The sequence below is a fragment of the Magnolia sinica genome, chromosome 13 (genome assembly GCF_029962835.1).
Source record: "Magnolia sinica isolate HGM2019 chromosome 13, MsV1, whole genome shotgun sequence".
Lineage (NCBI taxonomy): Eukaryota > Viridiplantae > Streptophyta > Magnoliopsida > Magnoliales > Magnoliaceae > Magnolia > Magnolia sinica.
This window is the reverse complement of record NC_080585.1, coordinates 7,008,371-7,152,549: the sequence shown is the minus strand read 5'-3', so window position 1 is coordinate 7,152,549 and position 144,179 is coordinate 7,008,371. Positions and strand designations below refer to the sequence as shown.

At 41.9% G+C, this 144,179-nt stretch overlaps 6 protein-coding genes, 1 non-coding gene and 2 pseudogenes across 13 annotated transcripts; 6 read left to right on the top strand and 3 right to left on the bottom strand.

Moving 5' to 3' along the window:
• Positions 1-20,547: 20,547 nt before the first annotated feature.
• On the top strand, positions 20,548-27,545 carry LOC131222611 (heat shock 70 kDa protein 8). Of its 5 annotated transcripts, none has more exons than XM_058217749.1 (2): positions 20,548-20,702; positions 25,597-27,545. In XM_058217749.1, exon 2 carries the CDS (start codon positions 25,599-25,601, stop codon positions 27,321-27,323), a length of 1,725 nt encoding a protein of 574 aa, XP_058073732.1. In that variant the 5' UTR covers positions 20,548-20,702; positions 25,597-25,598; the 3' UTR covers positions 27,324-27,545. The 5 variants fall into 5 exon arrangements, with proteins under 5 accessions (XP_058073732.1, XP_058073733.1, XP_058073735.1 ...); XM_058217750.1 differs by lacking the exon at positions 20,548-20,702 and adding an exon at positions 20,831-20,869; XM_058217752.1 differs by lacking the exon at positions 20,548-20,702 and adding an exon at positions 23,329-23,347.
• Positions 27,546-29,299: 1,754 nt separating this feature from the next.
• Positions 29,300-31,880, top strand: LOC131222614 (primary amine oxidase 1-like; annotated as a pseudogene).
• Positions 31,881-34,172: 2,292 nt separating this feature from the next.
• LOC131222613 (uncharacterized) lies at positions 34,173-50,361 on the top strand. The gene is made up of 3 exons (XM_058217754.1): positions 34,173-34,558; positions 47,652-47,793; positions 50,148-50,361. Exons 1-3 carry the CDS (start codon positions 34,272-34,274, stop codon positions 50,235-50,237), a joined length of 519 nt encoding a protein of 172 aa, XP_058073737.1. The 5' UTR covers positions 34,173-34,271; the 3' UTR covers positions 50,238-50,361.
• Positions 50,362-57,648: 7,287 nt separating this feature from the next.
• On the top strand, positions 57,649-88,121 carry LOC131223984 (uncharacterized). Its single transcript, XM_058219576.1, is given in 5 exon segments — positions 57,649-59,509; positions 59,512-60,417; positions 64,740-66,859; positions 76,802-77,392; positions 87,855-88,121. Coding segments are annotated over 5 exon segments (5,313 nt in total). The 5' UTR covers positions 57,649-58,080.
• Positions 64,544-67,148, top strand: LOC131222610 (G-type lectin S-receptor-like serine/threonine-protein kinase LECRK1). The gene has a single exon (XM_058217748.1). It carries the CDS (start codon positions 64,658-64,660, stop codon positions 66,971-66,973), a length of 2,316 nt encoding a protein of 771 aa, XP_058073731.1. The 5' UTR covers positions 64,544-64,657; the 3' UTR covers positions 66,974-67,148.
• A 2,740-nt stretch (positions 88,122-90,861) lies between the features above and the next one.
• LOC131222609 (G-type lectin S-receptor-like serine/threonine-protein kinase LECRK3) lies at positions 90,862-93,538 on the top strand (annotated as a pseudogene).
• Positions 93,525-109,739, bottom strand: LOC131222608 (COMPASS-like H3K4 histone methylase component WDR5B). The gene is made up of 3 exons (XM_058217747.1): positions 108,817-109,739; positions 107,828-108,149; positions 93,525-93,865 (listed from the first exon to the last, which is right to left on the bottom strand). The coding sequence occupies exons 1-2, from the start codon at positions 109,471-109,473 to the stop codon at positions 107,859-107,861; spliced, it is 948 nt and encodes a 315-aa protein (XP_058073730.1). The 5' UTR covers positions 109,474-109,739; the 3' UTR covers positions 93,525-93,865; positions 107,828-107,858.
• Positions 109,740-113,389: 3,650 nt separating this feature from the next.
• On the bottom strand, positions 113,390-131,815 carry LOC131222606 (F-box protein SKIP17-like). Of its 3 annotated transcripts, XM_058217745.1 has the most exons (14): positions 131,389-131,815; positions 128,924-129,099; positions 127,105-127,296; positions 126,912-127,022; positions 121,570-121,655; positions 121,374-121,495; positions 120,878-120,942; positions 120,688-120,760; positions 120,498-120,560; positions 120,320-120,384; positions 120,119-120,193; positions 119,744-120,012; positions 114,034-114,222; positions 113,390-113,548 (listed from the first exon to the last, which is right to left on the bottom strand). In XM_058217745.1, the coding sequence occupies exons 1-12, from the start codon at positions 131,698-131,700 to the stop codon at positions 119,796-119,798; spliced, it is 1,557 nt and encodes a 518-aa protein (XP_058073728.1). In that variant the 5' UTR covers positions 131,701-131,815; the 3' UTR covers positions 113,390-113,548; positions 114,034-114,222; positions 119,744-119,795. The 3 variants fall into 3 exon arrangements, with proteins under 3 accessions (XP_058073728.1, XP_058073727.1, XP_058073729.1); XM_058217744.1 differs by lacking the exon at positions 113,390-113,548 and having other exon boundaries at positions 113,578-114,222; XM_058217746.1 differs by lacking the exons at positions 113,390-113,548; positions 131,389-131,815 and adding an exon at positions 130,586-130,713 and having other exon boundaries at positions 113,578-114,222.
• Positions 131,816-142,327: 10,512 nt separating this feature from the next.
• Positions 142,328-142,434, bottom strand: LOC131224495 (small nucleolar RNA R71). Its single transcript, XR_009160975.1, has one exon. It is a non-coding gene; the product is annotated as a small nucleolar RNA R71 (small nucleolar RNA).
• Positions 142,435-144,179: the final 1,745 nt, after the last annotated feature.

The window sequence follows — 144,179 nt, the reverse complement described above, 5'->3', positions numbered from 1 at the left end:
TAAAATTAGATTAATAATCTCATAAGTCCAAATATATTTATAGGATAAAATTTTAAGTTGAAAGATACATTTATCTCATCCTATTATTTCCTTGTTTGCTTGAACATACATATATTTTCATTTATTTAGAAATAGAAAGGATATCGTCCTATATTTCCGAATAAAAGTGGTAACGTTAACCCGTGTGTTTGTGCGCATGTGCTAGGTATCACATTTATCCAACAGGTTGCATGTGCACATGCACACACGTGGAAAAGAGCACATACTTTTTCTCTGTAATTGTTTTCAGCAAAACCTTCTATAGTTGTTTTGCTTTAAAAGGCTAATTTCTGTAACTAACAAGGGACATGCTCCACAGTACCGGTTTCATGCAGAAGTGGGGTCCATGAGATGTATCCATGACATCTGTCCCATCCATTAGATGTGTCAGTACCTTAATGTTGCCCCCAGTTAGCCAAACAGAAACTCAAATCAGTCACAGAACATGAGGCAAGTTGAGAAGGATTGCCCACCCTTGATTTGCATGGGCCCCTCTCATGTTCTACAGACAAAATCCAAGCCATCAAGACCCTTGATGAAGGGATAAGATGAAAATCAGGCTGTTTTCTCCTGTGGGCCGTGGTGAAAATCAAGGTTGGGCGTGTTGATTTTCAGGCACTTAGGTAAAGTTGAGGGGACACGTCTATTGGACCGGTCGGTGCCACGTGGCTACGATACATTGAGCTTATTTTTGGAGACTTTAGCCATTAGATTTGAATCCCAACATACAAGACCACCTTATATATTTTAACCTTGAACACTGTTCACTTCAACCATTTTATATATTTTCTTTAAGAAACAATCCTTTCACTTAAAATGATAATGGTTGATATATTGTTTACAAGCCTAACATATAGGGAAAACCAGTATAAATAAATTTTTTTAAAAAAAACTCATGATAATTAGATAGTTTTGCTATTGCTGGAGCAAAGGAAAAAAAGGTTAAAGGTGCGTTTGGTTCAATCCAATGCTGGGTAAAGCACATTTTCGTTGATCATTTCTTACATTATATTTTTTGGAAATTCAACCCTACCGAATTTCAAGAACTTGACTTTGGTGAACCTCTAATGGGTAAGTCTATGTACTTGATTATCTCTTCCATTGTGATGACTTCCAATCCATGCTTTATTGACTTTTATGGCCTGTTTGGCTCCCTACCATTTAGGACTTAAATTTTTATTTTTTATTTTTATTTTCTAGAAAAAAAAATTCTGAATAAACAAATTCTATTAATCATGTTTGGGTATTGGGAATGTATTTCCATGATATTCATAATCTGTGTTTGGGTAATAATTAACAAGAATTCTATTTGGCAAAGACTTAATTAGGGCCGGATTATGGATTTGGAACCCGTTAGATTTGGAACCCTCAGAATTTGAAACTCCCTTGATTTGAAATCATTTTGTTGTGTTTGGCAGCCTGAATTTAAAATCCCATGTAACCCCACAGTAGCTATGGATAATATATTTACAAGGTTTTGAATTTAATTATTAAATCAATTTTAATATCTCTAATTAGTGTACATATGTAATGTTTGACACAATGGTTATAATAAGCCCGTTGAAATATATACTTTACCAGAAAATCATGAAATTCTAAGTCTCAGATGGGCCACAAGCACAAGATCACATCCAAGTGACTAACCAATGATTTTTAATCGTTGATTTACATGGGCATTGTTTGGATGGCGTAGATCATCGTATTAAAGTAATTATAGTGATGCAATTGATAATCTGAATATTTTGGAATATCACCAGTAGGAAATGTGCCCAATAAATTAATAGCTTAGTAATGCATGTTATACATGCAACTCTTGGAAAAATTTTAAATGTAATCCAAACTTTCACCTTGGATTTCAAACTCCCTATTATTTCAATCCCCCTTTCGTTTTGAAACGGGTGCCAAACGGCCATTTAGTGTTTATATTAAACTAAAAAAATGGTGACTATAAAGAGTTATTGCATTTCCTAAGAATTTGCAAGACTCTCAAGCCAGGAGTTTTTTTTTTCCTCTCTTTTTTATTGCTTCTTTTTTATTTTTATTTTTATTTTTTTACACACGCACACACACCCCACACACTCACGCCATAGTGGGATTTCACCACCTATGGATACTCAAACCCTTGACCGGGCATTGAAACTCCTAAGAGTCTACCACCAGAGCAAGAGTAAGGATTCATTTGTTAGGAGATAGTTGTGAAGAATTTTCCTCATTCATGTATTCCAATATTTTAGATGGATGCTTTTCCGGGGTGCCAAACAACTCCTTTGATGTTTATAACAACCACAAATGAGTTAGGCAAAAGACCAACCATCAGTCCTATTCCATTTGCAAAAATACTCTAATCAATGGCTATGATCATCTGATTAGCTGATGCTTGCAGGTATGGCCTATCCATGCATGGTAGGGCAGATTAGATTAACGATCCAAATCTCATACACGTATGCCACGTGTACTGAAATTGAAGGAGTGACTTAGATGGTAGCAGTCAGCTCTGGATGCTTTCTCATCTCTCAACTGCCAACCATTTATCAGTAGCATTCTTTTGAATAATTCAAAGGGAGTTGCATGTAACATCAATGACCATCCAAAGGAATGTGATTGATGGGTGAGGGATTGTGATGTCGATCCAAGAGGTGGCCCCCAAGTAGAATTGATGAGACTCATCTCTGTGAATGCCTGCCTAGAAGTAAACCTTATTCTGGCAAATCTCATCTTTGCCCCCCCAACATATTTGTGACTTCCTCAATCCAAACACTTCCAATTACTCAATTTTTATAATGGATTTTGTGAGATCTTCCTAAATTGCCCTCCTAAATCTGGAAACATTGAGCTGTTCTTTCACGCCATTAGTTTTACTGGGCCCCACCTGAATCTGGAAACATTTGAGTATTTCTGCTTTTCTTCCCCTCCCAAAAGATAATTGATCACCTGCAGCCACATGTATGCTAGGTTGCTGTGCAGCCCCATCATTCTCACCAATGTACCACTTACATAGGACATCTATACTGTGGGAATGGTACAACCCCATCTGTGAGGAACACCAGGCACAAAAATCAGGCCAGGTCCGCTCATCGGAAGGGCTAGCTCATTGGGATCAATGGAAAACCGACAATCTAACTAGACATACAGGTGTGGCCCGCCTAATATGTTGATTGGTATGATTTTCCAGACACTTTGATTACGATGGAGCCTACTAATTGCATGGTGTGAATGTCCAGGACCAGTGGCACGTTGTTAGGAAGAGAATCCGTATCCTACCTTTGCCTCTAGCTACGAACGGTCAGTTCTATGGGCGGGCCCACCATGATGTTATAAGATAAGTGCACACTGCCAATTAATGGAAATAATCCTTCAATTTTATTGATTGAATCAGAGTGATATATATACAGAACTTAAAGAGTCCTATATTAGGAAGAAATACAAAATCAAATATACAGTTGTTACAAAAAGATAATTACAATAAAAAACCGTATGAATTTAAATCCCCTTTGGCAGTAACAGAAGGCAGAAATCTCGGCATTGACTGGGCTGATTCGTAATGCTAAGATCTGGATTTTATCTTCTGTTGTGTAGCATTATTATTCTCCTTAATACGCCCTCGCAAGATTTGGCTACCATCGGCAAGACCAATCTTGATCCTTAGATATTTTGTGCGCTGCCGGGAAAGTGGTTTTGTCAAGAGATCTGCAAGCTGGTCCTCAGTGTGAACATGACAGACTTTAAGTGTGCCTTTTTGAACCAAATCACGCACAAAGTGTAAGTCTATCTGAATGTGTTTCATCCTTGAATGTTGTACTGGATTGTAACTCAAGTGTGTGGCACCAAGATTATCACAAAGAAGCATAGGCGTTTCCTTAAGTGGAAAACCAATGTCATGGAAGAGAGTTAACAGCCACATGGTTTCGGAAGTGGCATTTGCAAGGGCACGATATTCTGCTTCTGTTGAGGAACGTGCAACAGCTTTTTGTTTTTTAGAACTCCATGAAATTGGATTGATCCAAGAAAAGTGATATATGCTGAAGTTGAAGTTCGATCATCTTTGTTGCCTGCCCAGTCAGCATCACTATAAGTGGTTAAGCATGGAGCAGTTGCTGGTTTTAGTTGAATCCCATGAAATATTGTCTGCTTCAAATATCTGAGGAGCCTCTTGGTAGCTGTCCAATGAGTGATAGTCGGTTTATGCATAAACTGGGAGAGTTTATTAACTGCATAAGAGATATCCGGACGAGTTAAAGACAAGTATTGAAGACTGCCTATTACTCTTCGAAATTCAGTGCTGTCCACAGCTGCAGTACCATCTAGAAGATGGAGGGGAGTGCTGGTTGAGAGAGGGGTGGATACATCCTTTGCTCCAAACATCTTTGTGGTTTGTAGTAAATCCTGAATGTACTTGTGTTGTGATAGAAACAAGCCTGCACAAGTTGTAATGCATTCGACCCCTAGGAAAAAATGAAGGTTACCCATATCCTTCAATGAAAACTTAGCACCCAATTTGTCAATAATGGACCCCACAAATTTTTTGTCACTGCCCGTAATTACAAGATCATCAACATAGACAAGAAAGTAACAAGTAACAGAGTCATGTCTATAGATGAATAAAGAAGAATCGGCTCTAGAATTTTGAAATCCAAGCTCAACAAGAGCCCTTTTTAAGGCTGAGTACCATGCACGGGGAGCTTGTTTAAGCTCATAGATTGCTTTTTTTAATCTACAAACATAATCAGCTTTTGAAGGATCTTTGAACCCCGAGGGTTGCACCATGTAAACTGTTTCTGTCAATGACCCATGTAAAAAGGCATTGTTGACGTCCATTTGTCGCAGCATCTAGCCATTCATAATAGCAATGGATAGAGCAACTTGAATAGTTGCCGGCTTAACAATCGGACTGAATGTTTCTTTATAGTCAACGCCAGGACATTGATTGTACCCCTTAGCAACAAGTCTGGCTTTGAATCGCTCCACGGAGCCATCAGCTTTTCTTTTGACCCGAAAAACCCATTTACATCCGACTGGGTTGCAATGCGCAGGAGCAGGAACTAAATCCCAGGTTCCATGTCGCATGAGAGCTGTTAACTCACTGGACATAGCCTCACGCCATTGTGGGTGAGCAACAGCTTGACTAACACATGTTGGTTCAATGGATGATGGAAGGGGATGTTTAGTGACAGCATGAATCTGCTTGGGTTTAAAGATATTGTTCATTGACTGTGTGATCATGGAATGAGGCCGAGATAGGGGTTTTTCAGATATTATAGTCGGCATTGAAACGGAGGTCGAGGGTATGGAATTTAAATTGGAATCAATAGATTGAGTCATTGAATTTAAATCTCCAAAACCTAGAGCATCATATGTGCGTGTGGGATCTAGAACAGGAATGGAAGAGATATTACCTGGAGGAGATGCTCCAACAGCGTCAACCGGTTCCGACGTCACTGGCGGCTGGATTTCAAGAGATGAGGAGCATGGATTCGGTTGAACAGAAGTGGCATTTCTGGAACCTGGGGAAACTGAGTTCGACGGGGGAAGATAGACTATTGGAGATCCAATGGATAGATTAGCATCAGTCAATGGGCCGGGAGTTTTGAATGGGCCTTGATGTTCATCAAACAGGACATGCCGTGACGTGTAGAGCCTGTTTGTAAGAGGATCCATGCACTTGTAAGCATTTTGTGTTTGAGAATATCCAAGAAAAATGCAAGGTACGGACTTGGGCTGCATTTTGTGAGTATTATATGGCTTTGTGAGAGGATAACAAAGACACCCAAACTTTCTTAATTTAAGATAGTTGGGCCTTTGACCAAACAACACTTTAAATGGTGATTTATTTTCCAAAAGAGGAGTGGGATGACGATTTATGAGATATGTGGCGGTTTGAAACGCATGAGGCCAATATGTGAGAGGAAGAGAGGCATCTTGTAGTAAGGTGAGTCCGGTTTCCACAATATGTCTATGACGACGTTCAGAGACTCCATTTTGTTGAGGAGTATATGGAGCGGTGGTATAATGACTTATTCCATGAATGGACAAGTATTTTTTTAGACTTAAAAACTCACCACCATTATCTGAGTAGAAACTTCGTATTTTTGATTGAAACTGAGTTTCAACTAAAATTTTGAATTGTGGAAAAATAGACAAGACACCCGACTTTGATGACATGGGATAAAACCACATATATTTGGTAAAGTGGTCAACAAAAATGAGATAGTACCGGGAACCATCAAGACCGGTAGCATGAGCCGGACCCCAAACATCCGTATAAACGATTTCAAGAGGAGTAAAACTTTTGAGACTAGTTAAGCCAAATGGTTGTTGATGTGCTTTATTGATATTGCAAGAAGTACATGAAGATGAAAAATTTTTGGTGGAAAGCGGAAGAGAAAACAAATTAACAATTCTTTGAACAATTTTCATGGATGGATGACCAAGACGCTTGTGCCACCCATCTATTGAAGTTCGTTCATGCACATTAGCAACCATGGTGGAATTTGATGTCGCCAGTGAAGTTGGAAACATGTAGACGCCATTTTCACATGCTCCTCTTAGTAGTATCGCCCCCGTTTTCTGTTCCTTCACAAGAAAATAAAATGGGTGAAATTCAACAAGGACGTTATTTTGTTTTGTGAAGTGATGCACAGAAATTAAATTCTTGTGAATATTAGGAACACAAAGTGTATCACGAAGGTAAAACGTTTTTTGAGGCGAATTTAGGGTTAATGAACCAACATGTGAGACAGACAAACCTGTACCATCACCAAGTATTACTTCATCTGTGCCATCGTATTCAGAATGAATGGACAGATTTCCAAGATCACCAGTGATATTGTGTGAAGCGGTAGAATCAAGAAGCCACTTGGAGTTCTGAGGATTTGAAGTTGCAGCACAGTTTGCACTAAAGTCGGTGGGCTGCAGCTGGGGACATCCTTTTGCTGTGTGACCCAATTGATCACAGTATTGACATTTGGGCTGAAATCGTTTTTGGGCTAAGTTGTTTCGGCCCGAGGTCCGGTTGGTCGATTTATGCTCCTTGGACTGATTGTTGCCCGATCGGTTTGAATTAGGGTTTCGAAAACCATTGTTCTTGGAAAAATACCTCTGCTGCTGGCCTCCATTTCCTGGTTTATTCGCCGTGAAATGAGCAGTTGCAATAAGCTGCTGTTGAGTGGCCTCCATGCGACGAAGATAATTGTCATGACTGACAAGGAGATCATGAAGTTCTTCAAACATCAGGGATTTCTCCCTAGCCCGAATAGGAGCGGCAATCTCTCTGAAATCGGGTCCAAGTTCATTGAGGACATAGAGAGTGAGATCATCATCAGAGATGGGATGATCAATGAGTGCTATTTCATCAGCTAATGCTTTGACAGCATGGAGATAGTCTGGGACAGAGCGAGTGCCTCGTTGAATTAAGGTGAGCTCTTCCTTCAATTGCATGGCCCTAGTCCGTGAGCGACTAGCATACATGGTGCTTAATTTTTTCCAGGCTGCCTAAGATGTTTTGGCGGTTGCGATGAGTGGAGTGATAGTGGGGGAGGTGGATGCAAGAATAGCACTCAAGATAAGCTTGTCTTGCCTAACCCAATGGTGTTTTTGGGAGGCAGCAGTGGGTGTATCGTCAGGGGGAGGGCATTGTAAATCCTCAGTAACGTAGGCCATTAGGTCATACCCAATTAACAGTGCTTCAAATTGAGCATGCCATTGAGGAAAAGTGGAGGGAGTAAGCTTCTCATTAATCTGGGCAGTAATGTTGAAGACAACCAAGGAATTTTCAGTGGTGGAGGAAGAAGGAGCGTCTGTTGCGGAAGACATGGTTTGAATTTCAGATCTTGATCTCGTTAGAGGTAGGTGCTCTGATACCATATAAGATAAATGCACACTGCCAATTAATGGAAATAATCCTTCAATTTTATTGATTGAATCAGAGTGATATATATACAGAACTTAAGAGTCCTATATTAGGAAGAAATACAAAATCAAATATACAGCTGTTACAAAAAGATAATTACAATAAAAAACTGTATGAATTTAAATTCCCTTTGGTAGTAACAGAAGGCAGAAATCTCGACATTAACTGGGCTGATTCGTAATGCTAAGATCTGGATTTTATCTTCTGTTGTGTAGCATTATTATTCTCCTTAATAGATGTATCTATTTATCCATGCCGTGTATCCCTTTCTCATATCATTTTAAGTTGCAAATCGAATGCTCAAGTGTACCACACCACATATAACTCTTGCATTTAATGTTTTGTACATTTAATGCAACTCAAGCTTATTATTTGGTGTGGTCTACTTGAGCATTAGATTTGCTTTATTTTTGTGCACATTACCTTAGAATGATTTAAGAGAAGGGATGGACGGCGTGGATAAATGGATACATCACGGTGGGTCTACCCACATAACTGCCCAAACAGGCTAACTCATGTTTTCCTACACGGTGTGATGGGTCACACATCACTTGCTGCACATGCAGTTTGTAATGATGTGGCTCAATTAAATAGCAATAAATAAGAGTTTTTTTAAATTTATGATAAGAAGAGAATCCGAACCGTACTAATGTGATGTAAAATAGGGGTACATGACGTGCATCCCTTCCTACATTGCATGCAATTTTACCTCAATGTGATGTACTATATGTAACTCACCTGATTACCCACCGATGTTGAGCTGATCATAAATGTATGTAATTTATACCTGCCTTCCATCCATTTTTTCAGATCATTTTACGAGTTGAACCCAAAATTGAAGTACGTCCGAAGCTGAAGTGGATCACAACACATTAAACAGTAGGAATAATGATTTCGATGATTGAAAGCTTTCTAGGGCCCACATTGATGTTTATTTGTCATCCAATAGGTTCGTAAGATGACACGATCTTACAGACATGGACGACAGGAAAACATAAATATCAGTTTAATCCAAAACTTCTGTGGCTCTTAATAGTTTTTCAACAGTAGAGATCTAATTCACATTGTTTCCTGTGGTGTGGTCTACTTAACCTCTGGATATGCTTCATTATTTGGCTCAAGCCATAAAATTATCTAGTAAAATGGGTGAGTAGAGTGGATAAAATATATAAACCATGGCCGGTGCCACAGAGTTTACTAAGCTTACCATGGCTTCGTCCATTGCCATGGACTCGGATTCGGTAGTGCCCCCTCTAATACCGACCTCCAAGGCCCATGAGGTATATATCTTATCTATGTTATCTAATTTATGCTGTGAACTTATTTTAGGGTATAAGCCCAAACATGAGGTATATCCAAAGGACAAGTTGACCAAATCCTGTGAGGAAGCAAATAGGATAGTGATGCCCACAGTTGAAGTCTTTTTAGGGCCCACTGAGATGTTTATTTGCCATCTAATGTGTTGATAATGTCACATAAACCTAATTGAAGGGAAAGGATAAAGATTAAATTGATCCAAAACTTTTGAAGGATGGAAGAAGTTTTCAATGGTAGGTATTCGATCTCACAAGTTCCTGTGGCGTGGTCCACTTGAGCTTAGGATGTCCCTAGTTTTTGGGATGATGCCCTAAAATCATTTGGAAAAATAGATGAATGGTGCAGATAAAACACATACATTATGGTGGGCCCACAAAGTTTCAAAAAGTACTGACAGTAACACGGGTGGTTTACCAGTCGCGGAGTCCCATTGCCAAGAATTCCAAGGTCAGCTGGTGTTGGGTTATCCGCGGCGACACATCTTGTTACTTTGCGCCCAGTTGGATAGGTCAAATAAGTAGCTTTTTTTTTTTTTTTTTTTTTTTTTTTTTTTTATAACTTAGTTAATAAATTACTTTTCTTAAATAAGTTAATTTGATTATTAAATTTAAATAAGTAATTTTTTTTTCTATTTTTATAATTATTTTTTATTGCTTTTCAATTTCCAAAAATAACTTATTTTTTCATTTTCTCATAAGTACACGGTATTGAAAATTTATACAATTGAATGGATAAATTATCTAATGGGCCCCACATGATGATGATGAATATCGAGGCAACTCCACAAGATGGATGATCCACATGAAATATTTGCTCCTAATGATGAATGGCCCACATCTAAGGCAAGCCCCACATGATGGACAACCCATATTGAAGGTGGGGTCCACATGATGGGCAACTCACGTCAAAGTTGGGCTCTACATGATGGCCAATTAATAATGGTGGGCCCCACATCATGGATGATCCACATCAAGGTGAGCCCTACATGATGGACAATCTACATCAAAGGTCAGCCTAATAATAAGTGGCCCATATTCAAGGCAAGTTTGCATGATGGACGGCCCACATATGGATGGTCTACATCAAAGATGGGCTCCACGTGATGGGCAATAACACTGATGGTAGACGCTACATGGTGGATGACTAACATCAAAGGTGTGGGCCCTACCTATAATGATCTATTCATGTTAAATATCGGCTCCTAATGATGAATGGCCTACAACCAAGGTAGGCCTTGCATGATGAATGTTCCACATCAAATGTAAGATGTACATAATGAACGATCCACATCAAAGGTTAGCCCCACATAATAAATGATAGATGTGAGGGGGATCAAACATACTTATAAGTACATATGATGTTGGAAACCAAATATGCTTTTCTACTTTTTAGGTAATAAATATGTTGTTTAACAAATGTACTCATCTTTTAATTAAGTAGAAACGAAGATAAGCGTATGATGCCATAAGCTACTTATATAAAGTAACTCACGAACCAAACACTTCTTTAGTGATCATGGATGGGATGGAGTTCACACTACATGATCCATCCAATTTGGCCCGGTCATGTCATGTGGCAATGGGGCTGTTTGGATTCAAGTAACATTACAATAGGCTATCCGTGGCCATATGTTGTGAGTGTTTTTCAAACCTAACACAAGTGAAAACTTAGGGGTCGTTTGGCACTGTAGATTGGAGGGGATTGGAGGGGGTTTTCAATACCTTTGTTGTTTGGCAGTATAAAGTAACCGGGGGTTTCAAATCCTTAGGTTTCTAATCCCCTCTTTGAGGGGGTTTGTAATCCACGATGAGAGCTTAGATTACACCTAAAATCATTTCAATAGTTGCAGGTATAACATGTATGTCACTATACACTATTATTTTATTAGGCACATGGCTCACTAATGATGATCAGCACCGTCCAAACATTGTCCAGCACCATCCAAACATTGTCTATATATATCAATGATTAAAAATCATTGATTGTCACCCAGACATGATCTTGTGCCTGTGGCCCATCCGAGACTTGGAATTTCATCATTTTCGGGCAAAACATATATTTCAGCAGGCTTATCAGAACCATTGTATCAGAAATTACATATCTCACTAATTAGAGATATTAAAGTTGATTTAGTAATTAAATTCAAATCACTGTAAATATACTACGGACATGTACTGATGGATTAAAGTTGATTCACACTCCAGGGTGCCAAATACACTGGGAGGATTGCAAATCCAGGGGGTTTTTAATCCTGGGGGTTCTGAATCCAGAGAGTTACAAATCCACATTCCCAAACAGGCCCTTAATATAGATGGTGGTACGTTGACATGTGTGCTATATTTGAGTGCTTGAAGATTGGTGGTGATAGACGGCCATATATAAGGTGCTTAAACTTGGATACTCATACATGCATCACATTTAGAACATGTGAACCATGTGCATGATGATAATGTCTATCATTTGTATGGCACTGCAAGACAACTTCGCATGCATGGTTCCAAAAATGCTTTCTCATTTCTTGTCGAAACTAGACGAGAAAGACCAGCCCATCCTACATATGGGTGGACCTCGTTACCATTATTCCATGGTTAGATGGAGATTAGTTATCAGGGCTCCACATTCCATATCAATTCCTGGCCATGGATGGGATAGCATTTACATCTAATGAAATTTGTAACACTGCTTGTAGCAGTGGTCTTTATATGTGGCAATATGTACAGGACCAAGATCTATTTTTGAAAAAGACCCGTATAGAGATAGAAATGAATTTGGGGGAAGGAGGGTTGATAATCACATTCATTCAAACTATGGTAGCTGTGTGGGGCCCGCCGTGATGTGTGAGTTCTTTTCAACCCATCTAATAATGCATCTTCCTAAGTTAGGCCTATATCCCAAAACCTAGATTGATCCATAATTCAGTTGGGCCCCATCCAAAGGAAAAAATTGGAGGCATTAGGGAGGGTGAAGCTCACCATAGAAACTTTCAAATGAACGTAGGGTCCACCATCTTGTGTATATGCCATCCAGCATAGTCATTAAGAAAGCCCCACTAGGATGAAGGGACAAACCAAAACTAAGGCCATTACAAAACACATGCGGGCCAAACCACGTCAATATATAGGATTTAGGCATGCTTGCACATTTCTCCCCGTGTTGTGTCCCACCTAGGTTTCAGATCCGGATTATTCTTTAGACATGCGGTGAACATGAAGTGTAGCAATTGATTCACGGTCTGGATTTCACTTCCACATCATGGGTGCACCCCACAAAGCTCAAATCGGAGAGGCTCAAGACTGGTTCAATCGATCGGGGTTAGACCAGGGGTTAGACTGCTGACAAAGATAGGTCCATCCGCCATCCGTGTTTTGGTACGAGTAAGTCAAAGATTAGCTGCTAGATATCTAAATAGAAATGAAATCGTAGCAGTGATGGTTTTGGCCCACATGATCAATACCTGTCACTCTGAGAATCATAATAGAAGATATAGGTGATAATGACACTGATATTCCAAAAGATAATATCAATCCCATTCGAAGAAAGCACCATACATGCTTTGATTGGTCCTTAGAAGTGGTGGAACCCACACATCAAAGTATGGTGCAGCACCGGTCAAAGCGCGTGCCAGCACCTCTTTCCTGTGCTATTTTACCTGAACACCAGTCACTGCAATCCAATTACAGTTTAGTTTATTTAAAAGAAAATGACATTAATTAAGGTCGTGTTCTAACATTTGGAATGTGAGATTAGGCAGTATGGAATTGCATTTGGTTCAATATAAATTCCATCATAAATTTGAAAATAATAGAGAGGACTAGATTAATTCAGATATTATATCATCTGGTCCCAACAGGAAATAAGGAGGGTTTTTTTCTTTTCTTTTCTTTTCTTTTATGCATTTCAAAATCCAGTACACCTATGAGCCTGATGTTGTTGTACATTTTTTATCCACGTAGTCAATCCATATGCACCTTTTGTACGTGATAGTCAAGCTACACTTGCATATAGGTGATCAAACGTACTAGATTATAAAATCTAGTATGTTAATCACAATTCCATCGTCCACCGATTACAGATTTCACTTAATCCAATGTTTTTCTCAAATGAAGAATTTAATTCTAATCATGAGCTTAGACGGTTAAGATACCATGATATTTCTAGACATGTAATCATTGTGTAATAATGATGTTAATTCCACCTAACGCAATTCAATACAATTTAATCCCATATTCCAAACAATCCCTAGCTTCGCCTTAATCCGAAAAGATACGACCTCTGGCCCTAGCTCAGCTGTAGTCTCCTAAGCTCTATCCCTTAACTTTAATCAACCTAAAAAGTCTTTAGCCCTGGCCTTGCAAGGTAAAGGAGAAAAGTTAAATAATCAAAAGTTTAAAATAATTTAATCTAAGGATTTTCATTGGGTAACCTTTATCCACAACGAGTCCTTTCTAATAACCAGTTTGGATCGTTGAAATGTGATCCTATCTCCCAAGGATGTCTTTAGAGTATGCCTGAATGTTTGAAGGGGAGTAGCTCACAAGTGTCTTTAAACCATCCATTCTTTTTATATAATAATGGCCCACTTGATGGTTGGACAGGAACAACAGCAGGCCAAGCCATGCAATCATCATTAGCGTGGGCCTCGCCTCAGGCCCTGGACCTACAGTGTTGTGCCATACAGTCCCTTCCATATGAGTAGTCCCGGCCGGACTACATCTAGGTTCAACCCATGGGATTGAGCATGAGTTGCAAGGAAGAAATGGGAGAGGTTCCGGAGCCTGAGCAGGGGCTCCAAGAAGAGAGCTCCACACGCGTGTACAAGGAGCACACGTACATGCCACCATGTGCCAGAGCAACACACATGCAGGATCCAAGCCGTCCAACAGATTTAGACAGATCCCACCGTACAGATGACTTTGAGCAAACATTCCGGCATGTCTTCTGGTCAGTTTTCTAAGTCATCCTTCTGTTTCTAACATCATGGCACGTCTGATAGGTGGATTGGCCTGATTCTTGGGCAGGGGAATCTATACAGTGGGACCCATCCAATGGATGGCTTGTATCTCGAACGCATTTCCATCAACATGGAGGCGATAGGGGTTTCGTAAAAAATCCTCAAGAGAGAGGGAACCAATGCAACCAACCAACCAACCTTTCAGAACTGGTCAGCAGCTTTGTTACAAGGGCTATCAGTATGCCGGGTTGGCCTGCTTGGGGCCGGGCTAGTACTGAAATAGTAGACCCGAGGGCTGGACATGGGCATAAAATTCAAGCCCATTTTATTAATTGGGCCGGCGTTAGCTGCATCTAAGAACCAGTCAACATGAGCTGAACTCGGCCTCCCCAGCCCCTTTAAGGTTTTAAGGGCAATTTTATCAATGTCATACATGATTGGGCATGCCAAACAAACAGCCTACATGTTACTCGAAAGAAGGTGGCTTGATTTAGGCCAAGGCCATACATAATCATCACAGGCTGGGCTTAGGCCTGTTTGTTTTGGGCCATCACAGGGCTGGACCAGACTCGGGCATGGGTTTCACTTTGTGGGCTGGGCTTGCACAGACCTCGGCCAGTGTAAACGTGCCCATTGACAGCCCTATATGTTAGGTTCCTTGCACACATGCACTTGTAGGGCAGCAACTTGGGTTCATTGACCCAAACACGATTGACCCAACCTGAGTTCGGGTCAGGTTTGTCAAGTTCCTTAGGTTGGACTTAGTTTGGAAAATGTTACCCTGATTTAAACTTGGGTTGGGTTCATGTTGAGCAAATAGGTTGGTTGGGGTTGGGTTTGGCACTTTTGGTTAGAATTTGGGGGTTTACGTTGTGGGTTGGGTCATCTTGAGGTTGGGTTAGGCTCAAGTTAATCCTCAACTCAACCCAATCTGCTCGAAGCCTTGAACTACATTCCTATAGAAACGTACATCCCTAAGGGGAAATTATCAAGTGCAAACGTTTTCGCTACAATTTTAGTGCAAAAGATTGTTATGGGCCTTACCATGATGCGTTCGTAACATTTACTTGGACCGTCATGAACTCCCTCCAATGTTTAGCCGTGGATCCAAAAAACAGGCGACTCACGTGGGCCACACAAACAGAACAATTGAAGGTGAAGCCTACCCTTGATTCTCATAGAGGGTCCACCGTGCTGTGGATATGACATCCAATCCATTGATATGAACCATCTGGTCGCTTAAGAAACTGTGGGTAGGTTGTTGTATGTGTGACTGTCTTAATATACTACTTTTTCTCTGTGTTAAATGATCACATTCTCTGAAGTTCCTGAAGGGACGTGGATTGTGTCCAGCAGATGCTGGATGCATCGGCCCATGTGCCTCATACATGTGTAGGACCCACAAAAAAAAAAGGTAAAGATTTTTGCATGAAATGACGATTTTTCCTTTTTAAGGTAAAACCTTCTCCCAGCATTTTATAATGAAATGACCATTATTCCCCATGTCAGACACATTAGATGTAAGATGACTTACCCAATAACTCAAATACTGTATATGGTCTCTTCTGGGATTGCAGTGTATCAAGTCATGGCCTCAAACCTAAAATGCAAAGTTGCCTATAGTATTTGTTTTCAATAGCTTTACATGCCTATGCATGTTGTGCAACCACATGGTTACAGTTGTACCTGAAAAAATAATTGAACATGATCAATATAAGTACTGCCCAAAAAAAAAAAAAAAAACAGAAAAAAAGAAAAAGAAAAAGAAGAAGGAGAGTCAAAGAAAAGTTAAAAGGGTTAAATCAAAAAATAAAAAAACAAGAGGCATAAGGATTTATATAATTCGGCAATGTGCCTATTACACATGGCAATAATATAGAGTTTTCTTCACTAGCAAGAAGAGAAATAGAAATACAAGACTTACATTTCTTTACTTCATGCAAAGAATACCTTAGAAGATGAAAACCATTGAATAACTCATTGTAAAAAAGCCCCCACTTAATATAGATTATACCAAAAGAGCTTGTGGTAACCTATACAAATTAGGCTTCACAATGCATGACCGTATGTACAAACGTACATACAAAGAGAAAGACATAAGGAAATAAGGGAGAGACGTCTCTCATTGGGAGACAACATTAAACATGGCGCATCTCCATTGCTATAACATTCTCTCATATGAATATTAGTTTCTCTAATAATGTTAAAAAAAAAAAAAAAAGGGACCCCTAATAACAATTGTCTAAATGTTATTAATTGTTAAGTAACAATAAGCCCAAAAGAAGTCCTGTACCAAGCAAACTTTTTCATTGCAACAGGCTTCGTCAGCATATCTGCTACATTGTTGTTGGTGTGAATATTTTGCAATGAGATCTAACTATTTTCTACCATATCATGAATAAAGTGATACTGAACATCAATATATTTGGTCCGAGTTTGAAATACTGGTTTTTTTAGCCAAGTGTAACCCGCTCTGACCGTCACAATGAATCACCACAATTTATGCTTGAATTTCAATTTTTCTAACAATCTCTTCAACCAAATAACTTACTTGTATGCTTGTGTAGTTGACATGTACTCAGCTTCTATAATAGACAAAGTTACCACTGACTGCAATCTCGAAATCCAACTAACTACACCACCCAACTGAAGAGAAAATATAACATGTAGTACATCTTTTTTTAATCACAATCTCCTACATGATTTGCATATACAAACTCAACCAACTCTAAATTTTGGCCGCTATATAAAAAATAGGTACTTTACAAGTACACTTTAAGTAACGAAAAATTCACTTCATAGCAAATACGTCGGTTGGGCTGTTAGCCCATTAAAGCGGTGCGTGAGCTAGGTTCAGAACGTCATGAGACAATTTGATCCATATCTAGTGTAGGCATTAGAGATTGAGAGGACCTTTCCCTAGTATGAGAGGATGGGGAAGGACACACCTCTAGTGTACCAGTTATCGTGCCCCCTTTGGCTATTAAGATTTTTCAGTTTGTCAGGTTGTTTCTTGCCTGCCTATGAATTCAACAGCAGTTCGAAAGGTTAACCTATTCAGGAATCTCCAGATCTAAGCATATTTTCAACTCCCCAAAGCATTCCGTCAATTACTATGTCCTTCCTCATCTCTGATCAGTGCCTAGGTATCCACCATAAGCCTTTCCTTGTTTGAAGCCAATCCGATTCTATTTTCTTAGATCGATGGAGATGCAGATTGCATGTGCCACAGGCAAAGAATAGGGCGGTAAATGATCAGGTTTAGCCAAAACTACACCCTCCCATTTACTAAATGGGTCTGAGTCCAAAATTTTGACCCAGACCCTTTTATTAAATGGGTGGGTCTGGGTCTGGGTCTGGGTTGGATCTTAGTCAACCCCATCAGACCCCTTTATCTGGGTTTAGTAGAGAGAGATTCACCTAAACCCATTTATCTGGGTTTAATAGAGAGAGATTCACCTAAACCCATTTATAAATGGATCGGGTCTAACGAGTTTGGACTTCTCATGTTACTTGTCAAGGTATGCAAGCATTTTTATTAGGTTTAAAGCTGGATATCGACGAGTCTGAGTTTGGATGGATTCCTTGCAACATACACCAGACTTGCCCATTTACCAAATGGATTCAGGTCGGGTAGGTCAAGCTTGATATAAAGGAAACCAAATTTAGACCCATTTGGCAATTGGGTTTGTTCTTGAACCCAGACCCGTACCATTTAACAAACGAGTCAGGTCTAGGTATCCCATCGTGTCCGCTAACCCATTTACCACCCATAAAGGAAGTTCCTGTAGTCAGAAGCTGTATGGGCCCATAGAGATTCCCGTGATGAATCCACTCCGTCCATTAGTTTTGAATGCCCACATTAAGAGATAAATCAAAGAAGTACACAAATCTAAAGCTCATGTGGTCCATGCAATATGAAAAAGTGAGGATTAAACGACCACCATTTGAAAATTTGCATGGGCTTATGTATCAGATAATATTTGTGCCTACACTTTATTTGAGTGGTAATAACCCTATAAATAGTTTGAATGACATATAAACATTAGGTCGGTTGCAGGAAGCTTTCAACCCTCTCTGTTCCCACTATTTCATTTGGTGCGGTGAACATGAGTTTTCAATTTGCTGATTCTTGTATGTTGTCCTACTGTACAAAACTGATGGAGAAAGTAAATTCACCACGGGCATCTCCTTGCGCCTTACACAACTTCCGACTACAGGAACTTCCCGTGCCCCTGCAATCCACGTCCGATGGATAAAGACTTTGGCTACGGTACATCCCGAGGTATTGCTTTTCATTTATATCCAAGCTTTAGCCATTAAATCCGAGGTGGTGTTTCAATTATATAAACCGTTTATATGATGGGAACCATTGTGTACGAGCGGTAAAAAGCCATATTTTGCAATGAAATATTTCATCATTTCTCGATGGCCTGTTAAAATCATATGATGTGGTAGTTTTTTCCCTGTATCCATTATCCATTGCCAGATCCATCATATAACCGGTTGGAATCGCTGAAATGCGACCTAGATATAACAGATATGATCTTGAAGTAATGTAAGAGCGATCAATTGAAATGTATTGTAGTAAACCTAATGGATAAATTGCGCTCAGTAGTGAATAATTTGCAAATTGGTCATAGTCTAATAGGATACTGAGGTCCGTATATCATGAATCTTCTAAGTTAATGACCATCATGGTCAATTTTCAATTTCTAAGGGCTCGTTTGGTCTATGATATAAAATTGTAACCGAGGGAATTAATACCTTTATTACACACTAATTGCATGTCTAAAAATACCATGATATTTTGGGCATCTAATCCCATGTTTCATATGAAATTCTTATTACAGAAAATACTATATTAAGCAAAACCAAGCTTGGTGGACCATGGAATTGTAATCAATGAGCTAAATTTACAACGGATGTCGGTAAAACACACACACACACACATATATATATATATTGCGTATATAGATGGACAGTGTAAATAAAACACATGCATCAATACGTGCCCCACATGTATAGTAAATTTTAAAATACATGGAAAATTTCACATGGATCATATGCAATTCCATGCCACTTAATCATAAACCCTTCCATCCTCCCCAAACAGAAGACGAAGTTTGCACGACATCAGATGCAATTCCATCTTACCTAATCCCACCGTCAAACAAACTCGGGACGAGATCAAATGCAATTGCATCTTACCCAATGCCACTACCAAACAGACTCAGGACTACTAGAGAAATGATTACAAAACGAGAGCAAACTAAATCCACCTAACGTATGTCTTATATCTAATCTTGGAACCCATCGTTACCACAATCAACGACTGACATCTGCCAACAACATACACGTGGCACGATGATTTTTCAGGATGCTAACCCCAACGCTGACACGTGAGGCGGCCAGGATTGTAGTCCTTGGCACGAACACCCTGCAATGTTCGAAAGACAGATGGGGCCACCTGAATAATCAACGGAACGTGTAGCACATGCTTCTGGCGACGTGTCAATCACTGTACACTATGCCTGCGGACGCGGATTGCGTACTACCCACTCCCGTCCCAAGCTCCGAACAGGCAGTTCTGTGGGCGGGCCCACCGTGATGTATCTGTACATCCAAGCCGTCAATCTCTTTTCTCAGATTATTTTAAGGCATGAGATCCAACGCTCAAGTGGACCACACCAAATAATAAGCTTGGTTGCATTAAAATGCACAAAGCATTAAATGTCGGTTGCATTAAATGCAAAAGTCATCTGTGGTGTGGTCCATTTGACGGTTGTATCTGCTTCGTTTTTGTTTTTATGCCTTAAAATAATCTGCGAAAAGGGATAGACGGCTTGGATGTACAGATACATCACATTGGGCCCGCCCACAGAACTGCCCGTTCGGAGCTAGGGACGGGCGGGGGTAGTACGCAGTCCGCGTCCTATCCCTGCAGACCCTTCTCGAAGTGACGCACTCGTTCTTTTGAAACGAATCATATGGTACACGACCTGAAGCTCGAACAATTTACACCCGTGCTTTCAGTTCCTGGCCCACGTTTCGATCATCCAGACCACTATCCATCCCATTTTCCTTGAGTGGAAAATCTTGACCTTTCGATTTATCCTGATGATAGATGGTTAAGATGATAGCACTAACAGATAAACGGATGACATTCAAATTATTAAAGTCCTGATATCAGTCTTCCTGATCGTAAAGAGTGGAATATTTTATGAAATGTCCATCTAACATAGAAGACAGCAGACCAACGGTCTGGATTACCGCATCATGGGCCAATTGTCTAGAGTTAAGAACCCGCGCACAACGTTGGAATGCGCCGGTCGCGTATCGTATAGAATGCCTCATTCTTCGAACAGGAGCAGTTCCTCTCTCGGCGTCTCTAGAACTTCCCTCTCAATATATTTATAAAGTTTCAAGGCCGAGCTTTTCATATGAAATAAGCTCTCTCGCTCTATAATCTTCAAGCAAAGCTACTCTGTAAGTCACCTTTTCTTTTTCAATTTCTCTTCTGCTTTCTATATTTTTTCTACTCTCTACATCAACCTTGTTCCTTTCAGAAGCCATGTTTTTTTTTTTTTTTTTCCTTTTTGCTAACAGAAAAGAACGAAAAAAGAGGCAGAATCTCACGGTTTCGTCTTAATCTTGTAATTTTCCTTAATTTCAATTCATGACTATGGATTTAATCAGCATTTTAGGAATTGGGTTGGTCTTGGTTTGCCTTAATTTCATTTCATGCCCATGAATTTAATCAGCATTTTAGGAATTGGGTTGGTCTTGGTTTGGATTGTCTCTGGATTCTAGCTATTCAGTTTGGCAATCTTTCTTCAATGGGATGTACTCCTATGATAGTTCATGTGAGCATTCATGTACGGATATCTAGACCATCTAGGGGGTGTTTGGCGCGTGGAATTAAGTGGTATTAAGGGGGATGTAATTGATATTTTGCAATGATGACATGGTGTCATGGTTTGTCCGCAAATCCCATGGTTTTGTAGATACTATATGTTAAGTTTGGATGGTAAAGAATGAAAAGTTAAATCCCAACATGCACTTACTGGCACTGTTTGGAAATGTCGCAGGCTTTCCTATTGTATTGATTTCAACAAGTTATTTGGATGTCTTTGTGATGTATGTGTTATATCCACACCGTCCATCCATTTTTTGTGATCGTTTTATGTCATGGGTCAAAAAATAAAGAAAATCAAAAGTTTACATGGACCACATTAGAAAATAGTAGAGATAATGACGTTGACAGTTGAAACCTTCTTAGGGCCCACTGTGATGTATTTTTAATTATCAAACATGTTCATAAGAACAGATAGGCTTGGACGAAGGGAAAACACAAATATCAGCTTGATCCAAAACTTCTGTGACCCTCAAGAACTTTTCAACAGTAGGTGTTCAATCCGCATTGCTTTATGTAGTCTGGTCCATTTGAGCGTTTGATTTGCCTGATTTTTGGGTCATGCCCTAAAATGATCTTGAAAATGGATGAATGGTTTGGATATATTCCATATATCATGGTGGGGCCCATAGAACTTGCTGACATCAACGTACTCCTTAGTTGGATCGTCATAGAGCATAGGCGAGATAGCATGTTTCATTTCAAATTTCAAATGTAATTTTCAAATGGATTTGAAAAGACTCTTACAATTTCATGGAAATCTTTATAATCATCCATAATACATGGCTCATTTTACGATGCATATATACTTGGTAAAACAAACACGATGTGGGATTTAATTGGTGGTATTGTCAATTCCATCCCACTTAATCCCATCTAATTCCATGCACCAAACGCCCCCCTAGATTGTCGCGGCGTTGTGGAGGTAGCAATGCCTAGAATCACATTGATTTAGCAGTTGTAACCGTTTGATCAATGGCTATTGAATGGATGGTTAAGAGTAACATAGCGAGCGGTCCAAATTCCAAGGGCAAAATCAGATGATTACCACCGTCTTCTCAGTGTAACTATTGGGTTATGCTCATTCTCCAATTGGGTCTGTGATTTTGATGGTCTGGATTGCCGGACGACTATGCCATGTGTACGGTTGAAGTATCGCTTCAAATTAAACTATCGGAGTCTCTCTTCTTATTCATATGGCTTTAATGAATGCATGAGCCTTTGATGGACCGAGTTAGTGGCTGAAGAAGCTCTCTGATGCTTGGAATGTGGAATACGGCTGTGTTCGGATAGGCTATAGCCGTGCAATAATTTTAGTGTACATCAAAGTGTAAGGAATTGCCACTGTTTTTTCTTTTGTTAAATTTCTGATATAAAAGTAGTAGAGCAAACCATTGATCTCCACGGTCCAGAAATCACACTTCACAGAAAATCTTGACTGTCAATATTTCCCATTCAATGTGGGTCGTCTTCGACCACCCATCAAATGTGACCAATTAAAGGTGAAGATCATCCTTTGCATGTGACTTTTGGAACGCAGGCCATTTGCTAGCTAGTAGATTGATGTTGCCATTCATCTATGTGGCCTGGACTATCGGCTGTGTTTGGATGCACTATTCATAAGATGGCATTCGTGAATCGGTTGGAACTATGGACATTGTGATTGATCTAACTGGAATGACCTTAGCCTTCGTTCAGGAGGTCTATCTCAAACTGCAGTTTACATTCCTTTCAAGTCAGACTTGAAAGTGGCATATTTGTAATTTGGAACTTTGCCCCTTAATCAATGCTAATGTTATTGCAATTTGGAACTGACCATTCGCTTCAAGTGAAGTGAGATTGCTTCAGTTTCGAATTTCACTTTATCGCAGTGCTTAATCAGGGAAACCAAAATTAGTTGCCCATGCAAGTAGATGCTAGAAATGTGCAAAATGTCAAACTCTTACTTTGTTCTGATTCAAGAAAGCAATTCAGTAGATCAGGTGCTTTGTAAATTTCCTGTGTGAGAGCTGAGTCCTGCTTGAAAGAAAGCGGCATGTGACCAGCTTTGACCATCAAGCTGAGCCTAGAAATTCGTATAATGTTGAAGTTTTTCTTATCGTAGACTTATGGTTGGCTGATTCTTATTTCTTGGATGCGGGAATCACGCCTGGGACGGTGAAGTTAGGAGTATTTCTTCTCAATGTTCATCTCATTTTATCCTGCATTTGATTCTCAGGTGAACATGGTTGTATACAATAAACTGAGGCTAGTCTTTTAAAGTTGTGTTTGAGACCTTGGTGATGTGTCACTGCCATACTTGCATTGCTACCATGCTATGTTTGATTGTATTTTGGTGTTGGGATTGTATGCTGAAAACTGGTCTTGTCATTGTCATTTGTGACTGTTTGAATTTTGATCACTGTTCTACTTGCAATATTGGTTACCTCCCAAGTACTAAGCACCTCCAACCAAGGTTTGAAATGGGTGTGTTATGTAACATACCATTATGTATTGCCCCTATTGGGATGTTTTGGGCCAATACAGGACCGACACCCAAAGCATTAATGTCTGATACTGGTATTGTATCGGGTGATATGTTTTGGTTTCGGACTATACTTTAAACCTTGCCCTAAAGAGTCAAGGGATTATATTCTTGTGTGATTTAGGGGACAATGTCTTAGTTTTCATGGAATTTCTTTCCATTGGATCTCCATCTTGGAATGCCTTTTGTTTTTTTTTTTTTTTTTTTAATTTATTTATTGTATTTTGTTTTGTTTTGGTGGGCACAAGGTCTTTTCATTAACAAAATATGGAAGGCCAGAGAGAAATACACCAAGTCGTTCAACAAAATATCCAAAGGAAAATGAGGCCTTAAGAGTCCACTCAGCATCTTCTGCTGTATAGAGCTTTGGTGAAAAATCAGTTGCAGTGGGAGCTTGTTACACTGGGCCTGCTTCCCAAGTGTCAACCTGGCAAATGCCTTTTATATTGCCAAAGGCTTCTGGTGCACTTTCTTGTTGTACTCCCAGGTCTTGAAGCTGGCAGCAGCTCAAGGCATTCGAAGAGGTATAGACCTCTCAAATGAGCTGTTCAACCTGTTTCTTGATACTGCTAGCAATACATCAGATTCAAAGCAAGTGCTATATATTAGTTAGTATTTGCTTTATTCTCTTAGTTTTGTGAGTGAAGTACCTGGACTGTAATTTTACAATTATAGATACGTTAAAAACCTATTCCGGAAGTCTTCCTTAAGGGAAGATCCTGCAATTAGAAAGCTGAAATTTGTCATGCCTGATAGCTGAAGAGCTTTGGCAGGATGGCGTTTGATTTGAAGGTCAAGATGCAACAGTCATGGTCTTCATGTATACTTCATTTTCAGATGATCGATCTTGATTTTCTCAACATTGCCAATATGGATTTTATCAATATCGATTAGAAGCTTCATGTACATGCGTTTTCTCAATATTGATCAAAATCCAGATGATCAATATTTTGATTTTCTCACTGGAAGAGACAGCATTTGAAGTGTTGAATAAAGAAACTAGGGTGAAGGCTGCATCAATGATATGATTTCATAATGTGGTAACATTTTTTGTTTAACGGTTGAAACTGTCTTGCAACTAGGGCTGTCAATGGATCAAATCTTGAACCAGATTGTTCAATATCCTAGTGGAATTGGATCCTACCTATTAAATCTGATTTGAATTATCAATGGGATCAATTGGATCAAATTCAGATATTGAAATCAGGATCCGTTTGTTTTCAGATTGGATTCAGACATAGCATGATTCAACTCAATAAATATCTGATTTGACACATAAAAGATCTGATCTGTTTTTAATGGTGATGCTTAAAATGTGTAATCAGGTTTTGATGAGAGGTTTATTGGTTTAGGGAAAAATATTATTCTCTAATGAATTACTGTATAAATAGGGAAATTTGAATCAACATTCTTAACTGGATCAAATATGAATTTTTGTATCTTTAACAAATTTGAATTTCACTAGTGTTTTTTTAAAGGATCCATTAGATATTGGATTGAATTCAGATATTGGTTATTTTTTAATCGGATCAGATTCGGCTATGCACAGTTCTGCTTTGAATTCAATCCATTTACAGTCCTACTTGCAACTGTTATATCTAGGCTTAGTTTCTCTTCCCTATATATATATATATAGGAGGTTCATCGTGTTTGTTTTTTTTTTTCCCCTTTAAGTAGGAATTATAACCGTGTCATCTTATTATTAGCCAGAGCTCGGTGCGACGTGAAATTATAACTATGTCATCTTATGATTAGCCAAAGCTCAGTGCATATTAGTACACAAACCTTTCTACCCAGGTGCCGCTCTTGCTTTTCAGTCATGCTTGAAACCGTGTTCCTGCTCCCTTCATAGCTATTTTATACTTGCTCATATGTTGAAACTGATGGTTGCCTGCTCTTGTAGGGCATTTTTCTTTGTCTAATAATGATATTTCATCATGTAGGAATGGCTGAACCAGCATACACTGTGGCATCCGACAGCGAAACAACTGGGGATGACAAACAAGCCCCTTTTCTTTCAGAGCCCGCAATTGGGATCGATATTGGGACCTCGCAATGCAGTGTTGCAATATGGAATGGATCGCGTGTGGAACTGCTTAAAAACACCAGGAACCAGAAGTTAATGCGCTCGTATGTCATCTTCAAAGATGAAGTCCCTTCAGGAGGAGTAAGCGAGGTACTGGGCCATGATGAGTACGAAATACTGTCAGGGAGTGCTGTCTTTAACATGAAACGCTTGGTGGGCAGATTGGATACAGACCCAGTCCTTCATGCAAGCAAAACCCTTCCTTTTCTGGTACAGACGTTGGGTATTGGGGTTCGACCCTTCATCGCAGCCTTGGTAAACAATGTCTGGAGATCCACTACGCCGGAGGAAGTGCTGGCAATATTTCTAGTGGAACTAAGAGCCATGGCTGAGGTTCAGCTGAAACGATCTGTACGTGATGTCGTTCTGACTATCCCAGTTTCCTTCAGTCGCTTTCAGCTGACCCGAATCGAGCGGGCGTGCGCCATGGCTGGTTTGCAAGTCCTAAGGCTAATGCCGGAACCAACTGCTGTAGCACTTCTATACGCACAGCAGCAGCAGCAGATGGTCCATGACAATATGGGGAGCGGACTTGAGAAGGTTGCGCTTGTTTTCAATATGGGTGCAGGGTACTGTGACGTTGCTATAACAGCTACAGCGGGAGGGGTTTCCCAAATCAAGGCATTGTTAGGCAGTGCCGTGGGGGGTGAAGATATTCTTCTAAATGTCATGCATCATCTCATGCCGGATTTGGATCATTCTTTTTCAAGCCTCAGTTTAGGTGAAATCAAATCAATGGGTCTGCTGCGGGTTGCAACCCAGGATGCGATTCATAAACTCTCTTCCCAAACCAGCGTTCCCATAAACGTCGATCTTGGGAATGGGACTAAAATATCTACGGCATTGACCCGTGAGGAATTCGAAGAGGTTAATAGCCAAGTGTTTGAAAAATGTGGAAGTCTCATAATGCAGTGTGTGCATGATGCAAAAGTAGCTGTTGAAGACATAAGCGACATCATACTTGTGGGTGGATGTTCAAACATTCCCAAGATCAGAAGCTTGGTTCTTGGGTTGTGTAAAAGGGAGGAGTACTACGACAGGATGAATGCGTTAGAAGCGGCTGTATGCGGTGCTGCGCTGGAAGGAGCAGTGGCTTCTGGAATTACCGATCCTTCTGGGAATTTGGACCTTTTAACTATTCAGGCTACACCTATGAGCCTTGGGATTCAAGCTGATGGCGATAGGTTTGTGCCAATCATACATAGGAACACGACCATACCCGCAAGGAAAGACTTGTTTTTCACGACCGCTCACGATAACCAGACTGAGGCTCTGATTGTTGTCTACGAAGGTGAAGGGAAGAAGGTGGCAGAGAACCATGTACTGGGTTACTTCAAGATTGTGGGGATTCCACCGGCGCCGAAAGGGACTCCAGAGATTAGTGTGTGCATGGACATTGATGCTGCAAATGTGTTGAGAGTATTGGCTGGTGTAATACCTGGTGCCCAAGGTCCTGCAGCACCTTTTGTTGAAGTGAGAATGCCAACTGTCGATGATGGTCATGGATGGTGCACAGAAGCTCTGCGTAAGATGTATGGGTCTTCGCTAGACTTATCCACCGTGCCAAAGAAGATACCCCAGTAGGGTAAACGGCCGGTAACCTCTGGACCCATCTCTCTCTCTCTCACAGACACACACACACTCTCTCTCTCTCTCTCTCTCTCTCTAGTTCTTGTTTCCTTTACTTTCCGAATGGGTGGAGTGCTTGCACTGAGATGACTTGCTTCAAAACAATCTATGATGGGTGTATACCATACACTTGTAATGATCATGTTGTTTAAAATAATGTTTCCCTTGTTAGCTTCACTTTCGTAGTAGTAGTAGTCAGTAGAACTCCATCAAGAATTACTCAAAAGCAGAAGCAAGTACAAAAGATATTGTTTCTGTTTTCTATCTTGGGAATTTGTAAAATAGGTCATATGCGTCTCTCTGAGTTAGTTGTGCTTGGTTTTTATTGCGTTCTAGATGAAATAGCTTCACTGACACAGTTAACCAAATTTCAAATTTTGGGTCCAAAAGCTAAGTTAATCCAACATAAAACCCTGTTACATTGGTTGGGTCGTCATTTTCTATTGGTCGGACTTGGAAGGTGCTCTGCTCTGCGGATGTTGTTGCAGGCAGTGACCAGATGATGAAAGGCTGGGATCAATTCTGATTGATGGGAAGGCGGTCGTCATTTTCTATTGGTTGGACTTGGAAGGTGATCTGCTCTGCTGATGTTGTTGCAGACTGTGACAAGATGATGGAAGGCTGGGATCAATTCGGGTTGATGGGAAGGCAGCTGATGAACAGAGAGGATCAAGGGCTTTGATACCATGTTATGCATCAGAGACTACATTGGAAACTGTATAGTGTATTTCCTTCATGGGGATGAATGAGATGGTGATGGTCACAATCGTTGTTGGGTGATGTCTCTCACTGCAAAGTTTCTTACAGTAGCTCTGATAGCATAGAGTTCACTGCATCGACAGTTTAGATCATTGGAGCAGTCAGCATATGGGTGGCAGTGGGCGGCAACACACATCAGGATCCTGAGTTGTGACACAGGCAAAACGAACCCGGGAATTAATGGATGATGTTAAATGATTTGTATAAGAAACTGTTGTCACTCTTTATGGAAGATGGGATCTTTGCTAGTGATATCCAAGCTGCTAGATGAATGCAATGAATGGTGATAATGAGATTCGGAGGAGAATAGCAAGTGATTGGGTTGTGGGTCTCCCACCTGATAGAGTTCTATGGAGCCAGGCGTCACACATGTGCAGAATCTAGACAATTAATATGGTGGGGTCCAAATGCTTAATCTGAAAATCATTGTGGTCGTCGGAGGTAATGAGGACAGTGGAGGGCAATTGAGAAACGAATCTAAAAGATTGTGGTGGTTGAGATTTCTCTGAAGAGTACTGTTTTGTGGTAGGGTTTATGCACAATCAGATGAATGTGCTGGGTCTTTGATCCCATGTCTAACATCTCTGTTATCTATAATGGGAATGAACATTTCCATCAGAATTACCCCAAACGAATTTTGGATTTTAAAAGGACATGGGAAGGGATTTTTACCTCATTTACTCTGGTCTGGTTGATTGGTAAGGTGTAGTTGCGTTTTACCTGCAAAAAACTGGACCTCATGAATTTCACCTACCCAGTGGCAACCTTTCTGCCCAATAAATAGCACTGGGGATCCCATGAACGTTTGTGGGCATTCCCCGCCCCAGTATTTCTCTGGTGTGGCCCACTCTAGTTTTGAATTGGCCTGATTTTTTCCTCGCGTCACCTTTACGATACGGGGCATAACGGCTGTTAATGGCCAGCTTTTTTTTTTTTTTGAAATAAAATAAAATTGAAAAATACCTTGAAAAACTTGTATCTGTCCTGTAATGCTAACTGAAAGTATGAAAAACTTGTATCTGATCTTATAATAGACCATTAGAGGGCTGTTATGGCATTTATAGGAGATGTAATGTGTCGTTAACGGCATTTATGGGTATTTTTTTCCATAACAGTTATTATGGCCGTTATGATCCCATAACAATGGCCTTTTATGGCATACCATGTCTCGTCCTGACATTAGCGAACATTAATTATTCATAAAGTTGATTTCAAGCATACCTCATGGTGAACCCAAATAGCTTTTTGTCGCATGGACTTCCTATGACAACTGTTGTTTGAAATTGGGTCCAGTTAGAGAGGAGATTTTAAGTCCATTCATTGAGTGTGGGACACCATGATCGTTTCCTAAGTTGGATTTGGCTTTGTTATGAGGTATGGGCACATTTTTACATGGACTGAAGTGGATTGTAAGGAAATGAATGTATGTGTAGTGAAAGAGCTTTATGTTTAATAGAAGCAAACAAAAATGAAATCTTCTTCCAGTCAGGTGTAATTTAATATAAATGTAAGATTGTAACTTGAAGATAATTGAAGGTGATTAGCTCGATGCGGCTTTTCCTCCTCCATACGATCGTTACAATGGGCCGGTCTTTGAGTTTTTAACCATGTCGAGGAAGTTTTTTTGTAGTGCGGAACTGTTTGGGACTTTAGCCATTGAGTATGGGCCATCTTTAAATGATCCAAACCGTTTGTACGATGGGTCTCACTTTATATGGTGCATCAACATCATAGAGAAGATCATAAGTCCAATTGGTTGTTGGACCAAAAGGTACAGTCCACTTAAAAGATAACTTCCAACCTGTTTAGTGGAGTGAAATCCAACCCTTCCAATAGGTTGGCCCTACCATGATGATCTCCTAGTGCAAAAATCAGCCCTATAAACTTATCAGGTGGACCACACAATAGAAAACAATCATTAGCCATTGATAAATAGAAAAACACAATTATGGTCTGCTCAATAAGTGGATAAGGCTGTTTTTTTTTTAAAAAAAATTTTTCACAAGGTGATCCTCGTGATGGGATCAACTTGTTGGACGGATTGGACGGCTCAGATGAATTTACATGTACGATTGTGCCATGGATGGGTCACTACCATTTTACAACGGTATGGGCTCACTTTTTATTTTTCAATTAAAAGTTTGAGTTTCATTGGTGTTCTGGAGATGAAGAGTGTACCGTACAAAAATAACGGTCAGATCACGGAAAAAGTGTACAGAGAGATCCTGGCTGAGAAGACCATAGCCGTCTATCATGACCAGTTCATCACCTGGACATCGACGGCCAGGAAAACTCGTTTGTCAAGGAAACGATGCGAACGCAAGGAGTTAACGGACGGGATCTCGCCCCCCTGGAGCTATTGGACGCTGGTTAGAGAAACAGCTAAAACTGAATTCGATGCCCGGATGCGGCTCGGCTTGGAGCCAGCTGATATACTTGTGGTGAATCCCAATAAGAAGACCAATGTGGGGAATGACGTGGGTTATCGCCTGATCACTGGCCCACCGGCAATTTCTCTTCTAGCGGACGATGATTGCCCGTAGATACGTGCGGCCTACACTAAGTACCAAGTGCATGTGACAGCCTACAACAGGTCCGATAGATGGGCCGCTGGGCTCTATGTTGACTAGAGCCGAGGAGACGACGGCTTAGCCATTTGGAGCCGCAAGTAAAACAACTAACTCCGATTAGCTTTATGGCATTTTTTAAATAAAACTCGTCGACTCGGAATGACTAATTCGGTCCCGAGTTGAGTCGTGACTCGTCCGAGTCACCATCTTTTCTCAATACTGACTCGTGATCTGGAATCGGATTGGACTCAGAAAATGGGCTGCACCTGGCATGGCCAGAAAATGGGACCGACTGGTTACTTGTGGCCGTCTAACCAACCATCAGCAACATAAGAAAAGATGTTTACTAATCGGGTCATTAGGAACATCAAAGTAGTGCAATTTTAGGTGATGGCCCATCTAAGAGACTGTCAAGACAGTAGAGGCTATGTCCATTCCATGGTATAAAATTCATAATTTCAAATTTCCACACTTGAGCATTTCAAAATCTAGGCCGGGCCGTTAACAGCCCTGTATAACAGAGAAATGGAATATTTTCAACACCAGCTTCTTTTTAGTTACCCACCCAACCATCAACTCGGCTTGAAAACTCACCGAATTGAGTTGATTCAGTTGAGCTTTGAGTCTAGTGGTTGGGTTTTGGACTGCGAGACACTAGGCTTCAAGGTAACATTAAGGTCAGTAACACGCCCAACTCGGACACGTACAGGAATAGGGACATTGAGAACACAGGCATCGTTGTATGGTACACCGTTGGTTATCATCACATACTGTACCAAGAAAATTTTCATGTGATGCCAACATTGCATTGAAGTTTCGAGCTTCCGCTGTCCAGTTTCTTCAACAGCAATCCATTGCTCAAAACAAAGCGGATCAAGCATGCCCATCAAATGAATTGCACCGCTCCTCCCCAACGAAATATTGTAGAAACTCTCAAGTCTGTAGAGCTGCCTTTGGATGCACTATTGAATTGAAGTTCAATTATTGATGCATAAATGATCCGTCAATTCTCAAATGCTCTCGTAGCACCATAATTTAATAGTTCTCCTAATTGCATTAGATACTTCAACTATCTTCTCCATTGATCTAACTGTTCATTACGTGACCCAATGCATGTTTCATGGGCTAACATGCAAAAATTCAACTAATTTATGAAATAGGAACCATTTAATCAATGGTCTTTAATATGTATTGTCAAAATCATTTACACAAAACATGTCTGATCAACAATTTGATCCATCTATTTGTTGGATTGATTAGGGAATTGTAACCATCCCACCCATGGCTTTGAAAATACATGGTTGTAGAAAATAAAGCCAAATCAAAGATGGATTAGATAATTTGATCATTGTGATTTTTAGATTGTAGTCTAAGAAATGTTTTCTGGACTCAATGAGCAATTAAGATCAATTGGACCATCCAAGTGAAACGATGCAACTAGGAGCACTATAATTTACCGGATCCTCCTATCCCTCCTAGGTCACCTAAGCCAGGTGTCTGCCTCAGGATAAGGATTAAGGCTATGGATGAGGCCACACCAGGTGGAGGGACCCTCCTGAATAGGTTGGACACCATTTAAACATAACAGTGGGCCCCACATACAAATAAAATGAATGAGGCTTGTCTGAGTTGGACACGTAGGAGAGTGAAAATGCGTATATCCCTTCACCTTTATAACATGTGTAGATCATCTTTTTTTGACATTTGGTATGGTAATGTTTTATTTTGAGCTTAAGCCATAAAATGAGCTGAAAAGTGAACAAACTACATGGATAAAACATATACACCAAGGTGGAGCTCATAGAACACCGTTCAACAGCGACTCGAATGTCAATATGCTTTCTAGGCCAAAGTCAAGAACTATTCATGAATTTGTATTAGGAATGCATTATAATCCAAAGCATAATTATACTTGGAATTAGATGATTTTGAATTCTTAATTGTATTTGCAACTTGTAATTGGAATGCTTTTAGCTAGGAGCTTGTATTTGGAATGCACTTGAACCATTTACCATTTTCATAAGAGAATTTGGTTAACTAAATGAGCGTCACTAACATTTTTTAACCATCTATTTAAATGGTCTACATTTGGATCATTTTATTAATTTGATTTTAGTGCTGTAGAAGATAATTAAATTCTTTTGAGTATCATTAACAAGCCACATGTACAACTAATTACTAGCTCAGTAACACCTTCGTTACATGTACAATCTGCTTCATCTTTACCCTATGCCTCAAAAATGAGATGGCAAAACGGATGAGCAGGGTGGATGTAACATATATCGCGCGGGGGCCTACAGAGCTTGCTGTCGCAAGAATTCCCAAAGCAGCAGCGGCAGGCAATCGACATCCAGGTCTGCATTCCGCAATGTGCCCTACCCAATCCCCACCGTACAAGGCGCTCATCAGCTAAAACTGATTTCATGGTGGGCCACCATGACTAGACGGATATTAAACGTGGACAGTCGCTCTTTTTATTTCTCTCGTGTAGGCCATCTGATTGGCTCAATTTTAAGCTGAGCTTTGCCGTGCCCACTCACCCGAGTAACAAATCCGAAATCCGACTATCCACAAACGTGGCTTTGTTTGTGCAAAATCCTGGCCATCCATCCGGTAGGCGTAAAATGAACAGTTCCTGACACGCGATGTAGGGCCCACCGGAACCACTGGCAAAGTGTGATAGATGATAAGCAGGCACTGGCACGTGGTATCCAGTTCAAATTGACTTCCCATATTATGGGATCCAATTTGGATGTATCATAAACTAGAAATTACACATTTGATTACATAAATATCAGATTGGTGGACATTTATTGGATGGCTGAAATTAAAAATATCCAACGGTTACATCTAAGAAAATAAATATACACGACTCAGAGGCGAATGCGGATTTCCTGCTAAAGCCTTTTGGCAGGACGTTCCTGCGCTGGAAACCTAGGTGGGGCCCACCGTGATGTTTCTGAGAAATCCACTCCGTTCATCCGTTTTTTGAGATCATTTTAGGACATGGTGACAAAAATTAGCCGGATCCAATACTCAAGTAGGCCGAAAACGTGAGGATTTAACATCCACAGTTGAAAAATTTGTGGGGCGAGAGTTCTGAATCAGGATAATATTTGTGTTGTCCGCTCATCCCAGTAGGAACGACGTTATGAACGGTATGGGTGGCATTTAAAAATCACTGTCAGCCCAGGGAGTTTTCAACAGTAGGAATTTCCATACCCACTTTTCTTTTAGTGCGGCCCACTTGAGTCTTGGATTTGTTCTCAAGTCTTAAAATGAGCTCAAAATACGGATGGACGGGGTAGATTTCTCACAAACATCACAGTGGTCCCCACCTGGGTTTCCGGCGCAGGAACTTCATGCAAAAGGCTTTCGCATGAAATCCGCGTCCGAATTTTTCAACCAATCAGACGGTTTAATACGAGTTGTACTTGCGAGGTGCAGGATTTCCGAGTGTCCGAGTATCAATCATCATGAGGTGCCGGAGTATCAAATAATTCCTGCTGTTTGGGGGTTTTGCTTCGGCGACCGATATTTCAGTTGGAAGAAGATTGAAAAAACAAAAAGAAAAATGGAAGCACTCTCTCTCTTTCCTCTCTCAATTCCTTCCCTCCACAGGCACCTTCAATCCCCATCAAAAACCCATCTCTCCAGTCTCATTTTCTCACCCAAACGCTCCCCAATCAGGATCTCTGCCACCCATTTCTCCCCTCAATCCGCCCTCCTTCGGAGCACCCCAAACGACTCCAACAACGAATCTATCTTCTTAGATGAAGATGGGATCGTTGATGACATGGACGGTTATCTCAACTACCTCTCCCTCGAGTACGATTCTGTTTGGGACACCAAACCCTCATGGTATAATCTCCTGCTTATACTCGAATTTCATGTCTACTACTATCCACTTGCATTTAGGCTGCGTTTGGATGTACGATCCATCTCGATTAAGATAATTAAGTTGCGGCAGTGTGGAAGTTGCTGGAGTGTGTGTCTGGTTTCAGTATCTAGCTGAATTGCAATTACAAGAAAATAAATTGGACATCCTTCCTTAGCCATCCATCTTTTTTTTTTTTTTTTCTTTTTTTTTTTTTGAAAAGTCCTTAGCCATCCATCTTGAAATGCTCCAAACTGCGAATGTATTCTTTTGAAGCTGGAACTGAAAGGAATCACATAGTTGATTTTTTCGTGTGATCAAAACTGAATGTTCACGAAATAATTCCCTTGTGCATCCAAACGTGGACTTGAAGAAGTGAATAATCAGTGCTAAATTGTGTTACTTCCATTCTTTGTTGGATTTGGAATGAAAGCAATTGCAATAATATCTAGAGAAGACTAAATAGTTTTACATTGTTGGAAAGCACTGTGATAAGTTAATTCAACATTCTTGCATATTAGTAATTGCAAATCTAAATTTGTTGTGTATCCAAACACAATCATAATTGCTATCGGAATCTTCCTTGCAGTATGTGATCCTCCCCCCCACCATTGTCACACACTTTGGTGATCTTCTCTGGGTTTGCTTTAAATTCTCTTCTATGAATATTTCTTAAGGATAAACCAATATTCAATAGATGCAGGTCTCACTGTGAACATTTCATTGTCTGAAAATTGGCCAGTCCAATCATTTGGTGGGCTACACATCTATGCTGAATATGGACAGGTGCTCATTGATTTTCCAATGATCCAGTTTATGCATACACCTGTGGCCCACTGGATGAGCTAACCGACCTGATTTTTGGGCCAGGGCATGTTCACTTTGGGACACCTAATGAGTAGCTAGAATCTCACATGTTTTTTTTTTATAGAAGCAACGGGATTATATTAGAAAAGAAGGAGAGAACAAAAGGGGGACTGCTGAGGAAGCAGAACCAAAGTTACAAGCCTAAGAACAAAAAATTAAAATCCCTAAGACCAGGAGCATTAGCCGCCCATTCAATTAATAATTTTTTCACCATTGAGCCCACAACTTGTGCCGAAGATTGAGAGTTGTTGAAGCATCTATCGTTTCTCTCCTTCCAAACTTCCCACCAGATAGCGAGGGTTGCCATTCTCCACACCCGGGATCTGATTTTGCCCAGCTTGAGGAGGAAGAGGCTGGAATGCACCCGCTGACATTAAATCTGTTAAAGAACTCCACCCGAATCTGGGAGATTAAGGGGTAGTGGATGAGCAGGTAGTCAACTGATTCCTCATTGTCCATACAACATAGACAGATGTTAGCAAACTGCATTCCTTTCTTCTTTAGATTGTCTATCGTTAAGATCCGATTCTTAGCCGCCAGCCAGCCAGCCAAAACAGATATACTTTTTTTTTGGGGGGTGGCAAGGACAGCGTACAGGGACTTGACGGAGAAACGAGAATATTTATCCCTCTTTCAAATGATTTTGTCTGGCTCAGCCTGGAGCGGATTCACGCCGGAAAGGCATTCGAGCAATTTAAAGAATTCGCTAACCTCCCAATTGTGGAGATTTCTGCAGCATATAATGTCCCAGACAATGCTTGAATCGGTTTGAGAATAGAAGGTACCGACAGGACTATTTTTAGCAACGGCAAGATGGTAAATAATTGGGAATCTATCCTTCACTATCATCTCCCCCAGCCAGTGATCTTCCCAGAAACGAATTGCAAAACTGTTCCCCAGTTCAAAGCCTATGTTCTCAATTACTGCTTTTTTGGAGCGAAGGATTCCTCTCCAGATGTGAGAAGCTCTGTAAGCTGAAGAATCCTTAGTCCACCAGCCTCTTGGGGAAGACCCGTATTTACCTTTGATTACAATGCTCCATAAGGCTTCCGGCTCCAATCCCAACCTCCAAGACCACTTGCCCAAGAGGGCCCGGTTCATCAGCTTCAGATTTTTAATGCTCGCGCCACCTTCCTGGAAATGAATACAAACTTCTTGCCAGTCCAAGAGATGGAACTTCTTCTGATTTTCCTTGCCGCACCACAAAAAATCTCTTCTCAGCTTGTTGATCCGAAGCAGGACTGAAAGCGGGCATTTATAAAGGGACATGAAGTAAATAGGGATGTTGGATAAGGCAGCTTTAATAAGAGTGAGTCTGCCCCCCATGGACAAGTACCTACATTTCCATCTGGCCGGCATCTTTTGGAACTTCTCCACTACCTTATCCCACATAGATATCGGAGGGGAGCCAATTGCGAGTGAAAGCCCAACAAACGACGTCGGGAATAGAGCAGACGAACAGCCCAAAGACTCAGCGTACGCGGTTAGGTCCAGATCCGAGATATTGACCCCAAAGACCTTAGATTTGGCCATATTGATTCTCAGCCCCGATACCACCTCAAAGCATCTAAGAGTCGTGTGAAGATTGTTGATGGCATCAGGATCCGCTTCAGCCATGATAAGAGTGTCATCAGCAAATTGAATGTGGAAAATCGGCATATGAACACCTGGCATTAAAATACCTCTAATGATCCCAGCGCTTTGACCCTTTAGCAGCATCTAAGAGAGGGCCTCATCAATCATAAGGAAGAGGAGGGGAGAGAGAGGATCACCCTGGCGTAAACCTCTCGAACTGGGGAAAAAACCTTTCGGAACACCATTAAGAAGAATCAAAAAATGAGCCGATTCAATGCAAGCCTTGATCCACTTCCTCCATTTTTCTCCAAAACCCATTCGGATAAGCATGTAGTGTAAGAACCCCCAGTCCACATGGTCATACGCCTTCTCGAAGTCAAGCTTACAGAATATGTTTTTCTTCCCCGACTTGTGACATGTGTGAAGAACTTCATTGGCTATCAAAGCACCGTCGATAATCTGCCTGCCCCTTATAAATGCATTCTGATATTTCGAAATCAACTTCCCCATTACTGTCGATAATCTTGTAGACAAAATTTTGGCCAGGATTTTATAAGGACTGCCAATCGCACATGTGTGTGCCATGTTAGCACAAGACTGCCTCAATCTTTTCTTTGGAATTTCTGTATCACTCTTCATATTTATTGATGGGTCTTCTATATGTGAGCATTTAGCTAGCATTAGACTTGTTGTTATTGGATTACGCATTCTGGCTAGAAACTATGGCTTTTGGGATGTTTAGCTAGGTGGTCTGTTTTGAAAAGAATAGTTTTTTTTTTTTTTTTTTGTTAAGATTTCCATATAAAATTTTCGGTTCTCATGTAAAACATAAGTTGCAAAATCCTTCTAACTAGGAGCCGTTCCCATTCAAATCACATTTTGGACTCGTGCTCTTGCTCCTGCTCCCACTTCTTAGTTGTTTATCCTTGGTAACTTTTTGAGATAGGCACTTCTCAACTCCCGCATCTGGATCTGTTCTTGCTTCACTTCACACTCTGTGCAACTATATGCAAAATGGTTGAAGAAGGAAATGATTGGGTCTTTACTCTGGCAAAAATTCTGTAGGGCCTATTTTGACTCGTGGATTTTATTTATTTATTATTATTATTTTTTTTAAAATTTGTTTTATGAGGAAAATGAGGATTTTCAAGAAATGACATTTCTAGAAAACAGTGAGAAATGAAAAGTTGTTTCTCTTGATTGCTTTTTAACAAGATTTTCTTGATTTTTTTTTTCTTCATTTCCAAAATCTATTGTTTAGAAAAAGGAATTATTTCATTAAGAATTTACTCGAACGCAAAAGGTGACACATGTGCACTAACGATGGATTGTGGCATGTGTCGCATTGTTAGACATGACACATTGGCTTGTGTGGGATGCTTGAAAATGGATGGTGACACATGTTGCACATGTGTCATGTTGACATGTGTGGCGCATGTGGAGTGCTTAAAGATTGCTCATGGTACATGTGGTGCATTTGCACATGGAGTGTTTGAAGCTGAGGGGGGCACATGTTGCACATATGGCAACAATGGGGCATGTGGCACATTGAAACATTTGAAGATGGGTGGCTGTATGTGTTGCACATGCGGCACATTGGCCACATGTGTATAATGTTGTGGCACATTGGCCGCACGTGTATAGTGTTGTGGCACATTGGCACATGTGGAGAACTTCAATGGACTTTTGCACATGTGGGTCACTTGAAGGTGTTCAATGGTACATGTTGCATATGTTGTACATAGGTACACATCTTGCATGTGAAGTGGCTTAAAGATGAACGATGACAATGTGTCACATGTGTTGCACGCTAGATGTTTGAAGATGAGGGTGGCACATGATGCACATGACACATTAGGTGTGTGGTACATTGAAACCTGGGTCACTAAAAGATGGGCACTGGCATATGTTGTCGTAGACACCCCACTAGACAGTGAAGCGACTGATTTGACTAGATTACAAGGTGCTTCTCATACAGAATCATCCAATCTGAACCATCCAAACCCTCCAGCCCAATCCCATAGACTTTAGGACACCCAAACCACCCAAATTGTAGCCCCTACAAAAAAATAGCAAGGTAGAAATTAGGCCAAAAATAGCAGGTTTCAAAAGTAGTACCTTTCTAAAGACAATATGACAGTAAATTAGATTTTCGCCACTACGAGGTGTCCACTTGCTCCCTGCAATCGGAGGTTGATTTCTTGGGGCTCAGCAATGGGTCAAAGTCAAAAGAGAAAAATGGATTTCCACTCACAAAAATCAGATCTCTACTTTCGATATGACACTATTATGACATTGTTTTTCCAATTTTCATTTTCTTCTATCATCAACCTACCTATCACACCTTTTCGTAGTCTCTCTCTCTCTCTCTCTCTCTCTCTCTCTCTCTCTCTCTCTCTCTCTCTCTCTTTCCCCCCAAAATCCATTATAAAAAAAAATTACACTTCCACCCTTAACTTCACCTAAATTACCAAGCCAACCACCCCAACTAACCAATGGTAGAGTGCCATATGCCCAAGAGCACCCAATAGCAAACAAAAACATTCTATTTTGGCATTCACTTCAAAAATTCAAGAATGGCATTGCCTCTAACTATAAATAGCCATCTCCCTTCTCAACAAGCCAAGTCCCAACAACAAGCCTTACATTTAGCAAGAAAGCCTTGAGTGTGTGAAGCCTCTCCCCTAGGTCCTTCCCGTAGTAGTCATCCCAAGTCTCTTGTGAGAAGGTCCTGAAGTAGGGTGAGGATCGAAGAGCTCCAATCATCTTCTCTCTCAAAGAGGAGATTCGAAGTTCTTCTTCACTCACATCTTTGATCAAGGCCCTCTGTCGTTGTTATTAGAGATTTTTATGTTGTAGGGTTGAAGATTTAAGAGCTCTGATCTTCCCTATCGAAGAGGAGTGTCAAAATTCTTTCCTCTCCACTTACATCTCTATCTTGTCGATTGATCCAATGGTTGGATTACTGCTTATTTTATACTGCTTTACTTACTGCTTCATTTTTATTTTTTATTTTTTGCTTTAGTTATCTATTTGTTTTAAGCAATAATATAGTGCTTTATTCATCTATTTATTTTAAACGATAATAGAGTTCTAAAATCCTTGTAGTCCCAAATCATGTAAAGGCCAGGCGAGGAAGGGTGCTTAACACCTTCCTTTCGTAACGGAGGCCCTTACTTGGAATTTACAGACATAGATCACATGGAGTTCATTCAATCCAAGTTGCTCATCTTCAACCTCGGGTCATCGGGGTTCTACAGCATTTAGCCTGTTGCAGATTCTGAGGCTTTTTGATGGGGACATCTCGCGCATACGCGCACGCACGCTGCCTCACCTACGCACGTACGCACGGAGTAGGAGGGCCCCACCATCGATCTGTCTCGGTGACGACGTCCAGGGAGGGCCTCCTACCTAGAAGAAGAAGTTTGGTTCAAAAGATTGGGCCCGATAATCAAGAAAAGCCCATCATGGGATCTCATGATCGTGGCCCACTTGTCGGATTGATTTCATATTTTAGGTTTTGTTTATTGTTATTATTTAGAACATTGTGAATGCTTTAGATTTCTCTATTTGATTTTTATTTTAGTTTACTTCATCGCCAAGTAATAGGTTGCGCACATGGTGCGAGTTTTGGGGTATAGGATTTTTCCTATAAATAAGCACCCCTTGTAGTTCTTTTGATTCATTGAAGGTAATAAAAAAATTTCTGTTTTATTTTTCTGCTCTCTTCGTGAGTTGTGGAAGAATTCAAAAGTTGGTGCGAAGCCCTCCCTTTTCGAAGGGCTAACTACCGTTGTGCGAAGCCACATCGATCCCGATTCACCCCCATCCTCTATCATCTTTTTTTCCATCTTCCCCCACCATCCGTACTTCGAATTCGTCCTTTTGTTGCATCAGATTTCTTCATTACAGTAGGTTTCCAGATTTCGGCCCACAGGCGAGCTGAAACTTCGGTGGAGCACCACACACAAACCATACATCGGATCGAGCTGAGATTTGAGAATTTTGGAGACCATCCATGGCCGACCAGGGCCAATGTGGTCTTTTTCTGAATAGTGGGCCCCACACACGTGTGGCCGGGATCACACACACGTTCGTCTGGCCATTGTTGCTGTCCACACGCGGGATCATTTTTTGACTCAGGTTTTTATCATCTTTTATCCTCTCATAGCCGTTTTTCATGAATCCTAGGCCTAGATTACGTTTTTCCTAAGTTATTTGCCAATTTTCTTACCCTAGGGTTCCCCGAATTGGAATTTTTGAATCCCTTGGATTAGGGACTGATTACTATACATGCGTGGATGATTATTTCTTTTCTTTGAGTATTGTTTAGTTCATAATTTTTATTGATCCAGCCCTATCATGTGTAGGCTTGGACCCGCATAGATTCCCCTTAATTGAATATTTGGACTTTCATGTGAGATATGGAATTTGTATAATTGTTTCTGAACTAACGTGATCTTAAGCTTGAAATCTCGCATATCATATTTAATTTTCATGTCCTGCATCAAATTTGGTATCAGAGCCCAGGGTTCTTGCAGGGGAATTCACCACATATTTAGGGTTTAGTTTGTTTGAGTCATTCATACATCCAGTCCATCGTATATAGCTGCTAGAAAACCGTAGTCCCTGATATATATAGCTGAATTTTCGTAACGGTGTGTAGTCTTCTTCATATAGAGTCTCGTAAGGTCATTTAGTTTTTAGACGCATATAATCGTCATAGAAAGTCCCTAGGTTGAGGTAGCCAGTGTATGCCCACACGTACGGGTCATGGTTTTGGCTTGCACCCTACACTAAACATGGAGCAACTGCTATAGTCAATGAACAAGTTGTCCCAACAAATCGAGTATTTGGGTAAGTGCTATGAACAATATATAAACCAACGCTTTGATCAATTTGATGCGCGCATTACCCAACCAAAGGCCTCCGCCAGGACAAATCCCAGCATTGGGGTAGATGTTTAATCTCAGGCAGGTGGTAAGGAGGATAGACCAATGAATGAAGGTGACCAAGGAATTAGTCATGGGCATGCACCCGTGCACCCACCCCAACAGGGGCATCAAGACCATTATTTTGAGTGACACAACACGTACGGCCTTCTGGCTAGAGAGAGTGCCCCAGAGGCTAGTGTAGAGTTACCCACTGAGGCCATTCCGGTAGTAGATGAGTTTCGTGATGTCTTTCCTGATGATCTACCGGATGAGTCTCCCCCTAGGAGGGATATAGAGCACACCAGAATATGGGACACCGTAATACCTATAGCCGAGGTTGCGTTTAATAGTTCCGTCAATAGGTTCACAGGTCTCAGTCCTTATGAAGTCGTTACTGGTTATAAACTTGAGAAACCTATTGATCTTGTCCCTATGTCACTGTCTCATAGGCCGTCAGAGCCTGTAGAGTCTTTTGTGCATCACATTCATTCATGGCATCAAGAAATCAGGCGGAAGATCACTACTAATAATGAACATTACAAATTTTCTACAGACCAGCATAAATGTTTCAAAGAATTCAATGTAAGGGACTCCATGATGGTTCGCATTAGCCCCGAGCAGTACCCTCCGAGGGCTGTTCGTAAGTTACACGCGCGTAGCACTGGACCCTTCAAAATTATAAAACGAAACAGTCTCAATGTGTATGAGGTAGATCTTCCACCTTCCATGAGAATTAGTTCCACATTCAATGTGGAGGATCTAGTTGCATTTCAAGGGGCCATTGATGTATTGTCTAGCCTTTCGCTTAACCATCCTCATTCATCAGACCTTTCCATTGATCCATGGCCTCCTCCCGACCCATTTTTTCAGCCTCTACCTCCTATACTTATCCGTCCCGACCTATCTTCCCAGTTGCTACGTCCCATATCTACCCCTCCCGACCCATTTTTTCAAACTCTACCTCCCATAGCTATCCGTCCCGACCCATTTTCCCAGCCTCTACCTCCCATACCTACCTGTCCTGACCCATCTTCTCAGCTTTTACGTCCTATACCTACCCCTCCCGACCCATTTTTCCAGCCTCTACCTCCCATACCTATCCGTCCCGACCTATCTTCCCAGTTACTATGTCGCATATCTATCCCTCCCGACCCATTTTTTCAACCTCTACCTCCCATACCTATCCGTCCCGACTTATTTTTTCAGCCTTTACCTCCCATACCTACCTATCCTGACCCATCTTATCAGCTTCTACGTCCTATACCTACCCTTCCCGACCCATTTTCCCAGCCTCTACGTCTCATAACTACCCGTCCCGATCCATTTTTTCAGCCTCTACCTCCCATACCTACTCGTCCCAACCCATTTTCTCAACCTCTACCTCCAATACCTATTCTTCCTGACATTTCTTCTCAGTCATTCCCTCCTATACCTAACCTTCACACACCCAGAGAGGAAATAGAGGATATCCTAGACCATCAGATAGTTTTAACGTCGGACGGCAAATAGAGGATATCCTAGACCATCAAATAGTTTTAACATTGGACGACAAGTTTCAGAAGTACCTGGTCAAGTGGAAGTTACGCACAGCTTCAGACAGCAAGTGGCTCACTGCAGAGGAGCTACAGAGACTTGATCTTGATGTCCTGTAATGGTTCAGGAGTTTTATTTCGCCAATGGCGAAATCTTCGCAGCTGAGGAGAATTGATGGGGACATCTCACGCATACGTGCACGCACGCCGCCTCACCTACGCACGTACGCACGGAGTAGGAGGGCCCCACCATCGATCTGTCTCGATGACGACGTCCAGGGAGGGCCTCCTACCTAGAAGACGAAGTTTGGTTTAAAAGATTGAGTCCGATAATCAATAAAAGCCCATCATGGGATCTCATGATCGTGGCCTACTCGTCGGATTGATTTCATATTTTAGGTTTTGTTTATTGTTATTATTTAGAATATTGTGAACACTTTAGATTTCTCTATTTGATTTTTATTTTAGTTTACTTCATCGCTAAGTAATAGGTTGCGCACATGGTGCGAGTTTTGGGGTATATGATTTTCCCTATAAATAGGCACCCCTTGTAGTTCTTTTGATTCATTGAAGGTAATAAAAAAATTTCTGCTTTATTTTTCTGTTCTCTTCGTGAGTTGTGGAAGAATTCGAAAGTGGGTGCGAAGCCCTCCCTTTTCGAAGGGCTAACTACTGTGGTGCGAAGCCACATCGATCCCGATTCACTCTCATCCTCCATCATCTTTTTTTCCATCTTCCCCCACCATCCGTACTTCGAATTCGTCCTTTTGTTGCATCAGATTTCTTCATTACAGTAGGTTTCCAGATTTCGGCCCGCAGGCGAGCTGAAACTTCGGTGGAGCACCACGCACAAACCGTACATCGGATCGAGCTGAGATTTGGGGGTTTTGGAGACCATCCCTGGCCGACCAGGGCCAAGGTGGCCTTTTTCTAAATAGTGGGCCTCACACACGTGCGGCCGGGATCACACGTACGTCCGTCTGGCCATTGTTGCTGTCCACACGCGAGATCGTCTTTTGACTCAGGTTTTTATCCTCTTTTATCCTCTCATATCCGTTTTTCATGAATCCTAGCCCTAGATTACGTTTTTCCTAAGTTATTTGCCAATTTTCTTACCCTAGGGTTCCCTGAATTGAAATTTCTGAATCCCTTGGATTAGGGACTGATAACTATGCATGCGTGGATGATTATTTCTTATCTTTAAGTATTGTTTGGTTCATAATTTTTATTGATCCAAGCCTATCACGTGTAGGCTTGGACCCGCATAGATTCCCCTTAATTGAATGTTTGGACTTTCATGTGGGATATGGAATTTATGTAATTGTTTCTGAACTAACGTGATCTTAAGCTTGAAATCTAGCATATCATATTTAATTTTCATGTCCTGCATCACTTTTGGCTAATGATGACTCCCCAAACTTTTTCATCTTTTTGCCGCATCCTGTCGACGGGTCTGCCAGTCTGTCCTGCAGTTGTACACGTGGCACAATGCACATGTGTGGCACTTTAAGATGGATAGTGGCACATGCTGAACATGTGGCACATTGGTACATGCGGGGTACTTGAAGATGGACGGTTGCATGGTTGGAGACTTAGAAGATAGGCAGTGGCACATGTGACTACCATATGGTGCACTTCATAAAAAGAAGGGTCATTTCCTTACATTTTTTTCTCCATTTCTCAGAAATGGCATTTCTTCAGTCTGGGCAAGGAAACAAAAAAAGGGGAATTTTCTAGGAAATAAGATCGAAATGGAAATGGTGTTTCCAGAAAATTTACAAAAACAAACAATGAAATGCCATTTTCATGGAAATGACATGTCCTCAATTTATATTTCAACCAATCCAAACAGGGCCGTCAAACATATTGTATCAAAATTCATTAGGGTGATGCGAATTTCACTGAGAAATGCATCTGATTTTCTGTATTCCATGAATATCACTGTTTGAAAGCCGATTCCATGTTGGTATTTAATTAGAACTTCCTTCATCTATCAAATTCAAGTCTAGCTGGGGAGAACCTGACTTCTTCCGGATTTGGAGAACATGTGGTCTTTGTTCTTATTTCCACCTGGTACTGATGCAGCAGCCAGTCCTTAGCATGGATAAATGGGGATTGATGTCAGGTAGGCAGCCAGTCCGTGAACTTTTTGCGAAGAAATCATGAGAAAGCTGACCTCAAATATCTGGGACAAGGCTTGATGATGATGACATCATTCTTGACTACCCTTTGATAGCCACGGAATAGCCTAAAGTGGAGCATTTCTCTACATAGAAGATTATCTGGGATAAAATTGAATACATAAAATAAGACAGACCAAACCCACAAAAAGCACCCACCCCAAGTGTGCATTACCCCTAAACAGTGTAAGGAAAGAAAGAAAAAGGCATAAAAAGTTCAAGGGAGTCCAAAACGGCAATACATATTCTTTTGAGCAATTTGTATTCAGAAGGAAATATGTTTCATTCGCTTACTAGGTCCCATTAGCTATAAAACATAAATCTGGAATTGCAGGATATAATATCAAATATCCACAGCTATCAGGAATGCAAATGGTGCTGTGCAAATGCTTCATGGTGCACCTTTAGGAGTTACTGATTCCAATGAAGCTGGTATGTTCACTATTGGAAGGTCTCCAAACTTTTGGTGGTTCTTTTTCTGCCCCTTGCGCATGTGATTTGATCAATTTAATCCAATGGTTGAGATGTATGGGGCTCTCCTAAGAAACTAACTGAAGCTGTTTACAAGATCATGATATCATCCATTCATTCGAGCTCTGTTTTACCATGTTAGGCAAATGATGTATTTGTGAGTCTCGAGGCCTTAAATGTAAGTTGGTTTGTTGCTTTATCTTTTTCTTCCTTTTAAGTAAAATGTATCTTGTTTGCAGATGACATAGTTTTCGATTGACAAGACGAGGGAGTGCATAAACACAAAGCTAGATTTATAGAGAGGTGCTTTAGAATCCAAAGGATATAAAATTAGTCGGACTAAACAGAGTATATGGAGTGGAATTTTAATAACAATTGGAGTGGGAACGACGAATTAGTTAAGATTGTTGACCAAGAAGTTTCCCAAAATGTCCACTTTTGATATCTTGGGTCGATAATTCATGAAAGTGGAGAGATGGATAAGGATGTTGTGGAATTCAAGTAGGGTGGAAGAAATGGAGATGTGCCTCTAGAGTTTTATGTGATCGTCATGTGCCACTCAAACTGAAAGGTAAATTTTATAGGATAGCTATAAGACCAGCCATGTTTTATGGGACAGAATGTTGGGCAGTTAGGGAAAAATATGTTCATAGGATGAGAGTAGCTGAAACAAACATGTTGGGATGGATGAGTGGCAAGACAAGGATAGAAGCAGAAATGAATGCATTTGAGGGAACTTAGGAGTAGCACCAATAGGTAATAATATGGGGGAAAGTAGACTTTGATGGTTTGGCCATTGCAATGGAGACCAAGAACTGCACTGGTTAGAAGCGAGTTGGTACAAGTTATAGATTCTAAAAGGGTAAGGAGAAGGCCCAAAAGGACGTGGGTGAAGGTAGTAAGAGAAGAGTTGATTGCATATGGTCTGAAGTTATGGCCCTTGATAGGGTGGAATGGCAGAAAAGGATTCATTCAGTGACCCCAGTTAGATGGGATAAGGCTTAGATGATGATGATGATGATGATGTTGCAAGTAAAGTATTGCCACCGTTAAAAGAAGACTCTTCTCTTCTCAAGCTTCCTATTTACTTTACTTTTCTGGTTTTCCTTTTAATCAGCTGCAACCCTTGCTTATGATTTTGACAGGCAATTGAGTTCACATGCCAATGTGTCACTTGTGTGGGATGTCCGAATTGCCCATGGCATGACCTTGAGTTCACATGCCAATGTGCTAACTCATCAATCAGGCCACCATGTTTAAATCATACCTGCCTCGAGTCTGATTCCACATACACATGTGGCTCACCTATAATTCGACCGACCTGTTTGTTGTGCCAGGTGATCTTCACTGTCGGACCCATCTTATGCAGAGCTTGGCACATGCAATGCATTGGGGTTGTAGGTTGGTTGCACGTTAGACCCACCTGCAATGGGTTGTAATTTACCAGTCCTAATACTGTGAGACTTTTGCATTGCAAGCTGTTTTCATCTAACCTCCACAGTTCCATTTTCTCACCAGGTGTCAGCCATGGACAATATCACTTACTGGAGTAATGGTGATTGCTTGTAGCTGGGAAATCTTGCACTCAGTCATAGTCACCACAGTTGTCCTCTCTCTGATTTGCACATGGTGGTATATTTTTTTGTATGCTTACCCCAAGGTTAGAAATTCTCACACGTGGATATTCTTCCATTTTCATATGTTCATATAGTTGGCAACCTTTCTATGCCTTTTGTGCTTCTCAAATCTCTCATCCATATGGCTTCCTGTGCTAACCTAGCACGTGTCTGGGACATATCCTGTGTATCAGCTGGGATCCACCATTTGGATGAATTGGCCCAAAAAATCAACCTATTCAACTCATCAAGTGGCTACAAAAACATTGGAGAGTTTCGAGAAAATCAAATATTGTCAGTATCAGCATTCAGGGTAACTGTGGCTTGTTTGGGCCAGGTCATCTACATGATGCATGGCACTCATGACCCAAACACGTGTTTAGCAAAATTCCAGGAAACAGAACAGCTGTTGCAGAATCAACTTAGCAATCTAACCTTCAGCACTAGCTAAAACTGCATTGATGATCTCCATATTAGCAATTATTCAAACCAATGTTCTCAGTAACCTCATGGCATGCTGTGATGTAGACTAGATGTTTTTTTTTGAAAGATTGTGATGTACACTAGACGGCAATGGTCAAGGCAAAACTAGCTAAAAACAGAATGATTTGGGGTCTGGACCCATGGTAGTATCTCCTCTTGATTCAATTAGAGCCAAATTAAAACCATAAGCATCACAATTTAAATACATACCTCCTATGATCGAATTCGAGTCTAGAATCAAAGTGTAGCTCTAGCTCCTGTCAACTATAGCAACAATAAACATAAACTGCAATTAAGAAGATAGATATTCAGAATCACTCCTAAGGGGTTTTCTAGGGCATCAGTCTGCTAGAATAGAAACCCATCTCAGGAATACTTTTATAAGTCTTTTTATCCAAAATAATCATCAATCTATATTCTTTTGTTCATATGTATGGCCTTTTATATAGCTATGACTATGAGTATGTAATTGTTATTCAATACTCATAAAGCCAGGGGATGAATCCAATTAGTCACAGAGTAATGAGAAAAGTGATACTAAAACCATCTTGATCCAAAAAGAGACATTTCCTAAAGTCTCTAAAGAGATCACCGGCAAAAGAGTTTGAAACCAAACAAATAATGAAAATTCTGCAACTAAAAAGTTCGTATCATAGAAGAAACTAATAAAATAGAGTTCAAACTGAAACTAGGACCTCTTGACTTAAAATCATGGTATACGAAAACGGTTACGTAACGGCTGTAATGACCGTTACGCGTTACGGGGCCGTAATGGGCGTAACAGCTGCTGCAGAAAAAAAGTTGCCCGTCTTATAACAGTCTGTAACGGCCTTGAAATACATTTTTCAATTTTTATTTTTATTTTTATTATTATTTTTAAAAGTCTGTAACAGCTGTAACAGCCCGTACCGTAATGGTAATGGCAGTCGCTGTTACGGCCACCATTACCGTTATGGAACACCTTGCTTAAAATACACCTCTATGTGCACCATGCGCAGAATTGTAAACATCTGTATGACCTTGGTATGCTGTATGGTAGGTGTATGTGCAACAGTTCATCCTTGACTCTTGTCACATGTCTATATAGAAATAATACGATAGCTGTTTGGACTTTTGGACCCAAGGTTCATCCAGCTGACATGTAGGGCCAATATTTTCACTTATGTGACCAAGTGGGGCCCACTTTGGGACTCCTTTGGTTCACTCAAGTGATGTGGCCTGGATGCATTGCTGTGGATTCATCAGCTTGGCTTTGATGAGGAGCCTGCTTATATTGGCTCTAATCACTTCAATTTGCCTATTGGCTGGGATTCAGCTCAATTAAATCCTCAAAAGAACAATGGTAAGAGTATATACAAGATCCCATTATATGTGAAACTGCCCAAAACAATAAACTCCAAATGTAATAGGGTGCAGATATTCTGACTCTTGCAATATATGACAAAGCACATATAACACCTCTGCAACAACAACTCAGCTTCTTCAAGAGACATGTTATCCAAAAAAGAGAGAAAGAAAGAAAGAAAAAGACACGAGCTTTGCTAAGTCCCAGTGGCACCTTTACACATGGTCACAAGTGCCAAGGTAAAACATCTTTGGAACGTCCGAGGTCTGCATCAGCTGTCGCAAAAATCTGGCTGGAAAACCAATTGGGCCAGTCATACATGTATCTTCCTCCTTCCAGCAGATTAGTGTTTTCCTGCTTTTCCACCCCAAATAAGGTTCAGATAAGAGTGGGTGTCCTAATCCCGGTCTGAACCATGATTTGAGGGTGGTACATCACATGGACCTTGACAACTCCCTTAGTGTTTCGAATTTTCTTTTCAAGGAGAGTACATACATTGGAATTACATGGGACATGCAAAGTTTGTATTTATCAAATATGTTGTAAGGTCAGCATTTTCCATGTGTACAGGCATATTCAGATATGATTGCTGAGAGACGGAAGAAGGTGACCAGCGGCGCTGAGGACACATTTGGTCTTACAAAGAGCCAAAACAGTTAAGAGCTTCTCCAAATGATACTAGTTTTGAGTTTCCTCTTTCTGTAAATTACAGCACGCTCAAGGATATCCACAGGTGATGTACATTCTGATTATTTGTTGGAAAACCACTTGGGTTGAGAATCAACTCCCACAAGTATTGAATTTATGGAGGTTTACTAGCTCCACAGACACTTTCGTGCCTGGAAGATGTGCCAACCTGGCAAGCATGTAGGAAACCTGACCACTCACTTTGTACAGGTGTGAAAATCAGTACAATCCATTCATCAGGCAGTCCACATGTGCACGTTGAATTTGTGCCGTCTGATCGTCTATTCATGCCACTCAGATGTCTCAAGTGCTTGTCAGGTTGATACATGTGCTGCATGTAAAGGTGCGCCGAGGGGAGGTGAGAAATTTGCTAACCCCACGTGCACCCCTCCAAACTCGCCTCTTCATAAGGACAGGTCCGAACCTGGCACATGTAGGACATACCAGCCCTTGCATGGCTACCGTGTTAGTACCCTATAGCTGACCAGCCTGATCATTTGGACAGATGATCTGCACTGTGGTGGATAAACGGGTAGAGTGTCCTAGCCACATGCCAGGCTGACATGTTAGTTGGCCTGTAGAGGTTCGTTGGGCAATGTTTTTAGGAACGGACCGGATGTCAAGCCATTTTCATTGGCTGTTGCATCCAACCACCGGTCAGACCATGTTGAAGCATTCCAACCCCGGACATTGGCTAAGTAAGCTAAACAAAAGAAAATAAAATGAGCAAACGTACAATGGCCTCTGGCATTGTGAATGACACCATTGGTACACACATCTTCAAGTGCACACGTATCACAAAAATCAAGCCTTAATCAAAATATAGTTGGGTCCCACATGTAACAATTGTGATGGGACGTCCACCATCAAAACCTTCCAGATCGTGAGTGGGAACCATTTGGATCAGCCACATTTTTGGGTTCCAATGAGAAAATTGAGGGGGGCGCACCTGTGCACGGCTTTGTAAAATAAGCTCAATCTACACATGTGGGAGAGGAACCGGCCTCTGGGTCCCTACTCATGGCTCAGTCGTAGACCGTGTGTGACTTTCAACATCGCAGTCATGGATTAAGAGTGCCCATGTGGTGTGTGTGGGTGTGTAAAATAAAAAAGGAAAGGAACCGGCTCTGTTCGGCCAGCCAGATGATTCGGAGTTTCACACATGTAAATGTCATCATGATGGTCGTCATCTGAGCCTTATCCCAATTAGTCGGGCCAGGCTACATGAATCCTGTTACGCCATTCCACCCACCTCAATTTCTGATATGCCTACATGGGTTGCTCATAATGACGGTCCAGATCTACCGCCCCATACTTGATGCGTCCAGATTAGATGCCAAGGTACACCTATCTACAGTTGTGCACTCACTCATCGAAAGTCCAGCACTTGTGGGCCGTCTGCATGGCTTAACCATAAACGGACATCCAGTATGGATGATCCAGATCACATGATAGTGTACAGACATCCATAGCTTGCGGACAGTCAGATTTTCCAATCCCTTTCAAGCATCCATCATGTGGATGGTCTTGGTTGAGTAGTCGCACACAGGCAGCCAATGCATGGATGTTCAGCATACGGTCTTGATCTAACAACCATGCCCATATCTCTCTAGATCAAATGATCAAGCCCAGCCGTCCAGATATATCGACCATCCAAATTGCACAATTAATTGCAGATTTGCTACAAATACGGATCGTCTTGATTGCGCAATAAAAAAAAAAAAAAGGCTATGTATGAACGTATCCGGTCTTAAGACGTTTCTGGTAGATGCAAACGCATCAAGTCCGGAGAAAAATGGACGGTCCCAATTGGATGCTCACTTGAATACTTTCCAAAACGGATAGCCTAGATTGGATGATCTAATCAAATGCTCCCAAGCGTGCGGTCTACACTTGCGATTTTGCAGAATGTGCTAGATCCGATCGGAAACACATGCAAATCACCAAAATTAAATGGAGAGCATTCAAAACTGGATGAGATACATAGTTACCTCTCTCATAAGGTTGATAGTTGATCCATCGTATCTCCCTCACCTGCTTACACGCACTTGAAGATGTACAGTCATGATTGGCAGTCCACACGCCGAACGGTGTAGATCTCTCTTGACTTACCTTCTCATCTTTCGAATGTGTTGAGGATGGAAGCCGCGCACATGTGCATACATGCGGGCCATCATCTTGTGCATGTCTCTAACAGATGATGGATACACACCGCGAAGGTCCCAGGCCCAGACCACTGGTGGATGTCCCATCCCATTTTTCCCTGGTGGATGGCCCTGCTCTTGGGAGGACTTTTCTAAGTCGTGTCAGAGACGGAACCCACCTTCCTTGGAAGCCGGTTGGGCACAGGATCCATTGGTGGATCCATGACTGTGGAGCCCACTGTAATGTATGTTCCTAACATCCGTGTTGTCCATCTGTTTTGACCGCTCATTTTAAGGGACGATCCCAAACAAATAAAGCAGTCCAAATCTCAAGTGGACTACACCACAGGAAATAACGGTGGTTGAACATCCACCATTAAAAACATCTTGGGGCCACTGGAATGTTTATTTTCCTTCAAACCTGTTGATAAGGTGACAAAGACTTGGAGGGCCACACCAATATCAGCTTCATCCAAAACTTCTCTGCCCCACAAGAAGTTTTTAATGGTTAATCACCACTAAATCCTGTGGTATGGTCAACCTGAGATTTGGATCTGCTAATTTTATTGGATGATGCCCTGAAATGATCTGTCAAAATGGATGGACAGCGTCAATGAAAGGCACATATATCTCGGTAGGCCCCACAGTCAGAGACCTCGGTGGATCCCTATGTCTAGTAAGAATCAATAATTTTCTAGGTCATGTCATAGTCAGGCCAACCCGGCGGCCCTTCACGTTTGTCGATTGCATCTGGACATTTCTAAATCATGTCATAGTCAGACTAACCCGGCGGCCATCCGGGATATCGATCGCGTGCCGACGCTGCCAGTAGCGATTCTCTTCTGGACGGTGCTCTGTGGGCTCCACCATGGTGTACATCTTTTATCCACGCGGTCCGTCCATTTTTCCAGCTCAGTTCATCGAATGAGCCCAGAGATGAGGTAGATCTAAATCTCAGGTGGACCACACCACAGAAAACAGAGGTGATTGAATGCCCACCATTAAAAACTTCTCGTGGGCACAAAAGTTTCGTTCTGATATTTCTGTTTTTTCTTCATCCAGGTGCATGTGACCTGATCAACAGGTTGGATGGAAAATAAACATTACAGTGGGGCCTAGTATGTTTTTGATGGTGGGCATTCAATTACCACTGCTTTCCTATGGTGTGGTCCACCTGAGATTTGGATTTACCTTATTATTGGGCTTAAACTTAAAATAATGATCCAAAATGGATGGACGGTGTGGATAAAACACGTACATCATGGTGGGTCTACATAGCACGGTCCAGGAGGCAGTGTCAGGATGCAATCAGCATCCGCCCTAACCTCCACACTACCACTTATCCAAGGACTTTTCTAAATCGTGTCAGAATCAAGCTTAACTCCGTTGTCCCCACCCTCCCCAGTCTGCATCACTCAGGGCTTGCTTGATTTTTATCGTTTCACCTGGATTCCCTGAAAATGGGTGATTATTACCTTTTCACCTGAAACCGGAGAAGTGAAGATTTTTACAAGAATGTTTTAACTTCTAACTAAATCAAAGCTTTCTGGTCTCAGCTAGGTAACACTGGGGATGAGCCATGTGCTGTGAGTGAAACCGCTCTATTTCACGCTATAGTGATATTAACCTAAGTCAATAATAAATTCAAATCAAATCTTAAGTATTAGAAATTTGGATTTAATATTATCGATCTGTACACTTTGCGGAAGCACAATAAATAAAGATAGAACAAGATAATAATACAAGATAATTAATTCAATAGAAAATAATTCACAAACATATGATATTTTATGTGGAAAATCCTTGTGAAAAAACATGATACAAAGCAACAAAAATTTACTCAAATCAAAATCATAGAGTTGTTCAGACTTGCCTTCTTCGATTACAAATGTACCTGATCTCCCCTTGATATGCACACCTCTATAAAACTCTTAAATTTCTTAAAAGAAAACACTCGTTTGAAATTAAAACCTTAATGAAAAAAAATCAAATTTAAATATACCTTGCTTCGCCTAAAATCGTGATACCCAACAATTGAAACCCGCCGGTTGACCACGAACATCACGGCAAGTCACAATCAATAGTGAAATTCTACAATCAGCCGTGAACATCACAATAAGTTACGGTCGACCGTGCCCTACAAAATGCAAGGCATCTGTACAACAATTTCCACCTTCAACTTGTTGTTCGAGAGAAATAAGTTGTACTCCTCGTTTCCAGAGTGCTGCATCGGCCCCATGGGTGTAGAGTCAACCTGAAGCAAGGAAGAAGAGTCCTAATGGCTAACAGATTGTTCTAGTGGCGTGAGATTAGGAATAATGATAGAGGGGGTTGTCCTCCTTTTCCCTTTCTCCATCGTTTAACTTTGATGGATTATTCAATTATCGATTTTCACAGACAATGTTAAACTGTTGATGCAAAAATCCGGTCCATCCTTTTTAGACATTCGAGTACCTGCACAAGAAGAAGACAAAAGGAACCCTAGCTAGAGCAGGGGACCCACCGATACCAAAGTCAAGCTAGGAATCTAGGTCTAGTAGTATCGAGGGATTTTGGATGAGAGATTGTACATACCTTTCATCAGAGGGGGCGCTCCCATTTATAGGTGTGGAGAAGTGGTGGCATAGAGGAGATCTCCCTATTTAGTAGGGACGTACTGTAGAGGAATTCAGATTCCCAGCGTGGGGGAAATCTCCCGAGATCCTTGGCGAAGATCTCGGGATCCCGAGCAATTCATGAATATCCTCCAAGATCTTTGGAGAAGATCTTGGGTGGATCTCTCTTAGATTATATCTGATTATTCAGAATCAACCAAGATGTACAGTAGGAGGCCGAGGTGGTCTTGGTTGGTCTGAACTAGAGATAGTAGGTCAACCTGAGGGTAATCTGCCAACTTGGATTTTCCTGCGAGTGGTGGCCCTCCTCTCAATGCCGTGTAGGCTGCCGAGCTGACATGTAGGTACTAAGCTCGACCTCATTTCCTACTCGATCCTAGAGTTGGAGGTCATTCCTACAATCGATGTCTGACCTGGTGAAAGGGTGCAAGGTCTCGACTTGATTCGCTTCTATTGGTTGCACTATTTTCCCTATAACAAGTGATATTAGGCTCTTTGTAAAGATAATTGGATGTACGTTGTAATGAATTATAAATCACATTTGTATGAGATCATCTAATTTATCATGTCACCTTGAGAAGACTGAATAACAAGTAGAGTGATTTTTGAGTGTAGCTTTGAGTTTGGTTTAAATGAGTTCTTATAGAAATTTGCTAGGTTTTTTGGAATTTTTCTGGGTATTTTAGGTTTAGTTTCGAGCTTGACTTTAAAGGGATTGGATTTAGGCTTGGTTTCAAGGAAAAATTATAATTTATACACCGTCTAAAATTTAGTACAATTGGTCATCTCATATGGGGTGATGTATCTACACATACATCTTCCATGATGGGGCATCCAACTTTCATGATAGATTACATACAAATTGAAACAATGGGAAGGGTGGGAAGGAAATTTTCTGAATCTCCACAAAACTAATTTAAAGATGGTGCAAAAATATTAACTTTTCTCGGTAAATTTATTTATTACTCCACATTTTTCAAACAACTCCTAATGGCCTCACTCCTAGAGGACATTTCTAAGCCGTGTCAGAGTAGAACCCCACTTTCCTTGGATGCGGCTTAAATATCTATCTTAGAAAATCTATTTATTTCTCCACATTTTCCAAACAACCCCTAATGGCCCCACTCCTTGGAGGACTGTTCTGAGTCTTCGGAACCCACCTTCCTTGAAGCTGCTTGGGCACCGGAACCAATAGTGAATCCATGACTGTGGAGCCCGCTTCTACTGTAATGTGTGTTCATAACATCCATGCTGTCTATCTGTTTTGACAGGTCATTTTAAGGAGCGCACCCAAAAAATGAAGCAGGTCCAAATCTTAAGTGGACCACACTACATGAAATAATGGTGATTGAATACCCACCATCAAAAACATCTTGGGGCCACTGGAATTTTTATTTGTCATCTAACCTGTTGATAAGGCCACAAAGACATGGATGAAAGGGCAACACCAATATGGTGTCAGTTGAGACTTTTCTAAGTCGCGTCATTGTCATAGTCAGACTAACACGGCGTGCACTCCACAGATTTTATACTGCATTCAGACTTTTCTAGGGAGGCATTTGGCGCATGGGTTTAAATGGAATTTGGTGGGAGTAGAAAAGATCCCATGAATCATTGCAACGTCTATTTAGATTCACATGAGGTATGAGTTGTGAAGCCCTTTCTTGGAATCAGTGGGACAATCCTACAGGAAATAATGGTGATTGAATACCCACCATCAAAAACATCTTGGGGCCACTAAAATTTTTATTTGTCATCTAACCTGTTGATAAAGTCAGAAAGACCTGGACGAAAGGGCAACACCAATATCGTGTCAGTTGAAACTTTTCTAAGTCGTCTCATAGTTAGACTAACCAGGCGTGCACTCCACGGATTTTATACCGCATTTAGACTTTTCTAAGGGGGCATTTGCCACAAGGGTTTAAATGGAATTTGGTGGGAGTAGATAAGATCCCATGAATCATTGCAACGTCTATTTAAATTCACGTGAGGCATGGGTTGTGAAGCCCTTTCTTAGAATTGGCGGAACAATCCTACAGGAAATAATGGTGATTGAATACCCACCATCAAAAACATCTTGGGGCCACTGGAATTTTTATTTGTCATCTAACCTGTTGATAAGGTCACAAAGACCTGGATGAAAGGGCAACACCAATAGGGCAACACCAATATCGTGTCAGTTGAGACTTTTCTAAGTCATGTCATAGTCAGACTAACGCGGCGTGCACTCCACGGATTTGATACTGCATTCAGACTTTTCTAAGGGGGCATTTGGCGCATGGGTTTAAATGGAATTTGGTGGGAGTAGATAAGATACCATGAATTATTGCAATGTCTATTTAAATTCACGTGAGGTATTGGTTGTGAAGCCCTTTCTTGGAATCAGCGGGACAATCCTACTTTGGGTTTTGTGTAGCTAGTGGTCAGTGCTATGTGGACCCCACCATGATGTATATGTTTTATCCATGCCATCTATCCATTTTGAAATATAATTTTTGAGCTTGATCTCAAAAATGAGGTAGATATAAATCTCAGATGGACCACACCCTGAGAAAACAATAGTGATTGAATTACACCATTAAAAACCTGTTAGGGCCAATTGTGCAGTCCACTTGAGATTTGGATCAAACTCATCTTCGGGCTCATACCATCAAATGACATGGAAGAATGGGTGGACGGCATGGATGAAACACATACATCCTAGTAGGGCCTACAGAGCACCCACCAGCGTTGGCAAGATGAGTAGCCAATCCGTTTCCCAAACATGAAGTGGGATAGCATCCAAGCCATGGGATTAGAGGACAATCCTGACACAGTGTAATCATTATATTTTGGTAATTCCATCCCACTTAAACTCATCTAATCCCATGCTCTAAACACCTCCTTAATAAGTTACTTATGCCATAATAGTGTATCTTGGTTTCTACTTAATATATTGATAAGTTATCTTTGGTAAACAGCATACTTACCGTCTGAAACAATTCCCATTTCCTTAAATATTAGCAAGACGAGTGACACTTTCTTCCATTGAGCTTCTTTCTTACACTGCTGTGATCAATGGCTATTATCATACTCCTTTGCTTCCTACTCCAACTACTTTCTTCTTCTTTTCATTTCTCTGTTGCTCAAACTCAAGCTACAGACGTAACCTTGGGCTCCATCCTCTCTGCTGGAAACACTTCGGCCTCATGGCTCTCTCCTTCCGGTGACTTCACATTTGGGTTCTATCCTGTCCTTGGAGGCCGCTTCCTCGTTGGGATTTGGTTTCACAAAATCCCAGAGAAAACCCTTGTTTGGTCTGCGAATCGGGACACTCCAGTCAGAGAAGGATCCACCCTTGAGCTAACCCGCAGCGGTTGGCTTGTTATCAAAGATCCACAAGACAATGGTGACTTCCATATCAACAACAAGACCAGTGCGAATTCAGCGTCCATGAAAGACAACGGCAATTTTGTACTAAGGAACTCAAATTCTTTGGTCATATGGCAAAGCTTCGATTCCCCAACCGACACCGTATTGCCAGGTCAAGTTCTAAATATGAACCAAGAGCTTTTCTCCAATGACAATGGAACCTACAACTACTCAACAGGAAGATATAAGTTGAAGATGCAAGAGGACGGGAATCTCGTTATGTCTGCAGCCCAATCCGCTGAGCGTGGTTACTGGTGGACAGCCGAAACCAATGAATTAGGACGAAACCGGAGTTTCATTTTTAATGAGAGTAGTGCACTCATGTACATCATCGATAAGACAGACATCACCCACAATGTAACGGGTAATATACATCCACCCGAACCTATTAGAGATTACTACCATAGGGCTATGATCGATGACAAGGGTAATTTCAAGCAATATGCTTACCGGAAAGTTAATGGGACGTGGTCAGTGGTGTGGACTGCGGTTAGTAATCCTTGCAATCCAACAGCTCTTTGTGGCGAGAATGGCTACTGCGTTTTGGATGACAAGAAGGGACCGAGCTATCGATGCCTCGAAGGGTACACCCGATTAGATTTGCACCGCCCGTGGAAAGGATGCAACCCGCAGCCGAGTTGCGAAGTGAAATCGTCGACGGTATATCAGATAAACGATGTTGATTTCTCTAATAGTGGGGATGAAGATCTTGCCCAAATAACACCCTCAGACGAAGAGAGCTGCAAAAAGGCCGTCATGGATGACTGTTTCTCCATTGCTGCAGTCTTGCAAAATGGGACATGTACGAAGAAGAGAGAACCTCTGCAGAATAGTAAAGTGGGATCTAATGCCAACAGACGAATCGCTTTCATAAAAGTCGCGACCAGTAATGTCACAGCTTTACCCAACGATGAAAGAAGGAAGTTGAGGTGTCTTGTAGCTGGGCTTGTATCGAGCAGTATTCTGGCGGTATTGTTTGCAGTGCTGGCCCTCTACTTTTATGTTTCTCGTAGTCCCAAGACAAGGGAACCCACTTCCAGTGAAATAAACCTGTGGGCATATACATACAAGGAGTTGAAGAAGCGACAGAAGGGTTCACAAGAAAGCTCGGCCGTGGGGCTTTTGGAACCGTTTACAGTGGTATCCTACGGTCAGAGGGCGAACAGATAGAGGTAGCCGTGAAGCAGCTAGAGAAGGTGATAGAAGAGGGCGAGAAAGAGTTCAAGACAGAGTTGAGGGTAATTGGTCGGACCCATCACAAGAATCTGGTCCGACTGCTGGGGTTCTGCGATGAGAATAGTCACAGACTTTTGGTTTATGAGTTGATGAAGGGTGGCTCTCTATCTGATTTCCTTTTCAGTAGGGATAATAAGCCCAGCTGGGGTGAAAGGGCCGAAATAGCTCTTGGCATCACTAGAGGCCTGTCATACTTGCACGAGGAGTGTGAGACCCAGATCATCCACTGCGATATAAAACCGCAGAACGTGCTGCTCGACACAAATTGCACGGCCAAGATTGCAGACTTCGGCTTGGCAAAACTTCTGATGAAAGATCAAACTCGGACCAGCACCAATGTCAGAGGGACAATGGGGTACATGGCACCTGAGTGGCTCAAGAATTCACCCATAACAATGAAGGTGGATGTTTATAGCTTTGGTGTCATGTTGCTCGAGATCATTTGTTGCAGGAGGCACATCGATCTGGATAGGGTCGAAGAAGAGTCTGAGGATGCAGATTTATATATAACAGACTGGGTCATAAGCTGTATGAAGGCTGGAGAACTGCCAAGGTTGGTGGAGCAGGAGGAAGAGGTCTTGAGTGACTTGAAAAGGTTTGAAAGGATGGCCATGGTGGGATTGTGGTGTGTGGACCCTGACCCAGGTCTTAGACCATCCATGAAGAGGGTGAGACAAATGTTAGAAGGGACATTCCACGTAGGCGTCCCACCTCTGATCACTGCATATTCATTTAATGATATGATCTAATGTGTTTGTTACTTTCTCATGTGCACCTGCATCACATAGTTGCAGTTACAATGTTGCCTGATTTCATGTTAGGCTAGTTTTCTATGTTATATATGTTTTAAGCTAGCAGAAATGTAAGAACATGTCAAATGCAAATGAATAAGGAATTGAGATCATATAGAAGTTGAGCTTAAATCAGGAGCTTATATTTAATGGAATTACAAATCCTAAGAAAAAAAGGCTCAAATTTTACGTGATTTCTGAGGAACAACATGAAATTTTTCATCAAAAAATTCCATACTTGTATTGTCATATTGGAAGCTAGCCAGAAGTAATTTTCGTCTTACTGGGTGGCAGAACATCGAATATCTGGCTAGTTAGAAACAATGAACCATCCAGTCTGATGATGACGTTCTGCAAAAGTAGATAGATGATATGCGCATACGCTCTGTCTACGTGACAAATGCGAATTGATCAGAACTTCCAGAGTGAGAAAGTATTTTTAGTTTCACAGCTTCAACAATGATGTAAACTACAAGAGTTGAGATGGAGAAATTGAAAATTGAAAAGAATTAAAGAGAAATTTTGCTATGGTGGATGGTTGTTGTGTGGCTGATTCCTGCTCAGTGGACTATATTTTGCTGTCGTGGGGCTGCTGTTATGTGGTGGGTGCTGTCAGTTGTGCCGAGGTTTCTATGTTGCCTGCGGATTGGCCCTCCCTCCTTTGTTGAGGGGGAATGCTTGCTGGGTGCTATTTTTTTCTTTTCTTTTCTTTTCTTTTTTTCCTGGTGGAGGAGGTACTAAGGGCCTGTTTGTTAGCGCTGAAAAATAAATTAGGCCATGATCCATTCCATCCATCTATGTTGAAAGCTTATTTTAGGGAAAGATCCAAAAAAATAAATTAGCTTCAAATCTTAGATGGACCTTTGTATAAGAAACAGTGGTGATTGACCATTTAAAAATTCTTTTGGGCTGCAAAAGCTTTGGATCATATTGATATTTGTGTCATCTCTTCATCTAGCTGTTTGTGACCTTTTTAATGGGTTGGATGACAAATAAACATTTCAGTGAAGTTCATGGAGTTTTTAAAGGTAGGGATTCAATTGCAATTGTTTCATATGGGTAAATGTGTCAAATTAATATATTTCAAACATTTCAAATGTTTGTTAACAAACAAGTTATTCTATGTTCACTATAAGTTGTCCGACTTCTTATTCAGACTTCGGATTTCAGATTTAACAAACAGGCCCTTAGGCTGTTGTTTTTATGTTGATTTTAGAGGCTGTGTGGATGGCCGATGCCTGCCGTGTGATTGTCTCATGATGCTGGATATGGCTGGTTGTTTGTGTCCTGTTTGGTCTGCGGGATTAAATGGTGTGGAATTGCATTAGATGGGATTAACACTATTATTCCACAATAATTGCATATATGTAAATATCGTGGTATTTTGACCATCCAATTCCCATGTTTGGAATCACATTCTTCCTTAGCCAAAAACACTGGATTAAGAAAAACTTCTGTTTGATGGACCATAGAATTGTGATCAATGGACTAGATTTACAATTGATGTCGATCACTTGTACACGTATATAGCTCAAATGTCATACGTAAAGGATCCATATGGATGAACCATAGGAATAAAACATATGCATCAATGTGGGGCTCAGGCTCAGAGATGTAGCTAGTGGATTTTAAAATTCACCAGAAATCCCACATGCGACCAAATGCAATTCCATTCCACCTAATCTCATTCCTTCCCGTGGTGTCCAACCGATAGGATGGAATAGTCTGACCGCTTATGAGGTCAGCTCGGAGTACTGAACATGCGCTTCTTGGCCTGAGGTTGAAAGGTAAAATCAAGACTGATCATGATCGAGGAGCTTCTGAATGATCTCGTCTTAAATCGATTTGAAGAGAAACCAACACCGAACTCCTAAGTTGAGGCCACGACACCATATGTGTCCAGGTTCGTATCGAGCATGTCTGGTCCCAAAGGGATGCTTAGATTTGTACAATTTGCCTGGCTAATCGAGGGCCAGGCCTCGATAGACGACAAGAAGACCAACCAGTTCTACGAGATCAAGGGAATGGTCATCCAGAACGACGAATCTCGCTAATGAGATGAACCCGTCCCCCATGCCCAAGCACGGACAGGCCAAGGAACTGCTCACCGGTCAGCTCGGAAGTCCACCTTGAGCCGACCATGAAGGTCACCCTAACTAGTCGAGGGCTTGGCTCAACTCAGCCTTGATTGTCCTTCACATGACTTTAGGGCCGACCACTTTGACACTTATCACCCCCACAAATTCCATGTAACGGTTAAGAAACATAGGCGGGGATTGCACCTGTGATCGAGATCCGTTTCTAATCCCAACAATGGCCTCTCTACACTATAAATAGGGGACCAAACAACACTAAGAAGTACGCAAAATCTCACCCAAAAGCCTATCAATCCTACTAGATTTAGATTCCTAGTCTGACTTTGGCACCAGAGGGTTCCTTGCTATAGCTAGGGTCTTCTCTGCCTTCTTTGTGTGCGAGTATCCGAAGATCCAGCAGTTGGGCAAAAAGGGTGAATCAGATTTCTGCATCAACACACAACATTGTAAAATGGTGTGGCCCACCCAAGTTGTCTATGTAGCTGGCCCCGGAGCCTAGCATCAAGGGGAAGTGAATTGCCTGGTGTCCTAATCACCAGCCACATCCTTAGTGACAAAACTCCATGGAGCCCACTACTATGTATGTGTTTCATCCACGTTGTCCATCCATTTTTCCATCTCGCTTTAGGGTATGAGCCCAAAAATGAAGCAAATTTAAAGATCAAGCGGACCACACCACAAAAAACAATGGGGATTAAACACCCACCACTAAAAATTCTTCTGGGCCACGAGTTTTGGATAAGCTGATATTAGTGATTTCTCTTCATCTATGCCTGTCAGACCTGTTCAACATCATGGTGATGCCTGGGAAGGCTTCAACAGTAGGCATCACTATCCCCACTGTTTCCTGTGGGGTGGCCTACTCTAGTATTGGATCTACTTCTTTTTTTAGATCTTGACCTGAAACGAGCTGGCCAGATGGATAGATGGCGTGGATGTAACACATACATCATGGTGGTTCCCACGGTTTGGTCACCAGGGATATGGGGTCACCAGCCAATCCGTTTCCGCACCTCATGTACAAAGTAGATACACGTGGACAACATGGTGGGCCTAGTTTTAATGTTTATTTGGCATCCAACCTATTGATAAGATCACATATACCTGGACAGAGTAAAAAACAAACATCAGCTTGATCTAAAACTTTTGTGGCCCTCAAGAAGTTTTTAATGGTGGGCATTCAATCACCACTCTTGTCTATGGTGTGGTCCACCTGATATTTGTATCTGCTTCATTTTGGGCTCATGCCATGAAATGATCTAGCAAAATGAATGGACAACTATGAATATTAAACACATACATCATGGTTGGCCCCACAGTCATGAATCCACTAAATCGGCATGGGACGACTCCAGTGCTTCATCTCTGGTCATGGAATGTGACACATGATGAGGGATCCACCAGATTCAATGAATCCTTTCTCTTTAGTCATGGATTGAGAAATGTAGGGTCCACCATACGTTGTCCTCTTTGCCTGGAAAGTAAGTAATGGAGGAAATGTCTAATTGGCATGGGACGACTCCAGTGCATCTCTAGTCATGGAATATGACACATAACGAGGGGTCCACCGGATTGAATGAATCCATTCTCTTCAGTCATGGATGAGAAATGTAGGGTCCATCATACCTTGTCCTCTTTCTAATGGCATGGTACACTTGAGCTTTGGATATGCCTCATTTTTTGGCTCATGCCATAAATTTAGCTGGTATAATGGATGAACGGTGTGGATAATAAACAAGCATCATGGTGGGACTTACAAATATTTTATGGCCTTCTCGGTTTTTTGCATCAAAAGAGCATTGGTTCTAAACAAGCACGGAATAGTGCTCTAGATATTCGGTGAAATAATTATTACCCATTTATTGGGTATTTACCACTGAATTAAAAATTCAAACCAGCCCTCGACTAGTCTTAGTTCAAAATAAATCTCCCCTCTTAAGTAATAGGTTTTAGCGATCGATAAAACTAACTTCTTTTCTTTTCTGCTTTTTGGCTCTGGTTCCATGTTCTCTTCTTTATAAATAGCAAGACCAGTGATACTTCCCTTCCATTCCTTTTTTTTTTTCTTCCATTGAACTTCTTGCACTACTGCTGCGATCAATGGCTATTATTATACTCCTTTGCTTCCTACTCCAACTACTTTCTTCTTCTTTCCATTTCTCTGTTGCTCAAACTCAAGCAGCAAACATAACCTTGGGCTCCATCCTCTCTGCTGGAAACACTTCCTCATGGCTCTCTCCTTCTGGTGACTTCGCATTTGGGTTCTATCCTGTTGGCGGAGGCCTCTTCCTCGTAGGGATTTGGTTTGAAAAAATCCAAATCCCCACGAAAACTCTTGTTTGGTCAGCAAACAGAGACAGACCAGTAAGCGAAGGGTCGACCCTTGAGCTAACCCGTAGCGGTTGGCTTGTTGTCCAAGGTCCGCAAGGCAGTGGTAGCTTCTATATCCACAACGGGACTGCTGCGAGTTCAGCATCCATGCAAAACGACGGCAATTTTGTACTAAGGGACTCAAGTTCTAAGGTCATATGGCAAAGCTTTGATTCCCCAACTGACACCCTACTACCAGGTCAAGTTCTAAACGAGAACCAAACGCTTTTCTCTAGCGCCGACGACTACTCGACGGGAAGATATATGTTGAAGATGCAAGATGACGGCAATCTCGTTATGTCTGCACCCGGATTCACTGATCAAGGTTACTGGTGGACCACCGAAGGCGACAACTTGAACCGAAACCAGATTCTCATTTTTAATGAGAGCAGCGCACTCATGTACCTTGCCATCAATAACACAGACATCATCCACAACGTGACAGGTGGAAAACATCCACCTGCACCCGTTGGAGATTACTACCATAGGGCGATGATCGATGACATGGGCAATTTCAAGCAATATGCTTGTTCAAAAGTGAACGGGACATGGTCAATAGTATGGAGTGCGCTCGATAATCCTTGCTATCCAAATGCTCTTTGTGGGGCATATGGCTACTGCGTTTTGGATGGCAATGAACCGAGATGCCGATGCCTCCAAGGTTACTCTCCATTGGATTTGAACAATCGGTGGAAAGGATGCTACGCCGACATTCCGCTGCGGCAGAGTTGTGAAGCGGATACATCTGCGGTATATGAGATGGAAGATGCTGATTTCCCTAATCATGGGTATGCAGATCTTTCCCAAATAACAAACTCGGACAAAGAGAGCTGCAGAAAGGCTGTCATGGAGGACTGTTCTTGCATTGCTGCAGTCCTGGAAAATGGGCGATGTAGGAAGAAGAGAGCGCCTCTGCTGAATGGTAGAGAGGGATCTAAATTTACGGGACGAATCGCTTTCATAAAGGTGGCAACCAGCAATAAAGGAACCAAGAAGAGCCGTTATTCTCAGGCACTTGTGGCTGGGCTTGTACCAAGCAGTATCCTGGCTGTCTTGTTTGTAGTGCTTGCCCTCTACTGTTATGTTGCTCGCAGTTCCAAGCAAAGGGAACCCACTTCCAGTGAAATAAACCTGCGGGCATATACGTACAAGGAGTTGAAAGAAGCGACAGATGGGTTCACAAGAAAGCTCGGCCGTGGGGCTTTTGGAACCGTTTACAGTGGTATCCTACGGTCAGAGGGCGAACAGATAGAGGTAGCCGTGAAGCAGCTAGAGAAGGTGATAGAAGAGGGCGAGAAAGAGTTCAAGACCGAGCTGAGGGTAATCGGTCGGACCCATCACAAGAATCTGGTCCGACTGCTGGGGTTCTGCGATGAGAATAGTCACAGACTTTTGGTTTATGAGTTGATGAAGGGCGGCTCTCTATCTGACTTCCTTTTCGGTAGGAACGATAAGCCAAGCTGGGGTCAAAGGGCCGAAATAGCTCTTGGGATCACTAGAGGCCTGTCATACTTGCACGAGGAGTGTGAGACCCAGATCATCCACTGCGATATAAAACCACAAAACGTGCTGCTCGACACAAATTGCACGGCCAAGATTGCAGACTTCGGCTTGGCAAAACTTCTGATGAAAGATCAAACTCGGACCAGCACCAATGTCAGAGGGACAAGAGGGTACATGGCACCTGAGTGGCTCAAGAATTTGCCCGTAACGATGAAGGTGGATGTTTATAGCTTTGGTGTCATGTTGCTCGAGATCATTTGTTGCAGGAGGCACATCGATCTGGACAGGGTCGAAAAAGAGTCTGAGGATGCAGATTTATATATAACAGACTTGGTCCTAAGCTGTATGAAGGCTGGAGAACTGCGGAGGTTGGTGGAGCAGGAGGAAGAGGTCTTGAGCGACTTCAAAAGGTTTGAAAGGATGGCCATGGTGGGATTGTGGTGTGTGCACCCAGACCCAGGTCTTAGACCATCCATGAAGAGGGTGAGACAAATGTTAGAAGGGACATTCGATGTAGGCGTCCCACCTCTGGTCACTGCATAAGCATTTTATGATATGATCTAATGTGTTTGTTACTTTCTCGTGTGCACCTGCATCACATAGTTGCAGTTACAATGTTGCCTGATTTCATGTTAGGCTAGTTTTCTATGTTATTTATGTTTCAAGCTAGCAGAAATGTAAGAACATGTCAAATGCAAATGAATAAGGAATTGAGATCGTATAGATGTTGAGCTTAAATCAGGAGCTTATATTTAATGGAATTACAAATCCTAAGAAAAAAGGCTCAAATTTTACTTGATTTCTGAGGAACAACATGAAATTTTTCATCAAAAAATTCCATACTTGTATTGTCATCCAAGCCAGCCAGAAGTAATTTTCATCTTACTGGGTGGCAGAACATCGAATATCTCGTTAGTTAGAAACAATGAACCATCCAGTCTGATGATGACGTTCTGCAAAAGTAGATAGATGATATGCCCATACGCTCTGTCTACATGACAAATGCGAATTGATCAGAACTTCCAGAGTGAGAAGTACTTTTAGTTTCACAGCTTCTACAATGATGTAAAATACAGCAAGAGTCGAGATGAAGAAATTGAAAAATGAAAATAATTAAGGAGAAATTTGGCTATGGTGGATGGTTGTTGTGTGGCTGATTCCTGCTAAGTGGACTATATTTTGCTGTCGCGGGGCTGCTAATGTGTGGTGGGTGCTGTCAGTTGTGCGGAGGTTTCTATGTTGCCTGCGGAGGGGGAATGCTTGCTGGGGTTTTTTTTTTTTTTTGGAGGGGGTACTTGGGCTATTGTTTTTCGTTTACTGAATTTGGAGGCTGTGTGGATGGCTGATGCCTCTTGTGTGATTGTCTCACGACGCTGGATATGGCTGGTTGTTTGCGTCCTCTTTTGTCTGCGGGATTAAATGGTATGGAATTGCATTAGATGGGATTAACACCATTATTCCACAATAATTGCATGTATGTAAATATCATGGTATTTTGACCATCCAATTCTCATGTTTGGGATCAAATTCTTCCTTAAGCAAAAACATCAGATTAAGAAAAACTCGTTTGATGGACCATAGAATTGCAATTAATGGACCAGATTTACAATTGATGTCGGTCACTTGTACACGTATATAGCTCAAATGTCATGTGTGAAGGATGCATATAGATCGACCATAGGAATAAAACATATGCATCAATATTGTGGGCAGGCTCAGAGATGTAGAGGATTTCAAAATTCACTAGAAATCCTACATGTGATCAAATGCAATTCCATTCCACTTAATCTCATTCCTTCCCATGGTCTCCAACCAATAGGATGGAATTTGCACCAAACCGAATGCAATTCCATCCCACTTAATTCCTCTTAAGCCCATGTACCAAACAGGAACAGGCCCTTAGTGGGTGTTATATCTCAGCTGAGGTATTTGGTGGTCCGGGCTTATGTGACGTTGGCCGTCTCATGCTAGGTGGTGTGTTCACAATGCAAGCTGGCGGATGCTTTTTGGGGACTGGGTCTGTCAAGTCTTGTGCAGTTTTATTTTTTTGTGAGCTGTTTTTTGGTTAGGCCGGCTCTCTTGCTTTCTTTACTGGTCTTAAGCTGTAGTATATGATAGATGTGGCCTGTCTATTTTTGTGGCCTATGAATTATGATAGGCTTAGCTGGAACTGTGTATAGCATTTTGCTGATTAACAAAGTTTTAGGTGGTAAAGCCCGCACCTTTTTATTATAAAGAGAGAGAGAGAGAGAGAGAGAGAGAGAGGGAAATTTTGTTATATTTTGTACGCCTGTGGGCTCAGTAATACGGATCCAAAAAGACGGGACCTTATTCTTTTCTTTTGCTTGTTTCTTTTCCTTTTTTTGAGAGCTAATAGAAGTTTATTATGAACAAACAAAACAGGATCCTTACTGTTGCTCGGGAGGTAGACTGCAAGGAGTTTCAACACCCGGTCAAGGGTTCGAGTATCCATAGGTGGTGAAATTCAATTAGCAATGAGTGTGTGGGGGTGTGTGTGCGTGTGTTGAAAAACAAACTGAACAAACAAAACAGAAACACAACAATAACAACAATAAATATTTACCTGAGTAGCAACTAACGAGAAAGCATGATCAGCTCGTACGGTAAAGGTTACCTCTTCCAAACTGCCGTCAATTCAACTAGAGACCCCGTTGCCCACAAATAAGCCTAAAGACTCACCCATTGCTATTAACGCATCTAATAGATTATAGATAGTTCTTGATTTTAATCACCTGACTGATCGCTATTAACGTATCTAATAGACTATAGATAGTTCTTGATTTTTATCACCTTCGTAATAATACATAGCGCCAATGGGAGTTTTGTTGTGTCAACGACAATCCCAAGCCTACGTCAAGGTTCTAACGATGGACGTCAGTATCACCACCAGTTCCTGTGGTGTGGTCCACTTAAGTTTGGATGTTGATGTAGAAATCTGGTTTACCCTTTTTGCCGAACTGCTGGACCTTCAGATTCCTGCACGCAAAGAAGATAAAGAAGACCCTGGCTACAGAAGGGGACCTTCCAATGCTAAAGTCAGGCAAATCTGTGTCTAGTAGCGTGGATAGGCTTTTGTGTGATATTTTGCATACCTCTTACTGTTGATGGGTCCCTTGTTTATAGTGTAGAGGGGTCATTATTGGGATTAGAAACGGTTCTCGATCACAAGCGCAATCCCTGCGTATGTTTCTCAATCATTACACGGAATTTGTGGGGGTGATAAGTGTCAAAGTGGTCGGCCCTAAAGTCATGTGAGGGACGATCGAGGCCGAGCAGAGCTGAGCCCTCGACCAATCAGGCTGACCTTTATGGTCGGCTCAAGGTGGACTTTCGAGTTGACCGGCGTTAGTCGGCTGAGCAATTCCTTGGCCTGTCCGTGCTTGGGTATGGGGAACGGGTTCATCTCCTCAGCGAGATTCGTCGCTCTAGATGATGATTCCCTTGATCTTGTCGAATTGGTTGGTCTTCTTGCCGTCTGTCGAGGCCGAGCCCTTGATTAGCCAAGCAGATTGTACAAATCCAAGCATCCCTCGGGGACCAGACAGGCTCGGTACAAGCTCAAACACATATGGTGTCGTGGCCTCAGCTCGGGATTTCAGCTCTTGTTGCTCTTCAAATTGAAATAAGACGAGATCATTTAGAAGCTCCTTGATCATGATCAGTCTTGATTCTGTTATAGGTAAAAATTGTAAGCCCCATGTCTTAGTCCGTACCCTTCCGCAGGCTTCCGTGATCTTCCCGGTCAAATTTCAACAACCTTCGACCTTTATCTGACGTTTGCGCGTGACCCTAAGACGCATGCCTTCAACTAAAGTCGGCTCAACCTGAAACTTGTACCCTAGCGACCGCGCCGTCGCTGCAGTTCCGATGCCGCGTCTCCAGCGCCGAGGCGATACCCAGGCCAGGAGATGTGGGCCCGCGTTCAGTTCGAGAAAAACGCCGCACGTTGTAAAATCCAAGAGAATCTCTACAACATATCACCTCAATACATCAATCAATCCCATCAAGGGTCAAATACACCATCACCTCACACTCATCCCCAAGCAACCTCTAAAGTCAAAAGTTTTTACACAAGCCCATACCCCTTCTTACACAACTTACCCCTAAAGTCAACAAACTCTTACACCACCCATCCCTCTCTCTCCCATCCATCACTCAATCCCATCTTCTCTCTCTCTTATTTCTCCCTTCCTTTTCAAGCAACCCAAACCACGAGAAAAACAATCCCACATCCAAGCATTTCTCAAACCTCCATGAGAAGATTTTATGTGTGGCCCACTTCCTAATCCTCTCATCTCTCATCTCTCATTTCAACCATCCAAACTCCATCTCTTCTATTAGGATCGAAGCTAAGGAGCTAAGGAAGCCAAGGAAGCAAGAAGAAGTGGACGGTGGGTGATCTCGGACCCACATTTCTATCCTTTTGTAATTATTTTTTTAGATCTAAGGGTCCACATATGGTGGGACCCACCTTGATGTATGTTTGTATACAAGAGGGGCCCATAGTGGCGGGGCCCCTCCGTCATCACCGATCTCTTCCCTCTTCTCTCTCTCTCTCTCTCTCTCTCTCTCTTTCTAGATCTAAGGGTCCACATATGGTGGGCCCACCCATGATGTGTGTATTTTACCCAAGCCATCCATTTTGGTGGGTCACCTTGATCCTTGTTTGGGGCCTACATGACTGGACGGTCACACAGGCCCGGATGAAAGGGAAAACACAAATATTAGATTTATCCAAATCTGGTGGGCCACATCCATGTGGGACCCACCATGATGCTGTGTTATATCCATGACCGTCCAGCGTCCCTGGACGCTGGACGTGGTAGCAATGAAGTGTGGACTGACAAGTGGGGTGGCTGACGGTGGTGTGTGAGCAGACAGTGGTAGCAGTGAAGTGTGTGCTGATAGCGGGGGTCCATGGCACCTATCCACGCCGTCCATCCTTTTTGATGGGCCACATCGTGGTGTATGTGATCCAGACCGTCCACCACCCCTGGACGGTGGGACCCACATCCGTGTAGGGCCCTCCCTGACACACCCAGACCCATAGATCCAGTGGTAGGTTGAGTGGAAGATACCTCCTTTCAACACTGAGGTCTTGGCATTGAATGCCTAGTGGGGGTGGCTGACAGTGAAGTGCGACCTGACGGTGGGGTCCATGGGATCCAACCATGTCGTCCATCCATTTGGAGTGGGCCACACCATCATGTACGTGTGGTGTCCACCGTCCCTAGACAGTGGGACCCACCCCACATGTGGGGCCTCCCATAATGTGTGTGAATGTCCAGGCCGTCCAGGGCCTGGACGTGGCATGTTATGAATATAATATTAGTATATTATATTATATTAATATAATATATGATGTAATATATTATATATTATATTATAATATTATATAATACCATGCATTATCTAATGAGGGTGGGCCCTACGTGAGACCCACCTCTACCTTTAATGCAAAAAAGCTGCATGTGCAGCAACTAGCTTTTAATATTATATATATATATATATATATATATATATATATATTATATTACATGTCATGGTGCCTTACGTGGGACCCACCTCTCCCTTTTTAAGGCAGCAATGTTGCATGTAACATATATATATTATAAATACATGATGGTAGGGTCCGTGGGACACACCTCTCTTTTTAGGCAGCAAGGTTGCATGTGCTGCAGCTATACAACTGCTCTCTTGATGCCAGCAGCCCGTAGGCCCACCTTTGATGTATATTTTGTATCCCACGCCATCCATCTGACGGTGGGACCCACTCCATATGTATGTGCTGCATCCCTGTGGTGTGGGCCCCGATGATGTATGTGCTTTATCTACACCGTCCACTGTTTGGACGGTGGGGCCCACCATGATGCATGTGTTGTATCCATGCCGTCCAACCATTTGTTAGGTCATTTTACAGCATGGGAAAATGGGTGAGTCTGATCTAAAGTTCAAGTGGGCCCCACCATTTAAATAGTGGACCGTGACATCCACCGTTCAAACTCCTCTGAACCACAGTAGTTTCCAACTAAATTGATATTTGTTTTCACTTCATCTATCTCTATGCCAACTTATGAATAGGTCGGATCTCAAAAAATGCATAGCGGTGGGCCCGATTTTGATATATATTCAGCCCATTCGATTCGGCCCATTTGACTCGACCAATTGATTCGGCCCATCGATTCGGCCCAATTCGATGCAGCCCATTGATTTGGCCCATTTGATTGAGATTCCACCATGATGTATGTGATAATATTTTTGGCAGTCATGCCGTGGGAGCAATGTTGGTTAGATGTCCACATTGATCGGAAATATTGGTTAGATGTCTTCATTATGACCTTCCCTTAGGCCTTGTTAGGCTCAATCTCTTCGTAGGTTAACCCAAATAAGTGGGCCCCATTCGCCGTATGTGATTGACCGATTCCGATTACTGATTTTGATTATCGATTATGTAACAACATAGCATCATGATACATGTCCATACGCATCATCTGCATGCTTGTGATGAGATGAGTGATTGATCATAGCACATGCCTTCGAGCAAATTGTTTATGGGCTCCCTGATAGGCAGAGCTGCCCTACATGAGCACGCGATACGCACATGTTTGTTGTATGACTGGATTGCGTGATTCATGTATCTTGCATTACGTGATATAGTTATTGTACGCCCTAATGACATCAGGGTCGTAGCCACCACAGGCGTATCGTGGTTGGCAAGATTGAAAACTGAAAATTTGGTTCTACATAGGATGCTATAGATATCCCTGGGTGAAAGTCCCTAAACTCTTATGGTACCTAGAGGTTGCTCAAACGTCTAAACCGAGTGGGTGCATGAGCGTCGAGTGCCGATTATCAGAAGACCGCGCTTTTTTATTGTGTTGTGGTCGGTTGGAAGGGAGTGCGGTCTTACCCGCCCGAGAGGAGGGGGCAAAGCTAAGCTGAGTTTGACCAGCTCGATGAATGGGTCCGCTATCGACGAGCCGAGCCCGATATTGGCAGGCGGATAATAAGGTCTCTTCCACTCACCTTATTGCACGTGATGGGGCGACAATCTGCTTTGTAGTGTACTAAACCCCGGTGAAAGTTCAAAGTTAAGCTGTATTGGTATGTGGACTTGGATGAGGATTCGTATGCTTAAGTTGCATCTCGCATCGCATGGCCTTGGTACGGCCGACATCATTCATGCCTTACATCGCATAGCCTTGGTATGACTAATGGTATCCATGGATTCATCAGCATGTTCCACATTACTCCGATATTGCATAACTATATTACTACCTTGCGCACACACTCTCACCACCCTCTAAGCTTTCTATAAGCTTATGCATGACCGTTGCGTGCAGGTGACATTGAACCGTGGTAGCCCTGAGGCAGGAGCACATAACAGATCATCTTGGAGCTTTTTGTCCATTGTCACTGTATTTCCCTTTATACTCATTATACTTGTAAAGTTTTTTATCATAGTGAAAATGTGATAGAGTTTTTGGTTGTTATTTGCGGATTATGCCTTTGGTTATGCTTATTACTAAGTAAACTGATGTTGAAAATCCTCCTCGTAGCATCCCAGGATCGGAACCTGGTAAATGGGCGCTGGGAGCCGAGAATAGGATACTATGGAGGCTGTCGGCACCGGATTCGGCGATTGAAAATTTTATGAGCCCAGTTTCCGAGTTCGGGGCGTGACAAAAGTTGGTATCAGAGCATAACTTGGGAATAACTGAGAATAACATTACATGTCTGCTATGAATTTAGAATGACTAAGTCCTGAAGTTCGGATAGCTTAGCGATATTCTGTTATAGGCCTTTAACATGCGTGCCTTCGAGAGTTTTCAAAATTGATAGGCACATTCGCTCTTTCCTGTAGAACATGCCACGCAAAGTGACCCGATCGACTCCCGCTCCACCACTTGAGACTCCCACTCCACCACTTGCGACTCCCACCTTACCACCTACGATCCTCACTCCACCACCAGAGATTCTGAATCCCCATCCTGAGGATGTCATTCTTCTACCAGAGACCGGTGCGGATCCGACCGTATCCATGAGTGCCTCTCAGTTACAGCAGATGTTACAGGCTGTGACGGTCGTACTTCAGGGACAGGGCAGGCACTCCATTGTTTCACTGGCCCAGGCCGAGCAGGAGCGCGCGAGTGCCCTCCTTCGAGAGTTTCGACGGCTCGATCCCCCACGTTTCCAGGGCGACCCAAACCCGACAGCAGCTGAAAGACGGCGCTCCAATGTGGATAAGATATTTGATACGATGGGATGTACAACCGAGCGGCGAGTCCGATTAGCAGTATTTCTTCTCCATGGTGAGGCTGAGCATTAGTGGACATTAGTCTCCTAAGCAGCAGACGCCGATTTTGTGTGGAACTGGAGAACTTTGTTAATCGGTTTGACCGACAGTATTTTCCTGATCACATCCGATGACAGCGAGCATTGAATTTTGAGGCCTTAGTGCAGGGTGATATGACAGTGGCTCAGTATGTGGCTCGTTTTGTAGTGCTGTCTAGATTTGCACCATATCTAGTAGATGATGAGGAGCGGAGAGCCCGCCGATTCGAGGACGGCTTGCGTTACGGTCTTCGAGACCGTGTTATTGGGCATGAGCTTTCGACTTTCTAGGGGTTGGTACGGAAGGCCCAGATTAATGAGGTTGAGTGGGCCGGTTCTTAGTTTGATCGCAGTCGGAGGAGAGACCAGAAGAGGCAGGCTTCTTTCGTAAACTCCCAGCAGCGTCGACCACAACAGCAGAGGTGCACAGGTCATCCAGCCTTCTAAGTGCCAGCAGCACCTCCAGCACCACCTTCGAGGCAGTTCACCGGCACCTGTTTTGGGTGCGGTGCGATGGGGCAACGTATATGGGAGTGTCCCCGCCCCTAGCAGCAGTAGCAGCAGCAGAGAGGTCCACAGCAGCCTCCACCACAGCAGCAGAAGAGACTCCCACAACAGCAGCATCAGCACCAACCTCCGAGGCCGCAGCAACAGAGGCAACAGTTTTGATCACCTCAGCGACAGCAGCAGCAGCAACAGCACGCTCAGAGAGGACAAGCACCTCCCCAGCCGGCTCGGGCTAGGTTCTTTGGGGCTCAGCAGGATCCGCAGTCATCTGGAGGAGTCATTGAGGGTATACTTCCAGTCTCTGCATGCATCGCTTGGGTTTTATTTGATTTCGGTGCTTCTCACTCATTTATGTCCGAGGGATTCTGTCATTCGACTAGATTACTGACAGAGTCTGCTCAAGAGGGGTTAACCGTATCGACGCCCTTGGGGAAGACTACAGTATTAGGCTACTTCTGTTCGACTTGCCCCGTGTTAGTGAGAGAGATTTTCTTGCCCGCCGACTTGTACGTGCTACCGATGTCAGATTTCGATGTTATCTTGGGCATGGATTGGCTTGCCGAGTACCACGCCATCTTGGACTGCTCCGCGAGGACAGTCACGTTCTGTATACCAGGCTTGCCGCAGTTTCACTTCGTTACAGAGCCCCAGGGAGAGCCATTATCTTGCTTGATGTCCTGCGTCGTTGAGGAGCCTATTGCCGCTTGTATTAATCAGTTGTCGATTGTCTGTGATTTCCCCAATGTGTTCCAGGAGATTCTGGGATTACCGCCTTGCCAACGCACCGAGTTTAAGATTAATCTTGTGCCCGGTACCGCGCCTATTTTGAAGGCCCCGTATCGTATGGCACTGTTAGAGTTGCGGGAACTGCAGAAGCAGTTGGACGAGTTGGGCGAGTTAGGCTTTATCCGTCCGAGCAGTTCACCATTGGGAGCGCCGGTACTCTTCGTGAAGAAGAAGGATGGCTTGTTGAGGTTCTGCATAGACTACCGCGAGCTCAACAAAGTCATGATCAAGAACAAGTATCCGCTCCAGAGGATTGATGATTTGTTTGATCAGCTGCAAAGTGCACAGTTCTTTTCAAAGATTGACCTACGTTCCGGTTATCATTAGATTCGAGTCTGAGAGGAGGACATTCCGAAGACAGCATTAAGGACGCGTTATGGTCATTTTGAGTTTCAGGTCATGTCCTTCGGACAAACCAATGCACCTGCGGTCTTCATACAGTTGATAAACGAGGTCTTCCGCCCTTATCTCGATCAGTTTGTTGTAGTCTTCATCGACGACATTTTCATCTATTCGAAGACCCATGGGGAGCACGAGCAACATCTGGAGGTTACGTTACAGACCCTCCGCGCCTACCAGCTATATGTGAAGCTAGAGAAGTGCGAGTTTTGGCAGGAATAGGTGAAGTTTCTTGGTCACGTGGTGACGAGGGAGGGTGTCGCAGTGAACCCCTTGAAGGTTAAGGCAGTGCATCAGTGGGGCCAACCCACGAACGCGTCCGAGATCCGCAGTTTCCTTGGTTTGGCGGGCTACTACCGACATTTCATTGAGGGTTTCTCTCGTATTGTAGCGTCGCTGACCAGGTTGACTCGGAAGGGCGCAAAGTTTATTTGGAGCGACGCCTGCGAGCGAGTATTTATGAAGTTGAAGGACCACCTCACGTCCGCTCTGATCCTCACTCTTCCCTCTGAGAGTGATGGATTTATTGTATTTACTGATGCCTCGCATATTAGTTTGGGTGATGTCCTGATGCAACACGGGAGACAAGTGGCCTTCGCGTCTCGTCAGCTCAAGGTCTATGAGCTGAACTACCCCACGCATGATTTGGAGCTGGCTGCAATTGTCTTCGCACTGAAGGTGTGGAGACACTATCTCTATAGGGTTAGGTTCGAGCTTTTTTCTGACCATAAGAGCTTGAAGTACCTCTTTTCGCAGTCTGAGTTGAACATGAGACAGAGGTGCTGGATGGAGCTCCTGAAGGACTATGATTTCGATCTTCAGTACCACCCAAGCAAGGCGAACGTGGTGGCGGATGCCCTCAGCCGTCAGCCACGAGGCCTAGTGGCGCATATGATGATTCAGGAGTGGCGAATTGTACACATTGTACTTTCCAGTACTCGAGTGTTACCATTTAATTTAATTTAATATGAATACAAAAAATAATACTACCTAAATACATGTACTATGAAATATTATTTATATATTTTATAAATATTTAAAGTTCATATTAGAATTATATGTAACTATAATCCATATTATATGCGTATACTTACAATATTATTAATATAAATTACAAACTATATATCTGTAATACATAAAAATAAAATATACTGGAAAATTTTATAATGAGTAATATATTTCAAACAACTTAATGACTTGTATAAGATTTAAAACCTAACACCTTTATGACCATGCAAATAATATACAAATAATATGTATATTAATTTCTATAATATAAATTATATATGAAAAAATACGTAAAGGAAATAATTAATAATAACAATAATAAAAATAGTAATAACAATAATAATAATAATGAATGTTGAATTAACCCTAATAAAACCATTTAATGTTCAAAAATCATAGATCAGGTGGACCTGGGTGTCTGAATAAATCCCTAGGACCATATTAACCGTTGAGGTCCAAGTTCAGAACGATCCGATCACTAATTCAGCGGAAACCCTCAATTAGAACTTATAGCTGAGAGTATGGCCCACCTAAACTTTAGATCTGCCCCATCCTTGGTGAATGGACAAAGTGGATTCCCCTCAAACATCACAATGAGTCCCACGCTGGAGTGCATGTACACCGGTGCTACAGCACCTGAGGTGCACGAGACCCTCAGCTCGGTCAGCTTTAGGCTGACCCGGCATTTCTAAAAATAGGAAGGATTTCCCTCCTTTTCCTCGTTTGAAAGAGCTGACGGACAGGCATCCGCTATTTTTTATCACGGCCCACCATATGATCGTTCCATGGACGATCCAAACCGTCCATCGTGTGCGTCCCTCAGCCCTGACCAAAAATATGGCGTTTCACATGAAATGGAAAACGATTGATCGCACGACAACCGACGCAAGTGAGCCCCAAAAACGCAAAAACTCTGAAAATGGAAACTATTGCAGCCTGCTGGCACGATCCGCGTGCCCTCTCCCATTTCTAATCCCAACCGTCCGTCCTGGAGAGATCTCGGCCGTCCGATTTCTTAGGGCGTCCTAAACAAAACCAAGGACGGTTTCAGTCCCCACCCACCGTTTTGAGTGGCGGTTTTAACTGGATCAGATCATAGCTGCTCATCTTCCATCCGAGGGTCGTGAGGGAGTCAAGAGTGCTATAAAAACGGAAAGGAAACGCCCTATTCCTTCCATTTCACGCAGCAGGTGAAAAACAGAGAGAGAGTAGCCATTTCCTTCCTCCAGCGAACCCACCACCCGAACCTCGCTGGAGCTTCGAAATCTATGATCTAGAAGCGTCGTGTGAACCCTCAAAGCTGTCCAGTGACTTCGTTCTGAGGAGATAGGCTCCCATTCGAGATCCACCATTAGGGGAGACCATCTTCCCCGACGGTTTCCTTCATCAATGGTATTGCTGGAACCACTGGACCGAGGTTGTTGGGTGCAGATAAGAAGAAAGAAGAATGAAAGAGAGAACTAGAGAGAGAGAGAGAGAGAAGAGAAGGAAAACGGTGGTGGTGGTGACGCTGCTGCTATTGCTGCTGCCGTTACTGCACCATACAAATAGGTGGGCTGCACCCTGCAGCAAGTGGGCCGCACCCTGCACAGATGCAGGTGGGCAGCACGCTGTAACAAACAGGTGGGCCACACGTAAAGAGCAGTGGGCCACGCCCTGCACCAATGTTATGGGCTGCACGAGCTGGGCCGAGCCAGGTCTGAGTTGGGCCAGTTCTAGTCAGGTGGGGCCTAGTTCGAGTATTGCTGGGATTTTCCAGCAGCAAAAGAAAAGAAATGAAGAATGAAAGAGAGGGGAAAAGGAAGAAAGAGATGGTGCAGTCGAGCGTTGCACCAGCTCGACTCGAGCCGAGCCAGCTGGGTCGGGTTGTGAGTGTCGGACCTGGTTCGGTCCGAGTTGGGCGTCAGTCTGGTCCAGTCTAGATGTTGCTGGATTTTCCAGCATATGGAAAACAGAGAGAAAGAAGAAGAAAGGAGAGAGGAAGGGGAGTGGGTGTTATCCATTGCACCAACTCGGCCCTACTGAGTCACTGGGCCCATGCATGGGCTGCTGCTGAGTCCAGATCGAGTTGGACCTGCACCAGGTCAGCTGGATGTGTTGGCAAAATGAGAAAGATTGGAGAAGGGAGAAGGCAAGGAAGGAGCTATGGGCCTTGACTAGCCGAGTCAACTCGACTCGAACCGAGTCAACATAGGTGAGATTTTTCATCTCTTTTCATCAATCAAGTTACGTTGGTTATCAATAACATTGTTATTATTCCTATCTGTGATGGCAATTAAGGTTATTTTAATGTCATTGACTAGAAACTATAATTAACATTATAATGAAATAATCAGTGTTGTTGTTGTTTAGCCATTGTTAGATTATTATTTTTAGTCAATAATATAATTAATATCGTTACTACATCAAATTAGAAATTGAATCCAAGATCTAAACCCTAGGCCAATACTCAAAATGTAGATAGTAAGTTAGGTTGGATCTAGTGGTAAAATTTCACAAATTATGGTAGGATCAAAGTCCACTATATAACCTAGTTATGGTAAATGAAATTGTAGTTATCAAATAATGGTATTTTATTTAATGGTAGGTCATAATATCTATTACCAAGACTAGATTCACTATTTTCAGTTATGACTATTATCATTAGGAAATATTATCATTTTCTTTATGGGAATTGTGTAATTCCTGTAATATGATTATTATCATTAGTCATTTTACTATTAGTAAATATCTTATTTTTATTACCTCTATTATTTAATGAATTATTAGTCATCATAAGAACACTTGATAATGTCGGTACATTTAAATATGAACTTAAGAACCATCATCATTAATATGGATGGATTAATACCCCTATCATGAATATTATTTGACCATTGTATGATAATGATATTAATGATAACTTAATTCAAATCATAGAATCTAGAGCCTATAACTAAACTCTAGCATGAAGCTCTAATTCTATACTAAAACTCTAAAAGTAATCCGAACTCTAGGTTATGATCTTGAACCCTAGGTAGTATGTAGACCTTGGATCTAATTGTACATCCTGATTTATGGTAGGATTTGATTGTAAGGGAACGCGCATTCTTTAACAATACTGGTAGGCAATGCAAAGTATAAGGTGATGATTCTTCCTCTTAAGCTTTCCATCTTCTCATTAGATTAAGTTATAGTTTTTATTTAAATTCATAATTGATATCTCCCTTTATAATCACATGTGCTAGCTGGTGAAAATTGAATTGATATATTACATGCTTTATGATTATCATGTATAATTGTTCATGCTTGTGGATTTCTTTTTGTGGATTGCTTATGGAACCTAAACTGGTACATTAGTGGGAAATTTCCACATATTAATGTACACCCATACTTGGGATATAACTTAACTAGTTGTGATGGTAATGGACCTTCAACTTGGTGGTTATTGAGTGGTGGTCTAGATGGATCATTGATGTGGGCCTACCATCCAGAGTTGTTGTGCCCAATGGTTTTTTTAAGGTTGGTCTTTATCGTATGGTTTTGATATTCGCCCTATGTGGCATATTTTGCTACTCTCCCTACATAGTTCTGTTTGATATTTTTTCTATATGAGTTCAATGTTTTATACTATACAACCATGTGATGGTAAGCCCCATATACTGTAATAAGATTGGCCACTAGTCGATGAGTTTCCATTAAACATCCTAAGATGGTAGTCTCATGAGCCGGGGATGGTGGTATGAGACCTATGCCCGAGCTATCGGCTTACGCTGAGCTCTGAGCTCCCCGTAGTGACCTTTGAGCTTATTTAAAATGGCTTGTTGTAATTAGATTAATAACGGATTGACTAATCATGCATACATAGCACAGACCAGCATTTATTGCTATCGTACATGATGTACGTATTATTCCGACCGGATGATGTACCCAGGTTTGATGATCCCGACTGAATAATGTTTCCTAAGTTCGATGATCCCGACTGAATAATGTTTCCCAGGTTCGATGATTGCATGGGTGATGGCCCACTGTCCGCACGGATAAGCATCCCCGGGGCGTGATTGCATTCACGCATCCATGCATCTAATAAGACCTACATCATGTATTGTTTTGTATGCTTTACTTTATAACTATGCTTACCTAATGCGGCGGTGTGTAATCTTAAGGGGAGTTCACATTGAGTTGGTCACTTATCTATCAAATAAATATAACCATACAGGTAGTACAGGTGGCTTAAGTGATTTTCAGGTTCAAGCTGATGAGGAGCCGGGTTCAAGTGCTAGAGTTGCATGACTGTATCTACCTTGAGAAGCTGAGGGGTCTTGCAGCTCAAATTTACTTGCATTCTATTATTTCTCATGTATTGTATCATGTAATTCTTGTATTTGATAATTTTGGAGACATTGGTTTGTATAAGTCATTATGGGTAACCACTTGTATATTGTAAATGAAATTTAAAATTTTCCTTTATACTTACTTGTCCATTCTACGCTCATCTGCTTACTCTGATAAAAGAAAAATATATTCTCGACTTTGACCATCCTTTAAGGTTAACACTCGGGTTTTTGGGAAACGAGTCGTGTACTCGAGTTTTGAAAAGTCGGGGCGTTACATGGATGCTTGAGGATATAGTAGAGTATGATTTTAAGTTCGGCCTACAGTCTTCTATCGTGCAGTTATCGAGCCTGTCGATTCAACCCTCTCTTGTCGCAAGGGTGATCGAGGCTTAGCAGGCTGATGAGTCATTGCAGAATTATATGGTTGAGGCGGCATCTGAGAGTCAGACAGATTGGCAGATTGGTACAGAATGTGAATTTCGCTTCAGAGGCCGATTATATGTCCCGGATATTCCTGAGTTGTGCAAAGATCTTATGACCGAGGCATATCGATCGCGGTTTTCTATCCATCCTAGCTCGACGAAGATGTACGTGATATGAGTCGATAGTATTTTTGGGCGGGGATGAAGCGCCAGATCGCCAGTTTTGTGGCCGAGTGTGACACATGCCAGCGTGTCAAGGCCGATCATCAGAGACCCCCTGGTCTATTGCAGCCGTTGAGTGTCCCGATGTGGAAGTGGGAGCACGTATCGACAGATTTTATTATGGGCATGCCGAGGACTCAGCGCGGTCATGACATCATCTGAGTTGTTATGGATCGTCTAACGAAATCAGTACATTTTCTTACGATTCGTGTGACTTGGCCTTTGGACCGGCTTGCGAGGTTATTCGTCGAGGAGATTGTGAGACTACACAGCGTTCTAGTCTCGATCGTTTCTGACCGAGACCCGAGATTCACTTCTCAGTTTTGGGGGAGCTTCCAGAGAGCGATAGGGACTGATTTGCAGCTCAGCACCGCGTACCATCTGCAGACCGATGGTCAGACCAAGAGGGTCAACCAGATCCTTAAGGATATGCTTCGAGCCTACGTGATTGATTTCGGGGGTAACTGGGATGAGCATCTGTGATTGGCTGAGTTCGCGTACAACAACAGCTATCAGGCGACCATCGGCATGGCTCCTTTTGAGGCACTATATGGCAGACTATGCAGATCACCAAGTTGTTGGACCGATATTGGAGAGCACCGTGTCCTAAGTCCCGAGCTTGTGCAGCAGACATCAGAGGCTATCGATATCATCAGGCAGAGGATGCGCACAGCTCAGAGCTGGCAGAAGAGTTTTTCTAACCGCCGACGTTATCCCTTGGAGTTTGATATTGGAGACAGAGTGTATCTCAAGGTCTCGTTCATGAATGGCGTAGTTCGATTTGGAGCGAAGGACAAGCTTGCCCCGAGATTCATAGGACCTTTTGAGATCACTGAGCGCGTTAGTGTTGTGGCCTATCGGCTTGCCTTGCCATCTCAGTTGTCTGGCGTCCACAACATTTTTCATGTCTCTATGTTGAGGAAGTGTGGGTCAGACATCATTCCTATTATTGATTAGCAGTCGTTAGAGGTTCGTGAGGACGCTTCCTATATCGAGCAGCCTGTTCGCATCCTTGATCGAAAGGATCAGGTCTTCCGGACTAAGGTCATTACGTTGGTGAAGGTTCAGTAGGGTCACCATTCTGTTGAGGAGGTTTCTTGTGAGCGCAAGGCCGAGATTCAAGAGCGTTATCCCCATCTCTTTGAAGATTGATTATGTGTTATATTTTATATATTATCTCTAATTTTATATAGTGATGTTATGTTTCTTCTCCCTCATGAGTTATGATTAGTTGCGATGATTGTATAAATTTTGAGAATGAAATTTTTATTAGGAGGGAAGAGCTGTAAGCCCCGTGTCTTAGTCCGTACCCTTCCGTAGGCTTTCGCGATCTTTCCAGTCGAATTTCGGCAACCTTAGACCTTTATCCGACGTTTGCGCGCGACCCTGAGACGTATGTCGTCAACCAGAGTCGGCTCAACCCGAGACTTATACCCTAGCGACCGCTCCATCGCTGCGGTTCCGATGCCGCGTCTCGTGCGCTGAGGCGATACCCAAGCCAGGAGATGTGGGCCCGCGTTCGGTTCTAGGAAAATGCCGCGAGTTGCAAAATCCAAGAGAATCTTTACAACATGTCACCTCAATCCATCAATCAATCCCATCAAGGGTCAAGTACACCATCACCTTACATTTATCCCCAAGCAACCCCTAAAGTCAAAAGTTCTTACACAAGCCCATACCCCTTCTTACACAACCTACTCCTAAAGTCAACAAACTCTTACACTACCCATCCCTCTCTCTCCCATCCATCACTTAATCTCATCTTCTCTCTCTATCTTATTTGTCCCTTCCTTTCCAAGCAACCCAAACCACAAGAAAAACAATCCCACGTGCAAGCATTTCCCAAACCTCCATGAGAAGATTTTATGTGTGGCCCACTTCCTAATCCTCTCATCTCCCATCTCAATCATCCAAACTCCATCTCTTCTGTTAGGATCGAAGCTAAGGAGCTAAGGAAACCAAGGGAGTAAGAAGAAGTGGACGGTGGGTGATCTCGGACCCACATTTCTATCCTTTTGTAATTATTTTTTTTAGATCTAAGGGTCCACATATGGTAGGACCCACCTTGATGTATGTTTGTATACAAGAGGGGCCCATAGTGGCGCGGCCCCTCCATCATCACCGATCTCTTCCCTCTTCTCTCTTTCTCTCTCTCTCTCTTTCTATGATCATGGCCCACCCATGATGTGTGTATTTTACCCAAGCCATCCATTTTGGTGGGCCACCTTGATCCCTGTTTGGGGCCTGCATGACCGGACGGTCACACAGGCCCGGATGAAAGGGAAAACACAAATATTAGATTTATCCAAATCTGGTAGCCCACGTCCATGTGGGACCCACCATGATGCTGTGTTATATCCATGACCGTCCAGCGTCCCCGAATACTGGACGTGGTAGCAATGAAGTGTGGACTGACAAGTGGGGTGGTTGACGGTGGTGTGTGAGCAGACAGTGGTAGCAGTGAAGTGTGTGCTGACAGTGGGGGTCCATGGCACCCATCCACGCCGTCCATCCTTTTTGATGGGCCACATCATGATGTATGTGCTTTATCCAGACCGCCCACCACCCCTGGACAGTGGAACCCACATCCGTGTAGGGCCCTCCCTGACACACCCAAACCCATAGATCCAGTGGTAGGCTGAGTGGAAGATACCTCCTTTCAACGATGAGGTCTTGGCATTGAATGCCAAGTGGGGGCAGCTGACAGTGAAGTGTGACCTGACGGTGGGGTCCATGGGATCCAACCATGCTATCCATCCATTTGGAGTGGGCCACACCATCGTGTACGTGTGGTGTCCACTGTCCCTGGACAGTGGGACCCATGCACCCCACGTGTGGGGCCTCCCTTAATGTGTGTGAATGTCCAGGCCGTCTAGGGCCTGGACGTGGCATGTTATGAATATAATATTAGTATATTATATTATATTAATATAATGTATGATGTAATATATTATATATTATATTATAATATTATATAATACCATGCATTATCTAATGAGGGTGGGCCCTACATGGGACCCACCTCTACCTTTAATGCAGAAAAGCTGCATGTGCAGCAGCTAGCTTTTAATATTATATATATATATATATATATATATATATATATATATATATATATATATATATATATTATATTACATGTCGTGGTGGGCCCTACGTGGGACCCACCTCTCCCTTTTAAAGGCAGCAATGCTGCATGTAACATACATACACACACACACACACACACACACACATGATGGTGGGGTCCGTGGGACCCACCTCTCTTTTTAGCAGCAAGGTTGCACGTGCTGCAGCTATACAGCTACTCTCTTGACGTCAGCAGCCCGCAAGCCCACCTTTGATGTATATTTTGTATCCCATGTCGTCCATCTGACGGTGGGACCCACTCCATATGTATGTGCTCCGTCCCTGTGGTGTGGGCCCCGATGATGTATGTGCTTTATCTACACCATCCATTGTTTGGACGGTGGGGCCCACCATGATGCATGTGTTGTATCCATGCCGTCCAACCATTTTTTAGGTCATTTTACAGCATGGAAAAATGGGTGAGTCTGATCTAAAGTTCAAGTGGGCCCTACCATTTAAATAGTGGACCGTGACATCCACCGTTCAAACTCCTATGAACCACAGTAGTTTCCAACTAAATTGATATTTGTTTTCACTTCATGTATCTCTATGCTAACTTATGAATAGGTCGGATCTCAAAAAATGCATAGGGGTGGGCCCGATTTTGATATATATTTAGCCTAATTGATTCGGCCCATTCAATTCGGCCCATTTGACTCGGCCACTTGATTCAGCCCATCGATTCGGCCCAATTCGATGCGGCCCATTGATTCGGCCCATTTGATTGAGATTCCACCATGATGTACGTGATAATGTTTTTGGCGGTCATGTCGTGGGAGCAATGTTGGTTAGATGTCCACATTGATGGGCAATGATGGTTAGATGTCCTCATTGTGACCTTCTCTTAGGCCTTATTAGGCCCAATCTCTTCGTGGGTTAACCCAAATAAGTGGGCCCCATTCGCCGTATGTGATTGACCGATTCCGATTACCGATTTCAATTATCGATTATGTAACAACATAGCATCATGATACATGTTCATATGCATCATCTGCATGCTTGTGATGAGATGAGTGATTGATCATCTGCAGATTGTTTATGGGCTCCCTGATAGGCGGAGTTGCCCTACATGAGCGCACGATACGCACATGTTTGTTGTATGACTGGATTGCGTGATTCATGCATCTTGCATTACGTGACATAGTTATTGTACGCCCTAGTGACATCAAGGCCGTAGCCACCACAGGCGTATCGTGGTTGGCAGGATTGGATACTGAAAATTTTGTTCTACATGGGGTGCTATAGATATCCCTGGGTGAAAGTCCATAAACCCTTATGGTATCAAGAGGTTGCTCCAACGTTTAAACCGAGTGGGTGCACGAGCGTCAAGTGCTAATTACCAGAAGGTCGTGCTTTCCACTATGTTGTGGTCGGTTGGAAGGAGGTGCGGCCTTACCCGCTCGAGAGAATGGGGTAAAGCTAGGCTGAGTTTGACCAGCTCGAGGAATGGGTCCACTATCGACGAGCCGAGCCTGATATTGGCAGGCGGATAGTGAGGTCTCTTCCACTCGCCTTATTGCACGTGATGGGGCAGCAATCTGGTTTGGAGTGTACTCGACCTCGGTGATATTCCAGAGTTGAGCTGTATTGGAATGTGGACTTAGATGAGGATTCATATTCTTGAGTTGCATCTCACATCGTATGACCTTGGTACGGCCGACATCATTCATGCCCGCATCGTATGGCCTTGGTACGGCCGACATCATTCATGCCTTGCATCGCATAGCCTTGGTACAACTAATGGTATCCATGGATTCATCAGCATATTCCACATTACTCTGATACTGCATAACTGTATTACTACCTTGTGCACACACTCTCACCACCCTCTAAGCTTTATATAAGCTTATGCACGACCATTGCGTGCAGGTGACGTTGGACCGCAGCAGCGCTGAGGCAGGAGCACATAGTAGATCATCTTGGAGCTTTTTGTCCATCGTCATTATATTTCCCTTTATGCTCATTGTACTTGTAAAGTTTTTTATCATAGTGAAAATGTGATAGAGTTTTTGGTTGTTGTTTTTTATTATGCCTTTGGTTATGCTTATTACTAATCAAACTGATGTTGAAAATCCTCCTCGTAGCATCACAGGATCGGAACCTGGTGAATGGGCGCTGGGAGCCGAGAATAGGGTACTACGGAAGCTGTCAGCGCTGAATTCAGCGATAGGAAATTTTGTGAGCTCGGTTTCCGAGTTCGGGGCGTGACAAAAATGGTATGACCACTTATGAGGTCAGCTCGAACTCTTGAACATGCGCTTCCTAGCCTAAGGTTGACAGGTAGAATCAAGACTGATCATGATCAAGGAGCTTCTGAACAATCTCATCTTAGATCTATTTGAAGAGAAACAAGCGTCGAACTCCCGAGCTGAAGCCATGACACCATATGTGTTCGAGCTTGTACCGAGCATGTCTGGTCCCCGAGGGATGCTCGGATTTGTACAATCTGCCCAGCTAATCGAGGACTCAGCCTCGACAGACGGCAAGAAAACCAACCAGTTCGACAAGATCAAGGGAATGGTCATCCAGAACGATGAATCTCGCTGAGGAGATGAACCCGTCCCCCATGCCCAAGCACGAATAGGCTAAGGAATTGCTCAGCCAACTAACGCCGATCACCTCAAAAGTCCACATTGAGCCGACCATGGAGGTCAAGCCTAATGGTCAAGGGCTCGACCTCAACTGTCCCTCACATGACTTTAGGGCTGACCACTTCGACACTTATCACCCCCACAAATTCCGCGTAACGATTGAGAAACATATGCAGGAATTGTGCCCGTGATCGAGAACCGTTTCTAACCCCAATAATGACCCATCTACACCATAAATAGGAGACATATCAACACTAAGAGGTACATAAAATCTCACCCAAAAGCCTATCCACGCTACTGGACCCAGATTCTTAGCCTGACTTTAGCATCGGAGGGTCCCCTGCTGTAACCAGGGTCTCCTTTGTTTTCTTTGTGTGCAAGTGTTCGAAGGTCCAACAATTCGGCAAAAAGGGTGAACCAAATTTCTACATCAACACACTGCATTGTAAAATGGTGTGGCCCACCCAAGTTGTCTATGTAGCTGGCCCGAGGGCCTAGCATCAAGGGGAAGTGGATTGCCTGGTGACCACCAGCCACATCCCTGGTGACAAAACTCCGTGGAGCCCACTATTATGTATGTGTTTCATCCATGCTGTCCTTCCATTTTTTCATCTCATTTTAAGGTATGAGCCCAAAAATGAAGCAAATTCAAAGATCAAGTGGACCACACCACAGGAAACAATGGGGATTAAACGCCCACCACTAAAAATTCTTCCCGGCCACAAGTTTTGGATCAAGCTGATATTAGTGTTTTCACTTCATCCATCTCTGCCAGACCTGTTCATTGGATGATAAATAAACATCAAGGTGGAGCCTGGGAAGGCTTCAACAGTAGGCATCGCTTCCTGTGGTGTGGCCTACTCTAGCGTTGGATCTACTTCATTTTTTTAGATCTTAACCTGAAATGAGCTGGCCAATAGGATGGATGGCGTGGATGAAACACATACATCATCGTGGTACCAACAGTTTGGTCACCATGGATATGGCTGGTGACCAGGTCACCGGCCAATCCGCTTCCGCATCAAGTAGCAGACCTCATGTACAGAGTGGATACACATTGACAAACATGGTGGGCCTACCCTAATGTTTATTTGACATCCAACCTATTGATAATGTCACGTAGACCTGGACAGAGGAAAAAACAAATATCAGCTTGATCCAAAACTTTTGTGGCCCTCAAGAAGTTTTTAATGGTGGGCGTTCAATCACCACTATTGTCTGTGGTGTGGTTCACCTGAGATTTGTATCTGCTTCATTTTGGGCTAATGCCATAAAATGATCAAGTAAAATGGATGGACAGCGATGGATATAAAACACATACATCATGGTTGGCCCCACAGTCATGAATCCACTAAATCGGCATGGGACGACTCCAGTGCTTCATCTCTGGTCATGGAATGTGACACATAGAGGGGTCCACCAGATTGAATGAATCTTTTCTCTTCGGTCATGGATTGAGAAATGTAGGGTCCACCATACTTTGCCCCCTATGTCGCGGAAAATAATGGAGGAAATGTCTTATCTCCACTTTAAGACGAGCCGTGTTGATGCAAGTACTTCACGGTGAGAAGAATCGTTCATGCCTCTTGAATATGCCGATCAAAAGTTAGGATAGTCCTACCTTGTATCCTTTGGAAAATAGACCGTCTAGATGAAAATGCATACCAGCGGAGGAATCTCAATCCTCTAAAGCTGAATACATGCAATCAGAAGACACAAGCAACACATGCAATTGCAGCTGAAATGTTCAAATAGGGTATCCAGTCCGCGCATTATGTGAGCTCCACCATAAAAGTTGGACAATCAAAATTTTAGGCAAAATATTTAAACAGTTTTTTTTTTCTTTTTTTCTTTTTTTCTTTTTTGGATGGTTGTCTTGTTTTCTTGGTTGTTTTCCAAATCAAATAACCCCTAAATGGCCCTACTTATCAGAGGACTTTTATAAGTCTTGTCCGCGTAAGAATAGTAAACCTCCCTCTTCCAAATTAAAATGCGTGTCCCAGATGGCCCTACTTATCCGAGGACTATTATAAGTCTTGTCCGCTGTCCGCGTAAGATAGTAACCCTCCCTCTTCCAAATTAAAATGCGTGTCCCAAATGGCCCTACTTATCAGAATGACCCTACTTATCAGAGGACTTTTATAAGTCTTGTCCACGTAAGAATAGTAACCCTCCCACTTCCAAATTAAAATGCGTGTCCCAAATGGCCCTACTTATCCGACTACTTTTGCAAGTAATGTAATGTCTGAGTAAGACTTAAGTCCACCTCCACACCCTTAAAAAAAAAACATATCGCTGAAAAGTAGCCATGGAGAAATGAAGATTTTTACCCAAATGTTTTCACTTTTAAATTAACAAGAGCTTCCTGGTCTCAGCTAGGGAACGCTGGCAAAAATGTGAGATTCAGGCCCACCTGGTAGCTGGACGAATGCAATGGATTCGTATCTCTACTAACCTCACGCATTTCTCCTATTGAAAAGGGTGTCGGAAATGTCATTGTCCGAAAATCATAATATGAGAAATCCTAACCTTTGATTGGCAACGAAATTGGCCGTGCTCATTTGAACCATCCTAAGATGTCCACCAATCAGCTATTTGGACAATTAAATCAGTATAACGTTTTGGTTTACTGTCCATGAGTTCACCTCCACATTTCTTAATTACTCCTAGTTTAAAATAATTCTCCTCTCCTTAAATAATACGTTTTAGCAATCCATAAAACTAACCGTGTATTTTATTTTCTTTTCTGTTTTTTGGCTCTGGTTCCATATTCTCTTTTTTATAAATGGCAAGACCAATGACACTTCCCTTCCCTTCCTTTTTTTAAATCCATTGAACTTCTTGCACTGCTGCTGTGATCAATGGCTATTATTCTACTCCTTTGCTTCCTACTCCAACTACTTTCTTCTTCTTTTCATTTCTCTGTTGCTCAAACTCAAGCTACAAACATAACCTTGGGCTCCATCCTCTCTGCTGGAAACACTTCGGCCTCATGGCTCTCTCCTTCTGGTGACTTCGCATTTGGGTTCTATCGTGTCCTTGGAGGCCGCTTCCTCCTTGGGATTTGGTTTCACAAAATTCCAGCAAAAACCCTTGTTTGGTCTGCGAATCGGGACACTCCAGTCAGAGAAGGATCCACCCTTGAGCTAACCCGCAGCGGTTGGCTTGTTATCAAAGATCCACAAGGCAATGGTGACTTCCATATCTACAACAAGACCAGTGCGAATTCAGCGTCCATGCAAGACAATGGCAATTTTGTACTAAGGAACTCAGGTTCTGTGGTCATATGGCAAAGCTTCGATTCCCCAACCGACACCGTATTGCCAGGTCAAGTTCTAAACATGAACCAAGAGCTTTTCTCCAATGACAATGGAACCTACTACTCAACAGGAAGATATATGTTGAAGATGCAAGATGACGGCAATCTCGTTATGTCCGCAGCCCGATACGCTGAGACAGGTTACTGGTGGACAGCCGAAGCCTATGAATTAGGACCAGACCGGAGTTTCATTTTTAACGAGAGCAGCGCACTCATGTATATAATCATCAATAAGACAGACATCACCCACAATGTAACGGGTAATATACATCCACCCGAACCTATTGGAGATTACTACCACAGGGCTATGATCGATGACAAGGGTAATTTCAAGCAATATGCTTACTGAAAAGTTAATGGGACATGGTCAGTGGTGTGGACTGCGGTTAGTGATCCTTGCAATCCAAAAGCTCTTTGTGGGGAGTATGGCTACTGCGTTTTGGATGACAAGCAGGAACCGAGCTGTCGATGCATAGAAGGGTACACTCCATTAGATTTGAACCACCCGTGGAAAGGATGCTACGCAAAAACTCCGCTGCAGCAGAATTGCGAAGTGAATACATCGATGGTATATCAGATGAACGATGCCGATTTCCCTACTAGTGGGTATGTAGATCTTGCCCGAATAACACCCTCGGACGAAGAGAGCTGCAAAAAGGCTGTCATTGAGGACTGTTTCTGCATTGCTGCAGTCCTGCTAAATGGGATATGTATGAAGAAGAGAGAGCCTCTGCTGAATGGTAAAGTGGGACCTAATGCCAACGGAGGAATTGCTTTCATAAAAGTCGCGACCAGGAATGTCACAGCTTTACCCAACGATGAAAGAAGGAAGTCCAGGTACTCTCAGAGTCTTGTAACTGGGCTTGTACCGAGCAGTATTCTGGCGGTATTGTTTGCAGTGCTCGCCCTCTACTTTTATGTTGCTCGCAGTCCCAAGACAAGGGAACCCACTTCCAGTGAAATAAACCTGCGGGCATATACATACAAGGAGTTGAAAGAAGCGACAGATGGGTTCACAAGAAAGCTCGGCCATGGGGCTTTTGGAACCGTTTACAGTGGTATCCTATGGTCAGAGGGCGAACAGATAGAGGTAGCCGTGAAGCAGCTAGAGAAGGTGATAGAAGAGGGTGAGAAAGAATTCAAGACCGAGTTGAGGGTAATCGGTCGGACCCATCACAAGAATCTGGTCCGACTGCTGGGGTTCTGCAATGAGAATAGTCACAGACTTTTGGTTTATGAATTGATGAAGGGTGGCTCTCTATCTGACTTCCTTTTCAGAAGGGAAGAAAAGCCGAGCTGGGGTCAAAGGGCCGAAATAGCTCTTGGGATCACTAGAGGCCTGTCATACTTGCATGAGGAGTGTGAGACCCAGATCATCCACTGCGATATAAAACCACAGAACGTGCTGCTCGACACAAATTGCACGGCCAAGATTGCAGACTTCGGCTTGGCAAAACTTCTGATGAAAGATCAAACTCGGACCAGCACCAATGTCAGAGGGACAATGGGGTACATGGCACCTGAGTGGCTCAAGAATTTGCCTGTAACAATGAAGGTGGATGTTTATAGCTTTGGTGTCATGTTGCTTGAGATCATTCGTTGCAGGAGGCACATCGATCTGGACAGGGTCGAAGAAGAGTCTGAGGATGCAGATTTATATATAACAGACTGGGTCCTAAGCAGTATGAAGGCTGGAGAACTGCGGAGGTTGGTGGAGGAGGAAGAGGTCTTGAGCGACTTCAAAAGGTTTGAAAGGATGGCCATGGTGGGATTGTGGTGTGTGGACCCAGACCCAGGTCTTAGACCATCCATGAAGAGGGTGAGACAAATGTTAGAAGGGACATTCGATGTAGGCGTCCCACCTCTGGTCACTGCATAAGCATTTTATGATATGATCTTAATGTGTTTGTTACTTTCTCATGTGCACCTGCATCACATAGTTGCAGTTACAATCTTGCCTGATTTCATGCTAGGCTAGTTTTCTATGTTATATATGTTTTAAGCTAGCAGAAATGTAAGAACATGTCAAATGCAAATGAATAAGGAATTGAGATTATATAGAAGTTGAGCATAAATCAGGAGCTTATGTATAATGGAATTGCAAATCCTAAGAGAAAAGGCTCAAATTTTACATGAATTCTGAGGAACAACATGAAATGTTTCATCAAAAAATTTCTAAGTTGTATTGTCATCGAAGCCAGCCAGAAGCAATTTTCGTCTTACTGGGTGGCAGAACATCGAATATCTTTAAGTAGACACAATTAACCCTCCCCCAGTATGATGATGATGTTCTGCAGAAGTAGATGATATGCCATACGCTCTGTCGACATGACCGATGCTAATTGATAAGAACTTCCATAGTATTCTCAATTTCACTGCTTCTGCAATGATGTAAAATACAGCAAGAATTGAGATGGAGAATTCAAAAAGTAAAAAAGAATTAAGGAGAAATTTTGCTAGATCATACACCATACTCAGAGACTTCAAAAGCCGCACTCATGGGAAAAAGAATATTCTTATAATATACCAAATGAGGATGTGTGTATCAACAGATTCATGACAAGGACCATTTATCTTGCATAAGAACCCATCCATGTTGTTCATTAATCAAAACTGGAATGCCAATGTGAGGTAACAGCTGGGAAAGAACCATTGCAGCATTGAATTTGCAAATCTAAACATTCACGGTGACTGCTCAAGTTGGAGAGCATTTTAAGGGATTCTCTTCTGAAGTTCTACCCAGAAGAAAAGACAAAAGGAGAAGAAATGGAACCCTATTGTCGCGAAGGCTAAAATTTCTTCAGGCCCAACTTCGCGCATCATATCATCATCATCATCAGTCTTCTCCCACCCATGTGCATCAAATCAAATTAAAAAAATGTGTAGCATCATAATTGACATAATATATCCGTTGAACTCGGTAACCATTTCTTAGTTCATAGAGCAAAAGGGTAGTGGGAGAAAGGAAGTAACAAAAAAAGGGAATTGTTTTGCCCACATACGTACAGGGCATCCCATAGTGGCACATGAGCACAACATTCAAGCCATCCATCATATGGGACACAGTTGTTCTGATGCTCTGGCAAGAAAACCATGCTGATCAGGTGAACAGTTGGCCTAGAGGAAATCAAAGGGTGAAAAAACTTTGGGCAACATTTTTTAAAACATCCTACTATTTCTAAAATTGTGGAGAACCTGACAAGAGCCCCAGCCTGATTTCTGGACAGGAGATATTGATGGTGAAACCTATGTCATGGAAAGACTGGATCTCATGCCCCTATGCTACGGGCACAGATGGTGGCGTGTACACGAAATATTTTGTATGCTTGTGGGCTTAGCAAACCTCCTCAAAAGAACCCCGCTTGCATAGCTCAACCAAGGCAAGGTGCCCATAGATTGTAAATATGGAGACACCTCTTTTGATTGATGATATGAATTTCATTACAGAGGACTGCAATGACTGCAACAATGACGTGGAGCCCCCAAAAAGAAGGAAAGGCCTACTAACACATTCCCAATCTAAGGAATCTGATGGGGACATCTCGCGCACATGCACGCCCCCCTACGCACGTACGCAAGGAGTAGGGCCCCACCATCGATCTGGATTGATGACGACATCCAGGGAGGGCCTTCTAGTTAAAGGGCTGCGTTTTGATTTGTTGGAATGGACCCGATAGTCATGTGAATCCCACCATGGGTTCTCATGATCATGGTCAACTATTCTAATTAATCTAGTACTTTAGGTTTTACTTATTATTGTTATTAGGAATATCATGGACAGTTCAGATTGTTTTGATTAGTTGTTATTTTTTATAACTTCATCGTCAAGTAATAAGTTGCGCACATGGTGCGAGTTTTGGAGTATAGGGTTTTATTATAAATAGACACCCCTTGTAATCTGTTTAAATTCAACGAAGATTAATAAAATTGCTGCGTTTTTTTGCTCCTCTAAATTTCTGAGTTGTGGAGATTCAATTGGGTGCGAAACCCTCCCTTCGTCGAAGGGCTGACTACCGTGGTGCGAAGCCACACCTATCCTAATTCGTCCCCACCTTATTCCATCCATATTTCTCCTCTCACAATCATGTATGCTTCAAATTCATCCTCTATTGCAGTCGTTTCTCTCTACAGCAGATTTTCAGAATCTCGCCCTACAGGAGGGCTGAAACTTCGGCGGAGCACCATGCACAAACCGTGCATCCAATGTTGTCATGTGCGATCGCACATTCGCATATGCGCATAATGGTGGTGGGATCATATATGCGGCAGTGGCATATGCGATCACTGCACGTATGCGATCGCATATACCATATGTGCCAGCATATGCGATGTATGAGATTACATACAGCATATGCGATCGCATAGTGTCCAACGGTCATATTTCTGACCGTTTTTTTACCCCCTTTTTTTATCCGGATTTTTTCTCTATAAAAATGGATTCTAAGCACTCCGACATGCAAAAAAAGCTCAAACTCTCTCTGTCTATTCTCTATTTTGCTCTCTTACATATTTCTAAGCACTTTCCATATTTCTTTTCTTTCAACTTTCAAGAATCAAGAATCAAGATTGAAATTGAAGTTTCAATTAAAGAAGGGTACATACATCCACATTCAAGAATCAAGAAGATTTAAGAGTCAAGACTCTTCAAGAGACATTACTAATTTACTATATGATCTACATCTACAAGACTACCAAGTACAAGTCTACAACCAAGCTCTCCAATCTCCATCCATTGAATTGATTGAACTCTCTTTCTACTTTCTAGTTCAATCAAGAGAACATACATCAATCTCTTTCTATCTCTTTTTCTATCTCATTTTCACTTAGAGTTTCATAATATCAAAGTTCTAAGTTTTCTAAGTTCTAACAACTTCTATCATTTTTTTTTTTAGTTTGTTTGTTAATTGTTACTTTGTTACAACTTACAAGTTACAACTTTTACAACTTACAAGTTACAACTTACAACTTACAACTTACAAGTACAACAAGAATTCAAGATCAATACTCAAGTCAAGGGGCAAAGGTGAAGAGAAGACAACTTAAACAAGAATTTGGAAGTTGGAACCTCTTTTAGATTTATAATTTTAATTTTGTTTGTGTGTAAATCTCTCTCTCTCTCTCTCTCTCTCTCTCTCTCTCCCTACAAGTGTAACTCAACTCTCTCTCTCCCTCTACTAGACTACTACTAGTAGTGTAAAGTGTGTAACTCTCTCTCTCTCTCTCTCTCTCTCTCTCTCTCTCTCTCTCTCTCTCTCCCAAGTCACATCTCTTTAGTCTCTTTACTCTTACTCTCTTAGATCTTACTTCTTAGTCTCTTAGTTTGCTTTAGTTTACTTTCTAGTTTCTAGTTAGTAGTTACTTTTTAGTACTAGGCTACTAGCAATCAATAATACACACACCACCATCATAATGTCTTCTTCCCAATCTTCCTCTTTGAAACCCAAGTCGAATGACCTGGGTTGGAAGTATGGGCACTACAGTAGTGCTACGGAAAAGACTCACATAGTATGTGAGTTATGTGGGTATGTGAGTTCCGGTGGCATTGCAAAGCACAAGCAACACCTTGCACATTTACCGGAGTCAAATGCAAAAGCATGCGACAAAATTACTCCAGAAATCCGAAGGGAGATTGTAGAGTATATGGAAAAACAATCAAGAAAGAAATGCGATAGTGCCCTACGTCAGGAAGAATAGCTGGAACAAGATGCATATAAAGATATAAATGTAGTTAATATAGATGGAGCTAGTCCCACTCCCCTTACTTTGACAGGCCGGTCTAGACCACAAGTACAACAATCGAAAAGAGCCCGAGGTCAAGGGCCCATGGATAGATGGTATAGACCACACCCCGAGGATGTGATCGACCAAAGGGGTAAAGGGAAATGGCCGGCTCAAACAACTTTAGAGAACCGGTATAAACAAAAAGATAGGAAAACCACAATTCAATATATTGCTAAGTGATTTTACCAAACCGACATTGCTTTCAACGCCGTTAAATCGAGAAGCTTCAAAGTAATGGTTGAGGTTATAGGTCAATTTGGACCTGGGCTTAAACCTCCTTCATATCATGAAATGAGAGAGACATGCCTAAAAACTGAAGTTGAATATACACAATCCTTCATAACTGAATATAAAGAATCGTGGAAAACATATGGTTGTTCACTAATGGCCGATGGATGGACCGATTGATTTGATCGGTCTCTCATTAACTTTTTGGTAAATAGTCCAGCTAAGACAATGTTCTTTAAGTCAGTGGGTGCATCGGGTCATTCACACACAGGAGAATATTTGTTTAACTTACTAGATAATGTAGTTGAAGAAATTGGTGAGGAATATGTTGTACAAGCAATTACAGATAACGCAGCCTCGTATGTAATGGTTGGTCGTCTTCTTATGGAGAAGAGGCGACATTTATTTTGAATCCCCTGTGCGGCCCATTGTATTGATCTTATGTTAGAAGATATAAGTAGATTATTTATAAATGTGATTGCAAGGGCTAGAAGAATCACGGTCTTTATGTACAAACACACCCTTCTTCTCAGTTGAATGAGAAAACACATTAGGGGTAACTTGCTACCTCCAGTAATCACTCATTTCGCTACAGCCTTTTTAACACTAAAAAGGCTAAATGAAAAGAAATCAGAACTTAGAAGCTTTGTAGTGTCGGCCGATTTTACAAGTGGGCCTTGGTCAAAGAAGGCTGAAAGGAAACGGGTTCAACATGCAATTCTTTCTCAAAGTTTTTGAACTCAAGTGATAAAGGTGTTAAAATCATCCGAGCCCTTAGTCACTGTGTTGTGATTGGTGGATGGGGATGAGAAGCCTGCAATGGGCTACATATATAATGCGATGGAGAGAGTAAAAAATAAGATCATTGACTATTTTAACTATAGAGACTGTAATTACAAGCCAATTTTAGATATTATAGATAGAAGATGGGGCAGCCAAATGTCATCCTTATTGTATTCGGCTGCTTACATCCTTAACCCATCCTGTTTATTCGCTTCTTCTGATCCAGCAGAAACACTAACTATGCATATGGTTGAATTTATTAATGTCTTGGAAAAAATGATTCCAGATAGAGGAGAACGGGACAAGATCTCAACTTTGCTGGACTTCTACACAAAAAATGAAGGAATATTCTCAAAGGATATCGTAATAAGGCATCGGACAATGAAATTACTCAGTAAGTACTTCTATGAATGTTAGTGTACTGTTTACTCTTACAAATAGTTTTTCTACAAAGTGTCTCTAACCTACTTAAACTGTTTTTCTCAGCTGACTGATGGGCTGCCTATGGAGTGGACCCGAACAGGAAGGATCCAGCTCTAAAGAAGCTGGCTATGAAGATTCTTGGACTCACGTGTTTAGCCAGTAGTTGCGAGAGCAATTGGAGCACGTTCGAGGCGGTAAGTTTAGATTGTTTAGTAATTGTTTGTAAACTTTAATTTTGTAATGGCCTAAGCTAAATTAATTACCTAAATAGCTAATGCCAAATGCGCTTACTTTCTTGCAGATTAATACTAAGAAAAGGAATCGCCTTGAACCAAAAAAGCTCAACGACTTGGTTTTCGTTCAATACAATCAAAAATTGCGAGAACAATTCCAAACTAGGAAAGAAAAGTCCAGTTTCTTTAACCCTATCTGCTTAGATGAGTTAGATGGAGATAACGAGTGGCTCGTAGAGATGGAGGACCCGGTATTTGTTGGGGAGGAGCTGACATGGGCACAAGTTGAAGATGCCGCATACAGATCGACACCTGGTGAAGGTAGTACCACTCGAAGGCGAAGGACGGGAGGAACCGGGGGGCGAGTAGTACCCGTCAACCCGTTGATGAGATTGAGGAGATTGAAGAAGGAGATGATGATAATGATGATCAAGCTAAAGATCATCCACCATTGGATATTGATAAATTATTAATACGTACAGATGATGAAGAAACGGAAGAATAAGAAGTGTATGTGGCAGAAGGAGATAACTTGAATGATGATGATGATGATGGTAGTGGTGGTGGACCTGGTGGTGATATGCCACAATGGCTACTAGATCAATGTATATAATTACTGATTAGATAAATAATAAATAAATAACTTCTTAATTTTGTTTAATGTTGACTAAGTGTGTTAATGTTGATTATTGATGTATATCATGTAGTGTTGAATGTTGAATATTGATATTTCATATTTGTTAAATGTTAATTGTTAAGAAGTTAACTATATTGTAGAATGTAGTAGAATTGTTGATGAATGATGATGACTTCACTTAATATTTAATTCATTATGTAAAATTGTAAATGTAAATGTAATTGGTTTTATTTTACTTAAATTAAATGTATTTCAAGGGCCAATGACATAATAATTTATTTTGATTTTTTCTGATTTTTTCTGATTTTTTTTTAATTTTTTAAAAATGCGATATATATATATATATATATATATATATATATATATATATATATATATATATATATATATATATATATATATATATAATGATAATGAAAACAATTTTACCACATGGGTAGGTGTGTGCATATGCGATTGTGCGATCGCATATGTTATTCGACAACATTACGTGCATCGGATCGAGCTGAGATTTGGAGGTTTTGGAGTCCATCCCTGGCCGACTAGGGCTAAGGTGGCTTTTTTTCTGAATAGTGGGCCCCACACACGTGCAGACGGAATCACACGCACGTGCGTCTAGGCCATTGATATTGTCCACACGTGCGGTACTTCTCTGGTTCGTCTCTATCCTCTCTTTCACTCCTCTTTCACCCAAAATCCCTAAATCGAACCCTAAATTACTCAAATCCCCAATTTTATGCCCTTTCTTCAACCTTAGGGTTCCCCGAATTGAAATTTCTAAATTCCTTGGATTGGGGGAATTATTTCTGTGCATGTGGATGAATTTACCCTCCTTTAATTCTTGTTTGGTCTATAATTTTAATTGATCCGGTCCTAGCATATTTAGGCCTAAACCCGCATAAGATTCCCCTTGATTGAGTGTTTGAACTTTTGTGTGGGATGTGGAATTGTGTAATTGTTTCTGAACTAATATAATCTAAAGCCTGAAATCTTGCACATCATACTTGAATTTCAAGTCCTGCATCAAATTTAGTATCAGAGCTTAGGGTTCTTGTAGAGAAATGCATTGCATGTTTAGGGTTTAATTTATTTGTGTCCATTATGGATTAAGTAACATCATATAGAGTTGTTTAGAGGTCCATAATTTCTGATATAGGCTGCTGAATTTTCTACTATCAGAAAATCCGCATCTCTTTATTGGATTTTCTGTTGACAGATTTTTTAGACAGATAGGTTGTTGGAAATTGAGTAGTATGGTGTCGTTTTTAACATATAGTCTTATAGGAGCATTTAGTCCTATCTAGGCACATATAGTCGTAGTAGAAAGTCCTTCGATTAAGTTAGTAGTTGTATGCTCACACGTACGGGTCGTAGTTTTGGCTTGCACCCTACACTAAACATGGATCAATTGCAAGAATCAATGAACAAGTTGACCCAACAGTTTGAGTCTTTGGGTAGGCGCTTGGAACAACGTATGGACCAACGCTTTGAACAGCTTGATGTGTGCATTACCCAACTAAAGACCTCTGTCAGGGCAAACCCCATCATTGAGGAAGATGCCCAATCTCAGGCAGGTGGTCAGGAGGTTAGATCAAGGAATAGAGGTGGCCAAGAAATCGGTTATGGGTGCGCACCCGTGCACCCACCCCGTGAGGTACATCAAGACCACTATGACCCCTATGCGCAACTTCTTAAAGGAGTTAGAGTAGATGCCTCCGCTTTTGATGGCCACTTGGACCCTAAAGTTTTTCAAGAATGGTTGGCAGACATGGACCACCTTTTTGAATAGTACGACATGTACAGCCTTGTGGCTAGAGAGAGTACACCAGAGGCTAGTGTAAAGTTATCCACTGAGGTCATTCCGGTAGTGGATGAGTTTCTCCCTATGAGGGATATACAGCACACCAGGACATGGGACACCGTATCACCTATAGCTGAGTTTGCGTTTAATAGTTCTGTCAATAGGTCCACAGGTCTAAGTCCTTTTGAAGTCGTTATTGGTTATAAACCTAGGAAACCTATTGATCTTATCCCTATGTCACTGTCACATAGGCCGTCAGAGTCTGCAGAGTCTTTTGCGCATCACATTCATTCATGGCATCAAGAAATCAAGCAGAAGATCATGACTAGTAATGCATATTACACACTTTCTACAGACCAACATAAACGTTTCAAGGAATTCAATGTAAGGGACTCTGTGATGGTCCGCATCAGGCCAGAGTGGTACCCTTAGAGAGTCGTTTGTAAATTACATGCGTGTAGTGCTGGACCATTCAAAATTATAAAACTAAACGGTCTCAATGCGTATGTAGTAGATCTTCCACCTTACATGGGAATTAGTTTCATATTCAATGTGGAGGATCTAGTTGCATTTCAGGGGAACACTGATACATTATCCAGTTTGTCACCTAACCATCCTTATTCCCCAAACCTTTCCCTTAATCCATGGCCCCCTCCCGACCCATCTTCCCAGCCTCTACCTCTCATACCTACCCTTCTCACACCCAGAGAGGAGATAGGATATTTTGGACCATCAGATAATATCCACGTCGGACAGTGGGTTTCAGAAGTTCTTGGTCAAGTGGAAGTCATGCCCAGCTTTAGACAGTACGTAGCACGCTGAGGAGAAACTTCAAAGACTTGATCCTTACATCTCGGAGCGGTCCAGGAGTTTCGTTTCACCAGTGGTGAAACCTTCACAGCTGGGGAGAATTTATGGGGACATCTCGCGCACATGCACGCCCCCCTACGCACGTACACAAGGAGGAGGGCCCCACCACCGATCTGGATTGATGACAATGTCCAAGGAGGGCCTCCTAGTTAGAGGGCTGCGTTTTGGTTCGTTAAAATGGACCCGATAGTCATCTGAATCCCACCATGGGTTCTCATGATCGTGGCCCACTATTCTAATTAATCTAGTACTTTGGGTTTTGTTTATTATTGTTATTAGGAATATCATGGACGGTTTAGATTATTTTGATTAGTTGTTATTTTTTATTACTTCGTCGCCAAGTAATAAGTTGCGCACATAGCGCAAGTTTTGAGTATAAGGTTTTATTATAAATAGACACCCCTTGTAGTCTTTTTAAATTCAATGAAGATTAATAAAATTGTTGCGTTTTTCTGCTCCTCTAAATTTCTGAGTTGTGGAGATTCAATTGAGTACGAAACCCTCCCTTCCTCGAAGGGCTGACTACCGTGGTGCGAAGCCACACCTATCCTAATTCGCCCCCACCTTATTCCATCCATATTTCTCTTCTCCTACAATCATCTACGCTTCAAATTCATCCTCTGTTGCAGCCATTTTTCTCTCTACAGCAGATTTTTAGAATCTGGCACTGTAGGAGGGCTGAAACTTCGGCGAAGCACCACGCACAAACCGTGTATCGGATCGAGCTGAGATTTGGAGGTTTTGGAGTCCATCTCTGGCCGACTAGGGCCAAGGTGGCTTTTTTCTAAATAGTGGGCCCCACACACGTGCGGCCGGGATCACACGCACGTGCGTCTGGGCCATTGATATTGTCCACACGTGCGGTACTTCTCTGGTTCGTCTCTCTCCTCTCTTTCACTCCTCTTTCACCCAAAATCCCTAAATCTAACCCTAAATTACTCAAATCCCAATTTTATACCCTTTCTTCAACCTTAGGGTTTCCCGAATTGAAATTTCTAAATCTCTTGGATTGGGGAAATTATTTTTGTGCTTGTGTGGATGAATTTACCCTCTTTTGATTCTTGTTTGGTTTATAATTTTGATTGGTCCGGCCCTAACATGTGTAGGCCTGGACCCGCATAAGATTCCCCTTGATTGAGTGTTTGAACTTTTGTGTGAGATGTGGAATTTTGTGTAATTGTTTCTGAACTAGTATGATCTAAAGCCTGAAATCTTGCACATCATACTTGAATTTCATGTCCTGCATTAGAATCAGTTTGAAGTTCCCTCCCAAGAAGAGAAAAGGATGCAAAACATCCAGAGCAAACCAACCTTATTTCCTCTATCCAATTTGCTGATCTCCCCAAGTATGTGGCTAACTGCCATAGAAATTGACCAATAAATAACATTACAGTTGTCCCCTTCTATCTCTACAGCCTGCTCATGGATTATTAGCATCTCTTTCAGCCCTGTCATTAGTGCTCCAACCTCAATTTCTGATGAGTCATGTGCATGGTTTTAAATGCCTGTTTCAGAGTGTCTCTGGAGTGATGTTGATATTGATGTCGTGACAACTCATCCTGACTGCAGTCGGAATCATTCTGACTTGGTCTATTCAGAGTATGACTCAGCACATGACTCATTTTGTTTCCCACTTAAATGGAATCTGATTGGCTGAGTCGTCTGGTTTCCAACAATATCGCCAGCCTTATCACCACTCCCACTGTCTCAACTATACACCCACTCCTGCTGAACCAGATTGCCCATCGAACAACCATCAAATTTGAGGCTTTTAGCACAACCCTTGGTGAAGCAGACCACTTCCAAAACCTCCACACAGCCATGCATATGGTTACTTCTCCTTGTAGCAACAGATTCTTTGCATAACACAGCCCAAGAAGTGACTCTACCCCAAAGTCAGTAGGTAACCTGATCCATCGCTTCCCTTTTATCCTTTTTTTTTTCTTTTAACCTCGTTCACTTCCACTTTATTCCCAATACTCCGATTGTTAAGTTCCTTCAATAACGCCACAAGGTCACCACAATACAGATCCAAAAAGACAACCTTTTTTTCTTTTATTTGAGAGCTAATAGAAATTTATTATGAACAAACAGAAGCAGAAACACAATAAAAGCATTGAGTGGCAAATAACAACAAAGCATCAGGCACCTCTTCCAAACTGCTGTCAATACCCCTAGAGACCCGTTGCATCAAATGCGCTTAAAGACTTGTTGATTGTAATCATGACCATAGATACCGCTCGACTGTAATCAAGTATGCAATAGTCGATTTCATAGCACCTATGGGAGTATTGTGTTCTCATTGATGGTCCCAAGCGCAGATAAAGGAGGGTTGCGTCAGGTTGGCAGCTGGCATAAAACTTTTGTCATACTTTTTTTCCCTTTTTGAGAGATGAAGAATTTATTAAAGGGAGCAAAGGCTCCAAAAAGAACAAAAACAGGCAGCAGAAGAAAACAAAGCTTTACAAATCCCAATCCCTAAGAAAAGAAAATACGTTTCTGACTGTGGCACCCTGAGTATTACTAATGTACCTGAAACATCTACCATTCCATTCAGTCCAAAAACCCCCAAGCACGGCGAGCAAGGCAAGACACCATCTCTTCTATTGTTACCGGCTGGCCTCCCAGTGTGCCAAGCAAAGGGCGGAAAAGAGGGGAGTCCCAAATTCCCAGCGCATATGGGCAGCTAAGAAACAGATGCACCACAGATTCCTCCTCTTTTTTGCACATAAGACAGACATTAGGCAGCACGAACCCTCTCTTTCAGAGATTATCAGCAGTTAAGATCCTGTTTCTTCCCGCAACCAAGCAAAGGCTTGGTACCGCCAAATGTGCCTGTGAAAAAACAACTGGAACCAGAACTCGACTCCTGAATGATGTTGAGAAAAGAGCACATCAAGAATCCACCCAATTTATCTCGAGGCCAATATGGAGAGTCCAGAACTGACGGGTTGGGATGAAAGCTTTCAAGCAGAAAGCAACTTCGTCATCTCCTTGGCCTCATCTTCGGATAGAAGATCACGGTAGGGAGGATGCCAAACCACCCCCATTGTCTTGAGGGAAGAGGCAATCAGCAATCGAAACAGATTGATTAGGGCACAATCTCGCAATCCAAGGAAATTGGGATCTAAGAGAAGAATCACTTATCCAAACGTCGTCCCAAAAACTCACCCTGACTCCACTGCCAACTGACATCCCATTCTCAGGAAGAACTTTACCCACCATACGAGTGACGTATCTCCAGCAGAAGGAAGACCTATTGAGGGAGGAGTTCTTGATCCATCTGTCCGAATTAACCACACCATATTTTCCAGCAATGACCATGTGTCAGAGTTGATTTTCCTCCACCCGGAACCACCAAACCCACTTTCCCAACATGGCAGAAGTGATTTCCTCCGAGTTGCTAATTCCAGCTTCGCCTTCTTTGAAGGGTTTGCACACCTCCTTCCAATCAAGGAGATGAAACTTGCTCTGCTCACTTCTGCCTTGCCAAAGAAAGTTCCTTCGCAGCTTATCAATCCTCAAAAGCCATACTTTTCATCATCAACAGGATTCATGTAGCCGACCCCAATTAGTTGGTATAACACTTCAATGATATGATGAGGAGGGTGAGTGATTAGAAGACTTTGCCCAACTTACCACCTACCATTTGCTTTCAAAAACACCTCAACCAGGAGTTTCAATTTATCACAACATGTTCAGCTATTGGTTGTACCAAATCACCATCATCCAACAAGCAGCGCAATCCTCCAGTAACCTTCCTTTTTGGCTCACTACAGCCCTCATGTCAAATCTCGGGGAAGAAGAAGAAGAAGAAGAAGAAGAAAAGAAAAGAGAAAGAAAAGGAAAAAAGTTACCAATCGATCTAGGCCTCACCCATCCAACCTTGAAGAGACCAAAAAATCTCCACCAAACAATATAAGAAAAGTTGCAGTGGATGAACAGATGGTACACCAACTCCACATCCTCAGGCAAAAGATACAAACATCAGGGATAACCATTTGTCTATTCCTCAAATGGTCAATGTGAGCACCTTATCTGCCTGACAAGCCACCCAAATGCCAAAACCCTTGGCAGAGCTATATACTTCCAGAATAGAGCAGTCGGCCCCCAGTTCCCATACCAAAGATTTGATAGAGATAGATGAGTAGAACGACATCAACAAAAGTCGGACCAAGCTATCTGCCCTCGAAACCCTCTTGTCACTCACCTCAACCATCCGACTCGGGCTACACAGTCACTCCACTAGGCTAACCAACTCATCGAATTCATCATCACCAGGGTCTCTACAGAAGTTGGTGTCTACTACCTCCTGATCCCCTAGGTGGGAATAATACTGAGAAATCATCTCATCTCTCTCAGGAGTCCACATCCTTTAGAGGAGTAAACCCAATCCAACAATCAGCCAACCATTCGATGCATATTCCAAACAACCCAAAACAAACTAACAATCCTCATCCACACAGAATGAACAGAACTGCAATTAATGAATAGATGGCCCAATGATTCAACATCCTTCAAGCACATGATACATACATTCGTGTCATCAGTATAACTATTACATATTGCAATTCATGCAAATGGCAATGTTAAAGCCCATGCGAATGACAATTAGTAGGGCTTCTTAGCCCTTGCCAATAGTTTATTGTTTGGGTTTCATTTGTAAGCATGTAAGTGACATGTCCTGAGGTTCAAATGGTCTAGTCGCAAGAGCATACCTGTGGTGTAGCAAAGTAGCATGACCATGACAAGAACACGTTCCCTGGAAAATCTGACCATTCTTACTGGATAAGACATGAAACCATGCCAATAGGTGAAGAACTCCACTATCTAAAGTTGAGTGATCATTACAGATGGGGAATAACAAAAGCTCCCAAAAAGATACCCCAGAAGAATGGGACCTCTAGAAAATCATCCATATAACAATATTTCTGTGAATTAACATGAGCAAAAAAAGGCCCACATTGTGGACCCTCACAATTTAATTTCTCGCAGACCATCTAACACCATGAAAGACTGACTTCGATAGTCTCTATATATCTACCCAACGCAGGAAACGGATTTCCTGGATAGGCTGATATTAAATTTCTCTCATTTTAAGTCTAACCATCTCTTTATGTAACCCAAAATAGAGTCTCCCAAGGATATCTCACTTGTGAAAGACCTCATTTCAACAGCAACTCCCTTCATGAAATCAATGTGGATGATGGGACAACTTCCTGATTATTGCACCGAAGCATCTTACTTAGGTGCGCACATGGATCTTTCGCAATGATTCCCTTTTAATTTATAATTATATAGTATGCGTTGGATATTTCCTGGATCACTACATTTATTTTCCCTCTCTTAGATCTTCTACTTTTGTAATGCGGCCAATGCCCTTGATTTGATATAAATGCAAAAAGAACTAACACAACATTTCAAGCCAACACAATCACAAGAAAATCTTGTCCAGAAAATAAATCGCTAAAGAAAGAAAGATCAAAATGTGATTATTGAGTATAAACCAGGAAGCAATATCTACTTAATGGAATTAATTCCCATAAGAGGCTCAAAGTTTACAACAAGTTCAACAGACAGAACTAACCCATATAAATTATCTTATCAAAGTGCCTTTTTCACGGATCTTGAACCCAAATCCTCACTGTTGGATCCTTAGCTAGGCCTGCGGAAGCAATCTTGTTCTCAACAGGGTGGCAGGAGACAGAGATAACAGTGTCGGTGTGGCCTTCCAATTTCTGAACCATATTTTTCCCTTGGAGATCCCATATGTAGACACAATGATCCTCTGACCCACTTACGATGTACTTGCCATTGGTCAACAAGAACGTGGATGTTATGCAGTATACTCTATTAACATGGCCAGTGTAACTTTTCATAGACTTCCCCGTTGAGTAGTTCCAAAGCCTCTGCAACATGGTAAAGTAGAGACAGCATTGTAGATAAAGCACTCAAAATGAGAAATAAGAAGTTTGTTAGATTAGAAGTATGCACATGGGTTTGAGAATAGATAGCTCAAAAGTCATTCACTCGTTCCGAGATAACAATGCAGAGAAAATGAAGTGTGAATAGCACAATCCAAAGCCAACAAGATCATTCCTTCCGAATTCCCCATGAAAGTAGGGAATGAAATCAGCTCCGTACAAGTTCATGTGACATGTTATATGATGATATAGAAACAGCAGTTTCTCAATTCGACTACGGAATGGTACAGGTGAATCCCACCTTTCGGCAATTGAAGGTGTTGATCTAGAGGGCCTATCATGGGGTCGGCCCATGTCCTAACAACCCCTTCATCGAATTATCCTAGCCATCTGATGAAATTGGATGATCAAAATCAATGCTCCACATCTAACAGGGCTCAAAATGGGCAGTCAGCCTCATCTGATGGGGGGCATTTCAGGTGTATCCAACCATATAAACAATCCGGATCACCAGAAATGGGCCCCACATGCAACAAAGCAACCTACTCCTACAAACCTAGTAGAAAATTAGATATGCATTTGTTCTTCTACATCCATAAATTCAGTAATTGAACAACTGAATCAAGGAATCAAGAGAGGCTAGAAAGCATACAAGGGTGTCGTCAAGGGTGGCGACGAGTATGAACTTCCCATTGGGCGAGAACTTGGCAAAGGACACTGCTGGGGTCTTGCTGTCGATAAGTGTCTTCAAGCACGTCCCCTTCTCAGCATCCCAGATCCTGCACGTCCCGTCATGGCTCCCCGACACGATGATGGACCCATCGCGGATGAAGTTGACAGACGTGACAGGGTCGGTGTGGCCCATCATGACGTGGATGCAGCGGCCGGTCTTGACGTCCCAGACGCGGAGAGTCTCGTCAAAGGAGCCAGAGACGATGAGGTTGGATTGATTGTTGAAGTTGACGCAGAAGACGAAGCCGGAGTGGCCGCGAAGGGTCTTGACGCATTCCCCGGCACCGGCATCCCAGATGCGGAGGGTGCGATCGTCGGATGCGGAGCAGATGTAGTGAGAGTCAGAGGACCAAGCCAGGTCGGAGACGCCTTCGGAGTGGCCATGGAGAAGGGAAAGTAGGGCCAGCGTCGGGGATTCCCACACGATCATGGTCTTGTCGAGGGAGGCTGATGCGAGGAGCTTCCCATCGTTGGAGTATTTGACGCATGAGATGGCTTGGGAGTGACCCGTTAGGGTGCGGACCATGCGGTACGGACGGAATGGTGGTGAGGGAGGGGGCTGGTTCCCGCTCGACATTACACCAGAGTTTCGATGTATATGCGGGCGCCAGAGGTAATTGGGCTTTAATTGACTTCTCCTCTCTCTTTCTTTTCTTCTTCTATCTTCAGCTCAAGGAGAGCTGAGAGAGAGGGACAGAGCGAAGGAGAAGTGTCTATCCTCAATTGCCAGACATTTGAGGGGAGAAATTTGAGGAGTATGATGAACGGATATACGGAGCCGTGCTCGCGTAACTCGTGCACCAAGAGCCACGGGAGTGGAATTTTCATGAGATCCACCCCATCCATCAGATAAGCTGCCTCATGTTCCCCTTGGAAGCCAGAAATCAGAACCATCCAGAAATAAGGTTAGGCCACCCCCTTTAGATAATAAAAAAACAAAAATAGAAACTTTGGGTGGGACTGCCTCCATTAGTTTTTAGGGCCTACAGTGCTGTTGAATGTTGACATGAAATGCAATCCATTCATTTGATGTGCCTTTTATAAGGTTACACAATTGTCAAGAAATAACAGTATTCCAAAACTCAGGTCTGACCATACCACGTTAATTTAAAAGCTTTCAGGTGTGATTTTATAGAATAGCCTCCCCGAGTTGAATCAACCTGATTTTAGGATCAAAGCTATAAAATAGGTTATGCTTTATAGGTTATGCACAGGTTAGATTTCACTTGTGGTAAGTCGTTTCCCCACACTAGAGAAAGGAACCCGGTAGGCTCCCACACCTAATTGCAAAAGAGCTTTGAATTTTTTTATTTTTTTTTTATTTTTTTGTAATACACAAACACTCACACCCACACACACCACATCAATCACTCAACCCATGTTAAAACTCACATAACCGAGAATATATATATATATATATATATATATATATATATATATATATATATATATATATATATATATATATATATATATATATATGGTACTATGCGCTCGACCACATAGTACCTTTTCATGAGGTCGAGATTCATTGGGGCCACACAGCTCAACCTCATGGGAACTTCCCATGAGGTCGAGTTGTCTAGGCCGCTCCGAGATGTGTGTCGAACATCTACCCCATCACTCAGATGCACCATTCCATGGTGGCCATGGGCTTAAAAATCAATTCAATCCATGACTTGGGTGGGCCACTCCACATATAATAGTTGGGATGGATTACCCTCCAATTAAAACATTCATAATCATTTATTGGGCCCACCGAGTGTGGTTCACAAATCCAGCCCATTCATTATGTATGTCCCACTTAGAAGAGGGGTCAGACCAAGTTTCAGCCGCATCCAAAACTCAAGTGGGCCCCACCAAGTGCTTTTATATGTTTTAGGCATGTCTTCAAATAGTTCTCTATATGGTACGGTCCACCTCCTATACAATTGATTTTTGAGGTAACCCATAGCCTAAAGGGGACCCATCAAATGCGTGTTGATGTCCGACACACACCACGGTGGGGCCTGGTGGGGCCCATACAACACGACCTCGTGGGAAGTTTCCCATAAGGTCGACCTATATATATATATATATATATATATAGAGAGAGAGAGAGAGAGAGAGAGAGAGAGAGAGAGAGAGAGAGAGAGAGAGAGAGAGAGGAATGCTTACTTGCACACCTTACGGAAGTACCCATGCACACCTTTGCACACGTCTTAGGCAGCACCCATGCAAACCTTTGCACACATGTCTTAGGCACATAATCCGAAGGGTCCATATAATGCAGCGTTCCTTGAAACCTCAAAAGCCCAACTTTCAGCCTAATGCAAAACTCTGGTTGGCCATGGTAAAAGGAAACAGTTTTCTCCTTTGATTTGCATTTCTCTTTGTTATGGCCCACTACAGTTTTGGATCAGACTGAAAATTGGGCCATAGAATTTCAAAGGGTATATATATATACACTCGCCTAACATGACATGTACACAGGCACTCAGAATTTACGTGGCATACTTAAAATTAGATTGTGGGATTAGACTGCCACCAAGTGACGCCAAGTCCCAGTGCCAAAATTAGATTGGTTGAATAATCGGAGCCTCTGATTTGTGGACACTTTTTTGTTGAATTTGGGACCATGGATATACTACATTTTTAACCTTCCAATAACAGTCCACCAATCTGATGATCAGATTATCAAAATAAGCAGTTTTGGGTTTACAATACTATAATTTGGACAGTTTAATTTGACTTACCTGTATGCAAGAGGGGAATAGTTGCTACACAGGCAATTTAAGATTGTGTACGCAGCATACATTTAATCAAAGTAAACAGTCCAGGTTTGAGCTACTTTACATAGGTCGTTGTCCAAAAATCAGATCTGATGAACAATCTTAATCTTTGATTAGTTAAAGACCCTTGCCTGTTTACCAATCGACTAGGTAAATTGACCAAAGTAGTGCAAATTATAGTTTCTTATCCATCTAGAGTGGGGATTGCCATTTGGACGGTTTGGACCATTTATTTGAGTTAATGCATGGCACGTTAACAGTTTCCTAGCACCTACGTATCAACCATCACACTCTGCAAGAGCACCATTGTTTTTATTTCTAAGCACCTTACTTGTAAGGTGGAAAATGGTCGGGGCCAGAGTATGTTGGGGCGCAGTTCACGTGATATCAACACGGATCCAGCCAACCCAGCTCTTAAGATAAGGACTTGGGCAGGCCAGGAGGGTCTGGTCCATCGATGAACTACCCAGCAAAACTTGACGCAATGAGTATGGTTGGGTTCAGGTCAGATCATGGTTAGGCCAAAAATTCTGATCCAAGCCCAACCCATGGCGTAACTAACCAAGGATCCAAACCAACCCACTTGAACTTCATTGAACTCAAGCACAAACCAACCCATTTGGGTCAGGCACCACCCAACCCAAGCCAGAAATCCTAACGAGTGAATCCAGAAGGCAAATGCTTAATATACTAACATTTTGTTTTGGATTCCAAGAATTAAAACTCTATACAAATATTTCCCTTTGGTTCCAGGTCGAATCAGGCTATCTCGCCAGCCCATTAATAATCTCTATAGGCAGGTCAAGCGAAACGGGGTTCAACCTGCCCCAAACCCATTTACTTAAACGGGCCTTATTTTCTTGCCCAAGCCCACCCTCTAGGTGGTCAGATCCAGCTCAAAAGCAGGTTGGACCAGACAAGCGAGTTAGGACGGGGTTGCAGGTTAGGTCTGCTCGTGGGGTAGCGTAGGCAGATGCACGGCTATGGTTCCTTAGTCCCAATATCCTCTGATCACACGTCCCACTTGCAACAATTGCAAATCCATCCTGAGAAGAACCGGAATATTTTGGAGCTCTCTTCAGTACACAACATGCCAACGTATCAATCGAGGCGTCCCATCTGCTAGAGAGTATCATGAACGGATTATGTTTCAAGAATCGTAGCCCTCGGACAATCCTTCCATCAATTTTTATCAGTTCCCCGATCTGGATTACGAAAGACACTGACCCAACCCAGCCTACGATCATACATTCTACTTGTATAACGGAGCATCTACAACCCTTCGCAGGGAAAATTATGCAAATGATCAATCACCCGGCCATGTATACTGCGAAGAGATGGTCCCTAGAGTAGTTTCCAGTGAAAAGCAGCCTGTGATCAAAGAGAAATTATAATGAACCTCGAGCTTGAATTTGTACCAGTGATGATGATGGATTCATCATCCAGACTGTTGGTCTGATGGCCCCACCGCGGATGGATGACTCCCCCAAAGCCATTCTGGTTGAATGATGCTTCCATCACCAGCCAACAACAGTATTTGATGGAAAAATGATCCAATATAAGCTGGCTAGAAGCTCCCAATCTAGGGCCTTCGGGGGCCTTATCCATCCCCACTGCAGGCCGCGAGATCAACAGTCCATCACCAATCTGTGGACCCCATTCTTCCACATCAGGCTCCAGGACAACATTCGTGTCCTCCCATCCAGGTTCTTGCACTTCCTCTGCAATCAAAGAACTTGAACCAATAGAACAACATCCCCTATTCAACATATAATGAAATATTCCCAATACAAGATGAGTCGTAAATTTTACATCAAACTCCCAATGATGGTTAATCCAGAGCCTTTTCAATCAATGGACCGCATCTTGGTTGGCCAAATCCTGAGAAACGCAAATCAAGTGACATCAACTTTCTAGTCAAAGAGCTTTTCCACGGAAACCATTGATAGTATGGTTACAAACATCCCACTGTGATCTTATGGCTACATCTCAACCAAAGCGGTGGAACAAGCACTGAATGGCACAGGCAGCAGAAATGGGCTGGGCGATTTACAATCAGTCATTCAAATATCTTCTTTTACATATAAATTCTAAATAGCATGTAAGCAGGCCACGCCATTAATCTATCCACTGAGGTGTACTTGGAGAATAAAAGAAAATGCGGCCACTGCAAAGGAGATGCACAGTAACAGTATCTGCTTGCAAACCATCATTAATATTTGATGATGAACAACATATGTTAGCAGGGGCTCGTATATGGAAGAGAAAAGTCCTCACAAGGGCTTTCTTCCTTTAATGCTTCACTGCTTTTTAGGGAGAAAAAAAAAAAAAAAAAATTATAAAATAAGAGAAACTTGTTGCCGTACCCTGTAAACCAAGCTGCAATTCTTCTGTAGATGCAAAATATATTTTTCTCATGACCGAAGATCTTGAGCCAAACATATACATCTGATGCCCTGAAAAAGAGTCCTTGATCTAATAGGCAGACTTATTAGTCAGCTCGCCTTGCCATTTTGCCACAGACGACTGATGTATGCAGCCACCCCACATCTTTCCTGTACACAGCTAACAATTAGATATGGATACCATGCCCAGTGCCAATATTTATATTATTAAAAAAAAAAAAAATCAATGAATTTATAGCTTTAGCAAGGTGAGTCAACAATACAAGCAAAATGAGTTTTCCTTACATCTAGGGAGTTCTGCTCTCTAAAACCACATGCAGCCTCTCCATGCACACCTCCACATGCAGCACCAGTGCCAACCTGTAAAGTGTGTGGAACATCTGTTTGGTGTGGACTGCAAAGTGGCTCCCACCATGAAGATGACCATATTCAGTGTAAATAATATCACTAAATGTCCATATTCAATATATGTACCCAGCCAGCCTGATGAGTGGGCCAGCTTGAGTTTCGTATATGATCATTTCACAACATGCAGCATTCTGATGTCCACCCACTTTCCAGTTTGGCACACGTGCTGCGTCTGATGTATGGATTACTGATTAGCAAGCCCTGTGTTCACAAACTGTATTGAGAGATGGAATCATAAAACAGAAGCACCAATCACACATGGAGATTACTGATTCTCTATCCCGCGTGTCTTGTATGCCTAGCACTTGTCATTTCGCTTATCTATAATCAGTTTGGGTGGAAATCTTGAGGACTGTTCAAAGGATCTTTCAGGAGGGGGGTACGAGAACTAAGCCATTCCCGGTGGTTTTAGCCCATTCAGATGAAGCAGAGATGTCGAAGAAGCCTTCAGCCGATGATCAGAACTACTTTCAGAGGATCAACAATCCATATTGGAAGAAAAGGATGCCAAGGATATCCAACCAGGAGCAGAGAGTTTATCCCTCTTGCTTGGTGCTCAGATGACCACCATGAGGTCAGCAGAGATCTTGTGGAAGGAGAGGAACTTTTGAGTTACGCTTTAGTCTTCCAGAGGCCTGGCGGGCCAGGATGGAGGTGTTTCTGCGGAATCATCATCTCCTGCAGGGATCCGACGTTGGGGGTCGTGAACTTTCAGCTCGAGACAGAAAATGGACAAAAGATTCTTTAGGACGGGTGGGAGAATGGTGGGAGTTACATTTGGGGAATCACACGACGACATTAGAGCTGCAATGCAGTTTGTAGCGGCTAGGGGAGGCAACACCTTCAGGTTCAGTCTTTTGATGAGACCCAGAAGATCTCCTAAAGGCCGGCAGGAACTATGAAATCTAGAATCATCCATCAATTATGATTCCAACAGTAGACCATCTGTGTCAACTAGGGGCATTGGGGGGAAGAAGGTTGCTCAATGAAGTTTCTATCCTAAAACATTAGGGGGCTGGGTTGGCTGCCAATCCAGGAGGTATAGCGCAAGGCTTAGGTTCAGGTTGTTTCTTTTCAGGAAACAAAGTTAGAATCCTGCTATGGCTGGCTGCTTGATTCGCTGTGGGGGGCAAAGCAAAAAAGACTGGATTGCTTTGGACACCATTGGCTCAGCAGGGGGCATAGTTGTCACTTGGAGCAAGTTGAGATGGGTCAAGGTGGACTCTTGGGTGGAAACCTTCTCCATCTCTGTTCTTCTGAGAGATAGTGTGCTTCAGGGTTTCAGTGGATTTTTCCGTCAGTTTATGGTCCATATCGGGCCTCCAGTAGACCGCTGTTATGGGACAAGCTTGACTCAGTTCAGGCAAGGTGCTGCATCCCTGGTGTGTGGGGGGGTGACTTCAATGTCACTCGGCTCTCCTTTGAAAGGCTAAAGAGTAGCAAGATCACTGCCAGCATGAGGGGCTTCTCCAGTTGGGTGCAGAGATGGTCAATTTACCATTGGAATGAGCTATGTATACCTAGCCAAATGGGCAAAAGATCCGGGCAATGTCTCACATTGACAGGTTTCTGGTTTCAGTCGGATGGGTGGAAAAGTTTCCTATTTCTAAGCAGATTGGTCTTCCCAGATCGGTGTCTGAACACAAGCCCATCTTGCTGGACACAGAGGAAGAAAACTGGGGCCCAAGACCATTTCATTTCGAGTTGTCATGGCTAGAAGTGGAGGGATTCCATGAGCTAGTCAGCAACCAGTGGACTTCCTTCGAAGTGGGAGGTTTTGCAGGGTTTGTCCTTGGCCTAAAAACTAAAATTGCTGAAATGGAGATTAAATGTTTGGAACAAGGAAGCCTTCGGCAGCAGGGAAGAGGATTACAGTATGATTCTATCGGAAATTCATAACCTGGATATGAAAGAAGAGGGAGGCTTTATGTCAGATGATGACAGGAAGAGAAGACCATATCTAGCTCTAGAATATGCGAAGAGGGACGATGGAAGAGAGGGCGTCAAAGATCCCGCACGACTTAGCTCTAAGAAGGGGACAAGAACACTAAGTTCTTTCCACAATGTGGCAAGTGCGAGACCAAGAAACAGCCGCATTGGGAGTCTTGTGGTTAATGGGAGACGTGGTTTACAAAGGTCATATTTACAGCCCAATTGTGCAATTTCATGAGCAGTTGCTGAATAAAGAAAATTGGGTAAGAGCGTTATTGGATGCTTTGGATTTTCCTAGGTTATCGGAAACCCAAGCCTTAGCTTTGGAAAGCCTGGTTTTGGAAGAGGAAGTGAAAATGGCTGTTTTTGCACTTGGTAGGGATAAGGCCCTGGGTCCCGACAGATTTCCTATGGCCTTTTTCCAAATCTTTGGGAACAAGGTGAAGGTAGATGTGGTTGCTTTTGTGTCGGAATTTTTCGAAAGGGGAAGGTTTATCTAAGGAATTGGGAGCCTCCTTCATCGCACTTATCCCCAAGATTGAAGGAGCAGAAAATCTTAAAGACTTCAGGCCCATTAGTCTTTTGAGGAGTGCATATAAAATACTCGCTAAGATCCTCGCTACTAGATTCCAAGGAGTGCTTGCATCTATCATTTCAGAAAATCAAAGTGCTTTGGTGGTGAAGAGACAGATTTTAGACTATGCCTTGCTAGCCCAAGAATGTATTGATTCTAAGTTTAAAGAAGGCAAAGCCGGGGTGGTGTGCAAGCTTGATATTGAGAAGGCTTATGATCATGTCAACTAGGGCTTTCTCGATTACATGTTAGGTCGTTTCGGTTGCGGTCGGAAATGGAGACTTTGGATACAAGAATGTGCAGGTTCAACCTATTTCTCGATTTTTATTAACGGCTCCCTTAAAGGTTTCTTCAAGGCTTACAGAGGTTTGCGTCAGGGTGACCCCTTATCCCCTTTTTTGTTTGTGGTGGTTGCCAAGGCTTTCAGTAAAATGCTTTTGAGAGGGTAGGAAGCGGGTTTAATCCAAGGATACAAAGTAGCAGCACTGGATCCAATGATCACTCACCTTCAATTTGTGGATGATATAATACTCTTTTGTGAGGCGAGGTAATGGTAGACGACTTGCAGAAAATCATTACTTGCTTTGAGGCGGTTTCGGGTTTGAAGGTGAATTCTTCCAAGTGTGAGCTGCTAGGAGTTCATTTGTCTAAGGAGGAGGCGAGCTATTTTGTAGGGATCTTCGGTTACGGGGGTGGGATCTTTCCTGACCTATTATCTTGGCCTTCCTCTATACATAGGAAAATTGGCTAGACACCTATGGGACCCAGTTGTTCAAAGAATTGAAAGAAAGTTATCCTCCTAGAGAAGTTGTCGTCTTTCATTGGGTAACCGCTTAACATTAATAAAAAGCAGCCTTTTCCAATATGCCTTTATATTTCATGTCGCTTTTTAGGTGTCCCAAATTTTTGATGGCTAAACTTGAGAAGCTTAGATGCGACTTCATATGAAGGGACAAGGAGGAGAGTAAAAAATTCCACCTCCTTAAGTGGGAGGAGGTATGCAAGCTTTTATTAGAAGGGGGGGTTGTGGGTACTGGATCACATGAATCAAGCTCTTTTGAAGAAGTGGTTGTGGAGGTTCCTTGCGGAAATTAATAGATTGTGGAGGGAAGTATCAGAGTCTAATTACAGTTTTGGGCCAGGAGGATGGTGGATCAAATAATCCTTGGGGTATAAAGCTTCGAGGGTGTAGAAAGCGATCCTTTTAACGACTCCTAAGTTCAAAGAAGGTGTCCAAGCCTAGTCCTGCTAGCCCCGAATAAAAATATCTCCATTGCTAATTACTTATTTCTCTCAGGTGAAGGGTACATTTGGGCGGCCCCTTGCCAAAAGGATCTAACGGATGACAAAGTGGAGGCATTTATAAGCCTTCTAGAGAGGTTGTAAAATGTCTTTATTGACAAGTCGTCTGAAGATTCCTTGGTTTGAAAAGGCCATACTCATAGCTTCGGAAGATATCTGGTTCAGTGACTTCAGTCTTTTCATGGACTCCTCGCCCTGTCCCCCTCCTCCCACAACTTTCGCTTTTGGAAGTATAGAGCCCCTCCCAAGGTGGCTGCTTTTGTGTGGTTAGTAGGTCGGAATAGAGTGTTAACGGTGGATAATCTCTGCAAGAAAGGCTTGGTGCACCCAATATTTGCTTGTTGTGTATGAGGGATGCCAAACTGGTGAACCATCTCTTCCTTCATTGCTTCTTCACAAGAAAGGTGTGGGATTTCTTCCTCAACAACTTCAACTTTTCTTGGGTTATGCCAGCTTCCATCTCTTCCTCCTTGGCTTCTTGGGATGAAGATGGTGTAGGGAAAGAAGCAAAAGTTATGCCGGCTTCCATCTCTTCCTTCTTGGCTTCTTGGGATGAAGACAGTCTAGGGAAAGAAGGGAAGGTGGAGTGGACGTCATCGATGATGGCTATCCTTTGGGCCCTTTGGGGAGAAAGAAATAGGTGATGCTTTGAAAATAGAATGGAAACAGAAGATCGGGTAATCCTAAAGGTGGTTTCATGGGCTATCGAATGGGCTTCCAGGTTTAAGGATTTGGAAGCCTATGTCCTCATTGCCCTTTTAGGGTTGTTATTTTCTTCCATGTTCTTGTATTCTTTTTCTTAATAAATTTATCACCTTTCCAAAAAAAAAAAATGTCAGATTTTCTATATGGACCATCCTTAAAAATCGATCTTTGAAATGATCCTTGGGAAATGTTACCACTAGTTCCATTTCATCTTCTTATAATCCATAAGCTAAATGTAACTTCAAACTATTCAACAATCATTTGGAATTATAAAACAGGAGCATCAATCATAACGTGCGTTTTCTTTATCTAAAGAAAAATATTCTGTTAGATGTTCTACATGGACCATCCTGATCAATCATCTATCTTTCAAGTGACCCCAATTAGGGAATGTTATTGTTACCTGTAGTTCCATTTCATCTTCTTATGATCCATAAGATAAAAGCAGCCTCAGACTATTTAACAATCATTTCCCCCTGTAATTCAGATTGAAGTGAATTGCAAATTTTTCCATGATTTTTGTCAAATATTACTCTAGGATGGATCAAGAACTGTTCTCTCTCTCTCTCCACGAGATTGGAAGAAAATATTGATCATATCCATCGTAAAATTCTGAGAAAATGCAGGTTTGCATTTCTTCCAAAAGAAATTATAGCGTCAAAACAGGACTACTAGAGCAGGTCATGATTCAACCCACACTCTGCTTTCAAGCATTGATAAACAGTACTGAGAGGGAGTGGAATATCCTACCAAATTTGTATGGCTGAAAATGCCTGCTCTTACAACCATCCTAGATCTTTGGCTACGTGGCCAGAAACTCTATCTCATCAGAGCTCTCCTCATAGATTGCATAAGTGGTATTGTGACCATCTTCGTTGCCACTACCCTGATCACTAGTATAGCTACTCTCAGATGAACTCATGAACGATGACCCATCAGATGTCTGACTACTTAGCTGCAACTGTAAGCTGGCATCACTGTTTACTTCGCTATCAATTATATGTTCGACCTCGACAAAGCTGCAATGTGTATCCAAACAAGCAGTTAGCAATACAACCCAAATAAATTTGCTATGCTTGTCCTTAGGAATCATAATGAATGGAAAAAATAATAGAATAGAACAACCTCCCCTCTTTAGGAAAATCAGCAAGCAAACAGATCTCAGGCCTTTCTTCCTGGACACGAGATAGAGGGATATTACTGCAAGATGGGCACAAAAGATTATTGGCCAGGAAGAAAAGTAGATGGATAAATTCAAGGAGATCAATTAGGAGCCCCTCCCTCCCTCACTCCCTCTCTGAAAAATAGTTATATTCTCTGAATTACCTTGGTGTGTAACATCTGTCATACCAATCTTCGTCTGAAGCTAGACCTTCCCTGTTAGATATGTCCTATTTGATTGCCAGAATTGAAGGACAGAGTTCAAGATAATATTCATCTGACAGAATGACATGAGCATCTAAGTATTTTGCAACAAGATAATGACAGTTTTACTTATGCTTACAATATATCTAAGGAATTTGAAATCTCCTGCAAGAACTGATGATAAAAACCGTGCAACTTCCACCTGCATGACAAGGCACATGCTTCATATATGCTCAGACAAAGTGAGTGTGTGCTTATAAATGGATAGATAGGCGTGCAGAGAGAGAGAGAGAGAGAGAGAGAGAGAGAGAGAGAGAGATACTACTGACTTCTTTGAGATGCATGCAGTCGCGTAAAATTAAAAACTCTAGAAATTGTCCATTTGTTCCACTGCCAAGGTTCCTAAGCAAACAAAACTGTGAAACAGTGCATGCCAGAAAGAACAATTTGGAAAAGTTGAGATGCATATAGAATCGCAAGAAATCCAAAAAGTCAAGAGTTCTATGAAGATATGCAAACCTTAGAAAGATGCCAGTAACTGAGTAAGATGTTGAAAAATCAACAAATTTCAGCTTGCGAAATCCCTACAAAGAAAGACTTATAAATTTTTTTATATTTAAAAAAAAAAAAGGCTCCAGGAAAGCCCCATTCAGACAACTCCTACGAGACACTAAATTCCAACCTACATTGGGACAAGCAAATAAGACCAAGCCAGACTGCCTAAGTATAATGAAACATGTAACAAGATGAAGAGAATTAACGGTGAAATAGCAAAATAAACAAGAGAATCAAACAAAAAATGTATACAGTAACTTTTGTATGCCAACTTTGCGGATCAGGATTTCTGTGTGCTATTTTCACAATATTTATGACAATATCTGGACTTGGCAGAAACAAAAACAAACGCAAAAGCAAGAAGCACCTGCTTGGCCAGAATTTGTTCCCCAAACAAGATTTTCCTGGTCAATTTAACTCGGAGCCTGAAAGCTTTCAACGCTGAGGTTTAGAACTGTACCTTAACGAGTGTACGGACTTTATGATCCTGAAGCTTAAACCCTCTGAGGGCCAAGGAAGTTACATTGGGGCACCGATTTACCAGATCAGCACAAGTTGGGGACTTCAAACTATCATCTCTGCCTGATAATGAAAGGTTATATAATGAACAGAAAATTTACAGATTGTGACAGAAGGGGGGAAAAAAAAAAGCATACCTGTTTTGGAAGACTCAAAGAACAAACGCTCTATCAAGTGACAGTTTGTGCTCACAGACTCCAGTGTGTGCCTGAGTTCAACATGTCTGTTCACAGAACCTGAGTAAGGGTCTATCATCTGGCCCCATATGTTTCCCAGTGAGAAATGCAACAGGTATAATGAGTTCAACTGACAAACAAAAATACAGGTGTGTGTGTGTGTGCGCGCGCGTGTCGTACACATACAAGCTTGTGTGCAGATGTGTGTATGTGTGCATGACCGTATGCATACTCCTAAGCATTAAGTTTTCTCAACTTCATTACAGAGAGACATATTTTAACCACAAATTAAGATAATAATGCCCCTCACTATGAAAAGTCAAATAAGCAAGAATAGTTAAAGATTTTCCATGAAATTCAAGAGGTTCATGGTAACAAACAGTAGAGGCCATTTCATCCAAATCTGATCAAGCGGGGGCTTTTTTTAAATCAAGATGATATCGTTTGTAATTAACCGACGATGTGATGCGTGAAAAGGATGCCTAACCAAATATTCCCACTTTATCATTATTTATGGATATGTAAGTCAACATTTGAGGGAAGGCTTTACAATCAAGAGGTCTAAAAAATCGCAAAAGCAAGACATTATCTGGAATGCAACTTTTGTATTGATGTGAGCAAGGAATTGAAAAACAGATATGTATCAGCCGTATCAGCCAATATGTAAAGGAAACAGTCATCCCTGATGTGCAATACTGGGGCGACTCGTTTCATTATGAAAAAGTGGGCCTTCTCGACACCATTACAAGGCCGATAAGCAGTTACATGCCAAAATGGTCATAAAAAGGTGCATTTAGAAGAAGGGGAGAAAAAAAAATCATTTCAATTTCTCTCTTTTTCCACGAAAGAAGCTTAGCAACTAGTTTTAAACTAGATCTAGGCCCATTTTGAGGATCAAAGACAAATTTTGAGAAGGATTCAAAGAATCGAAGCTGCGCTGACCAATTTGGGAGGTATCAAAAGGGGTAAACCATCACTTTTTCATATATATTTTTTTTGTCTTCTTTTTGTTTCATTTAAATGTAACGTGCTTCAATCCACCAAATCATGCTTGAATTGTGTTTAATTAGGGTCTATTTGGTCGACTTTCAGCAGCTTAGGCAGACACCGGCCAACAGACAACATTCTTACCAAAGAACGGTCGGTTACACCATCAAAGACGTGCGTGTGTGTGCAAAGATATTTGGGGACCCTTTTTTCTTTTTTTCTTTTTTGATTTTTACCAGTAATTTTGAAATTCTTTCCCAAAAAAAGGCTGTACAAGGTCGTATCGGATGATACAGCCAGTACCGTATCAGATGGCCAATACCTTACATAATACCTTGGATGTGAGGCTTTAGTAAAAATGGATGGGCAGGAGATTCCTCATAGTGATTTATTTTGTTATCTTGGCACCATCATGCAAAACAATGGAGAGATCGGGAAGGATGTTTCCAATAGAATTAGAGTTAAATGAATGAAGTGGAGATGTCCTCTTAAACCCAAGGTGTTACAAGAGAACAACTTGAGTTTTAAAGGCAGTTACAAATTTATCTAGAAATTAAATAAACATCCACATCGACAAAGTCTGAGCAGCAATGGGAAGCATGAGTGGCAAGCAGGCAGGGTTGCAACATAAGCTGGCAGTTGCAACCACAGATGCAAATTCAAATGTTGATGATGGTAAACTTCAAGCAACAAATACCAGAGACGGAAGATTGATGCTAGTGACAAACACCTTCAGATCGATGATTAATGGCAACAGATTTCGGACATGAGAATAGGCAACCAAATCTTTCAGATCAGCAACATTGTACAGCAATGCAGCGGCAGAGACAGGCGATGGGTTCTGGCAGACAGGGCCCCATGCATGCTGAGATGGTGTTTGGTGATGCTATGGCAGGCTGCAGTAATAATGGATGGGTGCTACAACTGCAGGTGACGAAGAAGAGGAACAACAATGCTAATGGCATTGAACAGGGTGGTGTTCGAGGTCTTTGCAGATGTAGTAAATAGAGATGGGTTCAAATCGGGCTCTAAATCGTAGATGGGGATGGTGCTTCCCAGAGCTAAATCCAATGGTGGTTCCCATATCTGAAACAACAATGATGGCTGCCGGATGTTTGGTGCTGAGTGGTTGCAGACAGCTGTTAATGGTGATGGGTGTTGAGTTGCAACAGTGAGGTGCGGGCACTGAAGCAGATCTAGATCAGATGCAACGCTCCGACGGGGATCAAGTAGATATTGGGTCATTTGCATTTGCAACATATGGATACAGATCGAATCAGGTGCAGTGGATCAAAAGCCATGATTCGTGACAGATGGTTGGATGGGAAAGATAAATCAGAAGTGTAGCTCTGATACCATGTAAACTAAAAGGAGCTACATTGTGTAATGCCCGGATGACTATGTTAGGAATAACTATAGTTGCACAATGCATCAAGTGAAGCAGCAACAGATTTGGGTGTGGGAGCAAGGAAGTATCTATTTCAAAATGTTAGCAAGTATAAATGGCTGGGGAGCGGAAGCGCGATTCGAGGCGGGAGCGGCATACGGGTAAAAGGATCATGCAACTAAGGGAATAACCTCACATATGTATAGAAGAATGTATCTATAAGATAAACATAAATCTATCTAATCTATTTATCTTCCTAGTTCCTAATTTAAATGTGTACAATACAATTTATGTATAACTCTACAATATCTTGTAATATCTCATCCCCTAACACCAGGACAACCAACATCTGTGCAGAGTCTACAGATGTGAAGGCTTTTTCAATGACTGAAGATAAGGCCTAAGGATTTTTTGGCTAAAGATAACTCATCATATGCCAAATAGCCAAGAGAAGGCCATGATTATGACCATGATGACAATGACATTTTGTCAACATTTTTCAACCGTAATGTCCCATTGGGCCAAAAAGAGGATCCCATTGCATCGTGGGGCCTGCTATGACACGAGTGGCATCCAAACAGTACAAAATCATGCCTAAAGCCTCTATCACATGGTGCAGTCACCAAAATTTTGGAATAGCCTAATTTCTTGTCAGTCCCTTCGTCCAGGTGGGAGTAGGATGCACATGATTAACGGGCTGGTGCCATGTCAACATCATGGTGGCCCCAAACACAAGTGTACATCACATACACCAAAAAGATGCAATATAGTACATATACGAATTCATAATGTAAAATATATGAAATAATAAGTGTTATTGTTATAGATCCCACATGCATAGTATTATATGTGCTGCAAGTGTGAAGAATCAGGAAGCCATCTCCTTCATTGCAGTTTTGCGCAAAGAGGTCTGGGCCATTGTGCTTTCCAAGTTTAGCATAATGTGGCTGTTTCCTTATGCAGTTCAGGAAATGATTGAATGGTAGTCTAGTGCTTGCGCCCAAGTTGATAGGCTGATTTTGAATATGGTGGATTACACAGGATGTGGTTTATTTGGCTCGAAAGGAACAATAGTCTACAATGGTAAAGCCCAGAATTTTCTCTACCTAGTTGAGCAGATTTTAAGTGTTCATCATCTCCAGGGCTAAGGCAGACAAATGACTTTTGGGGCTGTTTTCCTCAATGTTTCAAGCATGCTGGACCTGCTGGGATGATTTTCTCAACTCAAACTATCATCCTCCTAAGTGTGCGGAATGTACGAAAAGTCCTCCAAGGTTTGTAAAGATCAATTTTGATGGCTGTTCATCGGGAAATCCCAGACCCTCTGATTTTTTTATTTATTTATTTTTTATTTTTTAGTATGAGTTGCAAATCGCATAGTTCTCCACATCCATTGGAATCAGAGATTTGAAATTTGCTGAAGCAACGGCCCTCCTTCACACGCATAGAATCGTTGTTAACCCAAACCTACACCTGGTTTTTCTCCTCAAGGGGACTCCTCTAATGCCGTCTTATGGCTAGAGGAAAATCATATCATTAGAGGGTAGCTTATCTTGTTGAGGAAGAGTTGGCCTTTGTGTTGGGTGGATGTTCTCCTTTATCTCAAATTCCAAGAGACGCTAATTCCAACATTGATCATCTTGCAAAAGGCAGGTTCATCCGGATATGATTTTCTATTCCAAGATAACAGACAAATTCAGTAGTTGGCATCAGTTTTTTGCAGCACCTTGCTACTTGTAATTTTTCATATTTTTTGCTCCTGTCTGGGTTCCGTATTTAGTCCCATCTTGCTGTTTTCTTCTCTCATTCGCAGCTAGTTCGTTTAGAGAGAAAACCCTGGCCAGCTATGGAAAATAAAATGAATTCTTTCGATGAGATAGTTTCCACTAGTTTCAGAAACCAAAAAATAAGAGGATATCGATTTCCTTTTCAGAAGTATTCCTCAAAAGGTGAGTAAAACCATTTCTCCACAAAACCTGTTAAATCGAATTCCTCAGTTGATAAGAAAATGATATGGACCTCTAACGTGACATTTATAGTTGTCATTATTTTCCTTAGTTTAGATAGATTTATCCATTCAAAATGGCAAAACAAACAACAGGAACAGAAAAGGAAATACATTCCCATAGAAATTCATGTTGTTAAACAAACATTGGAAAAGGAAAAGAAATTCCTTCCTTTTCCCTTACCTTTCCCTGTTTTGAGGATTCCATGGGGGTTATCTATTTCCATGTTTTGGTTTCACCCCATCCAAACAGGCCCTAGTAAATTCTTTTGTTATCCATCAACATAACATGCATAATATTACATCATTTGCATGCTACGTTTCAGTTTCACCCTAACCAAACAGGCCCTAGTAAAGTCTTTGGTTACCCATCAAAATAACATGCAGAATATTATGTTATATGCATGCTATTGCATAAATCAAAGAATAAATCTCTATAATCCAATTACTAAATATAAATTACATCATAATCAACAATAAGGGCATAGAACAAAAAAATCGGGTTGGTAAAAATAGCAATCGAAATTGCAGATGATCCATAAATCGGACCATGCGGTTTGGAAAGGAAAACATAGGGTGGGTGGCAATTTAGGTGCCATTGATACATATCAAAAAATGAAGAAAAACACTGATTTGCAGGTCAATATTTTTGTGGAAATCATTTTATATAAGCATTCACAAATGCATTGTAATTGGTGACATCTGCCCAGAAACATGCATTCATGGATGTACATATTTAGGCACGCATGTAGACTTTCCATGTGTTAATGATATGCAGATGCAAAAAGGCATGCACCTAATATGCTTCTTAACTCATAAGAATTAAAAGTTTGGTCAAGTAAATAGGCCTCCAAAACTCGCAGAGAAGGCCTCATCCTGCCTGGGGAATATGATTGATACAAAATCAATGCTAGAGAGACTTACAGGCCAACAACTTCAAGATCAAGGAGAGATGGACAGGCAGATAATGCTGTGCAAAGTGCTGCATTGTCCATTCTATCAATATTGTAGAGGTGCAACTTCCTCAAAAGAGCCCTTCAAACATATGAAAAGGAAATATTCAGAACAGGACTTGTTTATCATTATAAGATGTAATGTACTAGTTAATCGAACATACCCAGCAGCACCACCGTCTGTACTTAAAGACAGTAAACATGACCTTGTCAAAACACATGACTCCTTCCCTTGCCTAGTTCTCTTGTCATGCCATGAGAAAACTGGTGTATCTACAGGAATATTGATGGAGTAAGCTGGTCGAGAAGTTCCAGTTGATACCGTAGAACCAGGCAATATCCCAAGCTTGAGTGACCTGAGTGCAGAAATCAATTTAAGAGGTATGAATCATTTAAAAGACAAAGCAAAGGTCATTCATACAGTAAAAGAAGATCTCTACAAGAAAATCCTTTGCAATACAGTTTGCAAGAAAAAAACACACTACTGCCTCCTGGTGAATAAGATTGGACATCAAGATAGAGGATCAAGATTGATAGAAAATATATCAAGGACCAATCACAACAGAGAACTTTACTGTTTCAGTCTTTTCCATACTACCTAAGTCTACGATGGCATGGCTTGCAAGAACATAACTTGTGTAGCATAGTCTATAAACATAACCAAAACATGTTTGAGACATGCTTTTCTCCCTGTGCAAAATGGTGAAGTAGAACAAGTTTCATCCAAGTACCCTAAAAACTTCAATAGCAACAAGATATACAGTGCCTTTCTTGGATAAGAGACGGAGAAGAAAGACATCTTTAATGTAGAAAGGAAAACCGAAAGCAAGAGTAATGATAACAAAGTTGGAACAATGTAGCTACATGAGAAGAAAAAATCACTTCAAATTATTCAATTCTTGAGTATCTGGAAAATGTTCAAGCTATTTCTCAACCGTTGTAACGTAAAATCTCCTTAGTTATGCTTTTTAGTTGTGCAAAGGTCAACCATTGAGTAAAAACAATCGTTGAGTAAAAACATTCTCCAAAAAAAGATAAAAACATAGAGATCTCTTTAAGATCACAGTCTTGATTGGACTTCTCTAATGGCTCTTTTTTTTGTTCAGAATCATTGTTGGCATGGTTACTTCAATGCACTTCACCACCCGATAGGAAATCTTCCAGTTTGCTTCATTCTATACAATCATACTGTTTTTCTTACATATCCTCATATTTGGGTATGTATTCATAGTCTGATGAGGTTGTGTGTAGCTTGCTTTAAGCTTCTCCCAGATTCTGTTCATATTGCATAATGGAATCAATTTGATGACTTGCAATCACCAAGGTGGTGCAGGAATACACCATTGGCTTAGGGCATTTCACTTATTTTCTACCAAACCCACTGAATTGTGAAAGATAACTTTATAGTTATTTGTAATTTACCAAAACCAGGGCCTGAAAAGAGTCAGCTCATCCAGTATTTTCTCAAAGACATACTTCCTACAAACAAATGTTTCCTCGAGTTGATGATTGCAGAATCCAAGCACTCACTGTCCTAGAGAAGACTTGCAGCAGGAACCACCAATTTAGTTAACAATAGACAACCATGTTCTTGAAAGTGAGTGAGTGAGTGAGTGTGTGTGTGTGTGTGTGTGTGTGTGTGTGTGAGAGAGAGAGAGAGAGATATGGGACATACTAAAAAATCATTCATTGAGAAAAATCAGTATTGTTACAAGTAGCTTTCCTGAATCTTAAAAAGAGCAGTGAGGGCATGATAAGTTTATGATTTTAACACCCAGCTTAGTATCTTATTTTATATATTCTTATCTAAATTATCATATAGAATGTATTGATAGCAAATCAAGTACAAGAAAGTAACGAAGACCTGATTACCAGTTTAAAATTATTTTTTTAAAAAAAAAAAAACGTGGTGAATATATTATTCATTGCAAGAGCCTCCATAAAGAAATATGCCCATCAAACTGGATACATGAAGGAACTTACAGTAGATTTTTCCCCGCTCGTTGGATCATCATGGTCACGACTGTGTTATTAACCTTTGGAACTATAGATGTTAAGTCAATGTTGGCATAGCACAATGGATCCATCGCACACTTGTTGAACATAGAGCAAGTAGCAGCAGTGTGGCAAAGGCTTTGTGTATCAAGTGCCGAGAACACCTACAAATCACCAAAAACCATTGTACAAGTTTAGCAAATATCCTAAGGGACCAACCGCAACGATCAAATGCAATGATGATGCATGATCCTAGGGAATACACACTCATTAACATTTTGATGTCTCACGCTGTTTGGAAAATTGGCACCAAATTGTCATTATGCTCATTCTTTCAGTGCAAGAAATGAGTTTAATATCCATTTGCGCCAGTGGCCAATATGCCCAATGGGAATTTCAGAATTCCCAAACCAGTGTTTTAAATAGTTACACTATGTAGCATGTAGTTTACACTAAGTAGCTCATGAAAATAGCTTAAGTCACATGTAGTTTATGCTACATGCTAATTTACATACGCTACACACTACATAGCTTACAATACACTATTTTTCACTAAAACAAAACTCAATTCATGTTTTCAACAATTTGTTACATTTTCCTATTTTTCAATAAAAATTAATTTATCTTTTTAGCGATCTTAGAACAATTAATAAAAGTAACAGTATTAAACCAATTCTATTGCTTTTTCTTTATCGTTATGGTTAATCTTTGCCCTATTTTTCTTATTATTTTATATCGTGTTTAGTTGCATCAGATATCATGAAATTTCATTGCTACTCAATCTAATTTGGTGAAAAATATCATGAAATTTCATGATAATTGATGCAACCAGGCGCAATTTAATTTAAAATGTAGAATTGGCATGTAGCTTATGCCACACGCTATGTAGCTTATGCCACACGCTTCAAAAGATCAAACGCTACACTACACGCTAGACGCTATTTAAAACATTGTCCAAAACAAACCCTAACTTGTAACATTGTTCAAGCGGACAATCAAGATTGCACGTGTTGGTTCTCTCCATAGTCCATGCTTTCTTTCTTTTTTTAGGGGTAACCAAAAAGTTCATTAGAATAGGAAAAGGTGGATACAACAAGGCATCATCCCGAATAACACAAAGGTGAAGAGACCTCCCAAGATCCCAGAATTGATCAAAAGGCTTATCCTCAAACAGCTTGAGCAATCTAGCCCACTCAACGACAAGTTGTTAGCTTTTTAAAGACTACACATGGCAGGGATGACTTACTATGAAAACCCTGTGGTTACACTAAAGTCATATAGACAACAAAGATACAAGAAAATAAGCCTCTGCAGATAATGCCTCCTTTTGCATTTCTTCCCACATCCATGCCACGCCTGAAACAATTCCCAAATTGAGCACAGCATGACCCATTCCACCTCAAAAACTTGAACAAGTTCCACCAATCTCTAGCATGAAGGGACAAACATGAATAGATCCACCAATTCAGAATCCCTTAGGCATAAAATACACCCATTTGTGATAATAAAATTCCTACTCATCTTGTTCCTACCAACTAGCCAAGCAAAAGCTAGGACATAGGGTGGCCGACTGTAACTCCATATGTGATGGATAGGATTCAAAATCCTTGAAGATGGGAGAATAGAAGTGGCTAGGTAGAAAGACTTAACCAAGAAGTGGCCTGAATTTTCAATATTCCCCATCTGTCCCAACTCCCTAAGGAGACTCCACATCCGCGAAGCACTTCCATCAAGCCCACAAAATCACCAAGCTCCTCATCTGTCAGGTTTCTTGAAAAATGAAGCACCCAAACCACGTCATGACCCACCTTTTCTGCACATTGGCAAATATGAGCGTCTAGCCGAGCAGCAATTCCGAAGAGTCTAGCACAAGTAGCACAAAGGAGCATATCCCTATTCCCCACACCCCCTGCAACGCCAGAACTGAATCTGAGAGTCTTCCCCATGCATGAAGGAAATCTCCCTACGAGTGAAGGTACCCACTTCAAGCACGGCTTTCCAGCAACATGAAGCTCGACACTGAGCAACCTCCCTCTCCATACTCTGCAATTGCTTTCATTTCAAATTCCAACTCAAGCGAAAGTAATCACAAATTAAAGCTGGTAATTCACACTAAATAAAGTAGTAGAAACCCAAGCTTTCAACAATTCACTCTGCTGCTACTCAGTTATTGCAATTTACGTCATTTGTACACCGCAACACAGCCATAAATCTCATCAGTTTCTATGAATTTCAGTCATTTTCCCATGCAAGAATCTCTCAATTCACCCAAAAAAAAAAAACTGCAATGATTAGATCCTTTCTCTAACATTAACAACTTAAACTGCTCAAATTCCCTACTACTAATCACATTTTCAATCAAAATCCGGACCAAAACCATAAAATCAACAAATAGATCAGAAATAGAACTGAAAATTCAAACAGAAAGCGAAATTTTCTGAAATCAAACTCACTTTGACGGTGATATCCGGCGGAAGCGGCCACGATATTGAATTGTGCAACGAAGCACGTCTCCTCCACGATTTCTTTGCCGATTCCTGAAGGACCGATCCCAGTCGGAGCGCGCTGTCGATGAGACTGTTCTTCTCCGAATCGCAAGCCCTAGATTCAAGAAGTCGCTCCAGGGAGAGGTCGAGAGAGGAGTCCGAAAAGCCTAGGAAGATTTCGAGGAGCCGGTCCATCTCGTCGGATCTTGAAACCCGAGCTGGGGTATCGGGAGAAATATAGTTAACGGAGCAGGGTCGTTTTGGGAAGACGGTATCCATTATCTTGCGGTGGAAAGAAATGGCTGGGCGAGAGAAAAGGGGAAGGAAATTGCTCGAGGCAGGGTGGGGACATTTTGAGCGTGCGCACTGCTTTTTCGTGCGACACGTTTGTAGGCGAGGAGAAGACGCTCGCACGTGTGCAAGAGAGGGAATACAGTTGGGAGATTCGTACCCGACCCGCCGACCCTGGGTGCAGCTTCGGTGGATCACTGACTGTGGGGCCCACCTTGATGTGTGAACCTTACATCCACTCTGTTCATGACTTTTGACAGCTCATTTTACGACATGCCTCGGAAAATGAAGTATATTCAAATCTTAAATGGACCACATCACAGGAAAAATTGTTGATTGACTACTCATCGTTAAAAACTTCCTGAGGACCTGTCGTGGGAAAATCTGAGCCTAGAGATATACTCACCGAAACGGGTGTACCCCGACCCCAGTTGAGGAGAGTCCAACCTGGTCAGGTGAGTGAGCTTGCTATAGTAGGTCGGATGGCAGAACAATGTGGGCTGAATCATAGCTCAGTAGTGACCCACCCACGCTGACCTGATCATAACAATTAGAGTACCTGGCTACCAAGTTCTTTTGTAAAGCTTACATGTCACCTTAGACCCAAAAAAAAAAAAATCATTATATACTCCAGCCTCTGACCCTGGCCAAATCCTAGTATGCGAGCAATCGGGCTTGGCCAACCCATGGACTCGAATCCTCCTTAGTAAGGTTCGAGACATGGTGTCGGCTTGGATGGAACGACCTATAATTACGCTCAGGGATTATCTCCGGAATGACTTCCGGCGCACGATCAGAGGGTAACTGCCAACATCAATGCATGCACCACTCATGCCTAATGACAGAAGTCGTGCCAAAAATGACGGACACAACCACCTTAATTAGAAGGTATAAACAGGAGACACGGAATAGGAAGGGGTATGCAAAGTCTCTCATTTGAAACCTATCTACACTACTTAGACCCAGATTCCTAGCCTGACTTTGGCATCGGAGGTCCCCTGCTCTAGCCAGGGTCTCCTTTGCTTTCACCTTGTGCAAGCTCACAAAGCTCAACATTGGTGCTCAGAGCTTGGCAAAGGGTGAGCCAGATTTCTGCATCAACATTTTAGCGCCGTCTGTTAGATATCGAAACAAAAACCGTTGTTACTTTACCAGGGAGAAATGGCAAAAGGAAAAAAAAGAAAATGCATACACCAGCTGTTGCGGTTAATCTCGAGCCGTCTAGGGTCAGAATTTAACTTCTGAATTACATATAGAGTTTGCTCCTACGGAGCCTACTCAGCGATCTAGAAACCGAGGAGGCAAATACCAGGCGCTGTAAAACCAAATGGCAATATTGGTCAATGAGGTCAATTAGATGAAGCAGCAGATGAATAGGCAACATCTGCCTATTGATCAGGAGGTGAATGCTCCAATGGTTGCAGAACGTCCAACACCTTCAGCGTCCTGAGGAGCCTCGCGAGGCACATCCGCTCGGATCCCGACGTGAGCATGGGAGCCATCGAACCGAGCCCCAACGCACGTCTCTGAGACCTTAGCACTGGCTCCGAGAGATCTCCGCCATGAGCTGGAACGAAGGAGGCATGGGAGGACTCCTAAGCCTGATCATGCTCGGGAAGTAGTGGCCGAGAACAGAGACCCTTGGGAAACTCAGCTCAAAGAACTGTGAGGTCAGATCAACACCATGCGCCAAGATTACTAAGCACAAGCCCCCACTGCAGTCGAGGCAATGATGGAGGAAGTTGAGCCTTCGTTCACCAACGACATCATGAGCGCGGTCATGCCCTCCAGGTTCCGGATGCCCCCCATCATCCAATATTCTGGGTCTGGAGATTCGACCGAGCACTTGGAATTTTATCGCTCTTGGATACAAATTCAATCCGCCTCGGACCTGATGATGTGTAGGGCCTTTTCCATAACTCTCATGGGGGCCGCAAGGAATTGGTATCAATAGTTGAAGTCAAATTTGATTGGCTCGTTTGCCAAGCTCAGCGGAGCTTTCCTAACGCAGTTCATCATCTGAAAGAAGTGTCGAAAGCCATCTCCTCATTTACTCACCGTCAAGCAAAGGAGTGGAGAACCGTTGAAGGATTATATCCTTGCAAGTCGAAGACTACTCCGACAAAACTGCGCTGACCACGATGATATCCAGGCTTTGGGACGAAAGATTCATCTTCTCAATAGGGAAGAATCCACCGACCACGCTTAGAGACCTCACAAGTCGGGCACAGAAGTTGTAACACCCCATACTTTTTAGTACTCGGGTATTATAATGGAAGCCGAATCTAGTATAAACACCAATCAAGTTGTCTATCTTCGAGATAGATTATCAAGTCATCAAAGAAACCTAATTTAGATTTTAATAACCTCACTAGACAATTTAATTGCACGTTATTTATCGCAGGCTTTAGACCACACGATCCAGTAATTGTTCAACTCATACTATGATCAATCATAAGTTTAGATTATGCACTTGTTCAACCGTAAGATTGACCATCCAATCATTCATTGTGGATCAAGGAACGTCTTAATCAGCCCACTAACACTAAAGTCTACTCAGATGGGTCTTTAGGGTTCGAATCATTGAGATCACCATTGATTTCCACATGAGTAGTCTCTAAGGTCACTATTGTATAAAGTAGACCTGATTCTATCATTTGTCTCAATTTTCGAAGCACTAGCCAGGCGACCCATCGATTTATCATGTTCCAGACAACCTAATGATACATCAACTCCCAAACCATACTACATAGCTAATCTACCGTTAATCAATTGCTTAGAACAACCCAGGTGTTGTTAGGAACTTATAAATCTATAAATGACTGACTATAGTGAAATCTAACAATTGGGAGTGATCTGCAAACTCAATCATCCGTTTGTCGATTTTCAAAAAGGATTGTCAGTCATTAATATGAGACCCTGGATTACAAGACCCACCATTCATCGGGCCGTAATCCTGATGGGATGAATTACCATCTAATTGAATGATCTAGCCATCGAATTATAACTATTAATGCCAAAGCTTTATTCAAAGAGTAATAAGGGTGTTAGGTGTGTCGTGGATCAGAATTTGATAGGAATTTGATCATTGGATCGACAGAAGTCCATAATTAAGACTCCAGATTTAAATATGGCCCATTGGAGCTTTAGATCAGCCTCATTCTTGGGCTCATGGCCTTACATAGGTCAACGCATCGAATGGTCGGTATGGATTTCATCAAAATAGTATGTAGACCCCACAGTACACATGGTGTGTACCACAGTGAGTGTGCACCCGCAGTGCACTGGACAGGGCAGCTCTGTCAAACATGCTTGACCTGATAAAAAGCCTCAACATAGAGAGATTTCTCTCTTTTCCCGCTAATGGGATTTTAAACGGACCGAGTCCATTTCTGGTCATGGATGGCCCACCATTGGTTATTGATCAGACGATCTGAATTGTCCATCATGTTGTGAAGGTGGGTTCAACCAAAACCAGATGGATGGAATACGATATGACACCCGTGTGTACACACAACACCGATCGCAATAAGGCTAGCGTGCACAAGAATTGTGTTTCCAGCCACTTCTAAACCAACCCATTGTGATTTATATGGGCCACCTTGAGTTGATCCAAATCGTCCATCTGATTCAGGCAGTGGGCCTGGCCAAGACCCAACTGATCTCAAGGGTTTCCCCATACGTGTGGGCGCACGATTCTAGGTCCAAACTAAGGTTGCGCATGGAAATTTTTGAAAACGGAAGTCAGTTTTGTCCTACCAAGCTGGCGATCCGTGTGAGAGTCCTCTACAAATCCCGACTGCTCGTTGCATGTCATCCCAGCCTTTCGATGAGCGCCAAAAGAGGAGAGACACGCTATTGATAGAAGAAAGGTAGAGAAATGCTTACCTCTTCGAGAAACGAATGCTGGCGAGATCTGGGCCCTTGTTCAAGCTTGTCTAACCTATCTTAGCCGCTCAAGGTAGTGCAACCTCGCATAGGACGACCAGCCTCCCGAAATCCACCATTCACGTGGTATATTGGCTACGGTCAAAAATTTCGTGAGATAATGAGAAGACCCCTATTGTGAACAAGATGAGTGGGCCCCACAATGATATGAGGTCCCATCCGGTTCGTCCAAATGGTGCAAATCACCATGATAGGCCTGGGATAGAAATCTGCCATGAGAGATGCCGTCATCTTCTCCGTCCAGCTGTGAAACCCATCACAATGTTGTGGGCCTCATTTTCAGATCAAAAATGCCTATTCGGTGGGCCATGGTGATGGGAATTCACCCCACATATTAGATTGACACCATGCAAAGGAAATTTGTGGTATGTCCACCGTGTCTGGACCATTGCGGCATGAAATAACGACCGTTAAATGCAGTCCGACTGCCTGCCCTAGCTCTTTAAAAAGGGCATGCTATTCTCGGGATCCCCACCAAAAATCCAGCAAAGGAAAGAGGGAAAATAGAAAGAGTGACAGAGAGAGAGAGAGCCGAGCTCGAGCAAAACTCATCCATCGAGTTGGCCCGGCCTACTCGAGTCGATCAGAGTCGAGTCCAGGGACTCTGTGAGAGAAAGAAGGAGAGAAAGCAAGAGAAAAAAAAAGGAGAGGGAGAGAGTCGTGCGGGTTGTGGTGCCACACTACAACGAGTAATGGGTCGTTGCACCTTCTTCCCCGACGGTTTTTCTATCATACAATGTTGCTAATGGTGCTGCTTGACCGAGTCCAGCCTCGCTCCATCCATCCAAGGAAGGAAGGTTGATGCGGGAGGAACGGATGAAATAAGAAATGAAAGAGAGACAGAAGGAGAAAGGAGCGAGGAGGGTGAGTTGTTCGCTGCCAGTCCAAGCTCGCTGACTCGGTAGTCTTCACCGAGTCAAGCTAGGTTGGGTAAGGCCGGGTCTGATTTAGTCCAGCAACTTGCTGGTGTGGGGGTTCTGAGTGAAAAGAGAGAGAGTTGGGGTGGTGTAGTTGCACCATGTTGTTGTTCAGCCACCGAGTTGCTGACTCGATTCAAGATGGGTCAGGCCTGGTTCGGTCCAGTTCACCCCAGGGAAGAAAGAGAGAAAGAAAAGAAAATTCAAGAAGAAGAAGAAGAAAGAGAGAGATGAAAGAAGAAGAAAGAAGAGAGGAAGAAGGAAGAGGAGGAGAGAGGGTGATGTCGAGTCAACTCGGTTGCCATTTCTGCCGAGTTGACTCGGTCGAGTTGCGTGGAGTTGGGTCAACTCAGTTGAGTCGAGTCGGGTTGAGTCGCGGAGCGGGTCATCGATTCAAATTGAGGCCGAGTTGAACTACTGAATCGACTAAGGTGAGTCCACCTTCTCTTTCCTGAATGAAATTATTTCGATTACAATTATCAATGTTACCATTATTATCATTATTAGGAATATTAATATTAAACATGATTAACCATTAGTAAATTACCTATACTAATGTTAGTTGTTACAGACAAATTACAATTGTTAAATATAAGTGTTTTATTCTTAATTCTTAAATATTATTATTGATAGTAGAGCATACTATTTATTTTTATCACAATGATTATTAATGTCACATCAACTAATATTAATTATATCCTTAATGTTAGTGATCACCATAAAATTATTAATATTATTAGCGTTATGGTCAAATGTACATCGATTGGCACTTAAACCCTAAATTTAAACCAAGAACTAAACCCTAGGACAAAGCTCTAATTCTATATTAAAACACTAAAATAAATAATTTAAACTCTAGACTATGACCATAACCCTAGATATTGCGTAAAACTTGGATCTAATTATACAAGTTCATGATTTGTGGTAGGGTTCGACCCTAAGGGTGCACGCACCTCTTAGCAATGACGTAGGCGATTCAAAACATAAGGTGATGACTTCTTTCCCTTAAACTTTTCATTTCCAAATTAGTATAAGTAATAGTCTTTATTAAGAATCACAATTGTTATCTCATAGTATGCGACCTCTTACACTAGTATGAATTCTTAAGACATAATTTATATTTGGTTTATAATTAATAGTTGTGAACCATGATTGCATGTGATAATTATTTACATGATTACTCCCATTTTAATGGATAGTTCACATCGTGACCTACTATGATTATTATGCTTAACATATGTCTGTCATACTATAGCTATATGCTTTTACATGAATTGTTGTAAGTCACTTATGGATCTATATTCGCTACACTTGCAAGTGGGTAATCCCTCTTGTGTACGTGAACCCATACTCAAGATGTAACAAGATAGAGCGTGGTAAGAAATGGACCCTCGATTTGAAGGTTATATAGGACATGGAACATTAATGTGGGATTTACCATCCATAAGTCATACGACTTGAGTGGCTTAGAAATGACCTATTTAGCCGCTCTGACTTAACCTTGCCTGACCCATTTGTCGTCTCGATTTAATGTTCTGAGTACCCTTTTACCGTTGCGATTTAATATTTGTCTCATGTTTTGATGTTTGTCCTGCGTGGCTTCAATGGCCTATACTCATGCGATGGAAGTCCCCACTTATTGAATTTGATCGGCCACTTGTCGACGGGCATCCATTAAACATCCTAAGATGAAAAAATCTCATGAGCTGGGGATGGTGGGAATGGGACACTATGCCCAAGCTGTTGACTTATGCTGGGTGACAAGCCCCCCGTAGTGACCATTGAGTTACTTAAATTGACTGGTTATAATTAGAATGATAATGGTTTGGTTAATTATGCATTTATAACATACTGGTAATGACGCGTGGCTAATTCTAGATGTTGTAGCACGTACCGTTAGGTTCAGAGGGGTATCATTTCGCTAATTCCCAAACCATCGACTATCGACCTACGTACGTGACGTACGATGGCTTGGTTATTATGCTGTATGTGATGTACGCAAGTGATATGCTGCGTTGGTAACCAATCATATGCATGGGTGACTGTTGAGGGTCCAATATTACATATCAGACCCCGGTTATTGCCTGATTTTACATACATGATAATGCTTAATGTCATATTTTAATTGTGTTTTTATTGCAGGATGCAATCAGGAGCGTGGACTGAAAAATAGTACTAAAAGCGTGGATTTGACACTCCGAAGTTACCAGAGCAAGGGACGCACTCCAGAGAACCAAGACAGAAGAATTTACATGCCAGGGATCCGAGAAAATTAGGCCATTCACGTTAAAGAGGTCCGAAATTGGTGAAGAATGCAAGATCACATAGTTCCCGCTATCTGATTGGCCCAAGACTTCATAGATGGCCTGAGGACCATAAATTAACCGTACATATCAAATTTCAGCCCTCAGATCACTATGGAAGTACCCCAACTGACAGATCAGCCCATAAACCGTTAATTCTGGGCCCACCTGATATCTGGAACTATCTCAACTTTGGTCTCGACGGTTTAAATAAGATGAGAAAATGAATGGATGGATCAAATTTTTGAAACACATCACGGTGGGGCTCGTATGTGAGGTGTGTACATTGCACATGTACATGTACCGCCGCGCACCGAACCGACTAAAGCCGGTTAGCCACAACTGACCCGCGTCTTCTTCCCAAAACGGCAGTTGCCGTTTTGGCACTGCGAATAGACAGACGACGCCCGATTTGCGGACGCTAGTGGGCCCCACAGAGCGTACATATGGCTAATCTAAACCGTCCATCTTGTAGAGGGTCATGAATCCTTCAAACCTATGCTGAATTTTTAGACCTATGCAAGCACACGTGCGCGATACAGAGGCCATAAGTGGACTACCCTGCAACGTTCAATTTGATTTTTGAATGATTTCTTCTCTGATTCTGAGTCAATGAACATTAAAAACCATCCGTTTCTGACCAAAATTTCGAGGGTAATCTAATGGATGGGGTGGATTTCCTCGAAAACACCTCTGTGGAGCCCACCGATCACGTCAGCGCCGGACGTGCGAAAGGCTACATACGACCTCGAAATCTAATTTTTCAGGCAGTTGTGGCCCACCATCTTTGATCATATGGTAAATCTGAACCGTCCATCGTGTAGGCCAGCCAAAATACTTCCAAGAGACGTTGATTTTACAAAAATAATGTAAGGAACGCAAGAGTTATGAAGCCCCGAACTTGGCTGCGAAAAGGCTTTCGCTGCGCGTGCGATAGCTTCCCAAATCCGATTTCCACCACTCCAGCAGCTATAAAGAGAGTTCCAAACGTGGAGAAGAGGGTGTGCTTGAACAGGGGACGTCAGATAGAGAAAGAGAGGCAGAGAGAGAAGTGTTTGAAATTTTTTATATATTTTCTTTATTTTTCTTCTTTTTTTCTATGAATGATGTTGAGATTTAGTCTGATTATGTTAGGCTAAACCTCTTAGCTAGGGCTAAGAGGTGAAGCTTGTGGCGTGATGGGACTGACTCTATGCCTTTGATTTATGCTAGACTTACTGATGTTGATTTTAGTTCAATTAAAAGGAATACTTTCAGTTTTATTTAATGGTTTGTTGTGACTGAAATTACAATAGATCTGCGATGGCTTTGAGTATTTCTTTCTCATTTTGATGTTTATGACGTCAGGAAGCCCTGTTGTTCACCATCGTCTCATGGGCATGGTTGGATGACGGTATCCTTCCTAACTTTCATGCATTGTTGATTGGTTGGTAATTAGTTTAATTCTGTTGTTTGCTTTGTCTCCTGGGCATGGTTTGATGATGGAATCCATTCTAATTCATATACCTTTCATCTCGTGAAGACTAGATCAAGTAAGTTCAGTTTGATTTCCATGATTCTTGATGCAGGCATAAGATCTCCCTGATCTCTACAAGTGGATCCTCTGAATCCCTAGTTTTCTTCCTCTGAATTCCGTAAGTTTTAGATTAATATTTCACCATTATTCGTCAATTTATATTTGATTTCGATTTCATCTTAGGCTAGTTCTATTTCTACCTAGTTTCAGATAACGTACAGGTTTCAGTCCCTTGGGATTCGACCTCGGTCTCACCGAGTTTATTACTACATCACAACCCTATACTTGGGGAGTGAACAAGTTTTTGGCGCCGTTGCCGGGGATTGACGGTTACGTTTTTCTGAAATTAACTAGTTTTAGGATTAGTTTAAGATTAGGATTTTTTCTAACTTTAGGTTTAGATTTTCTATTTTAGAAACTAACCTGTTTTCCTGTTTTGTAGGATCCTGACACAAACTTCTAAATTGGTAATCCCTTTCTAATTCCTCTACTTTTTCTATTTTTAGAATTAGGGTTTGAATTTTAGAAATTTCTAATTCTAGTATTTTTCTATTTTTAGGAAATAGTTTATTTTTAGAAACTTTCCTCTTTTGTTTTTAGAAACTAGGTTAGTTATTTCCCTTTTTAGAAATTCTTTCTAATTTTATAAACTACTCATCTTTCATTTATTTTATTTTTAGAAACTTTCTAATTTTAGGTTTAGATTTTCTATTTTAGAAACTTTCTAATTCTGGAACTTTCCTTTTTAGAAACTAATCTCTTTTGTTTTCTTTTACAGGATCTTAACATAGGAACTTCTCATTTGGTACCATCTTTCTTCTCCTCTTACTTTCTGTACTCTTCTAATTTTAGATTTAGATTCTTCTATTTTCTAGTTTTAGAAATTTTTTCTTTTTTTTAGAAACTAACTTTCTATTTTTATTTTTAGTAACTTTCTAATTCTAACTTTTTTAGAATCTACCTTTGTTTCCTAATTTATTTTTAGAATTTTTGTTTAGAAACTAACTTCCTATTTTGTAGGCTTTTAAGATAGAAATTTCTAATTCGGTAAGCTTTTTCTCTCCTTTCTATTTTTCAGATCTCTTTTAGTAACTTACTTTCTAAGTTTAGGACTTTCCTAATTTATTTTAGAAATTTCCACTTTCCTTTAGGAATTTCTTCTTTTAGAAACTAGTTACTTCTATCTTTCTTCTTAAGGATTTTCTAATTCTAGACCTTCTCTTTAGAAACTGACTTATTTTGTTTTCTTTTACAGGTTTTTAACTTAGGGACTCCAATTTGGTAACTTCTTTCCAACCCTCTCTTTCTTTTTAGATTTTATTTTCCTTTCTTAGGATTAGGTTTTGAATTTGATTGAGGGCTGTGAGTGTTTCATGCCCAAGTGAGCCCGTGACAATACTCGACGTCTCTTGACTGAAGGAAGATTAGTTGAGGGCTTGACTATCCATCGCGGGACTAGACACCACTCGAAATCCCCTGAGTTAATTGAAGTGATGGCTGGAAACCAACCTCTTCTACCCCAACCTAGGGTGGAGGACATTCAGGATGAAAATGAGGTGTATCAAGCACCCCCGCCACGTACCTTACGAGATTATTTACAACCAGCGGGGGTGAGTACACCCTCATGCATGATTTTTTCTGAAAATACAGGACATATGGACATCAAGGCAGGGGTTATCCCACTCCTTCCTAAGTTCCATGGCCTTGAATCTGAAAAACCATATTTACATTTGAAAGAGTTTGATGAGATCAGAGCCACTTTATATTTTCAAAATGTGTCTGAGGACACAGTCAGGCTGAGACTTTTTCCTTTTTCCTTAAAAGAGAAGGCTAAGACGTGGTTACATTCACTGCGTCCTAGATCCATTGGCACATGGAATGATATGCAAAGGGAATTTATAAAGAAATTCTTTCCACATCATAAAACGATTACCCTTAAAAAAACAATCATGAACTTCACCCAAAAGGAGGATGAAACATTTTACCAATGTTGGGAAAGGTTCAAGGATTTGGTCAGTTCATGCCCACAACACGGTTTTGAAACGTGGCGCATTACAAATTTTTTCTACGATGGACTGACATTTTTCATGCGCCAAATGGTCGAGACAATGTGTAATGGAGAGTTCATTAATAAAAATGTTGACGAGGTATGGGATTACCTCGATAGTCTTGCTGAAAAAATACAATCATGGGACTATTACCCAAAGTCAAACACCACGTCTAGGCCGACTCAATTAAAGGAGAAAGGTGGATTGTATCTCTTGAAAGAAGAGGATGATCTCAAGTGTAAAGTGACTACGCTCATAAGGAAAGTTGAGGCCATGGAAGGAAAGAAGGATAAGGTTAATGAAAGTGTTTGCGGCATCTGTGATTGCAACATTCATACAACTGAAAATTGTCCTACGATACCTACCTTTCAAGAAGTGTTGAATGAACAATCCAATGCCGTAAATAATTATCAAAGACCTTTCAATGGACCAACCTCTAATACGTACAATCCTGGTTGGAAAAATCATCCAAACTTTAGTTGGAGAAATGGACAAACTGCTACCCCTCAAAGTTTCTTCAATCAAAATCCAAATCAGGGGAAACCTCAAGAAGAACCGGTTCAAAATTCCATGCAAGAGCTGACCCATGCAATGCGAGACTTTATGCAAAAGATGGATTCACGTATGACGGTTATAGAAAAGGGGATGCTTCCTGCACAACCGCTCCCCAATCCTAAACCGCAATACGAGATAAGTGATCCTAGCTCTTCAAATCAAATGGGGCACGCTAAATCCATCACCACTCTTAGGAGTGAGAAGATCATTGATAAAACTCTTCCGGTTAGGCCTAAAAAGTCTCAAGAACCAGAAGAGGACAACAATAATGGATCTAGTGAGGCCCTACAAAAATTAGAACTGGAGCTTTTAGAAAAGCCAGTTGCTCCATTTCCCCAATGGTTGGTTGCACGAAACCTCTCTCTAACTCTCAGGATATCCTAGAGGTGTTGAAACAAGTGAAAGTCAACATTCCTCTACTTGATGTCGTAAAACAGATACATTCATATGCCAAATTTCTGAAAGACTTATGCACGACCAAACGACGGCAGAGTATTCAAGAGAAGATCTTCTTGACCGAGAAAGTGAGTGCCATCCTAAAGCAAGACGTGCCACAAAAATTCAAAGATCCCGGTAGCACAACCATATTATGTGTAATCGGGGACCACCGAATTGATCATGCACTTCTTGACTTAGGAGCGAGCGTCAATCTGATTCCCTACTCGGTATACAAACAGTTAGGTTTGGGTGAATTAAAACCCACCCTAACTACACTACAACTTGTTGATCGTTCTATTCGTGTACCAAGAGGGATAATTGAGGATGTGTTGGTCCAAGTTGATAGATTTTACTACCCTGTAGATTTTATCATCCTGGACACCGAACCAATCAATAACGTGAGCACTCAGATTCCCGTCATTCTTGGTCGTCCATTCCTTGCCACTTCAAACGCAATTATCAATTGCAGGAATGGTGTCATGACTATGTCTTTTGGGAATATGACATTGGAGTCAAACATATTTTTCAATAATAGCAGAAACTTAGAGGATGATGACGATTTCCACGACATTAACATGATTGACTCTTTAGTGGAAGATACGACATCTCTGACCTTATCCTCTGACCCTCTAGAGAAGTGTCTGGCTCACTCCCATGTTTTTGATGATGACATGATTAGGGAGACATGTGCCTTGCTTGATACTGCACCGGTACTTGAAGTTAACCGGTGGAGGCCACAATT

Excerpts from the sequence above, each read along its gene's own strand:
- LOC131222611 (XM_058217749.1), top strand. The coding sequence starts at position 25,599 with ATGGCTGAACCAGCATACACTGTGGCATCCGACAGCGAAACAACTGGG.
- LOC131222613 (XM_058217754.1), top strand. The coding sequence starts at position 34,272 with ATGGAAGCACTCTCTCTCTTTCCTCTCTCAATTCCTTCCCTCCACAGG. Across the intron at positions 34,559-47,651 it reads TGGGACACCAAACCCTCATG|GTGTCAGCCATGGACAATAT; the intron begins GTATAATCTCCT and ends TTTTCTCACCAG. Across the intron at positions 47,794-50,147 it reads TTTTGTATGCTTACCCCAAG|GCATATTCAGATATGATTGC; the intron begins GTTAGAAATTCT and ends CCATGTGTACAG.
- LOC131222610 (XM_058217748.1), top strand. The coding sequence starts at position 64,658 with ATGGCTATTATTATACTCCTTTGCTTCCTACTCCAACTACTTTCTTCT.
- LOC131222608 (XM_058217747.1), bottom strand. The coding sequence starts at position 109,473 with ATGTCGAGCGGGAACCAGCCCCCTCCCTCACCACCATTCCGTCCGTAC. Across the intron at positions 108,150-108,816 it reads CCACCCTTGACGACACCCTT|AGGCTTTGGAACTACTCAAC; the intron begins GTATGCTTTCTA and ends ACCATGTTGCAG.
- LOC131222606 (XM_058217745.1), bottom strand. The coding sequence starts at position 131,700 with ATGGATACCGTCTTCCCAAAACGACCCTGCTCCGTTAACTATATTTCT. Across the intron at positions 127,023-127,104 it reads ACAGACGGTGGTGCTGCTGG|GGCTCTTTTGAGGAAGTTGC; the intron begins GTATGTTCGATT and ends ATATGTTTGAAG. Across the intron at positions 121,496-121,569 it reads CTTTGAGTCTTCCAAAACAG|GCAGAGATGATAGTTTGAAG; the intron begins GTATGCTTTTTT and ends TTTCATTATCAG.